The sequence below is a fragment of the Chlorocebus sabaeus genome, chromosome 13, assembly GCF_047675955.1.
Source record: "Chlorocebus sabaeus isolate Y175 chromosome 13, mChlSab1.0.hap1, whole genome shotgun sequence".
Classification (NCBI taxonomy): Eukaryota; Metazoa; Chordata; class Mammalia; order Primates; family Cercopithecidae; genus Chlorocebus; species Chlorocebus sabaeus.
Genome location: NC_132916.1, coordinates 11,623,992 through 11,767,345, shown reverse-complemented (window position 1 = coordinate 11,767,345; position 143,354 = coordinate 11,623,992). Strand labels below are relative to the sequence as shown.

General features: G+C 41.9%; 2 protein-coding genes, 1 long non-coding RNA gene, 1 other non-coding gene and 1 pseudogene across 10 annotated transcripts; 1 reads left to right on the top strand and 4 right to left on the bottom strand.

The window, feature by feature from the left end:
• Positions 1-9,270: 9,270 nt before the first annotated feature.
• LOC140713232 (synaptobrevin homolog YKT6 pseudogene) lies at positions 9,271-12,535 on the bottom strand (annotated as a pseudogene).
• Positions 12,536-16,234: 3,699 nt separating this feature from the next.
• On the bottom strand, positions 16,235-16,340 carry LOC119625448 (U6 spliceosomal RNA). The gene has a single exon (XR_005241648.1). It is a non-coding gene; the product is annotated as a U6 spliceosomal RNA (small nuclear RNA).
• A 46,070-nt stretch (positions 16,341-62,410) lies between these two features.
• RSPH3 (radial spoke head 3) lies at positions 62,411-85,630 on the bottom strand. Of its 4 annotated transcripts, XR_012094996.1 has the most exons (9): positions 85,012-85,630; positions 83,197-83,284; positions 75,916-76,057; positions 73,286-73,431; positions 71,464-71,667; positions 69,740-69,902; positions 67,245-67,331; positions 66,469-66,834; positions 62,412-66,131 (listed from the first exon to the last, which is right to left on the bottom strand). XR_012094996.1 is itself a non-coding variant. In XM_038001165.2 (8 exons), exons 1-8 carry the CDS (start codon positions 85,125-85,127, stop codon positions 66,524-66,526), a joined length of 1,257 nt encoding a protein of 418 aa, XP_037857093.2. In that variant the 5' UTR covers positions 85,128-85,630; the 3' UTR covers positions 62,411-66,523. The 4 variants fall into 4 exon arrangements, 3 of the variants coding, with proteins under 3 accessions (XP_037857093.2, XP_037857096.2, XP_037857094.2); XM_038001165.2 differs by having other exon boundaries at positions 62,411-66,834; XM_038001168.2 differs by lacking the exon at positions 62,412-66,131 and having other exon boundaries at positions 66,365-66,834; positions 83,197-83,301; positions 84,773-85,124.
• A 129-nt stretch (positions 85,631-85,759) lies between these two features.
• On the top strand, positions 85,760-128,973 carry LOC103240810 (uncharacterized). 4 transcript variants are annotated; one of them, XR_500154.3, is made up of 4 exons: positions 85,760-86,236; positions 88,266-88,345; positions 127,666-127,802; positions 128,670-128,973. It is a non-coding gene; the product is annotated as an uncharacterized lncRNA (long non-coding RNA). The 4 variants fall into 4 exon arrangements; XR_012094998.1 differs by lacking the exons at positions 127,666-127,802; positions 128,670-128,973 and adding exons at positions 98,412-98,651; positions 113,567-113,943; XR_012094997.1 differs by lacking the exon at positions 128,670-128,973 and having other exon boundaries at positions 127,666-128,093.
• TAGAP (T cell activation RhoGTPase activating protein) lies at positions 121,409-131,892 on the bottom strand. Its single transcript, XM_008007714.3, has 10 exons — positions 131,756-131,892; positions 130,992-131,076; positions 130,855-130,908; positions 130,468-130,534; positions 128,959-129,125; positions 128,101-128,262; positions 127,470-127,579; positions 125,531-125,726; positions 124,527-124,641; positions 121,409-123,543 (listed from the first exon to the last, which is right to left on the bottom strand). The coding sequence occupies exons 2-10, from the start codon at positions 131,016-131,018 to the stop codon at positions 122,246-122,248; spliced, it is 2,196 nt and encodes a 731-aa protein (XP_008005905.1). The 5' UTR covers positions 131,019-131,076; positions 131,756-131,892; the 3' UTR covers positions 121,409-122,245.
• Positions 131,893-143,354: the final 11,462 nt, after the last annotated feature.

Sequence of the window (143,354 nt, the reverse complement as noted above, 5' to 3'; positions counted from 1 at the left end):
CCACTCGAAGCGGGTGTCTGCGCTTCCGTGGTGGCTGGGACAGCAGCAGTAGTGCTGTCCATCTGCTCGGCCGGCCGAGGGGTGGCACATCCTAGCCTCTATCTTTTCCCCAGAGAATATCCCTCTCCTCTGCGCTTCCCCTGTCTCAGCCTTTTAGTGTGTAAACAGTTCTAGTGTGGTGCTTGTGTTAGCCCCTTTACCAGCAAGTACTTGTTAAACACTTAAATCTTACAAATGGAAAGAAAATTCCATGGTAAATTTAAGTATAACAGTCAACCAAAATTCTAAGTCTCGGACAAGACTGGTTAAAAATCGTTCTACAATGAAACTAATATATTAAATTCAATCATAGAAAACCTTCCTTGCTTTGCAAGGAACCTTAAGTATTTAAATGTAGGCATTTTCATCTGGTGATTCTTCCCAGTCTCCTGTGGTAATAATACCGGGACAGGGAAGAAACCTTTTGAGATAAATAAACTCTACTGGGAAATGGGTGCTTGCTAAGTTTCCTGTGGCAGTGACGCCTCCTCTGTTGCAGACATGCCAAACCCGTTCTACAGCGTGCTTTGTACCTTTCCAGAGACTGATCAGTATCAGCTTGCCAGGGCTTTAAACCCCATTCATTCTTTCATTACTTAAAAGCCTCTTTCTTTGGAAAACCTTTGAGTGAAGCATAAAATTAGCATCTAAAAAGACATAGCAGCAACTGAACCCAGGAACGTTAGGGAATATGTGACCACCAGCACCATTACTGACCTTCCTAAGTGCAGTTTGCTGTGGGAAGGGGCTGTGCAGGTGGAAAAAGGTGGCCGAGGTGGAGGTCCCCAGGCAGGGGCAGTCGCCTCTCTGGCCTGAGCCCGAAACTCCCAATTCTCTTGGGTGGCTGATGAGAGAACCCCTCCCCTCCTTTGTATTTAATCCTTTCTCTAACTCACTTCTAAGCCGACATTAGCAAATCTTTGAAGAAAAGCACAGGGGAGGCCTGTTTCAGTGACTTTCACTTCTCTAAATGTTTGTTCTTTTCCGTTAGGTGTAAAATATGTTTGAATTATATTTTCAATTCTCTTTCACTACTGTTCTATCAAATGTGAGCCTGTAGGCATTGTTTTTGTAAGTGAAAAAGAAAAGATTGATTTTAGGAATCACATGCAAAGTGTTTGTTGAATCAGGGCTCAGCTTAGCATTCAAGAACATGACTGGGTAGTTTCCGCTTCGTTTTCGCCCTAGATTTGTCTTTACCTCTTTTGTCTCCTATATTTTTCCAGCTCTGTGGATTTCTTTGAAGAGGGCTGTGAGGATTGAAGAAAGAAAAGCTTTTCTCCAGTAATTTGTAATTATCCCGTTGGATGCTTATGAAGTATTTTTTGTATATTTAACCCCTCAGAGAAAATCTGAGCATATCCGTACCCTTAAAACGTCTGGTAGCCTGATGGCGGGTGGCGGGGAGAGAAGAAATCCTGTTTCTCCTTTCCCTGATTTTGTCCCCAAACTACCTCTTGCTTTGAAAGTAGGGGAGTTGGAAGGAGAGGAGTTAGCCTCTTATGGGGCCCTGGAATGCAGCTAACTGCCAATCTTTGTGTGCATTTTGTCAAGAATGGCTGCTTTCTAGAAACAAACCAACTCTCCTTGCTCCCTCGGGTCAGGGATCTGGGAGAGACTGGATGGTATCAAAGGGGTTTCCAAGGCAAAAAAGCATTGCTCTCATGGGGCATTTATGGAGGATGTTGTCAGTGGGCACTTGGAAGTTCTAGAAATCATGTGGGGCACTGGCGTCTGCAGTTCCTGGTGTGCTCAGGACATTCTGTGTCTGCATAGAGGGTTGCTGCACAATGGCTGGCCAGCTCATACCTGCACAATTACTTCTAGCACCTTGGCAAGCAGGAAAGGGATTACAAATATACCAACAGGGTAGGCGTTTGCTCTGGGGAAGAGGCTGATTTGGGGTGAATAGTTCGTACCACAGGAAGCCTGCTGTGTGTGGTGGGCAGGTGACATTTGGACTGGGCTCCTGGTGGCTTTTGGCTCTCTTCCAGTTTGGCCTAACAATGAAATTACACATTGAAGGGGTTACTGTTGATCTTTATTCCAAAGCCCGGCTTCTTGGTAAAGGCATCCATGTTCTCCATGTCTGCACTTCCTCATCCCCCATTCATTCCCCATCAGCCCACAGTTTGCTTTCAGCCTTCATGGCTCCTGGGAAATGTCTTCCCCTCTGCTGCCATCCTGGGGTGCCTCCCGAGGCTTAGTCTCCTTCCTTTTCTGCCCAGAGCTCAGCCCCTTGGCTGCTTTGCCACCTCCCTCCTCTAAAGTCACCCACTTTGGGAGCTTCTCGTTTTTCTGCCTCTGCCTCCTTTGCCCTTCCCTTATGTTTGGTTATTCCCAGACTCCTGGGACTTAAGTTCTACCATTTATTACCATTGAGGCCTGGGCAGGTCATGTAACTTGCTTCAACCTTAGTTTCCTTCCCTGTGAAATGGGGATAATATAGTACATACCTCATTTGGGGAAGATGCAATGGGACAATACTTATAAAGTGATTTACATGGAGTCTCTTATGGAGAAAGTACTTACTAAATGCTAGTTAACATCACTGTTACTCCTTTCTCACTCTGCCCACTGTCCACCCACGGCAACCAGAGGCCTTAACAACATCCATTCTTTGAAAGATTGCCCTTCAGCCTAGCCCTTCCTCCTCAGTCTACACCCCAGGGTGCTGAGTATCTCCAGCACCATGAATATTGCAGAGCAGTGAGTAATACCTGTTGGGTTCACTGGACCCACTTCATAGGCCCCACTCCCTGTGCTCAGTGAGCAATAAACTTGTCGTAGATTCCACACTGTTTAATAGAAGAAATAGTGCTGATCATGGCTGTGCACTTTGTTCACTATGCAAAGGTACTTGGGAGAGCACAGCTGACTGGAGAGTATATGGTAGCTGGGGGGCCCAGGAAGAAGGTCTTTCTCTATCTCAGGCCTTCTTTGAAACTCAGATTCATTGGAAGACTTGCTAGTGTCTTTCAGGGCTTTGAAGTTACCCAACAACCTTTAATTGTGTGCATTGTGTTTTTTTGTTGTTGTTATTTGTTTGTTTTTTGAGATTTAGTCTTGCTCTGTCATCCAGGCTAGAGTGCAGTGGCATGATCTTGGCTCACTGCCTCTGTCTCTTGGCTGGTCTCGAACTCCTGACCTCAGGTGATCCACCTGCTTTGACCTCCCAAAGTGCTGAGATTACAGGCCTGAGCCATCACACTTGGCCTGTGCATTGCTTTTTTTTTGGACAAGGTCTTGCTCTGTCACCCAGGCTGGAGTACAATGGTGCAATCTTGGCTCACCGCAACCTCTGCCTCCCAGGCTCAAGCAATCCTCCTACCTCAGCCCCCCAAGTAGCTGGGACTACAGACGCACACCACCACCCCCAGCTAATTTTTGTATTTTTGTAGAGATGGGGCTTCGCCATGTTGCCCAGGCTGGTCTTGAACTCCTGAGTTCAAGCAATCTGCCTGCCTTGGCCTCCCAATATCTAGTATTTTTCTATGATGCGAGATACAACCTCCCATCTGTGATTGTCGTGATATAAATATAAACATATTCGGTATGGAACCCAGGCCTGAAACCTAGGTTCACCATTGTTGTGTCACCTTGTACTGTGACTGCCACTCCTGGAGCTGGCACCCCCCGCACAAATCACATGCTCTCTGTGCAGAGGGCGAAATCTGCTGGTTCATTCTGAGTGTCACACTCTTAGTCCCCTGTCCCCTTGGGGCCAGCTCCCTTCTTTTTGCTGTTGGGACTGACTGACCGCCCATCACAGCTTCCAGGGCTGCCGCTCAGGGCCCTCCCCGTGCTCTAAGGAGCTGCCCTGCTCCTGGCATTCTACTCTCTTCCCTTCAGTCTCCTTGAATTGTGGGGAAAGAGGCAGGCGCTTTATAGCCATTTACAGCCAGGCACAGTCCTTCTAGCCTTTTGGAGAGAGGCCTGTCTGTGAGGAGAGGAGATGTGTGACAAAGATTCTATCCTTGACCAAACTCTGGCCCAGCCTCCTCTGAGCTGTTTTTCAATGAGGCTCTATCCTTAGACATATCCTTTAAAATTGGGCAAGAATCCTGCTAAGATTGGGCAAGAATCCTGCTAAGTCCGTTTAGTCAGAATGCCCCGCCCTCAACAGTGGATCACCCTCCGTATCTGACCAAATCCTCGCCTCCACCATAGCCTTGGCCTGCCTTCAGCAAGAGCCCTCTTAGTTCAGTGTAGCCAGAATCCCCATGACCCGTTTCATCTGAATCCTTTTCCATCCACTGAGCCTCCTACCCTGCTCCATGGCTAACAACTCCCACTTTCCCCTGTCTCTCTGTCCTGCTGCACAACCCCATTGCGGTGGTCCCTGTCCCTATCATGATAGTCCGGAGTAAAGTCGTAAAGTCTGTCTTTTAACAAGGGTGAGGGCCAGTCATGGTGGCTCGCGCCTGTAACCCTAGCACTTTGGGAGGCTGAGGTGGGCGGATCACCTGTGGTCAGGAGTTTGAGACCAGCCTGGCCAACATGGTGAAACCCTGTCTCTACAAAAAATACAAAAATTAGCTGGGTGTGGTGGTGCACACCTGTAATCCCAGCTACTTAGGAGGCTGAGGCAGGAGAATTGCTTGAACCTGGGAGGTGGAGGTTGCAGTGAGCTGAGATTGAGCCACTGCACTCCAGCCTGGGTGACAGAGGGAGACTCCATATCAAAAAAAAAAAAAAAAAAAAAAAAACCCCAAAAACCAAAAACACAAAAACAAGGGTGAGAATAATCTTTTCTTAACATGTGGGTGGACCACTGCTGCAGGCCATGTGAGATGGGAAAGCTGGGCGCCTGTGTCCAGCTTTCCCTGCTCTCCCATTGAGGGCCTCCACAGGGATGTAACAACAGGAGAAGCTACAGACATGTTATGATTTCCCTTGTTCTTTGGGAAATCTGAAAGAATGAATCCTTTCTGAATCCCAGAAAGGCAGCCAACCTTTAAGACCTTGAGGGTGGACTGCAAAGTTCACATCTCACAGGGGTCAGGTAGGTTATGTACATTTGTAAAGTGCTTCCGGTGCTACGAAAGGAAGGAGTGGAGACTGTGGCAAAGCAGAGAACACATGTCCCATGGAACGCTGTTGGTCGGCTCCAACCAATTACGGCTTCTGGGACTGTGGGCCTGGTGTTGTCAGTGCACCTGTAGATAGGAAGCTGGGTTTTTAACGTGAAAATTCTAGATTTTGTAAAGTGTTGGCAAGTAGTAAAAACAGAGTATGGCCAAAACAACTCAGAATTTTGCCCTCAGGCATCTGGTTTGTAATATCTGGGCTAGAGTCTCATTACCCCTCTTGTTGAGGGAGGGAAGTTATTAGGAGAAATTATTCCCACACCCCCCTCCCTCCACCGCCAATGGGAAGGAAGGAGGCTGCTCATGGACAGGAAGAGGGAAGTGGTGCAACCTGGAGTCAAGGTGGATGGCTTGGGTTTAGGCCTTTGGAGGATTTCCTTGGGGCGGGGGTTGGGACAGTGTGCTGTGTGCCTGCAACGTCTTGAATGAGCACCTGAGTCACCCCTGGAGAGCTGCCAGCCCACCTGAAAGCCTGGACTTCTTGGCTCAGGTCTTCATGTGAGGCTCAGCCAGGAAGAAGGGGTTCCACCCACCTTTGTGAGTCCACATGGGTCATGCCAGCAACCCCAGATCCATAGGCCCTTCCTCCAGTTAGACTGTGGACTGCACAGGCCCAGGAGTTCCTACATGAGCCCAAGGGATGTGGAGAGTGGAATCCCTAAAACATGGCTCAGACTGAATTATCTGCCAAGTCGGGGACTGAGGGCCAAGCCACGTTTAATTGATTTAGAAAATGAAGAGATGGAGGCCGGGCATAGTGGCTCACACCTGTAATCCCAGCACTTTGGGAGGCTGAGGCAGGTGGATCACAAGGTCAGGAGTTCAAGATCAGCCTGGCCAACATGGTGAAACCCCAGCTCTACTAAAATATAAAAATTAGCCGGGTGTGGTGGCACACGCCTGTAGTCCCAGCTACTCAGGAGGCTGAGGCAGGAGAATTGCTTGAACCCAGGAGCCAGAGGTTGCAGTGAGCCAAGACTGAGCCACTGCACTCCAGCCTGGGCGACAGAGCAAGACTCCGTCTCAAAAAAAAAAAAAAAAAAAAAAAAAAAAAAAAAGAAAGAGAGAAAGAGATGCAAAAATATCCCGGGTATCTTCGTATGTCAGTATATATGCGTGTGTTTAGTACCTCCTGGTTGGGACCCAGTTTGAAAGCCTGAGAGTTCTGGAGACATGGATGCCTGAGAATCACGGTTTTACTAGGCAAAGATTTTCTCCTCTTCTCAAAATAGCTGTAGTTATTAGACATCCTAGGTATTTAGTTTCCATGTCACTTTCTCCAACTGGGGCAGGTTTTAGGAAATTGTGCAGGTGTCTGGTTTCCTTGTACAAACACATTGCTGACTTACCCACTAATGTCGGAGCCGCTAAGTTTTCATGACTCTGTCATTGACTTAAATACTTCCTTTTCCCTTGACTGAGTCTCCCCTTATGAACTTTGAATGTTTAAAATGGAATTTAGTGATGTTTTCACACCACATTTTTCATTATTTAGCACTTTGGAAACAGGTTGTTTTGTTATAAGCTTTTTATTCTTCTTAACCTCCTCTGAATACTTGAAACCTTTCACGACGGAAATGAGTTTACTGTGACCTGAGTCGGTATTATACAGTAAATGCATGATTCTCAAAACACACAGTTTATATGGAGAATAAACGTGGTCCGGAACACAGTGTTCAGTGTCTGAAATGAAATGCAAGTCTCCCGTTTCCAAAGGCTGACAGGGTGGTTGCTGAATGATATTCCAGCTGCTTAAATGAAGGGCCCTGGAAAGGTTTGTTGGAAATGAATTCAAGGGCGTTGCCTCTTCGTGGTTGGGTTTGCTCTCCGCAGACCCAGGAATGCCCTACTTTCCTTGAATTCTGAGCTTCAAAGCTTACATCAGTGTCCATCTGCTTAACAACCTGTTTTAGTAACCAAGTATACCAAGATGTTACTGTCACATTAAACTGTACCCCTGCACCCTTTCCTTTCCTTCCCTTCCCTTTCCTCCCTCCTTCCCTTCCCTTTCCTTCTTTTTTTTTTTCCAGTATCTTACTCTGTCACCCAGGCTGGAGTGTAGTGGTGTGATCTCAGCTTACTGCAGCCTCCACTACCTGGGTACAAATGATCCTCATGTCTCAGCCTCCCGAGTAGCTGGAAATACAGGCATGTGCCACTATGGCCTGGCTAATTTTTGTGTTTTAAATAGAGATGAAGTTTCACCATGTTGGCCAGGCTGGTCTTGAACTCCTGGCCTCCAGTGATCTGCCTGCCTCGGCCTCCCAAAGTGCTGAGATTACAGGCGTGAGCCACCGCGCCCGGCCTGTACTTCCTTTCTTGATCACACCACCACAGTCTTGACTTGCAGGTCAATCTATACCTTATTTGACAAAAAATATTGTCAGCAAGTCTAATGGAACATTCCACCAGAATGGGAAACCCATCTCCAAGATGCAGTGGTGAGCTATTAATTAAAGCTGGCTCGTGCCCTCAGAGCAACTTTCTTTGATGCTGCTTGTGACAGGTCAGCGTTTGCATCATATGCCCAGTGGAGCCTGCTCTGCCCGGTGTTATCACTTGTCCTTTAGGGACGGTGTGGCCTCTTTCTTCATGGCTGTGTTAGATGTCATCCAAGTGAATTGCTTCTTTCTCTTTCCTGTTTATTTGTTTTAGGGTGTCACCTCTTAGCCATCTGAGCACTGGGCTGGCTGCCAAAAACAGAAGTGATGATGTAACGGGCCAACTCCCATGTGGCTCAGAGGGGGAGGACCCCAGGACTCCAGGATGGGACAGGGCAGCCACTTCTCACCAAGGTGACACTGGGGCTTCTGAGCGAGCCTCTATGAGTGGGGAATGGGGGAGGGGCAACATGATGGAGGGGTCAGTGACACACCCCTGCCCCCATGAAGAAAGGATTTCTGCTTTGAAATTCCTCTACTAGAAACTAATTCCTTCTGCTCAGTTTTCTTCCTCAGGAAGGGATGTGTGTGTGTGTGTGTGTGTGTGTGTGTGTGTGTGTGTGTGTGTTGACAGTTCTTTCTTTCTTTATTTTTTTGAGATGGAGTTTCGCTCTTGTCACCCAAGCTGCAGTACAATGGTGCGATCTTGGCTCACTGCAACCTCCACCTCCCGGGTTTAAGCGATTCTCCTGCCTCAGCCTCCCTGAGTAGCTGGAATTACAGGCATGCGCCACCACGCTTGGCTAATTTTGCATTTTTAGTAGATGGGGTTTCTCCATGTTGGTCAGGCTGGTCTTGAACTCCCAACCTCAGGTGATCACCCGCCTTGGCCTCCCAAAGTGTTGGGATTATAGGCATGAGCCACCACACCTGGCAAACAGTTCTTCAAAAGTGTTACATATTCACTGTAGAAAAATTTAAAACTTCACAGAGGCAATAAGTCATTAAGCTCAATCAAGAACTATATACATATAATTACTATTTAAACCTGAGGGGCATGTGTGTGTATGTTTGTGCATGTGCACACATGTGTGTAGAGACAGAATTTCATTTCTTTTTTTTTTTTTTGAGACGAAGTCTTGCTGTCGCCCAGGTTGGAGTGCGGTGGCACAATCTCGATTCACTGCAAGCTCCCTCTGCCTCCTGCCTCAGCCTCCGGAGTAGCTGGGACTACAGGTGTCCACCACCACGCCCGGCTAATTTTCATACTTTTGTAGAGATGAGGTTTCACCATATTGGCCAGGCTGGTCTCAAACCTCTGACCTCAGATGATCCGCCCGCTTTGGCCTCCCAAAGTGCTGGGATTACAGGTGTGAGCCACCGCACCAGTATAAAAACTGGTATCATGTAATACACACATTTTCACTACTTTAAAAAAAAGTGTCATGTGGTGAAGACTTTTTCTTTCCGATAAATATCAATCTATATCATCATTACATAGGTCCGTCAAAATTTGTTTAAATAAAAAAATAATTTAGTTTCCAGATTTATACTTGGGTGAACGTGTTTGAAATTAATTTGTTTTTTCTTCTTTTTGAGACATGGTCTCAAAAAAAAAAAAGATGACTATTCAGGGCGCTAAACAGCCTGTCTGCCCCCTATTGCTAAAATAATCCAACACTAGTCTTTTCTCACCTAGGAGTTGCATACAATTTCAGCAAATGCAAGGGATCCAGACCAGCTGTAATAATCACCACTTCTATATACCTAGTGGTTAGAATAGGCTCTTTTCCAAGTGCTTTATGCCTATTAATTTATTTACTCCTCATGAAAGCCCTGAGAGGAAGGTGCTGTCACTAAAGCCCACACCACTGCGGGGACACAGGCACCCAGAGGCCAGGCAACTGTGAAACTGCCTTTGCAAAATTAAGACTGAGACAGCGAAAGAGATCTAACTTAACTGACTCCATCTTGCTTCTCACCTCCAATCAGTCCTTGTTCATTCCTGGGCACAGACTGAACTAACTTTGGGAGAAACTTAGTTTATAGTTTATAGTTTAAAACAAAGACAGTCACAGCCCTTTCCCAAAGCAGACCTCCCTCTTGCCTAGGGACTGGATTGCCTTTGTGGGACTAACATTAGCCACGACATTAGAAATTATAGTTTAGGAGTCATGCAGCTGGAGGCTACAAGATTCTGACCCTCTGTAAACTGCTCCTAGAAATCGTTGCTTGAGATATTTTGCAGACCCTGCCCTTGACGGATCAGCTGGCCCCACCCCATCGGTAAACTGGCTCATCTGATCTTGTGGCCCCCACCCAGGAACTGACTCAGCACAAGACAGATTTGACTCCCTAAGATTTCGTTCCTGACCAATCTGTGCCCCCGGCTCACTGGCTTTCTCCTACCCATCGAATTGTCCTTCTGGGAGAAACTCTGCTCCCAGAATGCTCGGGGAGACTGATTTGAGTAATAGTAAAACTCCAGTCTCGTGCGCAGTCGGCTCTGCATGAATTACTCTTTGTCTCTAGCAGTGGATGAATTGGCTCTGTCTAGGCAGCAGGCAAGGTGAACCCCTTGGGCGGTTACAACTGGCCCATAAGCGCGAGGCTCATGAGCAGCGAAGCAGACTAGCCCCCCAGGCAGCTCGCTCTGACGCTTTCCCCTTTCCCGTAGAACCGGTGTGCAGCCATTAGTTCACACAAGTCACAGGAAAGCCCTGTGTGTCCAATCGTGCAGCCGCTCTCCACCACAACAAATATGGTGTTGGTTGGAAAACAATAGCTCTCCCCTCAGACACACAGTGAACCTTCTCTTTCTGAATATGTCCATTTCTTCAGTAACTACCAGAGGTATCTGCTCTGTGCCAGGTGCTGTTCTAGAAACACATCGATATTCTTTTTTCTTTTTTTTCTTTTCAGAAGCCAGTTGGAGTTTATGGTTTCATTTGCCCAAAAATCCACCTTCGTGGACCTCAAATTCTTTCCAAGAATCACTACCACACATATTAATTTGAACATTCCCCACCCTTCCACCATCCCTGCTTCTCCTGGAAACTTCAAAATAAAAATGGCCCGTGTGCCCCACTCCAGGTCCTTGTGTAGGGCTGTCTCTTCTTCTCTGGGGGCTGCAGTTCTGATGCGAATGATGGTGCTGTGCCAGTGCTGGGCCGTTGCACAACACGAGTTTGGTTTCGGGATTTTTTTTTTTTTTTTTTAGAGGGAGTCTTGCTCTGTCGCCTAGGCTGGAGTGCAGTGGTGCAATCTCGGCTCACTGCAGCCTCCGCCTCCCAGGTTCAAGCGATTCTCTTGCCCCAGCCTCCTGTGTAGCTGGGACTACGGGTGCAGGGTGCCATGCCCACCTAAGTTTTTGTATTTTAGTAGAGATGGGGTTTCACCGTGTTGCCCAGGCTGGTCACGAACTCCTGACCTCAGGTGATCTGTCTGCCTCAGCCTCCCAGAGTGCTACAGGCATGAGCCACCGTGCCTGGCCTCCGGGCAGTTTTATGGAAGGCTTTAGACTGTGTTCCCAGCACCTCGGATTTGGACACCAAGCCACCTAGCTTCTCACCTCACTCTAACAAAGAATCCATGGTATTGTGCAGAATGATTTGGGTTCGGCCTGCACTTCAGTCATGGGGTCAGCATCTCGTGGGTTCTGATATCTACTGAGGTGATCATCCAGGGCTGCAGAATGGATCGTAGCAGGGGATCCTACTGGCCAGTCTTTCCTGTTGACTTACTTGGAGAATTCATCTAGTACTTTCTTCAGCAAGGTAAAGGCCACCCGGGATGGGCATTCATTGTCAGTAATGACGACACCTGCAAGACTGTCATTCTGAACATAGACGTGCCACAGATAGTCTCGTTCTGCGACAGAAGCTCTAGTGCCTTTGGATGAGCGCTCCACAATCAGTTGACTTGTGAAGGTCACGAATTCCTGAACGCTGGATCTCTGAGAAAAGCTGAAGGAAGCCACATCGTCGTACCCGACTTTGAGCAGCACTACCTTGGCCTCGCCTTTGTAGAGGACACTGAGGCTGTACAGCTTCATGGCTCTGTGCCCTCAGGCCCCCTGCCTGCCCAGCTGCGGGACCACTCTGGGTATTATGACTGTGGTATTATGAATACCACATTGGTATTCATAATAGATGTATGCACAAGGCATGGAAGCTACTCAAAACACACAAAGATACCTGCCTCCTGGAGGGGATATTGCTCAGACCAGCAGGTAACAGGCCCTCGTATAAGAAACTAAGAGCTTTGGAGGGGCCCCTGCCTGCGCAGGCCCAGGTACAATTGTGACGGAGAAGCTGCACTTCAGCCCCTCAGCCAAAACCTGTCTCAGGTGCCTTTCATTTGATTCCAGCTGTCCTGTCTTCCTGGCTCCCAATGTGCTGTGCTGTCTTCCCGAGTTACTCCATTTCCTGATCCCAGCCCCGGACACTGTGCATCCATCCATCCATCCAGTGAATTCTTTCAATCCATCGTTCAATCACCTCTTATTGAGTTCCTTCTTGGTGACAGGCACTGTGCTGGCTGGTAGAGACATACAGATAGACAAGGCAGCCCTTTGCCCGTGAGCCAGCTCCAGGACATTCGGGTGGAAAGCACCAGGCGTTGATGAAGCAGTCAATTAAGTTTGATGACATATTCTGTATTTGGAATGAAAGATAGAAATTGGGCTGGGTTTCGAGGCTTACGCCTGTAATCCCAACACTTTGGGAGGCCGAGGCAGGAGGATTGCTTGCTTGGGCCCATGAATTTGAGACTAGTTTTGGCAATATAGTGAGACCTGGTCTGTACAAAAAATAAAATAAAATAATAACTAGCTGGGCATGGTGGCATGCACCTGAGGTGGGAGGATTGCTTGAGCCCATGAGGTCGAGGCTGCAGTGAGCTGTGATCATGCCACTGCACTCCAGCCTGGGTGACAGAGCAAGACTCTGTTTCCAAAAAAAATTGAACAAGTATTGGGTAACACCTTTAAAAAGAATGTCTGCAAAATTGTTTCTGGTTTCTCTGGGTTTCTTCCCATCAGGTAGCAGAATGTTAGAGTAGGAAGAGGATTTGCGAGGTCATCCAGCCAACCTCCTGGCTGCCTTACAGAAACTTGAAAATGGTCTCGGATTAGAACTCGCTCCTTAGATGTTTCAGAGACACAACCTGCTGTGCACAAGCAGACTTGTCCAAATTGATGTTTAACATTGATAGGCTATACTATTATCTCTAACCAGTTGTTCCACACTCTGCCTCAATCACTTTTTTTGCTTTTTGAGACAGAGTCTTGCTCTGTCGCCAAGGCTAGAGTGCAATGGTGTGATCTCAGCTGATTGCGACCTCTGCCTCCTGGGTTCAAGCGATTCTCCTGCCTCAGCTTCCTGAGTAGCTGGGATTACAGGTGCCCGCCACCACGCCCACCTACTTTTTGTATTTTTAGTAGAGATGAAGTTTCACCATCTTGGCCAGGGTGGTCTCAAACTCCTGACCTCAGGTGATGCACCCACCGGGGCCTTCCAAAGTGCTGGGATTACAGACGTGAGCCACTGAGCCCAGCCCCCCATCACTTTTAATGTAGGCAAATTCGTAGGAGCTTTGAAATATACAGTCAGGTGATGCTTCACTATGGGGATATGCTCTGAGAAGTGTTAGGTAATTGTGTTGTTTTGGAAACATCATAGAGTGCATTTACACAAACCTAGATGGTATCACCTACCACATACCTAGGGTGAGTGGTAGAGCCTGTTGCTCCCAGGCTACAGACCTGTACAGCAACTACTGAATACTGCAGGCAATTGTAGTGCAATAGGAACTATTTATATCTTCAAACATATCTAAACAGAAAAGGTAAAGTACAAATATGGTAACGTAATCTTAAGGGACCACATAAAGAAATGACTGGCAAAGTTACATAAAAATGCCCTTGGCAATTATGTATGACTTGACCTGCAGTAACTACCGGGTCCCACATAATGAGCGGAAGGTCGGGCACCCTACTACAGCTCATAATTCACATGGGTAATTTGATGTAGTTGTTAATGGTCTGCCATAAAGAAGAGTCATCATCCTAACAGCTCCAAAGCTATTTCTATAACTGATCTTTATCCTAGCAGTCACAGCTGAACACGCCCGCATGGATCCTCAGTGAAAGGCAAAGTTAGAAGCTGGCAAGCTCTCCATTAGTTGCAATCACGCTGATCTAAGATGAATCCTTTTATTGGAAATCTGGTGGGCAAAGTGACAGAAGCTCTCTTTTCCCTGGGAAATAACATAGCTTCTAGGTAATGTGTACATTATACAGCCCGTACTTCCTGGCCATGCTTTGCCCTAGGGTTGGGGAGACACAGTGGGAGAGAGAGAGGGGGAAAGGAAGGGGGAGAGGGAGAAGGAAGAAAGAGGGAGGGGAAGTGGGTGGGGGAGGAGGAGTGGGCATGAGGGGGAAGAGAGAAGGAAGAGAAAGAGGAGAGGGAGAAGAGGGAGGGGAAGTGGAGAAAGAAGGGGAGGAGAGAGAGAAGGAGGAGGAAGGAAAGGAAAGGGACAAGAGAGAGGGATGACAGGGAGAGAGAGGGGCTTCAAACAACCTTCAATGCACACAGAATGGCCCCCTGCTTCTATTTCTTTCTTTGAACCAAGAATTTAACTGAAAAAGAATTTTAAGGCCCAGTATAGTGGCTCATGCCTGTAATCCCAGCACTTTGGGAGGTGGAGGCAGGTGGATCACTTGAGGTCAGAAGTTTGAGACCAGCCTGGCCAACATGGTGAAACCCTGTCTCTACTAAAAATACAAAATCATACTAGGGAGGCTGAGGCAGGAGCTACTGGGGAGGCTGAGGCAGGAGAATCACTTGAACATGGGAAGCAGAGGTTGCAGTGAACTGAGATTGCACCACTGCACTCCAACCTAGGCAACAGAGTGAGACTCTGTGAAAGAGAGAAAGAGAGAAAGAGAGAAAGAGAGAGAGAGAGAAAGAAAGAGAGACAGAGAAAGAGAGAAAGAAAAAGAAAAGAAAGAAAGAAAGAAAAAAGAAAAAAAAGGCCGGGCGCGGTGGCTCAAGCCTGTAATCCCAGCACTTTGGGAGGCCGAGACGGGCGGATCACGAGGTCAGGAGATCGAGACCATCCTGGCTAACACGGTGAAACCCCGTCTCTACTAAAAATACAAAAAACTAGCCGGGCGAGGTGGCGGGCGCCTGTAGTCCCAGCTACTCCGGACGCTGAGGCAGGAGAATGGCGTAAACCCGGGAGGCGGAGCTTGCAGTGAGCTGAGATCCGGCCACTGCAGTCCAGCCCGGGCTACAGAGCAAGACTCCGTCTCAAAAAAAAAAAAAAAAAAAAAAAGAAAAAAGAAAAAAAGAAAGGAAGAAGGAAAGGGAGGAAGGAAAGAAGGAAGGAAGACGGAAGGAAGGGGAAGGGGAAGGAAGGGAAGAGTAGGGAAGGAGGGAGGGTGGGAGGGAGAGAGGGAGGGAAGGAGGAAGGAAGGAAGGGGAAGGAGAAAGGGAGGGAGGGAGGGAGGGAAGGAAGGAAGGAAGGAAGGAAGGAAGGAAGGAAGGAAGGAAGGAAGGAAGGAAGGAAGGAAGGAATTTTAAGGCTAAGTTCAGTCATGCATCAGTTTCAGTGAACTATGAACTAAATATACAGCGGTGGTCCCATAAGATTATAATGGAGCTGGAAAATTCCTATCACCTAGTCACATCTTGATGATCCTGACCCTGTGTAGGCTAATGTATGTGTATGTGTCTTAGTTTGTAACAACAAATTTTTAAAGTTAAAAAACAAATAAAAAAATTTTAAAATAGAAAAAAGTTTATAGAATAAGGATATCAAGAAAGAAAATAATTTTGTAAAGCTGTACAACGTGTTTGTGTTTTAAGCTGTTTTACAAAAGAGTCAAAAAGTTAAAACAAATGAAAAAGTTTATAAAGTAAAGGAGTTACAGTAAGGTAAGGTTAATTTATTATAATAATATAATGTATAATTATTATAATAATATAATTTATAATTAATTTATTATAATAATATTCTTTTAAAATATGGAACGCTGCATGAATTTGCATGTTGATATGGTTTGGCTGTGTCCCCACCCAAATCTCATCTTGAATTGTAATCCCCATAATCCCCACATGTCATAGGAGGGACCCAGTGGGAAGTGATTGGATCATAGGGGCAATTTCCCCCATGCTGTTATTGTGATAGTGAGTTCTCAAGAGATCTCATTTTTTGTTTGTTTGTTTGTTTGTTTTTGAGACGGAGTCTTGCTCTGTAGCCCAGGCTGGAGTGCAATGGCATGATCTTGGCTCACTGCAACCTCTGCTTCCTGGGTTCAAGTGATTCTCCTGCCTCAGCACCCTCGAGTAGCTGGGATTACAGGTGCCTGCCACCTTGCCCGGCTAATTTTTGTATTTTTAGTAGAGACAGGGTTTTGCCATGTTGGCCAGGCTGGTCTTGAACTCCTGACCTCAGGTGATCTGCCCACCTCGGACTACCAAAGTGCTAGGATTATAGGTGTGAGCCATTTCGCCCTGCCGAGATCTGATGGTTTTATAAGTGTCTAGCATTTCCCTTGCTTGCACTCACTTCTTCCTGCTGCCTTGTGAAGAAGGTGCCTTGTTTTTCCTTTGCCTTCTGCCATGATTGTAAGTTTCCTAAGGTCTCCCTAGTAATGCTGAACTGTGAGTCAATTAAACCTCTTTCCTTTATAAATTACCCACTCTCGGGTATTTCTCTATAGCAATGTGAGAACAGATTAATTCACATGTCATCCTTGCACAGGGGCCATGCTGATCTTCTCTGTATTATTCCTTAATTTATTACTGAAGAAAGAAAAATATTTGTTATACATTTGGCATAGTCTAAGTGTACAATGTTTATTAAGTCTACCGCAGTGTACAGTAATGCCCTATGCCTTCACATTCACTCATCACTCACTCCCTGACTCACCCAGAGCAACTTCCAGTCCTATAAGCTTGTCCATGATAAGTGCCCCGTTCAGGTGTACCATTTTTATCTTTATGTAATTGTAGTTTTAATAAAAGAATTTTTTTTTTTTTTTTTAAAATAGAGATGAGGTCTTGCTTTGTTGCCTAGGCTGGTGTTAAACTCCTGGCTTCAAGTGATCCTCCCACCTTGGCTTCCCAAAGTGCTAGGATTACAGGCATGAGCCACTGTGCCCAGCCCATTTTTATCTTTTTTTTTTGGTTTTCATTTTAAATTTAGTTTATTGGTTAAATCATGACATAGAAGTTCACTGTTCAAAAAATCATTAAAGATTATTGCGGCCGGGCGTGGTGGCTCATGTGTGTAATCCCAGCACTTTGGGAGGCTGAAGCGGGCGGATCACGAGGTCAGGAGTTCAAGACCAGCCTGGCCAATACGGTGAAACCCGTCTCTACTAAAAAAAAAAATACAAAAATTAGCCAGGCATGGTGGCGTGTGCCTGTAGTCTCAGCTACTCAGGAGGCTGAGGCAGGAGAATCGCTTGAAGCTGGGAGGCGGAGGTTGCAGTGAGCTGAGATTGCGCTACTGCACTCCAGCCTGGGTGACGGAGTGAGACTTCATCTCAAAAAAAAAAAAAGAAAAGATTATTGCAGATAGCTAAAGACCTAGATCCCGAGACACAATTGCATTTGTTATGCATCTTAAAGTTTAATATTTTTATTGTACCATACAGGTTAGTACTGTTATTGTCAGTATGTACTTTCATGAAAACATATAGTATGAGTCATTTTCTTTTAAAAATGTTTCCAGGCAGGGCACGGTGGCTCACGCATGTAATCCCAGCACTTTGGGAGGCTGAGGTGGGCGGATCATGATGTCAAGAGATGGAGACCATCCTTGTCAACATGGTGAAACCCCGTCTCTACTAAAAATACAAAATTAGCCAGGCATGGTGGCGGGCGCCTTTAGTCCCAGCTACTTGGGAGGCTGAGGCAGGAGAATTGCTTGAACCCCGGAGGTGGAGGTTGCAGTGAGCTGAGATTGTGCCACTGCACTTCAGCCTGGCGACAGAGCAAGACTCCGTCTCAAAAAAAAAAAAAAAAAAGTTTCTAAACCTTTTAAAATGTGTGTAATATAAAATACATATAAAAATACATTTAAATGCACAGAATAATGGATTATTATGAAGTGAACCCAAGTAAAATGGCCTAATGACTTTAGAAATAAACACTGTCAGTATTTCCAAAGCCCCAATGTGTTCATTGCCTAACCTTTTGAGAATTTCTTCTTTTTTTTTGTTTTCAACTTTTATTTTAGGTTCAGAGGTACATGTGCAGGTTTGTTACATAGGTAAATTGCATGTCACTGGGGTGTGCTGTACAGTTTATTTCATTACCCAGGTAACAAGCATGATGTTGTTTTTCCATCCTTGCCCTCTTCCCACTGTCCACCCTCAGGTAAGTCCCTGTGTGTATTGTTCTTTTCTTTGTGTTCACGTGTACTCAGTGTTTTGCTCACACTTATAAGTAAGAACATGCTGGATTTGGTTTTCTTTTCCTGTGTTAGTTTACTTAGGATAATGGCCTCTAGCTCCATCCGTGTTGCTGCAAAGGACATTATTTTGTGCTTTTTCATGGTTGTGTAGTGTTCCAGGGTATATACGCACTACATTTTTTGTGTTTTTTTTGCCATTTTTATCTTTTATATCACTTTTTTTTTTTTTGAGATGGAGTCTCTGTCACCCAGGCTGGAGGGCAGTAGCACAATCTCAGCTCACGGCAACCTCTGCCTCCTGGGTTCTAGCGATGCTCCTGCCTCAGCCTCCTGAGTAGTATACCATATTTTTACTGTACTTCTTATATGGTTAGATACACAAATACTTACACTGTGTTACAGTTGCCTACAGTATTCAGTCCAGTAATGTGCAGGACAGGTTAGCAGCTCAGAAGCAAAGGGCTCTACCATATACCCTTGGTGCACAGTAGGTGCTACCATCTAGGTTTGTGTAAGTACACTCTATGATATCCACATGATGATAACAATCACCTAACGAGGCATTTTTCAGAACATATTTCCATCATTAAAGAGATTAGTGGCCAGGTGTTGCAGCTCATGCCTGTAATCCCAGCATTTTGGGAGGCTGAGGCAGGCAGATCAGTGAGGTCACGAGCTCAAGACCAGCCTGGCCAACATGGCAAAACCCCGTCTCTACCAAAAATACAAAACTTAGCCAGGCATGAGGGTGTGTGCCAGTAATCCCAGCTACTAGGGAGGCTGAGGCAGGACAATCGCTTGAAAACAGGCAGCAGAGGTTGCAGTGAGCTGAGATCGCGCTACTGCACTCCAGCCGGGGCAACAGAGGAAGAGTCTGTCTCAAAAACAAACAAACAAAAATTTGTAACTGCATATATTATGTATGTATGTATGTATGCATGTATCTATCTATCTATCTGATGATTTTCTTTTCCCTCCGGGATGTATGGTGTTTTCGAAGAAATAATAGCTCAGTGGCACAAAGGGTCAGAGAAATTCACACCTGAAATGTGGGAATCAATGACAAAGACAAAGATCTCTTCCCAGAGAATATTCTCCTTCATGCAGGAACCTAGGAATATTATGCAACACTTGATACCAGCCCTGAGTATTGGCATGTCCTGCACCCCCCATCTGAGGTGTGGTCATTTTCCCCCACGTCTAAGAGTAAATGAATTATCATTCCCATCTTGACTGACTCATTTAACAGGAATAAGAAGCTCATATCTCAAGTAAGGGCTGGACCATGAGATGATGCATCTTAGTCTGCTTGACTGCTATAACAAAATACCTTAGAGTGGGTCGTTTATAAACAACAGAAATTGGTGGCTCACAGTTCTGAGGCTGGAAGTCCAAGATCAAGGTGCCAGCAGACTTGGTATTTGGGGAGGGTGCTCTGCTCCATGGACGGTGTGCTGTTGCTGTTTCATCACACTGGCCAAGTGTCTTTTATAAGGACTCTAATCTCATTCATAAGACTGGAGCCCTTATGACTTAATCACTCCCCAGAGGCCCCATCTCTTAATACTACTACATTGGGTATTAGGTTCCACCTGTGAATTTTGGGAGACACCAACATTCACACCATAACAGCATGGTCCCTCAGCTGGTGAATAAACAAACTGAGGTACAGCCACATAATGAAATAGTACTCAGCAATAGAAGGAATGGATGAATCTCAAAATCATTATACTGAGTGAAAGAGGCCAGACGAAAAAGAGTACGTATGCCTCAACATCTATAAAATTGTAGGCCATGCAAACACACCTACAATGACAAATCGGTGGTTGCCTGTGGTTGGCAGGGTGGGTGTGGATTACAAACAGGCATGAGAAAACTTTTTTTTTTTAACTTTTTTGAGAGGGAATCTCGCTCCGTCACCCAGGCTGGAGTGCAGTGGTGCGATCTCGGCTCACTGCAACCTCCACCTCCTGGGTTCAAGTGATTCTCCTGCCTCAGCCTCCTGAGTAGCTGAAATTACAGGCACACACAATTACGCCCAGCTAATTTTTTTTTTTTTTTGTATTTTCAGTAGAGACGAGGTTTCCCCATGTTGGCCAGGCTGGTCTCAAACTCCTGACATCAAGTGATCCACCCACCTCAGCCTTCCAAAGTGCTGGGATTACAGACATGAGCCACGGTGCCAGGCCAGAAAACTCTTGAGGGTGATGGACATGTCTATTATCTTGATTGTGGTATTGGGGACATGGGTGCATATGTCCAAACTCATCAAATTGTATACCTTAAGTAGGTGCTGTTTATTTTATTTATTTATTTATTTATTTATTTATTTATTTATTTATTTATTTTTGAGACAGAGTCTCGCTCTGTTCCAGCTGGAGTGCACTGGCCTAAACATGGTTCACTGAAGCCTTGACCTCCTGGGCTCAATCAATCCTCCTGCCTCAGTCTCTCAAGTAGCTGTGACCACAAGTGCACACAATCGTGCTCAGCTAATTAAAACTTTTTTTTGTAGAGATGGGGTTCCACCATGTTGTTCAGGCCGATCTTGAACTCCTGGGCTCAAGTGATCGTCCGCCTTGGCCGCCCCAAGGGTTGGGATTATAGGCATGAGCCACAGCGCCTGGCCTTTTGCTGTTTATTGTGTACCAATTATACCTCAACAAAGATGAGCAAACAAAAAGAAAATCTAAGCTGGGCCCAATGGCTCATGCCTGTAATCCTAGCATTTTGGGAAGTTGGGGTTGGAGAATCATTTGAGGCCAGGAGTTCAAGACCAGAATGGGCAAGGTAATGAGACCTGTCTCTACCAATGAATGAATGAATGAATGAATGAATGAATGAATGAATAAATGAATAAGCTGGAAATGGCAGCACATGCCTGTAACCTCAGTTACTCAGGAAGCAGAGGTAGGAGATGGCTTGAGTCCAAGAGGTTGAGGCTACAGTGCCTCTGCACTCCAGCCTGGGTGACACAGCACGACTCTGTCTCAGAAAACAAACAAACAAAAAGAAAGTCGAAAGGAGGGCAATCTACAATAATTCCTAATGAGAAATCTTTTGGACCACGCAGAAGCTCACCAGTTCTCATCGATAAATCTTTCGAAATAGCTGCTGAACTTAAAGACAATTCTACAGACTTTTGTTATGTAAAAAGACAGTGTTCTAAATTTGCTGACATTTTCCGACATGGTAAGTTGTTCTCAGAGACAAAATTCCTGGCAGATTTTTTTTTTTTTCCCCTGATACAGAGTTTGACTCTTATTGCCCAGGCTGGAGTGCAATGGCACGATCTTGGCTCACTGCAACCTCTGCCTCCCGGGTTCAAGTGATTCTCTTGCCTCAGCCTCCTGAGTAGCTGGGATTACAGGCACGTGCCACCATGCTCAGCAAATTTTTGTATTTTTAGTAAAGACAGGGTTTCACCCTGTTGGCCAGACTAGTCTTGAACTCCTGACCTCAGGTGATCCACCTGCCTTGGCCTCCTAAAATGCTGGGATTACAGGTGTGAGCCATTGCGCCTGGCTGCAGATATTTTTGAAAACAAAAATAAAAACAAATGCATAATCTGATTCCTCGTGGTTAGAGGAGATAGTCTAAAACTGAGTATGCTAGTAACTACTTTTTAAAAGAAGCTTTCTAAAAGATTTTAAAAACAGATGTTTGGAACTATTTCTATTATTATGTGATTTTGTTACTAAAATGATGTGTGCCACTTTGAAAAAATTCATACATTCCCACTTCAAAAGTTGGGACCCTATACATATATATACCTACTATGTACCCATAAAAATTATTTAAAAAGTTGGAACCAGAGTCTTCTAACTTGCTTAAAATGTTTCAAATTAAATTTTCAGGCTTTCAAACCATTTATTAAAACTATCAAAATGGAACACCCTCTGATTATTTAATTTGCAAGAACAACTGATTGGATCAGAAAGGATTTAAATTTGCTAGTGAATTTCAAGAAACAACTTCTGTGTAATTGGTGAATGAAATTAATAAACATTTTAATTTAATAAACATAATATCTTTTTCCCCTTTGTCTGTACCTATCTTTGTGAGATGCCTTTTTTAGCTAAGGTACTCGTGAAAACCAAGTAATGAAAGAACATGAACTTAAAACCAGACCTTCAAATTGCCCTATCATAAAGTATTAAATCAATATTTTAAAAAAATTATGCAAAATTTAAAGTTACATTGCTCTCTTTAAAATATTAATATAATACAATCTATATATGTATAATATGGATTATATTTTATATGGACACACAATATTACTATTCTTTTTTTTTTTTTCTTTTTTTTTTTTGAGACAGAGTCTCACTCTGTCCCCCAGGCTGGAGTGCAGTGGCGCAATCTCAGCTCACTGCAACCTCCACCCGCAGGTTTAAGCAATTCTCTGCCTCAGCCTCCAGAGTAGCTGGGATTACAGGCGCATGCCACCACACCCGGCTAATTTTTTGTATTTTTAGTAGAAACAGGGTTTCACCATCTTGGCTAGGTTGGTCTTGAACTCCTGACCTCGTGATCCACCTGCCTAGGCCTCCCAAAGTGCTGGGATTGCAGGCATGAGCTACTGTGCCCAGCCATAATATTACTATTCTTAATGAGATAAAATGTTTTTTGGGGCCGGGCGCGGTGGCTCAAGCCTGTAATCCCAGCACTTTGGGAGGCCGAGGCAGGCGGATCACAAGGTCAGGAGATCGAGACCATGGTGAAACCCCGTCTCTACTAAAAATAGAAAAAATTAGCCGGGCGCAGTGGCGAGCGCCTGTAGTCCCAGCTACTCGGGAGGCTGAGGCAGGAGAATGACGTGAACCCGGGAGGCGGAGCTTGCAGTGAGCCGAGATTGCGCCACTGCACTCCAGCCTGGGCGACAGAGCGAGACTCCGTCTCAAAAAAAAAAAAAAAAAAGTTTTTTGGTACCATTCATAAATAAAGTAAAGCAAGCATTATTTTAGAAAATCCACTAATGTACTACTAAGGATACAAGATGAAAAATGTGGTACGCTCTATTCTAGTGATGTTTCTGAAGATGATGTAATTCTCTAGATACTAGAACCCCTGGGATACTACCCTCCCCCCACAACTAGTGACTATGACTTATGAGAACTGGCCGGGCTTACTGCTTGAACCCAGTCTTGTTCTAAATATAGTTATGGAGTTTGTGTATACAAATTCAGTGTGCTGTCTTGGTTTTATTGGAGCAGTCTCAGGTCTATAGCATATCTAAAACAATCAGTAATCACATTTGGATGTTGTGTTAGAGCACGTGGTTATGATATGGTTTCATGTAACGACCTCCAAAAACAGCATAACACTCATGATGACTGTAAATTATTAATCAAGTCAACGTGGACTGGGAAGCACAGGCCCCAGAAGCAGCTGACCTAGCAGGCTTTATTCCAGAAGATAGCACCCTAACTATCCTTAAGCCATAACAAAAGCCATAAAAACCCTTCTATACAGGCTCATTCAGGGAGCCCAGAGTGATTTAGGGGATTATTTTGCAACCAATAAAAGCCTAACATTGACAAAAGTGAGAAGCCAGAGTGGAAATACTGTGATGATGTAGACTGCTTCTCGACTTCAGCTGGACCTTCAGGCCACGTGGGGCACTAGTATTTAAACAAACACACAAAAAATCCTCAAGGTATTCCAATATGCAGCCATGGTTGAGAACCACTTTTACAACCGTAATCATCATTGCATTTGCTTCACTTTCACTTCGGACATGATAGAGAAACTGCCCTCTGCTAAAAACAAAGATAAAAATAGACAGAACATATGCATCGACTGTTTTGGGGCACTGAGTAACAGGCAGTGCTGGACTGGAATCATGAGATATGGGAAACACAAGATGAGCCCCAGGATCCCCTGGCTTTCTGCCTGCCCTGGCACAGGGAAGTGACATCCAAGCTGAGCAGTGACTTTACTGAGATGAGGAGGCAGAAATTGGGGTTCGGGGCTGCTGAAGGAGCTGAAGTCTGCAGAACAGGGTACTAGAGAAGAAGAGAGTTGTTCAGGACAATGAAGTTTGTGTGGGAAGTCTTCATGTGAATTCTTAACTTAGGACTAGGCTGTGATTGTCCAAGGCAGTCCTCCACGAAGCCTGTGCTGGGGCTGAGAGCGGCACAGTAATAGTAGAACTGGTATGTTACTGGGAGATGTTAACGCTCTGGCCTTACGTGAACACTTTGGGCATTCAAGTGAGACATAGAAAGGCTATGCCTTGGGAGTAAGGACTATGCAATAAAGCAAGAACAATACTTTAGGACTAAGCTTTAAACCAAAATAGATTCCTCCCAAATAAAGAATGATACTAGCCTAACCTGATCAAGAGGATACGACAGTAATTTAAATGCCTGCCAGAACAGAACTCAACATCTTACACAGGAAGATGACATAATCCAAACTCCCTACATCGTATCATTCACAATGTCCACCACACAATAACAAATTACTAGACATGCAAAGAAGCAGAAAAATGTGACCCATTATCAAGAAAAAAAAGCTATCAATAACATCTAGATCCAATTGGTCTAAAGGTTGAACTTGGCAGAGAAAGACTCTGAACAACTAATACAAAAATATCCAAAGACTTAAAGAAAAAGATAGTCCTAATAAGATGAATAAGGAGTCTCAGCAGAGAAATGGGACTATAAAAAAGAACCAATGGAAATGCTAAAATGAAAAATTACAATAGGTAAAATAAAAGTTTCACTGCTTAGCAACAGACTGCAGAAGAAAGGGCTAATGAATCGGAAATAAAGCAATAGAAATGATCAGATTTGAAGAATAAGAAGAAAAAATGAGCAGAGGTTTAGTGACTTGTAGGGCAATTTCAAGTTGTCTAAATCATATGTAATTAAAATCCCAGTAGATGAAAAGACAGAGAATGGCAGAAAAATTGTTGAAAGAAATAATAGCCTTGATCCCTCAAATTTAATGATAAACATCAGTCTACAGATACAGGAAGCTTGGAGAACCCTAAACAAGATAACAAGAGAACTATACCTCAGTATATGATAGTCAATTTTATTTTACTTAATTTTTTTTTCAGACAGGGTCTTGTTCTGTTGCCCAGGCTGGAGTGCAGTGGCATGATCACAGCTCACTGCAGCCTAGACCTCCCAGGCTCAGATGATCCTCTCACCTCAGCCTCCCATATAGCTGGGACCACAGGCGTACGCCACCGTGCCTGGCTAATTTATAAAAATTTTTGTAGAGACAAGGTCTCATTATGTTGCCCAAGCTGGTCTTGAACTCCTGGGCTAAAGTGATCCTCCCACCTTGGCCTCCCAAAGTGTTGGGAATTACAAGTGTGAGCCACTATGCACGGCTGACAGTCAAATTTATATTATAGAACACAAATTCAACAGTGGTGGAATCACATTGTCAACACCAGCAGCATCAGGACAACAGGGAAGGAATGCCACAGTCCCAACCATAGGGGAACCCAGCTTTTTTGATGATGACAACCACCCAGGTACCTGTTAAAATACAAGTCCCTGGCCTCCATCCCAAGCCCACTGATCAGAGTCACTGGGGGAACTGGGTGGTTAATAAACAACCAGATAATTCTCACTCCAGGAAAGTCAGGAAACTGCCGGAATTCCCTTTACTGAGGAGTGGCCGACTGGTGATTGTCTTGGAAAATAAGAAAGGCTGTGTTTTCTCAGTGTGATAAATTTAAAAGCATTCTGTTGAATACTATTTCCTTTGTTTTTTAATGTTTCACAAATTGATATCAGTTAGTAGACAAAAGGATTGACCTGGCACAAACTTTATTTAGTTGGTGGAGATCCACAAAGTGATAATTATGTAGTCATAATTTGTGAAAACCCAGTATGCTAAAGTCAATCCATTTTCAGTAGATTGTTCTAATTCATGCTTCTTATCCAGTAAATATACATAAGCATTTTAACAATGTGTAGAAACTCTTCCTTTTGTCAAGAATAGGCCCACATTACAATGATTTTGTGACCAGCTGCACAACATGGGAAGGGTTGTATCCCCCTGTTGTTATTTATGTGAGTCTGTAGAAGCCAGACTATCATCCTTTTTTTTTTTTTCTTTTTAGAGACAGAGTCTCACCCTGTCGCCCAGGCTGGAGTGCAGTGGCGCGATCTTGATTCACTGCAAGCTCCGCCTCCTGGGTTCACACCATTCTCCTGCCTCAGCCTCCCGAGTAGCTGGGACTACAGACGCCCACCACCACGCCCAGTTACTTTTTTGTATTTTTAGTAGAGACGAGGTTTTGCCATGTTGGCCAGGCTGGTCTAGAACTCCTGACCTCAGGTGGTCCGTCCACGTCGGCCTCTCAAAGTGCTGGGATTACAGGCATGAGCCACCATGTCCGGCCAGACTATCATTCTTAAGAAGCAATTCCTTAAAAAATATAATCAGGCCAGATGTGGTGGCTCATGCCTGTAATCCCAGCACTTTCGGAGGCTGCAGCAGGAGGATCGTTTGAAGCCAGGAGTTCCAAACCAGCTTGGCTAACATGCGGAAACCCTGTCTCTACTAAAAATACAAAAAAAGTTAGCCAGGTGTTGTGGTGCATGCCTGTAATCCTAGCTACTCGGGAGGCTGAGGCAGGAGAATCACTTGAACCCAGGAGGCAGAGGTTGCAATGAGCCGAGATTGCACCACTGCACTCCAACCTGGGCAACAGAGCGAGACTGTCTAAAAAAAGAAAGGCCAGGTGCGGTGGCTCACACCTGTAATCCCAGCACTTTGGGAGCCTGAGGCAGGCAGATCACCTGAGGTCCGGAGTTTGAGACCAGCCTGGCCAATATGGCGAAACCTTGTCTCTACTAAAAATAAAAAAAAAATTAGCCGGGTGTGGTGGCACACGCTTATAATCCCAGCTACTCAGGAGGCTGAGGCAGGAAAATTGCTTGAACTGGGAGATGGAGGTTGCAGTGAGCCGAGATCGTACCACTGTACTCCAGCCTCGGCGACAGAGCAAGACTCCATCTAAAGGAAGAAAAAAAAAAAAATCCGATTTCATTCTCATCAACCAAACCTGAGTAGAATGGGAAATCACATTTGGCTAGAGCTATAGTAGTCTTTCAACTCTCCCCAGGGAATCACTAAACCATTTCTGTCTGGGAAGATAATAGCAGGAGGTAGAAAGACGATCATTAAATGACTATTGAAGCTCTTATTACAATCAACCATGATGTCACTCTCTCCCCATAGCTTTCTTCATTCATTGCATTTCATGTATTTTTAGCTTCAGAGTAATCTGGTTGTAATTGCTAAAGTCGTCTGGGTTTCAGGTATCAGAAACCAACTCTGTAATTATTTTGAATGAAAAGGGAATTGACTGGAAGTTGGCCCAAGCATTTCAAGGCATTTGAACAACTGTACTTTGAAAAGGGCCAGACCTAGGAAGGCACTAGAGGCCTGGACAATCGTGGGCCTTTTCTTTAGTGTGCTGCTGTTCATGTGACCTGTACCAACAATTGCCAGTCTGTTTCTTCCTTTCTTTTTTTTTTTTCCAGACGGAGTCTCACTCTGTCGCCCAGGCTGGAGTGCAGTGGCGCGATCTCCGCTCATTGCAAGCTCCGCCGCCTCCCAGGTTCATGCCATTCTTCTGCCTCAGCCTCCCTAGAAGCTGGAATTACAGGCGCCCACCACCACACCCAGCTAATTTTTATGTATTTTTAGTAGAGACGGGGTTTCACCGTGTTCGCCAGGATGGTCTCAATCTCCTGACCTGGTGATCCGCCCGCCTTGGCCTCCCAAAGTGCTGGGATTACAGGAGCGAGCCACCGCGCCTGGCCTCTGTTTCTTCCTTTCCGTCTTCAAAATCCCAGCTTGCTCTGTGAGGGAACGTGACTTGTTTACCTTGGGTCACTTGTCCTCTTGGGGACCTGTCAGCCCTGGGGGCACAGGATTTCATGGCTGCAACAGGCTTGTTGACCGGGGCGGGGAAGTTACGGGTTCATCCTTTTCATTCTCTCCCCGGACGCTAGTCACACTCATGGTTTTTGCTTTCCCTTCATTTAACTCACATTCAAATCTTTATTTCTGGCTGGGCGCAGTGGCTCATGCCTGTAATTCCAGCACTTCGGGAGGCCGAGGCCGGCAGATTGCTTGAGCCCAAGAGTTCAAGACCAGCCCGGGCAACATGGTGAAATCCCGTCTCTACAAAAAATACAAAATTTAACCAGGCATGGTGGTGTAGGCCTGTAGTGCTGGCTAGGGAGGCTGAGGTAGGAGAATCACCTGAGCCTGGGGAGGTTGAAGCTGCAGTGAGCCGTGATCATGCCGCTACACTCCATTCTGGGTGACAGAGCCAGACCCTGTCTCAAAAACAAACATACAAGCAAACTCTTCATTTCTAGCCGTTGCCTTCCTCCCGAGTTTGAAGCCCTCGCCTTTGACTCCCAGCTTTGCATTTCTATCTGGATGTTCCACTTGATCCAGACTCAGTTTCCCCCCACATCCCTCCCTTGCCTCAGCCACAGTGCACATGTGCTGTATGGTGGCTACTGAGGATATCAAAGTGGATAAAATGTCCCTACTATGCTCTAGTGGTGCAGGCAGGCAAGTCAGATGGAGGAGGTACTGGTTCTTGCTGCGGCCTTTGAGGGGAGGTGGAAGGACTCTTTAAGCAGAGACCCCTGCAGATGAGCTCATCACAGACAGGGCACCTGTTGGGAGGTGGCCGAGAGGAAGCAGGGAGGGCAGGTGGGGGCCCAGGTCAGCACAGTAATAGAGGATCAGAGCCACATGGCAGGGAGCAGCTCCTGCAGGCTTTGAGGGTAGTGAAGTGCCGGCTGGGACTGTGGCCAGCAGGAGTCGGCAGGTGAAAAGGAGGGAGGAAGGTAGAGTGAGCAGTGGGCGCAGAATCTAGTGTCCCTCACATTTAGTCCACACTGGAAACCAAGTTCCACGTTCTCCATGGACAGGATTCCACACAAGTAGTCAAGTTTCTGTTCTGACACCTGCTTCATTTCTGTCTCTCTCTTCTCTGATTCCAGCTTCTATTTGAGTGCTGGTGCATAATCAGAGTTTGATTATTTTAAGGCACGTTTTTTCCACTCTAAATACATAATCATTGTAGAAAATCTGAAAGCAAAGGAAAAGCAAAGGAACCTGTTAGAGGGTGAAATCACAGTCAGCCTTCAAACTCAAAGACACCGCAGGTACTTGGCACTGTCTTTCATTTCCTCCTGTGCCTGTGATCTGGTTTGATGGGTGTGACTATACCAAATCCACGACTGTGCCACACCTCCTAAACTCCCGATTACTGGACGATACTGCAGCTTCCTCCGCTGCCTTGGGGACACGCCCCACTCGCTGTCAAAGTGTCCTGGAATCTCCTCACATCTCCCTTCCCTGGGCCCCACCCTTGGGGGCTCCTGGCTGTGGCTCCCACTCTGGGCCTCAGCTCCCAGGTACCTACGCCACTCCCTTCTGCTCCTCGGCCTTCTCCTGCCGCCTCCTCTGCAAGGCTCCCTCATCCTCTGTCAAGTCCAGGGCTCCCTCCTAGACCTGCGCCCCAGCACTGTGGCCATCCCTTGGTGCCCTGCCTGCCCTCCAGCACCGAGCACGTCCTGCTTTTCTCCTGGGCTTCCTGTTGTCCACCAGGAGTTGAGCTTCCTCTCTGTGTCCCCCTTGCCTGGCTCAGTGTCTGGGACAAGCTCTGTGCTCCTCTGTCCTACATCCTTCCCATAGCCTGCTGTCCCAAGGTCCTCTGTCCCGAGGCCTGCTGTCTCGAGGCCCTTTCTCCTGTTCTCTGGCGGTATGGCAATCTGTGTTCCCTTGGATGCATCTCTCCCTGCCGCCAGGGCTGGACAGTCCCCTCTGCCTGGGAAACTTGCGGGCTATCTGCATGGCTCCCGCCCCCTTGCAGGAGGTCCCCTGACTGTTCTAATTACTGTTCCCTAACTGCCCCTGCAGCCAGCTGCCAGCAGGCCGTCGGTCCCTCATAAGATGTGTTGCTGACCTTGCACCCAGTACGCAGTGAACACAAGTGGGGAACGTCCGCGCAGGGGCCTGCAAACCCTCCTTAAATGCAGTCCCAGCACTCCCACCTGAGTCATCCTCCGGTCGCCTCCCGGCTGCTGCGGCGCCGCCAGCGCGCTTTCTCCCCACTGCCTTCCTCTTTCAGTTGGGTCACAGACCGCTACACCATTCCCATTGCCCTCCTGCTCGAACAGTTCCTTCTCCCTCCTGGCAATGAGACCTCGAATGCGCTCGGACATGAGATTAAGGCCTCCGCCATAATTTCCACGAGTTCCGTGGCTTTGACAATTCATCACATAGGGCTAGCTCTTTTTGTCTTTTAAATTAAGCGGTAATGAGTAAAATCAGGGTCTCCAACTAGCACCTGACTAGTGCTCCAATTGCTAATGGTGATAAAGGCAATCAGGTGTCATCTGAAGCAACACCTGTAACATCAAGTAACATCTGAATTCTGTTGGGCAAGGCCTTTATCACGAAGTTGTCATTATGAGAAAGTAAATGAGACTAGTTTCCTGTTAGAAAGCAAGCAGTGGGAAAATCACAAATGGGAAATTCAAGATTAACTCGTTAGGGAGAATAATCATTCTAAGAATCATATATATATCTATAATCAAATATATATGTGTGTGTATATATATGTGTGTGTGTATATATATGTGTGTGTATATATACACACACACACATATATATGTATGTATTTTTTTTTGAGATGGAGTTTTGCTCTTGTTGCCCAGGTTGGAATGCAATGGCACTATCTCGGGCGATCTCTGCTCACGGCAACCTCCGCCTCCTGGGTTCAAGCGATTCTCCTGCCTCAGCCTCCTGAGTAGCTGGGATTACAGACATGGCCACCACGCCTGGCTAATTTTGTATTTTTAGTACAGATGGGGTTTTTCCATGTTGGTCAGGCTGGTCTCAAACTCCTGACCTCAGGTGATACGCTCGCCTCAGCCTCTTAAAGTGCTGGAATTATAGGTGCGAGCCACCGCGCCCAGCAAATAACACATATTTTTAAAGGCAAAGCTTCCCATGGTACTGATAAACCAAGAAAGATAACTGGATGAGGTAGCTAGCATGTGTCTCACATACAAGGAGAATTGCATGTTCCTAAAGAGAACATCCCAAAGAGTGCTTTTGTCTTTTGATTCAAATTGAAAAGGCACATCTTTGATTTTTATTGTATTAGGGGTTTTATAAGGTCACAAATATAAGATTTTGTGTCACAAATATGCATTTTTTCTTGGGTTTCATATTTGGGAAGAAAAATATCACCTTATATTTGGGCAAATGTAACAAATGTCTCTTTCTGAAATAATGGATTTAGAAATCTTGGATTTCTACAGAATTGGCTGGGTGTGGTGGCTTACACTTGTAATTCCAGCACTTTAGGAGGCTGAGGCGGGCTGATCACCTGAGGTCAGGAGTTTGAGATCAGCCTGGTCAATATGGAGAAACCCCGTCTCTACTAAAAAAAATACAAAAAAATAGCCAGGTGTGGTGGTGCATGCCTATAATCCCAGTTACTCGGGAGGCTGAGGCAGGAGAATTACTTGAACCTGGGAGGCGGAGGCTACAGTGAGTTGAGATCACGCCACTGCACTCCAGCCTGGGCGACAGAATGAGACTCTGTCTCAAGAAAAAAAGAGTCCACAGAATTGTTCAGGATCCCCAGATAATGACGAGTTACCCTGGACAGAGATTAGGTTAGGACACTGGAAGGCTATGTGCAGACTGGAGGGACCAGTTGGGCAGAGGACAGGGCTGAGCAAGTTTGGTCCCAGGACCAGCCTCAGTGGCAATTTCCATGGCAGGGCCACTGCCTTCCTGTAAAGCCTCCAGGATGTGTATCAACTGATAACTAACTCAGAGGAGAGCAATCTGATCTCCATCTCTGCTTCCTGCTCAAAATCTCCCAAGTAGGGTGGGAAGAAGAGCAGGTTGACCCAAACTCTCAGCTTCTATAACCAGTTTTTATTTTCTGCTTTGACATTTGGTAGGAATTTTGTCCTGTGGACAATATTATTTATTAAGGAGTTGGTAATACTGACATACCATTAAACGAAAAAATTGGGTCATTCCTCTGCTAAAAATCTTCGAATGACTCTGCATTGCACCCAGAGGAAAATCAATGGAGTCCTTAAAATAATCCTCAATGCGCAACATGATTACATTCTATTACCTCTTTGAGCTCTTCTTTATTTAAAAAATTTTTGTTTTCTTTCCAACTTTTATTGTTGGTTCAATGGGTACATGTGCAGCTTTGTTATATGGGTACATTGCATATCCCAGGGGTTTGGTGTACAGATTATTTTGTCACCCAGGTAATAAGCACACTACCTGAGAGGTAGTGTTTTGATTCTCATCCTCCTCCCACCCTCCACCTCAAGTAGGCCCTGGTGTCTTATTATTCCCTTCTTTGTATCCATGTGTACTCAATGTTTAGCTCCCACTTATGAGAACATGTGGTACTGGGTTTTCTGTTCCTGCATTAATTTGCTTAGGATAATGACCTCCAACGGCATCTACGTTGCTGCAAAGGACATGATCTTGTTCTCTTTTTATGGCTGTGTAGTATTCCATGTTGATCTCTTCTTTTACTACTTTTCTGCTAGTTCACTCTGTTCCAGTCACACTGGCCTTGCTATTCTTTGAATGCCAAGTGCTTTCACTGCCGTAAGTTTATGCAGATTTTTAAATTTTCTTCTTGCATTATAAGTTGTATCTTTCTAGGAATTTGTTCATTCTGTATAATTTGTTAAACTTGTTGACATAAACTGTTTATAATATTCTATTATACTTTTAAGTTGTTCATTAGTAGTACTTTGATTATCCTTTTAGTGTCTGTAGGATCTGTAGAAATGTCTCCTTTTTTTTCCCCCCTGATATTGTATCTTTTTTTTTCTTGATCAGTCTAGCTAAAGATTTTTCAATTTTATTTTCCTCCAAAAGAACTTCTGGTTTCATTGATTGTTATCCTGTCTTCTGTTGTTATCATACTTTCATTTTTGTTCATTTCTGCTTTGATCTTTATTACTTCCTTTTCTTAACTTTAAGTTTAATTTGCTCCTGTTTTTCTAGTTTCTTAGGGAGGGCCCTAGATAATTGATCTTACACCTTTCTTTTTTATTACAAGTGTTTAAAGCTATAAATGTTCCTATAAACTTTATGTAGACACATTTTAATAAGTTGTTTTTCACTTTCATTCAGTTCAAGATATTTTCTAAGTTCTCTTGTAATTTATTCTTTGATCCACGGGTGATTTAAAACTGTTATTTCATTTGCACTGTGTTAGCTTACATACTTTTAAACTTTTATGTTGAAAAATTTGAAGTCTACAGGAAAGCTGCAAGAATAACACAGAGAATATCCATAAACCCTTCACCTAATTTTGCTATTAAGATTTTACCAGCTCTCTTTTCCCCTCTGTCTTTCTATATTCTTGTTAGTATTGCTTTTATTTCTTCTGCATTATTAGATTTGAGAATATGTTACTGACAGCATGACTTTTTTACCTTTAAGTACTTCAGTGTATGTGTCTTAAGAACAAAGACATTCTCTTACATAAATATAGCAGAATTATCAAACTCAGAAAATTTAACACTCATAATGATATTCATATCTAAAATACAGTCTACATTCAAATTTCCCATTAATATCCTTCGTTGTTGCTTTCTTTCCTCTCCCCTCCTCTCCCTCCCTCCCTTCCTTCCTTCTCGCTCTCTTTCTTTCAAGTAGAGACAGAGTCTCTCTATGTTGCTCAGGTTGGTCTCAAACCCCTGGGCCTCAAGTGATCCTCCTGCCTTGGCCTCCCAAAGTGCTGGGATTACAGGCGTGAGCTGCTGCGCCCGGCCTCTTTCGGTTTTAAATCTGCAGAAACTCAAGTATTTATCAAAGCATTGTTATGTAACTTCAGAAATTTTGGTCCCGGAAGATTTAAATTGTAGCAGCAGCATGCTCTGTTATCCATGCTCCCTCTATTTCAATGTACTGGGGCCCTTTGGCTAACATCTTGAGTCCTATGTCTGTGTTCTCTGTGATGAAGCAGGTAACGTATACTTGTTCTTTTGTTAGCCTTGCTCTGCAGATGAAATTGAATTCAATGGACTGAGCCATCTGCGGCCTCTTTCCCAGAATCTCGAGGCTCTTCCATGGTCAGCCTAAGTGCTCTGCTTCTAGATGCTGCTGCATTGACCTGATTGGTGCCTTCTTGGTCTGAAAGAGTTAATGTGTTGACTTAAGTCCCCTATTCCGAGGGAGTGTTTGGTGCAGTCTTAAGTATCAGAATATTTTAGCAGGTGGTTTACGCTGTCTCTTTACATTGATTCTTCAATCAGTAAACTCACTGAAGCTGACAAAAGAACACTAGTGAAATGCAATGCCTCCTCATGCTAGGCTCTGGGGAGAATCAGGTTTGTGGGAAATGCTTTCAACGTCCACAATATTCTAACATCTGAAAGAACTTGCTCCTAGACAGCTTACATAATAGAGAGTGCTCTGCTTTGAAGAACTCATCATCCGTCCTAAGCGCAGTTATTTGTAAATGCTAGCTTGAGATATTTAAACAATGTGATGTGGATTTTACAAAAAGACTTTCCTTTTTTTTTTTTTGCCTCCAGATGGACATATTTTAAGATTGCTACCAAATGAAAACTCTGTAACTGTTAGTTCGGTTTTCAATGCTGGATATTGGCTGAATCCTCATCTGTGCTTCTGATGATGGTGCTTGTGCATACCCTAGGCGTATTTTGTTCTGCGGGAAAATAAACTGAAATTAAGTTCCAGAAGTCCAAACTCTGGAAAGACAGGCCTTGTTCATCCTTGTCATGTTCATCCCTGTATCTAAAGCTCAGGAGCTCGATAACTATTTAATGAAGGAATAAATGAGTAAAGGAATTTATTAGTATCTTTGACAAATTCCAAACAGATTAGAGAGGCACAAATGATTTTTATTAAAACTTATATTCTCCCCTTTCTTCTCCCAGACTATAATTTAAAATATGCAGTCATTTTTGCTTAATTTGGAAACAGTTGGATAATAGAAATTGTATCTTAAAAAGTACCATACTCTGTATTGAGCATTACTTGGCACTTACAAAATAATTTTTTTTTTTTTTTTTTGAGACAGGGTCTTTCTCTGTTACCCAGGCTGCAGTGCAGTGGTGCAATCACGGCTCACTGCAACCTTGGCCTCCCAGGCACAAGCAATTCTCCCACCTCAACCTCCTTAGTAGCTGGGACCACAAGTGTGTGCCACCTCGTCTGGCTAATTTTTGTATTTTTTGTGGAAATGGGGTCTTGCTATGTTGCCCAGGCTGGTATTGAACTCTTGGGCTCAAGTGATTTGCCCACCTCAGCCTCCCAAAGTGCTAGGATTACAGGTGTAAGCCACCACACCTGGCCAGAAATAATTTTTTAAAAGCATGATAGGAAGTTTCCAGTCAATAAGCTTAATGTCAGTGTTGGTCAGACCATACTATACATGCTGTGAGACTTTTTCACCCTATCAGGTTCATTACGTTTATTGTACATTATCGATTTAGAAGCTCACAAACTACTTTTTGTTAAAATTACATTTTCAACCAAAGCAAGTTATTGGAAATAAAAAGCACTGTAGGAATTATATATATGTGTACATATAGACATATGTAATTGTATATATGTACACATACAATTATATATGTATATAGTATATATGTAAATATATAATTATATATGTATATATACATATATGTATATATGTATAATTATATATGTATGTGTACATAATTATATAATATATAATTATATTATTTATATTATACACAATTACGTATAATATATAACTATATATGTACATGCATACATATATTTGTATATTTTATATATGTATGTATTATATATATTTTATATATATTTGTATATATATTTTGTGATTTTTTAAATCACACTAGAAAACTGATCCATTAAAACAACTATTTAAACTTGAAGCTTTAATACTTCAGTAATTTTATTATATAATACTATTTTAACATTGTACATTGTAATATTTGCTTTGGCCAATACTGCCTGAAAGTAAACTCATGGCTATATGCTTAAAACCTAGATATGTCCTACATTTCTGAATAAAAAAGATAGACCGTTGCTTTTTATAGAATTTTATACTTTTCGGAAAAACATTCGCCAAAGTAAATAAGATACGATTTGACTACATTTATTTTAATTATAAAGCAGACACTTTTTGGGCACTTTCCTTCCAATCTGTATGGACTCTCATCCATTCGAAATGAGCACTTAGCGCAGCAGACGGCTAGAGAACACGGATGCGGTTAGCTACGACGACGTTCCCCTGAGAATCACACAAGCTAGTCCCTAGTCTCTGTTCTTTTGGGGTTTAGAGATTGGCAGGGATTGCTAGGGTCTGGCAGCATCACCTAATTCACTGGGTCCAATTTCCATTTTTCTTCAATACTAGGGACTATACTGTGGGTCAAATGAGAACAAGAAAGTAATGTTTATGAAAGAACCCAGAGAAGAAACAGTGCTCGGTGGTTTTCAAGTTTTCAACCCTGGCTGCACTTTCCACTAACTTGGGGAGCTTTAAAACACTGATGCCTGGACTCCGCCCCAGAGCAGCTGAATCACAATTTGTATTCATTGCAAAAAGTATTGTTTAGAAGGGTGTTTCTAGGAGTATCCTGCAGCGCTCTTATAGGGGCTGAGGAAGTTTTCCTTCGCAGGGAGGCAGGACTTGCTTCACTTTCTGAGACGTGGAAGTCGGCCAGCAACCTTCCCCGTTAGTTCATAGTTGTGTTTTTAGTCACGAAACAGGTCCTGGTGCACAATAAGTCTAAATAACTATCTGTTGAACACATACATGACAAAGTATAAAGACTAAGCTGTGTTTTCTCCTCATGGTACAGATATGCACTCTAGGTTCTCTCTTCAAATGTGCAGCAGATTTCTCTCTAGCCATTCTACTCGCAAACTGGCATCTGTCTGACAGGTGATGTCTTAAGTCTTTTCTTATGGAATGCTAGTTTATTTCTTGATGTTTATTATGGAAAGAGTAAATGATGTTTCATATATTATTTTCTGATTAATAAATAAAATGAGATTTTATGTTAAAATAACGTTAAGAGATTTTACTGAATAATCTATGATTTGAGTAGATAAGTTCACCACAAAATAAAACCATTTTCATTTACCCTTTCTTCCCATCCAGAAAATAAACAGAGGATTCAAAATGTTGTGGTCAAAATCTTCTTGATGCCAAGGATGAAGACTGGTCTTGGATAAAATCAATGTCCTGGGATATGCAGATACACAATTTATAAAAATCTCATACGGCACTGAAGACATCTATGACACTGACCACACGTGTCATCTTCCATGGTCCCGCCTTTCAGAAATGGAAGAATGACCCAGCTGAGGGAGTTCAATGGGACTATGTTAACTGACATATTCTGATAGAAAGAAATGTATGATGCTTTAAGAACCTACATGAACATTATTAAAGTAATGGCTAATACTTTATCCCTGAATGATACTGAAGTGATTCCATGCTGTAATATAAGGATTTGCTAAAATTATGTTATAATTTATAATGTTATGTCATTTAAACATATTTTACTCATCTGTAATTTTGTTAGAAATAATTTTAGCAGTTACTTCACAAGAAAAGTATTACAAATAAAAAATTTGTGTATTCATAAGTGCTTTGTGTAGTTTTCCTTTAAGGTACTATATAGATAGCTTTCATTGACCACTAAATTTTTTTTCCCAAATAGAGGAAATAGAGGAAATTTTATATATATATCTATACACACACACACACACACCAAAATTTCCTTTGCACTTAGCGCTTGGCACACTCAAGTGTTTGGTACAGATGCGTGTGTGTATATAAAATCAGGAGTAGACGAGCCATTCCAGGGATATTTGATTGCCTATATTAATTGAAAAATGGGACCTGAAACTTAAAGTTTGAAATGATAAATTTTCATTAGTATTAGGGACTTGGATTAGGAAAAATCGAAGCATACAACTTTTTGGCTACTACTACTGCTAAAAAAACAAAAGAATCACATACATAGACAGTGTTCTCTTGCAACATTCTGGGAAGACTATGATATTCTAGTATCATGTAAACTGTTACTCCATTTTCTTTACTTAAGTGGAAGTAGCTCTATAACCAATTAAATCTTGTGTGAAATGTGTGAATGCAGTCACATTTTTTTTTTTTTTTTTGAGACGGAGTATTGCTGTCTCCCAGGCTGGAGTGCAGTGGCGCGATCTCGGCTCACTGCAAGCTCCACCTTCCAGGTTCACGCCATTCTCCTGCCTCAGCCTCCTGAGTAACTGGAACTGCAGGCACCTGCCACCATGCCCGGCTAATTTTTTTGTATTTTTAGTAGAGATGGGGTTTCACCGTGTCAGGCTAGTCTTGAACTCCTGACCTCGTGATCTGCCCACGTCGGCCTCCCAAAGTGCTGGGATTACATGCGTGAGCCACCTTGCCTGGCCAGTCACTTCTTACTTTTTTTTTTTTTTTTTTTGAGATAAGGTCTTGCTCTGTCACTCAGGCTGGAGTGCAGTGGTGGTATCATAGCTCACTACAGCCTCAAACTCCTGGGCTCAAGAGAACCTCCCGCCTTAGTCTGCCAAGTAACTGAGACTACAGGAGTGTGCCACCACACCTAGCTAATAAAAGAAAAACATTTTTTATTTGTATTTTTTTTCAAAGCCAGTGTCTCACCATCTTGCCTAGGCTGGCCTTGAACTCCTGGGCTCAAGTGTTTCTCCCTCCTGCCTTGGCCTCCCAAAGTGCTGGGATTATAGGCGTGAGCCACTGTGCCTGCCCCCAACAGTGATTTTGTTAAAAAATAAATCCTCCCTTGTATTCTACCATCTGTTTCTTCAGTTTTCCTCCAATTTTTTTGATCACGTCATCTGTTTCCTCCAAGGTCTCCTCTTCCTTCCTTCTCCTTCAACTGCATTCTCATTGACTTGTGAATTTCTCTACTCTTTCAATTTCTGAGGTCTCATTCATTTTTAGTGTTCAGTTATCAGATGATGTCCCAAAACCCACCCAGTTTCTCAGTCCCTGACTCTTCTTTGTCACCCTGACAGCTTATATCTACATCTCCAGAAGCTGATTCTCCACAGCTGGAGCTGACCAGGTTCCACATCACAGCCGCCATACTCCCACCCTGCTAACTGGCTGCTCCTCCCTCTTCCCTGTTCCTATCACAAGCATCGATATTCTTCAGTCTCCCACAGGCTCTACTCCTAAGCAGGGAGGCCCTCAAGGGCTATTCCTGCATTGTTGTATACTAGAGTGTGAGCTTCACGTGGGCAACGCTCGGGTCTGTTGTGATAAATGCTGTCAGCCCAGGGTCTAGAGCAGCAGTGCCCAGCATGGAACAAACATGTAGAGTATATTTTTGTACAAATGACATGAACAGCTCCATCTATTCATGACATACCACATACCTTTTCTTTGCCACATGGATTTTAAAAATTTATTAAAGTAGAAAATTATCTCAGTAGATGCAGAAAAAGCCTTCAATAAAATTCAACACCCCTTCATGCTAAAAACGCTCAATAAACCAGGTACTGATGGAACGTATCTCAAAATAATAAGAGCTATTTATGACAAACACACAGCCAATATCATACTGAATGGGCAAAAGCTGGAAGCATTCCCTTTGAAAACTGGCACAAGATAAGGATGCCCTCTCTCACCACTCCTATTCAACATAGTGTTGGAAGTTCAGGCCAGGGCAATAAGGCAAGAGAAATAAATAAAGCGTATTCAAATAGGAAGAGAGGAAGTCAAATTATCTGTGTTTGCAGATGACACGATTGTATATTTAGAAAACCCCATTGTCTCAGCCCAAAAATTCCTTAAGCTGATAAGCAATTTCAGCGAAGTCTCAGGATACAAAATCAATGTGCAAAAATCACAAGCATTCCTATACACCAACAATAGACAAACAGAGAGCCAAATCATGAGTGAACTCCCATTCACTATTGCTACAAAGAAAATAAAATACCTAGGAATAAAACTTAAAGTGATGTGAAGGACCTCCTCAAGGAAAACTACAAACCACTGCTCAAGGAAATAAGAGAGGACACAAACAAATGGAAAAAAATTCCATGCTCAAGGATAGGAAGAATCAATATCATAAAAATGACCATACTGCCCAAAGTAATTTATAGATTCAATGCTATTTCCATCAACTACAATTGACTTTCTTCACAGAATTAGAAAAAACTACGTTAAATTTCTTTTTTTTTTTTTTTTTTTTTGAGACAGAGTCTCGCTCTGTCGCCCAGGCTGGAGTGCAGTGGCCGGATCTCAGCTCACTGCAAGCTCCGCCTCCCGGGTTCATGCCATTCTCCTGCCTCAGCCTCCCGAGTAACTGGGACTACAGGCACCCGCCACCTCGCCCGGCTAGTTTTTTTGTAGTTTTAGTAGAGACGGGGTTTCACCGTGTTAGCCAGGATGGTCTCGATCTTCTGAACTCGTGATCCGCCCGTCTCGGCCTCCCAAAGTGCTGGGATTACAGGCTTGAGCCACCGCGCCCGGCCTTAATGGAACCACAGAAGAGCCCATATAGCCAAGACAATCCTAAGCAAAAAGAACAAAGTTGGAGGCATCACGCTACCTGATTTCAAACTATACCACAAGGCTACAGTAAAAAAAACCGCTTGGTACTGGTACCAAAACAGATATATAGACCAATGGAACAGAACAGAGGCCTCAGAAATAATACCACACATCTACAACCATCTGATCTTTCACAAACCTGACAAAAACAAGCAACGAGGAAAGGATTCCCTATTTAACAAATGGTGTTGGGAAAACTGGCTAGCCATACGCAGACAACTGAAACTGAACCTCTTCCTTATACCTTATACAAAAATTAACTCAAGATGGACTAAAGATTTAAATGTAAGGTCTAAAACCATAAAAACCCTAGAAGAAAACCTAGGCCATACCATTCAGGACACAGGCATGGGCAAAGACTTCATGACTAAAACACCAAAAACAATGGCAACAAAAGCCAAAATAGACAAATGGGATCTAATTAAACTAAAGAGCTTCTGCACAGCAAAAGAAACTATCATCAGAGTGAACAGGCAACCTACAGAATGGGAGAACATTTTTGCAATCCATTCATTTGACAAAGGGCTAATACCCAGAATCTACAGGGAACTTAAACAAATTTACAAGAAAAAAACAACCCCATCAAAAAGTGGGCAAAGGATATGAACAGACACTTTTCAAAAGAAGACATTTATGTGGCCAACAAACATAAAAAAAAAAACCTCATAATCACTGGTCATCAGAGAAATGCAAATCAAAACCACAATGAGATACCATCTCATGCCAGTTAGAATGGCAATCATTAAAAAGTCACGAAACAACAGATGCTGGAGAGGATGTGGAGAAATAGGAATATTTTTACACTGTTGGTGGGAGTGTAAATTAGTTCAAACATTGTGGAAGACAGTGTGGCGATTCTTCAAGGATCTAGAACCAGAAATACCATTTGACCCAGCAATCCCATTACTGGTTATATATCCAAAGGACTATAAACCATTCTAACATAAAGATACATGCACATGTATGTTTATTGCAGCACTATTCACAATAGCAAAGACTTGGAACCAACCCAAATGCCCACCAATGATAGGCTGGATAAAGAAAATATGCCACATATACACCATGGAATACTATGCAGCCATAAAAAAGAATGAGTTCACGTCCTTTGCAGGGACATGGATGAAGCTGGAAACCATCATTCTCAGCAAACTAACACAGGAACAGAAAACCAAACACCACATGTTCTCACTCATAAGTGAGAGTTGAACAATGAGAACATAAGGGCACGTGGTGAGGAACATCACACACTGGGGCCTGTAGGGGGGTGGAGGCGAGGGGAGGGATAGCTTTAGGAGAAATAACGAATGAAGACGACAGGTTGATGGGTGCAGCAAACCACAATGGCACATGTATACCTATGTGACAAACCTGTACGTTCTGCACATGTATCCCAGAACTGAAGTAAAATTAAAAAAAAGAAAAACGAAAATAATAACCAATATTTGTAGATCACTGTTTTCTGCATTTGATACTTATCCGCTTTATTTCTTACAAAAACCTTATGATGAGGCAGAGGGAACACGTTGTTAAATTTCCACTTTAGAAATGTTAAACTGAGACTCAATGGGCAAGTAATGAATCTAATTTCTTCACCTGAATTTGGTTTCATCTTCTCCTAACTTCTTACAGACTTTGCTTCATCTAGAATCTCCTATTGGCTTTGTCTCATGTGACTGTCCCCTGCTTTCAACTCCCACTCTCTCAATGGCTTACTCTCTCGCCTAACAGTTGGAATATTGTACTAATTAACCTCCTATTTCCTTTTCCTTTTTTTTTGAGACAACGTCTTGCTTTGTCACCCAGGTTGGAGTACAGTGGCATAATCTCGGTGCACTGCAACCTCTGCCTCCCAGGCTTAAGTGATCCTCCTGTCTCAGCTTCTTGAGTAGCTGGGACCACAGGCTCGTGCCACCATGCTCTGATTTTTGTATTTTTTTTTTTTTTTGCAGAGACAGGGGTGTCACTATGTTGCCCAGGCTGGTCTCGAACTCTTGGGCTCAAGCAATCCACCTGTCTTGGGATTACAAGCATGAGCTACCATGCCTGGCCCTATTTCCATTCTTAACAAAATTCTATTTTATACTTCTACCAGAATTACCTTCAAAAAATACAAATTGATGTCACTCTTCTTAAAAACTACAATAGTTTCCCTGACCTCCCAGAATATTTCATCTTTTCCCAGACATGGTAATACAGAAGCTAGAATAGAACAATTTCTATAATCCAGATTGAAGAGTAATGAAAAAATAATTTGGTACAAGCAATTTTCAATTAGCCTTCATAGTGCAGTGAGTATGGTTTCAGTATCTTTTGAAAGTAACATGTATTGGCTGGGCACTGTGTCTCATGCCTGTAATCCCAGCACTTTGGGAGGCTGAGGTGGGTGGATTACCTGAGGTTGGGAGTTCGAGACTAGCCTGATCAACATGGTGAAACCCTGTCTCTACTAAAAATACAAAATTAGCCAGGCATAGTGGTGTATGCCTGTAATCCCAGCTACTTGGGAGGCTGAGGCAGGAGAATTGCTTGAATTCGGGAGGCCCAGGTTGCAGTGAGCCGAGATTGTGCCATTGTACTCCAGCCTGGGCAGCAAGAGCAAAACTCCATCTCAAAAAAAAAAAAAAAAAAGAAAAAAGAGAAAGTGACATGTATTTTTCTGTATAATAATTTGAAAGACACAAGCTTCAAATGGCATTCATTTTATGTGTGTACAGGTATTAGAGTTATAGTAATAGTGAATACAGCTATCCATAAGGTGTACTTAGGGGTGATGTGTCTACTAGCTAAAGGCAGTACTGCTTATTAAGTATTGCTCTCATATTAAAACTTAACATTTGTGAAACACACACAATGCGCTAGAATGGCCTTGGTTAAACCGTCAGGCGGAGTCAGTCTACAGATAATGCTGCCTCAATTCCTAGACGTCGTGGAAATAAAAACTCTCAATGTTTTATTACTTCATTGTCTGAAGTTAAACAAGTCCTACACGAGGATAACAATAGGCCAGAGTCATAACATTGCTTGATGTAATGTCAGCACACTGATGCTAAATTCTTTTTTTTTTCTTTGAGACAGCATCTCACTCTGTTGCCCAGGCTGGAGTGCAGTGGCATGATCAGAGCTCACTGTAGCCTGGACCTCCCAGGCTCAAGCAATCCTCCCTCCTCAGCCTCCCCAGTAGCTGGGACCACAGATGTGTGCTACCACAACTGGCTAATTTTTTGTAGAGACGAGATTTCGCCATGTTGCCCAGGTTTGATGCTAAATGATGCTACTACCAAACCCAGCATGGGGATGGCTTTCCTGTATCTCATTTGAACTTATGAACATATTTAATGTAATCCTCTTATGTTCAGCTGTCAAGGAACTTACATTTCATAGTTTCATTTTTTTCTGGGAAAATCTTTTAGCTACCACCACTTTATATTTATAAATTCCCATTCTTGTTTTCTGTGAGATTTTTAAAAACAAGATAACCAGATGTAACTCTATGAAGATAAATTATGGGTGAAAACTCTTTCAACTAAATAAATTCAATACAGCGTTGTGCAAAATGCTATGCATTCTTGTCATTGGGGGGAGGTGTTTAAATTTCTAAATGAAATTTAGAAATGAAATGAATGAAATCAGTATAAAAGATGTGAAATTATTATTTCATCTTTTCTATCAGTAGCTTCAGTTATAATTCAAGGACCAACTGAGATGCTGCTGGCTGCCAAGTTGACCACAGCAAGGTGGCAACCCGGTCATAGTGTCCATTTACAAACTCAATGTTCTACAGGTGGCACTCCTTTCCTGTTACGTTTGGAGAAAAAGAAATGATTGTGAAATAAGGAACAAAAGAAATTAAAAAGGGTAGCAATGTCTGAGAAGATAAGTGATTGTGAAACCAAGAATGGAAGTAAACAGAGTAGCAATGTAGGAAAACTTCACCTTCACAGCATTTACTTCACACATTTCACTCCTACATAACCAGATTATTAAACAAACTGGACTTGAGAGGGGGCAGGCAGGACACAACCTTAGTTTTCCTTCCACTGACTCCTTAAGCCCAATCTGTGGACTTGTTTCTTTGCCTCTTGGATGAAATGTTGGGGCAGATTTCACAGCTTTTCTGGTTACTTTTTAAAAACACTGTGAAATGCATAATGTAAAATTTAACCATCTTAACAGTTTCGAAGTGTACAATTCAGTAGTGTCAAATATATTCATATTATTGTGCCACCAATCTCTGAAATTTTTTCATCTTGCAAAACTGAAACTCTAAACACATTAAGCAACAACTTCCTGTTTCTCCTCCCTTCCAGCCCCAGCAATCACCATTCTACTTTCCGTCTCCATGAATTTGACTACTCCAGATATCTCATATAAGTGGTATCATATAGTAGTCATCCTTTTTGTGAGTGGCTTATTTCACTTAACATGATGCCTTCAAGTTTTATCCATACTATAGCATTTGTCAGGATTTCCTTCCTTTTTAACGCTGAATATTCTCCCATGGTGCGCACATACCATATTTTGTTTATCCATTCATTCATGCAGATACTTGGGTGGCTTCCACCTCTTGGCAATTGTGAATAGTGTTGCTGTGAACATGGGTGTAGAAATATCTCTTCAAGACCTTGCTTTCAATTATTTTGGATATATACCCGGAAATGAGATTGCTGGATCATATGGTAATTCTACTTTGAATTTTTTGAGGAACCATCATGCCATTTTCCATAGTGGCTGTACCATCTTGCATTCCAATGACAGTGTACAAGGGTTCCAATTGTCCCACATTCTCACCAACACTTACTTTGTATTGTGTTTTGCGTAGTAGCCATCCTAAATGGTATAAGGTGACATCTCATTGCACTTTTGATTTGCATTTTTTCTAATGATTGGTGATGTTGCATATCTTTTCATATGCTTGTTATCTATTTGTATATCATCTTTGGAGAAATGTCTATTTAATTCTTTTGTCCATTTTGAATTGGGGCTATTTTGTTGTTGTTGTTATTGTTGAGTTGTAGGAATTCTTTGTGTATTCTGGGTATTAACCTCTTTTCAGATATATGACTGGCAAATTTCTTCTTCTATTCCATAGGTTGCCCTTTCACTCTGTTGATTGTGTACTTTGGTACACAGAAGTCTTAAATTTTGATGTAATCCAATTTGTATATTTTTACTTTTGTTGCCTGTTTCTGGTCATGTTTAAGGTAGTAGAACCTCTAGTCAAATAACCGAGTCTAATACAGTGCAATAGTCAAAACTCTGGACACTCCACCAGTTGGAAACCTCTCCCTCCTGCATCTAGCCAGCTTCAGATTGGACAATCTGTGGTGGAGTGGCAGAGGGCTGGCACTGGTACACCTGGCTTTTCCTCTTTTCTTCAAGTTGCTCTCAACTTGTTGCAGATGCTTGTTGTTTCTGACTCCTCTGTTAGAAGGTGTTGGGTCCAGGGAGAGCAAGAATCTGCAGAAGTGGTGCACCCGTGATCTACTCTCAGGGTCCTCTAGCTCGTGGGTATCAAATCTTGGTTCTTCCTCTCAAAGAGAAGTTTGAGGGTTCCTCAAAGATCCCAGGAGGGAGCTGGCTGTAGTTCTTCTGAAGCCATGCACTGATCAAAGAAGTGTGCCCTGACATTAGTGGTCAGGGACAGCAAGTCCTTTCGGGGCTTAGAGCTGGTGTGAGAAGTATCTGATGCTGTACTGCTGCTGGCCCTTGGTGTACCAGCCAGCCATGCCATGTCCAGCACTTTTGCCTGTGAGATGCCCAAAGTCATCAGGCTGTGGTCAGTGGGAAACATGAGCAATGACAGGCTGGTTGTGTGGGAGGTGAAGGCTGAGCAGTCCTGCTGTAAATTGACCTGAGGGAGTCCAAATGCTCCTGCTATCCTGACTTGTCTTACTACGTGGCGTATGAATCCACTAGTTGTTGTTTGGTGGTACATTCCATTTTGCGGTAGCGATTAACTCCAGCTCCAAGGAACACAGGCCAAACTACTGAGCTCTCCCCTTGAAGCTTCTTTCCCGCCTAGACACTGCGTGGTACACCAGTAGCTCTAGAACAAGCGCCACCCCTGGTCTCCCTGCACTCCCCGTCTACAGCATCGTGCCGGGTGAGGCTTAGTGCTCACAGCCTGCTGTCTCTCTGCAGGGCCTTGCAGTTGGTGCCTTTCTCAGGATATAGCAGTACCAGGTGCTACTGCATGGTTCTCAGCCTCTAGGGCCACGGCTTCCCCTGAGAAGGGAGTCCCATTTAAACATCCTGCTGGGTGCGGTGGCTCACGCCTGTAATCCCAGCACTTTGGGAGGCTGAGATGTGTGGATCACTTGAGGTCAGGAGTTTGAGACCAGACTGACCAACATGACGAAACCCTGTCTCTACTAAAAATACAAAAATTAGCCGGCTGTGGTGGCGCATGCCTGTAATCCCAGCTACTTGCGAGACTGAGGCAGGAGAATTGCTTAAACTGGGGGGATGGAAGTTGCAGTGAGCTGAGATGGTACCACTGCACTCCAGGCTGGGTGACAGAGACTGTCTCTACAGGAAAAAAAAAAAAAAAAAAAAAAAATCCAGCTACCTGACTATATCACAGAGAACAAAGAAAACTGAAACAAGTAGCAGTTTTAAAATGAGGCACTGGTGAACTTACTTGATAAAATTACCTCTGACAAAAAATTTTTAGGTACTTTTATTTATTTATTATTAATATTATTATTATTATTTGAGACGAAGTCTCGCTCTGTCGCCCAGGCTGGGGTGCACTGGTGCAATCTCGGCTCACTGCAACCTCCGCCTCCCAGAGTGATCCGCCTGTCTCAGCCTCTTGAGTAGCTAGGACTACAGGTGCATGCCACCATGCCTGGCTAAATTTTGTATTTTAGTAGAGGTGGAGTTTCACCATATTGGCCAGGTTGGTCTCAAACTCCTGACGTCAGGTGATCCACTTGCCACAGCCTCCTGAAGTGCTGGGATTACAGGAGTGAGCCACTGCATCTGGCCATAATTTTAATAATAGTATCTGAAATACTGTATCTTATTAACTCATAACAAGTGACTGAATACTGAAATTCAAGCAAAACCAACGTCATGATGTTTTGGTCTGTTTTCTGCTACTTAGAACAGATGACCTGAAACCGGATGATTTATTAAAAAGAGGAATTTATTGGACAGTTCTGGAGGCTGAGAAGCTCAAGGTTGAGGGGCTGCATCTGGTGAGGGCCTTCTTCCTGGTGGGAACTGTGCAGAGTCCTGAGGTGACAGGGCATCACATGATGTACTGGCTCAGGTCTCTTTCCCCTGCTTAGAAAGCCACCAGTCCCACTCTTGTGACATCTCATTCGTTAATCAATCAAGCCATGAATCCTTGTGTGGGTTAATCTATTCATGAGAGCAGAGCCCTCATGACCCAATCATCCCTCGGAGAGCCGCCACCTTTTAATACTGCCACATTGAGGATTGAGTTTTAGAGGGGACAGTCAAATGGTAGCACTCTACCCCTGGTCCCCCAAAACTCATTTCCTTCTCACATTCATTCCACTCCCATAGTCCCAAAGTCTGAACTAATTCCAGCACAAAATTTCAGTTCAAAGTCCAGAGCCTCACCCGTGAGCCTGTGAAACCAAAACAAGCTATCTTCTTCCAAGATACAGTGGTGGTACAGGCAGTAGACAGACATTCCTATTTCAAAAGGGAGAAATAGGCAAAAAGAGAGGAGTAATAGGCCCCAAGCAAGTCCAAGACCCAGCAAAGAAGACATCAAATCTTAAAGCTGGAGAATAGTCTCTTTTGACTCCATGTGCCACCTGCTGTACACATCGGGGCAGAGGTTGGGGCCCTAAGGCTTCAGGCAGTTGCCCCCACCCCCTGGCTTTGCTGGGTGCAGTCCATGTGGCTGCTTGCAGTCAGAGTCCAGTGCCTGAAGCTTTGCCATGCAGGCGCTGCATGCTGCTGGGGACTCCACCACCCTGGGGTCCTGGTGGTGGTCCTGCTCCCATGGCTCTACTAGCAACCCTGGTGGGGGCTCTCTGCAGCAGCTCTGACTCCACGTTTTTGCTAGCATTACTCTAGTGAGGGCTCTTTGCAGTGATGCCATCCCTGAACATGTCTCTACCTGGCTCTTAGGCTTTCAGCCACATCCTGTGAAATCTAGGTAGAGGCTGCCAATCCTCCACAGCTATTGCTTTCTGCAAGGCCTGCAGAATTAGCATCATGAGACACCATCAAGGCTACAGCTTGCATCTTCTTGAGCAGCGGGTTCATCCACACCTGGGACTACTTGAGCCACAGCTGGGGCAGCTGAGAAGCACCTCGCCAGAATCTGGTGAGCAGGGTCCTGAGGTGGTCCTGCGGAGGGAGTCTGTGGAAGGTGTCTTGGGCTCATCCGTGCCCTGATAGGTCTCTGGGCCTGTAACAGGGAGGAAGCCTCAAAGGTCTTTGGAATGGCTTTGCGGTCTTTCTTTCATTGTTTTGAGGAGAAGCACCTGGCTTCCTTCTATCTGTGCTAATCTCTTTGGCAAGAGGTCACTGTGCTACAACCTTGATTTCCTCTTCTGAACATCATTTTCCACCATTTTTTTTTTTTTTTTTGAGGAAGGGTCTCACTGTGTTGCCGAGGAATGCAGTGGTGTGATCATGGCTCACTGTAGCTCCCTAGGCTCTGGTAATCCTACCACCTCAGCCTCCTGAGTAGCTGGGACTACCAGCAGCTGTGCACCACCACACCCAGCTAATTTTTAAAATTTTTTGTAGAGGTGGGGCTTTGCCATGTTGCGTAGTCTGGTCTCAAACTCCTGGGCTCAAGTGATCTGCCCACCTCAGCCTGCCAAAGTGCTGGGATTATAGGCGTGAGCCACTCTGCCCAGCCATTTTTCACTCTTTACGTGACCAGGCTGAGAATTTTCTAAATCTTTCTGCTTTGCTTTTCTTTTGGTTATAAATTCTGTCTCCAAGTCATTTTTTTTTTCCCCTCTCACTGCTTAATGTTAGCAATTAAAAGTAGCCATGCAGCAGCCTGAATGATTTTCTGCTTGGATATTTCTTCCATCAGATATCCTAGTTCATCACTTTCAAGTTTGGTCTTCCACAAAGCCGTCGGACATGGACACAGTTCAACCAAGTTTTTTTTTTTTTTTTTTTTTTTTTTTTTTTTTAATCTAGGTTCCAGTAGAGTTCCATTTGAGACCTTGTCAGAATGGCCTTCATTGTCCAAATTTCTATCAGTATTCTGGTCATGATCACTTAAACAATCTCCAATGAGTTCCAAATTTCCCTTAGTCTTCTTGTCGTCTAAGCCTTTACCAGAATGAATTGGAGGCTTTTTCTGGCCTGCTTCTCCAAATGCTTCCGGCCTCTGCCCTAACTTTCACGTTTTCAGGTATTCGTTATTAGCAACAGCCCTACTTTTGATACCAATTTTCTTAGTCCCTTTGCTATTGCTTATAACAGAATACCTGAAACTGGATAATTTATAAAGAAAAGAAATTTATTTCTCACAGTTATAGAGGCCGAGAAATCCCAGGCTGTGGGGCTGCATCTGGTGAGGGCCTTCTTGCTGGTGGGGACTCTTTGCAGGGTCCCCAGGTGGTGCAGGGCATCACATGGCAAGCAGGCTGTGTGTGCTAGTTCAGGTCTCTCTTGCTTTTCTTATAAAGCCATCAGTGCCACTCCTGTGATAACCCACTAATCATTTAACTCATTAATCCATTGATCCATGTGTGGATGAACCCATACAAGAGGGCAGAGCTCTCATGACCCACCACCTCTTAAAGGTCCTGCCTCTCAATACTGCCACACTGGGGATTAAGTTTCAACATGAGTTGAAGGGAACAAACATTCAAACCATAGCGCATGGGAAAGGTATGAGAGTCAGCTTAACACAAAAATATTACCAGCTGTATGAAAAAAGCAAACTAAGTGTTGGTCATTTGGGCAGCCATCGTTTGTAAACAAAAATGCAACTTATGACATGAGACGAATGATAAACCTGGGTATCTGCAAATCAAGGAGTTAGAAAAATTTGGAAAACTACTAGACGAATTGAGCTTGATGTAAGAGTTCCTGTGACCCCTGGTCTGTTCAGCAATGCCTTCTTAGAGCTATGTCAGTCACTGGCCTCTTAATACTCATGGCTGAAACAGTATGAGATGATGATGGAACAGAAAATGAGGCACCTTTTGAATTTAGGGGGTAAGCTGAGAATTTAGGGTCAACTTGCCTAGGACTCATTCTCTGTAGATTGGTCTTCCAGAGATGGAGCTGGCCTCCCAGGGAATAGGACCACTGGGTTCTGAAATATGCGCCACAGATACTAGCTAGAATTGAGTACCTAAGGCAATGAAGCTAATCGTGGTAGAATGCTGAGTGGCAGATCAGAGTTGGAAACTACTGATCCACCACGTTACATAGTTAAAACTATAAGACTTGGATCCCAGACTCTGACCATGCCACGGGAAGGCCTGGTACTTCCCCTGTCATGTAGCTGATCATGTTTATGTAAGAATACAGGGCTGAAGTTCCTTTCCCATAGTCTAACATCCAGCTCTTCTTAGTCAATGTGAGCCACCCAACTGTGGGGGGCAATGGGAAACTCTGCACTTGCAATTGTTCTTGTCTTGGTAAATTTAGGCCTGGTGTGTGCTGCAAGGACACTGGAGCCCTGAGAAAGGCTTCTTAAAGTGGGGACTCTTAAGCTGAGTACCTAAGGATGAGAAATTTGCTAGGTAGGCAAATGGTTTGTATGTGTTGTGGAGGCGGAGGGGATGGGAACAGCAGGTGGGTATATCAGATATCATTTGGTTCTTTCTTTAATCATTTCTCTCTTGATAAATGATTTCTTTCTTTAATCACCTCTCTCTTGAGATTTCATATTCTTCAACTCATTGAAAGCATATTTTGCTTTACTTCATTGAGGAGAGCTCTAATAGCTGTTTAAAAATCATTGGCTGCTAATTCCAGTATCTGGCACATCTTGGCATTGGACTCAGTTGATTTTCTTTTAAGAATATGTTTCATTTTCTTGGTTCTTTATACGATAGGTAGTTTTTCTTATTGTATCCTGGACCTTATCAATATTAAGTTGTAGAAATTCTGGATTCAGTTAATTTTCTCTCATGATTATGATTTCTTTTGTTTAAGCAGGCAATCATCTATGTTTGAGTTGCAATCTCTATTTTTTGGGGTGGCAGCTTCTAAATTTTTTCTCTAGATGAGCTGCTTTGAATTTGGTCCATACATACATGGTTCAAGGGTCACTCGGAAATGTGGGCAGACATGTTTGCTGAAACCTTCTCTTGCTCTTTTGCTTCCAAGATTCTTCTACTTTTTTCAGTGTCCATGATTCTCTAGCTCGTCCTTTTTTTTTTTTTTTTTAAATTTCCCTGGTTAAAAAGACTGCTGTTTTCAATTAGTGTCTCATCCAAGACCATACACTCCAAATAGACTATATTTAGCCCCAGACAGAAGAAATAAAAACAGAGAACTTAACTTGTACAGCTCCCATCCTCTTTTTCTCTGAGCTTGTCTCCTCCACCCGATTTTATCTGCTCTGTCCACTCTCCAATTCACTGATGTAGTTGCTTTTGGTATTATTGTCCAGTGTTTATAGATACTTTCTGTTGGGACTCCTCCAGTTGGGTCTTGGTCTGTCATTACTGGAGGTGAGGTGAAAATTCCTATTTATCTTTTAGCATAAAAGATGTGTTATTAAAGAAGGCAAAATCCAACTTATTCAGATTCCATTGACATTGATGGGAGTGTAAAAAGTTGGCACAATCTTTCTAGAAAGCAATGATCATCAATATATATCAAGAGCCTAAAAATGTTCATTATTTGACCTAGTAATCTTACTTGTAGGAATCTATGCCAAGGAAAGATTTAAAGACACATTTATGATTGAAAATGTTATTTATAATTTTAGAAGAGTAAAAAATTAGGAAAGCTTCAATGACCAGCAGCAGGACATCATTAAATCAATAATTGCACTTTAGGTACTATTTGTAAGGAATATTGAATAATATGGGAAAACACAAAATATATTTAATGATAAAAACAGAAAATAAAATTATATTAATCATCCCAATTTTATGGAATTATAAACATATACATAAAAAGACTGAAAGGCAATATTATAAGTGATAATTCTTACTCAATTTTGGTGGTGAATTTAGGAGAGATCTTTTTTCTTTTTCATAATCTCTCCACCTCTCTTCCTCCCTCCCTCCCTCCTCTCTCTCTTCCCTCCCTCCCTCCCTCCCTTCCTTCCTCCCTCCCTCCCTTCCTGCTCCCTCCCTCCCTTCCTTCCTCCCTCCCTCCCTTCCTGCTCCCTCCCTCCCTCCTTTTCTTCCTTCCTTCCCTTTCCTCAGTCTCTTTCTTTTTCTCTTTCCTTCTTTCTCTCTTTATTTCTCCCTCCCTCCCTCCCTTCTTTCCTTTCTTTTTCACTTTCTTTTCTTTCTTTCAATAGGGTTTCACAGTGTTGCCTAGGCTGCAGGGCAGTGGTGCAATCATGGTCTAATGGCTCACTGCAGCCTCGACTTCTGGGGCTCAAGCAATCCTCCCACTTCAGCCTCCCAAGTAGGTGGGACTACAGGCATGTGCCACCAAGCCAGGCTAATTTACAAAATTCTTTTGTAGAGACAGGGTCTCACTATGTTGTCCAGGCTTGTCTCAAACTCTTGGGCTCAAGCAATCCTCTTGCCTTGGCCTCCCAAAGTGCTGGAATTATACCATAATTTCTAATAACTTCCAGATAGCCTCAATAAAATAAAATGGAATAAATAACAATAAAAACAATTTTTAACATCCCATAGATACTAAAAGTGATACACTAGAAAGTAAATTATCCACCCTTCCTCTTACCCCTGATAAAAATAACTTTTGCTAGTTATCAGGAATCATTAATATATGTACTCTATTCAAACAATGAGGGAGGTATGGACAAACGTTCCAAGATTTTTGGGTTTCACAGACCAATAACTTTTCAAAAACAATTTTAAGAATGGACAATTAGGGGGAAAAATTCTGAACTACTACTCTTTATTATCTTTAATTTCTCACACCACCCTCTCCTCTAATATAATCTCAGAATAAAGGACAGTTCTTTAATTGGGAAAAACGTATAGTATTGTCTTTATTTTTCAGTTTCTGCCATGGATTGATAGTTTTTGTGGACTGAATCAAATCTAAGGATCAATGGGATTAGATGGGTTCTCAAGCCTTTTTCTGTATTGTGATTGTATGATCTTCAACTCATTTTTAGGACCTGGAATCCAGATGTGACCAGTGTCGTGTCATAAATCATTAACTTTATTTGCTTGAATATGTGCTCCAGTTTCTCTTCATCCTTATTAACTAGCTATTGTCTGTCTTTTTAAATTTTAGCCACCTTAATGGGTATGAAGTAGTTTTGATTTGCAATTCCTTAATGACTAATGCTATTGAACATTTTCCATGTGTTTATTGGCTATTTGTTTAAATTCTTTGGAGAAATGTCTTTTTAAACCCTATACTCATTTTTAAAGTAGGTTGTCATTTTATTGTTGAGTTGTAGTTATTTGTATATCCTGGATAATAAATTTTTTGTTAGATATATGCTTTGATAACATTTTCGTCCATTCTCTGAATTATTTATTCACTTCTTGATGGTGTCCTTTGAAGCACAAGTTTTAAATTCTGATGAAATCCAATTTATCTTGTTTTTTTTTTTTTTTTTTTTATCATTTGTGCTTTTGATGTCACATATAAGAAACTATTGTCTAATCCACAGTCACAATATTTTACTGTTATCTTGTCTTGAGTTCTAGCTCTTACATTTAGGTCTATAATCCATTTGGAGTAAATTTTTGTACATGGCGTGAAGTGGGATTTGACTTAATTCTTTTGCATGTGGATATCTAGTTGTTCCGTTACCATTTATTGAAAAGATCATTCTTCCGTTATTGAAGGATCTTGGACACATGTCAAAATTTATTGACCTCGGAGGAATGGATTTATTTCTAGACTCTGTAGTATTCCATTGATCTATATTTCTATCCTTACCCCTTACCACACAGTTTTGAATACCATAGCTCTGACGTTGGGAAGTGTGAGTCCTACAGTTTTGTTCTTTTTCAAGATTGTTTGGCTACTAAGGTTCCCCTGTAATTCAATATGGGTTTTAGGACTGGCTTTTCCATTTCCGTAAAAACAGTCTGTTGGGATTTTGATTGGTATTGCATTGAATCTGGAGATCACTCTGGGGAGTCCTGCCATCTTTACACCGTTAAGTGTTCCAATATGAATATGCAATGTCTTCCCATTTATTTAGGTCTTCTTTAATTTCCTTCATGAGTGTTAAGTAGTTTTCAGTGTACTGTATAAGTCTTGCATCTCTTTGGTTAAATTTATTCTTAAGTATTTAATACTTTTTGATGCTTTGTAAATGAGATTGTTTTCTTAATTTCCTTTCAGACTGTTCATTGCCAATGTATAAAAATGCAATTTTTATAAACTATTGATTTTGTGGTCTGCAAACTTGCTGAACTCATGTATTATTTCTAACAGTGTTTTCATAAATTGCTTAAAATTCTGCAACTGAAGACATTTTTATTTTTCCTTTCCAATCTGGATGACTTTTCTTTTTCTTGCCTAAATGCCATTACTAGAACTTCCAGTACAATGTTGAATAAAGTGGCAAGATGTCTTTGTCTTATTCCTGATCTTATAAGAAAAACAATCTTTCACCGTTAAGTATTATGTTGTGGAATTTTCCTAGATGCCTTGACAGGACAGAGGAAGTTTCTGTCCATTCCTAATTTTGTTGACTGTTTTTAATATGAAAGTGTGTTGAATTTTGCCATATGCTGTTTCTGCATCTATTGAGATGATCATGTGGTTTCTGTTATCATATTAATATGGCATATATTCTTTTTATTTTTTAAACTCTTAGGTTCACGGTACATGTGCAGATTTGTTATATGGGTAAACTTGTGTCATGAATATAACATATTATATTGATTGATTTTTGGATTTCACAACCTTGTATTCCTTGGATAAATCCCACTTGGTCATCCTTTTTGTATGTTGCTAAATTCACTTTGCTAGTATTTCACTGAGGATTTTTGCATTTATATATTTAAAGAATATTGGTCTATAGTTTTCTTGTGATGTCTTTGTCTGATTCTGGTATTAGGGTAAACTGGTCTCATAGAATGAGTTGGGAACTGTTCCCTTCTTCTATGTTTTTCAGAGTTTGTGAAGGTTTGACCTTAACTTTTCTTTAAATGTTTATTAGAATTCATCAGTGAAGCTGTCTGAGTCAGGGGTTTCCTTTATGGGAAGTTTCAAAAATTAATAATCCAATCTCTTTGTTACAGATCTATTCAGGTTTTCTATTTCTTTTTGAGTCAGTTTTGGTAAATTGTATCCTTCTAGGAATTTGTCAATTTCATCTAAGTTATTTAATTTGGTGGTCTACAGTTGTTCATAATATTCCCATAATAATCTTTATTAATGTAGGGCTGGTAAAATATCATTTCCTTCATTCCTAATTTAATAACTTGGGTGTTCTTTTTTTTTCTTGGTCGGTTTAGTTTTGGGTTTGTCAATTTTGTTAATCTTTGCAGAAAAGCCAAATTTGTGGTTTTAGCGACTTCCTCAATTGTTTTTCTATTCTCTATTTCAATTATTTCTGCTCTAATCTTTATTGTTTTCTTTCTTCACTGGCTTTGGGTTTCTTTTCCTCTTTTTTTAGTTTTTTTTAAGGTGGGAGTTTAGGTTATTGATTTGGGATGTTTCTTCTGTTTTAAACATAGACTTTTAGAGTTATAAATTTCTAAGCATTGCTTTAGATGCATCCATAAATTTTGTCATGTTGTATTTTCTTTTTTTAAAGACATAGTCTCACTCTGTTGACAGGCTGGAGTGCAGTGGTATGATCATGGCTCACTGTAGCCTTGAACTTCCTGGGCTCAGATGATTCTCCTATCTCAGTCTCTTGAGTAGTTGGTACTATAGGCATGTACCACCATGCCTGGCTAATTTTTGTTCTTTTTTTTGTAGAAACAGGGTTTTGCCAGGTTGCCCAGGCTGGTCTTGAACTCCTGGGCTCAAGCGATTCACTCACCTTGGCCTCCCAAAGTGTTGGGATTATAGGCATGAGCCACAGCATCTGGCCTATTTCTGTTTCTATTCACCTCAAATTACTTTCTATTTTTCTATGATTTCTCCTTTGAACCATTTATTATTTAGGGGTATATTGTTTAATTTCCACACATTTGTGAATTTCCCAAACTTCCTTTTATTACTGACTTTTAACTTAAATGTATTGTGATTGGAGAATATGCATTGTGCAATTTTCAATATTTTAAAATTTACTAAGGCTTATTTTTGGTCTAACATGATCCTGGAGAATGTTCCATGTGCACTTGAAAAGAATGTGTACTCTGTTGTTAAGTATTTCTATAGATGTCTAAGGTTAATTAGTTTATATTTCACATCTTCTTTTTCTTTGCTGATCTTCTTAGTCTATTCATTATTGAGAGTGGGGTTTTGAAGTATCTATTGTTTTGAGTTGTCTAATACTCCCTTTAATTCTATCACTTTTTGCTTCATGTATTTTGGAGCCCTGTTGTTAGGTGCATATGTGTTTATAATTATTGTCTTTCTGAAGATTGACCTTTTTATCATAAAATGCATTTCTTCATCTCTTGTAACTATTTTTATCTTAAAGTTCATTTTGTCTGATATTAATATAGCCACTCCAGCTCTTTTTGGTTACTCTTTGCATGCCGTATCTTTGTCCATCCTTTTATTTTCAACCAATTTGTGTCTGTGAATCTAAAGTGTGTCTCTAATAGTATGGTTGGATTATATTTTAAAAACCCTCATTCTGGTAATCTTTGCCTTCCAGTTAGGGTGTTTAAGCCATTTACTTTTGACTAAATTACTGATAAGCTAGGATTTTAATTTACCATTTTGCTATTTGGATTTTTATATGTCTTATGTATTTTTTATACCTTTATTCCTCCATTATTGCTCTCTTTTGCATTAAATGGGTATCTTCCAGGAAAAGCTTTTAATACTCTTGTTTCTTTTACTGTTTTTTATTTTTTTGAGATGGAGTCTTGCTCTGTTGCCCAGGCTGGAGTTCAGTGGCACGACTTCAGCTCACTGCAACCTCCACCGTCTGGGTTCAAGTGATTCTCCTGCCTCAGCCTCCTGAACAGCTGGGATTACAGGCATGTGCCACCATACCTGGCTAATTTTGTGATTTTTAGTAGAGATGGGGTTTCACCATGTTGGCCAGGCTAGTCTTGAACTCCTGACCTCAAGTGATCTGCCTGCCTCAGCCTCCCAAAGTGTTGGGATTACAGGAGTGAGCCACCGCACCCAGCTACTTTTACTATTTTGTAAAAAGATACTTTTTTAGTGGCTGCTCTGGGGATTACAATTAACATCTTAATTTAAGACAATCTACTTCAGATTAATAGTGATCTAATTTCAAGAGTATACAAAAAGGTTTCTCTAGTATTATTCTGTTCCTTCTCCTTTGTTTTATTTATTTATTTATTTATTTATTTAGAAACAGAGTCTTGCTCTGTCACCAGGCTAGAGAGCAGTGGTGCGATCTCGGCTCACTGCAACCTCCATCTCCTGGGCTCAAGAAATTCTCCTGCCTCACCCTCCCCAGTAGCTGGAACTACAGGCGTGCACCACCACACCCAGCTCATTTTTGTATTTTTAGTAGAGACACGGTTTCACCATGTTGGCCAGGATGGTCTCGATCTCATGACCTTGTGATGATCCACCCTACAAATTACATCTTTATACATTAGAAGTCCATTAATACAGTTTTATAATGATTGCTTTATGATGTAACTGTCTTTTAAATGACAGAAGAATTACAAAGAAAAGTAAATTTATACTATCATTTATATACCTATATACAGTCTTTATTGGTGCCCCTTATTTCTTTTTCTTTTTTTTTGAGACAGAGTCTCACTCTGTAGCCCAGGCTGGAGTGCAGTGGCACCATCTCGGCTCACTGCAAGCTCCGCCTCCTGGGTTCACGCCATTCTCCCCGAGTAGCTGGGACTACAGGCGCCTGCCACCACGCCCGGCTTATTTTTTGTATTTTTAGTAGAGACGGGGTTTCACCATGTTAGCCAGGATGGTCTTGATCTCCTGACCTTGTGATCCACCTGCCTTGGCCTCCCAAAGTGCTGGGATTACAGGTGTGAACCACCGTGCCCAGCCAGTGCTCCTTTTTTCTTAATGTGGATTTGAATTGCTGTCTAGTATCCTTTCATTTCAGTATGAAGGACTCCCTTTAGTATTTCTTGTAAGGCAGGTGTGCTAACGACAAGTTCTCTCAGTTTTTGATTATACGAGAATGTCTTAATTTCTCCTCATTTTGAAGGACAGGTTTGCTGGATACAGAATTCTTGAATGGCAGTTTTTTCTTTTAGCACTTTGAATATATGATCCCATTGCCTTTTGGCCTTCATGATGTCTGATGAGGTCAGCTGTTAACGTTATTGAGGAGCCCATGTACACGAACAGTCATTTTTGTCTTGCTGCTTTCAAGATTCTATTTGTCTCTGTCTCTTGACAGTTTGACTAGGATATGTCTAATTGTGGATCTCTTGAATTTCTCCTATATGGAGTTCACTGAACGTCTTGAATGTATGTGAAGATCAACATTTTAAATCAAATTTAGTAAGTTTTCAAGCCATGATCTCTTCAGATATTCTGCCCCTTTCTCTCTTCTCTCCTCTCCTTCTGGGGCCCCCATTATGTGTATGTTGATATGTTTGATGGTGTCCCACAGGTCTCTGAGGCTCTGCTCATTTTTCTTCATTCGTTTTTCTGTTCCTCCGAGTGAATTATCTCAGTGGACTTAACTTCAATTTCATGGATATTTTCTTCTGCCAGATCAAATCTGCTACTGAGGCCCTGAAGTAAATGTATCATTTCAATTATTGTACTTTTCGATGCCAGACTTTCTATTTGGTTCTAAAAAAATGTTTCTCTCTCTTAACTGATATTCACATTTGGTGAGACATCTTTCTCATACTTACTTTAATTCTTTAGACAAGGTTTTCTTTAGTTCTTTGAACATAAAATAGCCAATTAAAGTCTTTGTCTAGTAAGTTAAAAATCTGGACTTCTTTGGGAACAGTTTCTATTGACTGCTTTTTTTGACTGCCATATGTTCCTATTTTTTGCCTGCCTTGTATTTTTTTTTTTTGCTGAAAATTAAACACTTTAAATAATTATAATGTAGTAACTCTGAAAGTTATATTCTTGTGCCACCCATCCAACCCGGGTTTTTTGTTGCTGTTTTGTTATTTTTTGTTTAACGACTTCTCTGGAAAAATTCTGTAAAATTTGTATTCTTTGTTGTGTGTGGTCACTGAAGTCTCTGCTTAGTTAGCTTAGCAATCAGCTAATGATTAGAGATTTCCTTAAATGCCCTGAACCAGTAAGTTTTCCATCCTTTGTTGAGGGGCTCTGTATGTGTTGGGCCTGCCTTTACTATTTTGGCAGTTTATAACTCTGTCTCAGCTTTCAATTTCTGGTTGTGCAGATCCTTAAGGTCAGTCAGAAGTGAGTGATTCAGGCCTTCTCAGCTCTTTTCTGGGCATGCATGGAGTCCTACACATGTACCCTATGTATAGTTTCCCAAGAATGTCAAAGCTTTTCTTATTTTTGAGATGGAGTCTCACTCTGTCACCTAGGCTGGAGTGCAGTGGCGCAATCTTGGCTCACTGCAACCTCTGCCTCCTGGGTTCAAGTGATTCTTCTGCCTTAGCCTCCCGAGTAGCTGGGATTACAGGTACCCGCCACTATGCCTTGCTAATTTATTTATTTTTTATTTTTAGTAGAGATGGGGTTTCATCATGTTGGCCAGGCTGGTTTTGAACTCCTGACCTTGTGATTCACCTGCCTTGGCCTCCCAAAGTGCTGGGATTATAGGCATGAGAAACAGCACCCAGCAAATGTCAAAGCTTTTCAAAGCCCCTTATCAACACTGCACTCTCAAGATTTTCAATTTTTTTTTGCCAGTCTCTTATTTACTCTACCTCAGGCAGCTGTGATGTTAAACAATTGTTGCTGCTTTTTGTTCTTAATGCCTTGATGTCAGGACTTTTGTCACTGAGAAAGCTCTGAGTCAGGTTAAATAAAGACATGTCCTGTAAATGGGCTTTTCCAGAGAGCTGCCACAGATGCCAAGTAGTGACAACTGTCTGGAGGTGAGGTTTTATTGTGGGGGTGGGGAGGCACCAAGCCTTTATGCTCCTTTCAATAGCTCCTAAGCTTCTGTTTCTTGGTTACTGGCTTTCAAGGCTACGGTGGAGCTGGGAAGAGCAGGATGGAAACAGGTCAAGTCAAAATGCCATGAAGCTTACTGTTCTTACTAAGATTCAATCATTTTTCTTTAATAAATGTTTCTCATTGTTGCAAGCCTTTGGTTAATTTCTAGAGTTCTGAAAATACTGATTTTGGCAATTCTGGCGTGCATTCACATTGCTTTTATGGAGAACAGATTTTCAGAGATCCTTATTCCACCATTCTAGAGGTGTTTTGTCCATACACATTAATTTCTGTATTGTACTTTAATATAAAGTTGTAGTCAGGACATGCTGAAGAATACTCAATTTTTGCTCCTGACTGCTATACTTTTTGAGTTACCTATTTTTTCCTGCCATTTCTCTTATGTTAGTGCTATGAGTTTTCCCACAGCAGTCCCACTTCCCTGGTTAATGTTACTTCTAACATGTTGTAGGGTCAATAATGAAATAGCCTAGTTGGTTAGCAACATGTTAGGATAGGCTTGCAGGGTCCACTGCAAAGTATGTTGACTTTATGACATTGTAGCTGCTCAAAACTCATTTTGGCTTTTTCTCACCAATGTCCTGGAAGATACGATTTTTAGGCATTTGAGTTTAGAGAAAGTGATTTGGTGATGGGTGATTGCCCAGTCAGATTACACCTAGAGTTGTCTACCTAATTCTGGGAAACATGTTTTAAGAGAAACTTTGATCAAATAGCCATTTCAAGGTAACAGTGACCAGGCTAGTGAGTGGGCAAGTTCTGAAACTGTGCCACATGAGGAATAATTGGGAAGAGTGGCGAATCTCATTGGGAGAAAAAAAAGTTGGTGTGGGGGGATAAAGAAAAATTTACTGGGGTACATGATAGGGCTGATATGGCAATAAAATGATTTTGTCTGCCTCTACCATAATCATGCCCTCATGATTATGACCAATAAGCAAAGGTTATAACAGGACAGGTTTTGAATCAGTATGAAAGAAATTTCTAATAATGAGAACTGTCCAACAATGTTATTGACTAAGCATCTATCATAGCCCAGGCCCGTGGAGACAAAATCAAATAAGACAGAATTGCTATCTAGAGCAGCTCATAACGTGAAAACCTCATCCTCAAAGGGATGAAACAAAGACTAACTGACCATCTGTTAAGGATCCTGAATTAGATACTGAAGTATGTGACAACTAAAGTCTACTCTAAAATGAACATTTTAAGAGTCTGGCACCCCTACAGAGCTGACAGATAACTTTAGGGTGAGATAAAATATTCATTGAGAGTCTAGAAGATTCCAAGGAATACAATATATTTTCGAACTGTGCTCACCAAGGTCTTTTACGGTCACAAAATTATGTGTGAAGTTGGCAGCAAGTCAACCTTACCTTAGGGTTTTACTGACACCTAGTGGTTATAATCTAAAATGTTAAAAGACAACATACAATTATCACAAAAATGTTCATATTTATAAAAATCATAAACTAATATAGTGATAAAAATTCATTCATTTTGAACTCTCTTTCCAAAAAGAAGTTAAAATTGCTTAAATGGCATCTTATATCTGAAATATTTTTATCCTAAAATTTCAAACTCTTTAACACTTGATTATAAGCAAGCCTACAACGCTATTAGCTTATCTTTTCACTCATATCTTTCAGTTACAGGTTTTGAATCAGTATGAAAGACATTTCTAATAATGAGAACTGTTCAACAATGTTATTGACTAAGCATCTACCATAACTCAAGCCCAGTGGTCTGGCTTTGAATCTGCTTTCAAACTCCACCTTGTGTTGTTGCTCAGAGTGACTTCGCAGGCCATGCTCACAGCCCTCAGATGGCCTAAATGCAACGATGCCTATGCTAGAGAAGATTACATTCTACCTCTCTGATCTATTTTAGTGATATGGGAATTTATGTCAGGAATGACAATTTCTTTTTAATTCTTTTTTCCTTTCCTTTTTTTTTTTGAGACGAAGTCTTGCTCTGTTGCCAGGCTGGAGTGCAGGGGCACAATCTTGGCTCACTGCAACCCCCGCCTCCTGGGATCAAGTGATTCTCATGCCTCAGCCTCCCGAGTAGCTGGGATTATAGGCATGTGTCACCACATCCAGCTAATTTTTGTATTTTTAGTAGAGATGGGGTTTCACCATGTTGGCCAGGATGGTCTTGATCTCCTGACCTCATGATCTGCGCGCCTCGGCCTCCCAAAGTGCTGGGATTACAGGCGTTAAGCCACTGCACCCAGCCAGGAACGACAATTTCAATATATTTACTATCTGTCCTTCATTTTATTATTATTTAGCTTCTGTTAGCTCAGTGTTAGCCAAAACATCAGAAAGAAATAAAACTTATGAGAAGGGTATTAGCAAATGTGTGAAAAAGTCAAGTACTTTTTATACTCCAAAAAGTATTTGGAGCTTGTAATTCCTTCATACTGAGGGTCATAGTTGGGGAACTAGCATTTTGCATATGTTATGATGGTCCCATAACTATCCAAATGTTAATGGTACCCATTTTCTTCCATCCTGGAAGAGTTTTATGTTCCCAAACCATTTGCAAAAGTTGCTTAGTTATGAAAAGTCATCTAGACATATGGAACCTAAGTATGCTATCTTATATTTCCCATAAAATCCTTCAGGTACTTGAAGAAATTCTTCATAAACTTTGTTTCCATTTAACATTCTTTTCTCCAGATAACATATAATGTGTTATCTCCAAGCTTTCTCACAGCGACAATGCCCTAACCTCTCAATTATTTTGGTTTCTCTCTAGGATGGACTAGGATTGCAATTAAGCTTAACCCATTCAGTGTGGGGTTTATAGATATCTACTTCTTTTAATACATTGAATTAATTTATGGATTTATAGAGCATAGGTCTGGCATCTGCAAAGTGTTTAATGGACTGGATCATTCTAAAGGGGAATTAGAGGATTATGAAAGATAATCCGTCTCAAATCAATTTTAAAGTTTTTTTTTTTTTTTTTTTTGAGAAGGAGTCTCGCTCTGTCTCCCAGGATGGAGTGCAGTGACGTGATCTCGACTAACTGCAACCTCCACCTACTGGGTTCAAGTGATTCTCCTGCCTCAGCCTCCCGAGTAGCTGGGACTACAGATGCCTGCCACCACGCCTGGCTAACTTTTGTATTTTTAGTAGAGACAGGGTTTCACCATGTTGGCCATGATGGTCTTGATCTCCTGACCTTGTGATCCGCCCACCTCAGCCTCTCAAAGTGCTGGGATTACAGGCGTAAGCCACCGTGCCCGGCCCAATTTTAAGGTTTCTAAAAACTAGTTACAGATATTTTTAAATTGGTAATAACAATAATAATCAGCAATAGCCCTAATTAAAAATTTTTGGTCTTCTTGTCAAAATTAATACCTTATAAATTTTTGGGTGATCATAAAGACTGTTTAACAAGATGGAACTAGCCCTGTGATGGATAACAGGTGTGACTCTAATGTTTTAAATGCTTTTAATGCAATAATTTATTTTAAATTATTCTTTGTACCTCACAAAGACAGCAAGTTATTAGAAGAAAGTATACTATATTAGAAGTAAGGAGATTTGGGTTCCAGCTTTAGTTCTACTCCCTACTAGGCTTGTCACCTATTGCAAATCACTTAAAATCCCTGAGCTTTGGTTTCTTTATTTACATCATTTACTTCATTTAGCTCCACTGCTAGGCTGTAAAAAACATGAAGTATTCATGACTGTTCACTGCTGTATCTGCAGCCTCATTCCCAAGGCAGAGCGGGCACTCAGCTAATGTTTGCTGGCTGATCGAATTAAGGATTAGAAACTAAAAAATACAAATATTGTCATGCAAGCTTCAGAAGGTTGCCATGAGGCTTAAATGTTATAGTGAAATACCACATGGGAAAACGGGTGCATTCTTTTTAAAAGTTTTTAAATGTGGATACATTCTTGGTACCTAACTTAAAATAAATTAAGGTAAATGGGTTAATAATTATAAGTTATTTTAAATCACTACTTTTATATAAGTATTCTGAGAAAAACAGACTCAGCCAGGTGCGGTGGCTCATGCCTGTAATCCTAGCACTTTGGGAGCCCAAGGCGGGCAGATCACTTGAGCCCAAGAGTTGGAGACCAGCCTGGGCAACACAGCAAGAGCCCATCTCTACAAAAAATACAATAACTAGCCATACGTGGTGGTGCAAGCCTGTAGTCCCAGCTACCTGGAAGGCTGAGGTGAGAAGATCACCTGAGCTTGGGGGTCAAGGCTGCAGTGAGCTGTGATGGTGCTGCTGCACACCAGCCTGGGTGTCAGAGTGAGACCTTGTCTCAAAAAAATAAAAATAAGTAAAAAGAAAAATAGGCTCTATCTATCTAAAGGCTCCGAAGACTTCAGTTACTGCTTACGATTAGCAAGGCTTTGGAGAGAAAATAATCTGTGATTTTAATACTGCAGGTAAATTCTCTAACACATTCAGATTAAAAAGTCAAATGTTAATTCGCTATGCTACAGCACAGTCATAATATGTAATACCTTAACCATATTTTAAAAAGATAAGAGATGGATGCCTGCTAACCTTGAAAGATCTAAGACATTCTCTTAAGTGAAAAATAAAATATGCAAATAATGTTTATATTTATATAAAGAAAATCAAGCTATATATTTCTAGATTTTCAAATACATTTGTATAGGAGTATCTCAGAAAAGGCCTAGATGGTTCATACCTAACTGGTAACAGTGATCTGCCTTCGAGGAGGGGAGTGAGACTGTGTAAGGGCAAACAGAGATTTTTGCTTTATTGGCATTGCCTGAAATTTTTTAATAGCAGGAATGTGAAAAAATAGATGAGAGCATATTACTAATCCACTGAATTCCTTAAGCCTTACTTGAATATTGAAGCTGGTCCTTGCAGGAAGGGAGCACTGCAGCGTTCAGTAGCACAACGTTTAGGCATCCTCTCTTCTTTTTGTTTGGAGACAGAGTTTTTCTCTTGTCGCCCAAGCTGCAGTGCAATGGTGCAAACTCAGCTCACCATAACCTCCGCCCCAGGTTCAAGCGATTCTCCTGCCTCAGCCTCCCGAGTAGCTGGGATTACAGGCACACGCCACCACGCCCAGCTAATTTTGTATTTTTAGCAGAGATGGAGTTTCTCCTTGTTGGTCAGGCTGGTCTCAAACTCCCGACCTCAGGTGATCTGCCCGCCTCAGCCTCCCAAAGTGCTGGGATTACAGGTGTGAGTCACCACGCCTGGCTAGGCATTCTCTTATAGTAGGTGAAATAGTTTTCCTATAGAGAAGAAAAGCTAAATGGCTGACAGCACTGATATTGAACATTAAATATCATACGTACTAAAAAAAACTAACCCGTAAAATTAGAAGGACTAAGGAAAAATATATTTGCTGGTTACATATAATGGTAATAGAAAGCTAGTAATTAAATACAATTCTCATTAGAATTACAATGTAGCCTTTGAATATTCTATTAAATAAATGAATTCAATTAGTTTTATTTTCAAATTAGTTTTATTTTATCACATTTGATTGGCCCAGTCCATTAGACAAAAAGACATATTGACTAAATACAACATAATTTCTACAACCTGAGGGGACTCGCGCATCATTACCTGATTGCTTGCTGACTTGGCTGTTGATTGGTTTCATGACTTCGAAGCTCCCCTCCTATGACAATTCTTCCTCCTCTAAGGACTTCCTCATTGCTGATTCTTCATCCTGCTCTAATAGCTCTGTCTCTTCCAAAAACTTCCTTTCCTGGGATGACCTTCTGTCATATGTTGTTCTTTGTACATAGTCTCCATCTAAAAGCAGCCCCTGCGTCTGTGACATGCTCTGCTCCGGGAATTCAGAGGCCTCCAGTGACTCTGTCACTGCTCCAGGACCACCAGGCTCATCCTCTGGTTCTGGAGACCGATGTGTTTCTTCCTTATGCTCATACATATACAGTCTCTTTTCAACCACTTCACGGATCAACACTGAAAAGTTAAGTGTCCAGACATCATTATGATTTTCATATTATGGTATATTTTAGGAGTTATAGTGCTGACTTATAGATGATTACAAAACCTTCACGAAGCCTCATCCCTTTCCTATGTCATAACCTTTTTTTTGAAGTCAGCATACTTAACTTCACACTTAATGCATTAAATATAAATTATACTGTTTTAACAGAATATCATTTATGAAGTAAAGACAGAAGATATTAATAGATATCAAATTATAAACGAGCCAAAAATAATATTGAGGGTAGAAATTTGCACTTCTATTAATACAATTGATATACTAAAAGTTTAAGTATTAGAACTGTGAAATTAATCTTTCAATTATTCAATTTATTCTTTCTACTAAAAATTTTAGAGATGAATTTTTGGATAAAATAACTTACTGTCAAGCACTGTTCTTCCCACCATGCTATATTCCATGGTTTTTTCAACTTCATTCATTAGCCATGGAAGAAATCCTATCTCAATATCTGTAATAAAAGAATTCATTGATTTTTATGTATCATCAGAGGAATAATGTGCTTTTCTCCTAATGTAATAGACTCATCAACATTAGTTTCTTAATATAAAATGTTAAGTAGACTCATACAGCATAACTTGCCATATTCCTTATATATGTTCTGGTCAGTTTCCTTTCTGTTGCATAAGTGATTTTTGTTTTTTTTGAGAGAGTCTCGCTCTGTCGCCCAGGCTGGAGTGCAGTGGCACGATCTCCGCTTACTGCAACCTCTGCTTCCCGGGTTCAAGTGATTCCTCTGCCTCAGCCTTCTGAGTAGCTGGGACTACAGGCGCACGCCACTACGCCTGGCGAATTTTTGTATTTTTAGTAGAGACGGGGTTTCACCATGTTGGCCAGGATGGTCTCAATCTCCTGACCTCGTGACCCACTTGCCTTGGCCTCCCAAAGTGCTAGGATTACAGGTGTGAGCCACCGCACCTGTCCCAATATTTTAAGAACTATGAGGCCTTCTTTGGAGTCAAGGCATTTGGAGGTTCCTTCATAGGTGCAATCTGTGATGGATCAGGGAGGCAGGGGGAGGATGTGGGTTTGGGAGAACTCCAATCCAAATGCAATGCAAATCTGGAATTGAGCAATGCCAGTAAAAGAAAGTCTCCACCTGAAGCCCAGGGCCTAATGGAAGGAAGCTGATCAGACTCAGAGAATGCAGGTGAGAGGGCATTTGAGGAGGCAGCCATCTAGAAATAGGTCAGAAACTAGGTGTTTCCATCAGTATTAAGTTTGTTCAAACTGAAATCCACTGTGTAAGCATTTTAAAAATATGATCTATTACAATATACATTTTAAAGTTTCAAAATAGCATTTTTTGGGGCAGGCATCTAATTTTATTTTTTAATAGGATGAAATGGAGAGTGTGACAGAATATTATATTCACTACTATAAATAATTTTAATCTCAGGTATGAATTTCATTTGCAAGCTTTTATATGATCTATAACTTACTTTTTTGGCAATCAGTGATAGAAAAAAGGCTACTGGTCTCTTTGGCTAACAGAGTCCAAGCTAGAGCCCAGGACAGCAGGATGGTAGCCGAGAATGAACACTGGACTTGGAGTCTGAGTTCCAAGTCAGTTTGAGGCCTAATACTTCCACTGCCTGAGGAGTTGGGAGCAAGGCATTCAACTTCTCTGAGCTTCAGTTTCTATTTCCGAAAAAATGGGAATTCTATCTGACCTGCCTGTCCTACAGGGTTATTGGGAGTATCAAATGATATCACCTATGAAAAATACTATGTATATTAATAATATTTGTCTGTGATCCCACCTCTTTGTATTGAATTGAATATGTAATCAGTGAAAATTAACATTACTAACATGTGTCCCAAAATACTACTGCCCAACAAAATAGGAGCTGTACACCAAGCACGGTGGATGTACGTGCTTTTCACCCTGAGGAAGGTGGGCGGTGGTGAGGACATGCAACTCTTCCTTTCCACTGGCTGAGCAGCTAGGACCGCGGACTTTGAGGGGATACAGACAGACAGCTATCAGGCTATTGGTTCCCTAATGGCAGAGATCAGGGATCCTTCTTTTTCTCCAATACCAAACATCGCCTGGAACAGGGTAAGAGCCTAATTAAACGAATAAATGACCTTGATAGTTGCCCTCAAAGGGTTTTTGATTGGAATAAGTCAACTGAGAAAAAGTTAATAACAACTACTTACGCACACATAGGACTTTACATTTTACACGTTTCATATATCTTATGACTTAACTCCTAAATAATCCTCATTTCAGGTTGGGCACAGTGGCTCACGCCTATAATCCCAGCCCTTTGGGAGGCCAAGGCAAGCAGATCACGTGAGGTCAGGACTAGCCTGGTCAACATGGCGAAACCCTGTCTCTACTAAAAAACACAAAAATTAGCTGGGCGTGGTAGCAGGTGCCTGTAATCCCAGCTACTCGGGAGGCCGAGGCAGGGAGAATTGCTTGAACTTGGGAGGCGGAGGTTGCAGTGAGCCAAGATCGCGCCACTGTACTCCAGCCTGGACAAAAGAGTGAGAATCCGTCTCAAAAAAAAAAAAAAAAAAAAATCCTCATTTCACACATGGAGAAACTGGAGGTCATCAAGCTAGCTAATGATAAAGCTGCAACCCAAACTCAAGTTTTCAATACCAAGTCCATATTTCTTTCTACTATACAAATGTTGCTTCTCAATAAACAAACACTAATATCCTTAAATCAAGATCTTCAAAATACACATCTCATTAACAACTGTACTTACTTTGAACAACTAAAATAGACTTTGTATTAGAAATAGAAAGATTCCAATTCAAAATAAAAATGGACACAACATAAATTTGAACCATTAAGAGGATGCTTATTACAACAGAATTAATCTAACAAAAATATCTACAAACCTCTTTCAATGGGATCATAAAAGTAGCCACTATCCCTGAGGCTGCCAAAAACAGACGGGAGAAGGTCAGCCAGGTAACGCTGTGCAAATGCTCGGGCGGCGATTTTTTGTGATGTCTCATTGTGCTTGTGCACCATTTCCCACTGCTGTTTCTTACGCCGTTCCTGCCAAAACAACATAGGTGGTTATTTAGCTCTTATGCCCTCCCCAAGTACTGAATCTAGTGAAGTTAATAAGTAGAGAATGCAGATTTATCAAAAAATGGGCAGCGAGGTGTTTATCTATTAAAGGTCCATATTTTTCATCAAAATTTTAACAAATTTCAACAGCTAGTGGGTACTGAATTCAGGAAGTTATAAAAGATGGAATTTAAGGTAAAAATCTCACTATTCATTTCAAGTAAAATAATTTTAAGACATACATGCTTGACAGTATAGATGGTAGCAAAAAGATAATCACCACTATATGTATTTTAAAATAATATTATCATGAAATATTACTGGTAAGAAAAATTACCAGTGGGCCAGTGAATGAGTTCATTTGTAACAATTCCCTGAATTTGTAAAGCTGAATGGTTCTGAAGATTATGAAAGCCTCTTATTTTTTGCTGTTGCTTCCTTTAGACCATGTAATATTTATAAAGCTGATGAACCCTGTTCTCTACTCTCATGTGGAAGTGGGAGCATTAATATCTTTTCTAATTAAATCTATATTTAAACTCTAAACAAATATAAATCTAGGTGATTCCTGTATCCAGTTTTCCATAATATATTTCCAAATAGTGAATAAATAAATATTTTTTGGTAAAGATTTTATGACTCATTTCAACAAAGTTTATTTTGTCACAATTTATTTTATATTTGTAAATAAAGTCTTAGTTTTGCACAATCCTTATTGTAAGCCCTATGCTCTTTACACAACTAAGTATTCATCTTGGAATTAAAGTCCATTTGATAGGCATTGAGTAGGATTTCCCAACAATTACGCTATTTTTCATAGCATAGTAAGTTAGGCCCCTTGGGAATTTTTTCTGAACTGTTTCAGATATTAAGATACTACTTTATAATTGTTCATCAGTATACAACAAAGGCTGACAGTTATTGCCAGAACCAGAAAGACTATCTATTCTAGTGCTTCCTAACTGTAGGCTACTGGCACATTTAAAAAACTGGATTGTAAACCTTTCCTTATTGAAGATTCTAAAAATCCTGAATCTGAAAAATATTCTATAAGAACCCAAATCACTCTGGTGTGTCACTAAGGGTATAAAGGAGGGCCTGGTCACCAAAAAAAAAGAATCAGAATTCTATCCAGATGCCCTGCTTCTTACCCACGGTCTCTCTCCAATACACTCACTTTTTCCTTCCTTCCATCTTTCTGCCACTAACTTACGGCAAACCAACATACGTCTTTCTTTCTTTAGCACTGCTGATATTTAAGAGTCTTCAACTGGGACACATGTAACCTAGGAACTTTCACTTTATTTAGAAACTTTTGGAAACTCACTTTAGGTATATTTATGTAAGCTGGAGTTTAAAAGATGGAATTCAGTCCACGAAAGATCTCTGATCTATAGAAGGGACCTGAGCAAAAATATTATAGATCTTTTTCTAATATATTCCCAAGGATCTTTAGTTTTATGATATATCATCACATGTAATTTTGAACATAATATGCTAACTAGCCAAAAGACTGCCTAAGAAAGAAAAATACAATTATATATACTTTTTCTTCTCGGTGTCGCCTCTCTTGCTCTTCAAGTCGTTGAACTTCAGCACGTTCACTATTCCGTAGTTCTTCATACTCACGCTGACTGGCCCGCAGGTTAGCCAGCTCTTCTTCTTCCATTACTTCCAGAAGAGACTGCTCAATTATCTTCCCCACCAAAACTTCTAACACTGGTTTAACTTCAAGATCAAAGTCAAAGAGCTTAAACATACAAAAGAAAGCAAACTTAAAATTTTAATTACGAATCGAATGCTCAACAAAAATATAATGAATAGCAATAACAAGATATTACTTATTAAGTGTCTCCTGTGTGCCAGACACTGTGCTGGTGCTTTATTTATGGTTCCTAATCCTCAAAATCAACAACATTTTGTTTATAGGCAAAAATCTGTTAAGTCAAAGTTATGAAAAAAATGTATGCATTCATCAAAATGAACCCTGACACTGAAGAGGAATATCCTTGTCTGTCTTATTCTTTGCCTTCTCTGTTTGATATTTATTTATTTATTTATTTATTTATTTATTTATTTATTTATTTATTTTTGAGACGGAGTCTTGCTCTGTCGCCCAGGCTGGAGTGCAGTATCCGGATCTCAGCTCACTGCAAGCTCCGCCTCCCGGGTTCACGCCATTCTCCTGCCTTGGCCTCCCGAGTAGCTGGGACTACAGGCGCCCGCCACCTCGCCTGGCTAGTTTTTTTTGTATTTTTTAGTAGAGACAGGGTTTCACCATGTTAGCCAGGATGGTCTCGATCTCCTGACCTTGTGATCCGCACGTCTCGGCCTCCCAAAGTGCTGGGATTACAGGCTTGAGCCACCGCACCCGGCCGTTGATTTTTATTTATTTTTAAATAACAGTTTGATGAACGAACGAATAAGAATAATAGATATTTTGGTGATTCATTGCTAGGATTTCTAGGCAAATATAACTTTCAGATAGCTTCTGAAGATTTATTTTATTTCCCAATTTCAATGACAGTTCTTTCAATTTCCCCCAAGTGTTAAAACTCATTTAGGTCATTATGAACATAATCATTGCCTTCTCTTCTTAATTTCATAAACAGGCCCATTTATGCATTCCACACTGATAGAAAAATGTAATTATTAAATTTTTTTTTAGCCGGGCGCGGTGGCTCAAGCCTGTAATCCCAGCACTTTGGGAGGCCGAGACGGACGGATCACGAGGTCAGGAGATCGAGAGCATCCTGGCTAACACGGTGAAACCCCGTCTCTACTAAAAAGTACAAAAAACTAGCCGGGCGAGGTGGCGGGCGCCTGTAGTCCCAGCTACTCCGGAGGCTGAGGCAGGAGAATGGCGTAAACCCGGGAGGAGGAGCTTGCGGTGAGCAGAGATCCGGCCACTGCACTCCAGCCTGGGTGACAGAGCCAGACTCCATCTCAAAAAAAAAAAAAAAAAAAAATTTTTTTTAAATGAGAGAGTTTCTTTACAAAAGTTATATAATCCACAAGCAACTAATTGTGGAATCTTTTATACCAGGGATATTATTTTTCCTTATTTAGTACAAATCTATCTTATATACATACATTAAGCAAGCATATAAACAAACAAAAATCAAATGTGGAAATATTCTAAAAATATTTTAAATGATTTTGTTTTTAATTGGCAAAGAAATCAGAACATGGTATTTTAAAACATTTCTGAGTACTATATGATAAAACCATTATAGATAATATCTGGAAAGAAATCCAAGAAGTAGAATCTGATTGTGAAGTGGCTCTTGTTCATATTAAGCATTATCTACACCTAACTTTACCTCACTTATAAAGATTATAGAGGGAACCCACAGGATATACTGTACCTCTCCTTCTAGTATCTGGGTGGCCACATCTTTGCCAGTTTTGGCAGGAATAAAGAGTGGTGTTGGTGGTCTGTCCAAAAATGCATCTGTTTGGCATTCCATATCAACTTCTATTATGCGATCAGCAATTTCTTCAAGGTATAATTCTAAGAAGAATCATCATATACATTGAGTTTAAAATTCTGGTCTAAGGCCAGGCACAGTAGTTTATGCCCATAATCCCAGCACTTTAGGAGGCCGAGGAGGGTGCATTACTTGAGGCCAGGAGTTTGAGACCAGCCTGTCCAACATGGCGAAACCCCATGTCTACAAAAAATACAAAAATTAGCTCGGTGTGGTGGTGCGTACCTGTGGTCCCAGTCACTTGGGAGGCTGAGGTGGGAGAATTGCTTGAACCTGGGAGGTGGAGGTTGCAGTGATCCAAGATCATGTCACCGTATTGCAGCCTGGGCAACACAGTGAGACTCTGTCTCTAAGAAAAAAAGTTCTGGTCTATTTCAAGCATATATGCGTATTTGAAATTTTAGCTCCTTCAAAACATATTTAAATGAATCAGAAAATAAGTATTAGAATAAAAGTGTTCAAATATGGGGCTTACTTCACATACTGAACTAAGAGTTTTTAAATATTTGGAAGACCACAGATAGAGTTAGTCAGGCTAGAACATTTACTGAATGTCTAGAAAGCACTGAGCTTTGTATTTGAAAATGGAACTGAAGACGAACATGAGACCGTAGATGTGTATAAGATGCAGAGTACAACAGTGGATAAAAAGTCAGTAATAACACATATATATTTGAGTCCTAAGATAGTAAACATATAAAGATTTGAAAATTCCTGGATATTTAAAAAAATCATGTACCAAGTCACCAGGTTATTTGATGTTCCCTCTACACTACACATTATAAACAGATGGATGAAAACAAATCTCATGTTAGGGGTAATTTATATGAGGCAGGGGTAACGTGGTATCAAGCAAAGAACATGAGCACTAGAGTCAGATGTTGGGCACAGGACTTGGCCAAGTCATGTCCTCCCTGGGCCTCAGTTTCTTCATCTGGAAAATGGGCTATAACTACCCGTCACACAGAATCTTTGTAATAATGAAGGAAATACACAGATAAAGGACCTGGTTCAGTCTCTGAGGAAATATCCATATATTTCCTGGTTATATAATAGCTGGTTGCTATTATATCACTTAATATTCTGATGGTATAAACATGAAAACTTAGCTCTTTGGCTAATGACAGCCATACACACATTCTAGACTTGGCGTAAAGGCAAGTGTTAAAGCATGGAATGGTCCCTTTTGCCTTTACCATGCAGAAATAATCCTGATGGATCCACTCACCATCTTGGAAGGGTACAAAGTGAACCTTAAGTAGTGACAGTGGTCCAAGGAAAACACCAAGCACTGTCTGATGACCAAGATTCTGTCAACAATACAGCTAGACCCTATAGGACCAGGTAAACCTCTACAGCTGAGGACAGCAAGACAAGCACGCAAATCCTGACACCTGCCTCAGGGGTGCCTGTGTGGCCCTGGGGAATGTGCACAGCGACAGAACCGGAGGACAGAGGAGGCTGGTGTGAGAGGCAGATGACTCAGATGGGAGTGGGTTTATTCCTCTCAAAAGACAAAATGATAAAATAGAATTATATTGCTCTCCTTTCCTATAAGTCCTAATGAAAAGAACAGTGATTCATGTTGGGCTACGAGAAAGAATCCCAGTTTGAGAACAGAATATGTGGAAAAGGGATCCTAAGACAGAATTTGTTTGGTCACAAAATTCTTTTATTTATTTATTTGTTGCCCAGGCTGAGTGCAGTGGTGTGATCATAGCTTACTGCAGCCTTGAAATCCTGGGCACATATAATCCTCCTGCTTTAGCCTACTGGGTAGTTGGAATTACAGGCATATACCACCATGCTCGACCAATCTTAAAATGTTTTTGTAGAGATGGGGTCTTGGTATGTTGTCCTGGCTGGTCTCGAACCCGTGGGCTCAAGTGATCCTCCTGCCTTGCCTCCCAAAGTGCTGGGATTACAGATGTGAGCCACTACGCTTGGCCAAAATTCTTTTTTTTTTTTTTTTTGAACCCCATCCCACACTTCCAGTCATATCTACTAAGATAATAGTATACAGTCTATGTATTTCTTTCTCTTTTTTTTTTTTTTTTTTTTTTGAGATGGACTTTAGCTCTTGTCGCCCAGGCTGGAGTGCAACAGTGCAATCTCGGCTCACTGCAACCTCCACCTCCCGGGTTCAAGTGATTCTCCTGCCTCAGCCTCCCAAGTAGCTGGGATTACAGGTGACTACCACCATGCCCAGCTAATTTTTTGTATATTTAGTAGAGACGGGGTATTTCACCACATTGGCCAGGCTGGTTTCAAACTCCTGACCTCAGGCGATCTGCCCGCCTCAGTCTCCCCAAGTGCTGGGATTACAGGTGTGAGCCAGCACACCCAACCTAGTCTATGTATTTCTTTAATAAATGAACTTCCCTACCATGTTACTGGGGAAGTATCAGCACAGGAGAGGCATAAATAATACAAAGGCCAAACACAAATGAACTGACAGACAACTGAGTAAACCAAGAGGACACAATGCCAAGGGCACAGTCACACACCTGTTTGCACATCGACGTGCTTTCTGCCTTCCACAGGTTCAGGTGTTTGTGGTCTGAGCTGCTCTTGGGCTTGTTTTCTGGCAAGAGCCCTCTTCTTAGCCTCCCATTGTCTCTGAAGCTCTAGAGAATCAGGCTGTCCGAGCTAACAGTGATAGAAAATACTTCTAGAATTTAGAAAATATTTATTAAAGCATACAAGAACTGCCATTCCAAAAGCAATTCCTGGGTAGTATAAAGGCATTTATCACAATGTTTCCTGATTATCAGTAACTTCATTAAAATTGCATTAGTATTTTGTCAGATAATTACAAAGATGTTTGACAAAGCATAAAAGTAACTTCAAAGTATGGCTGTTAACTGGTATACATGGGTGCACAATCCTATCTATATATTTACAAAAATAATAAAAACATTTCCTTTTTAATTCATTTGTTGACCTGCTGATCATTCAGGAGCATGCTGTTTAATTTCCATGTATTTTTGTAGCTTCCAAGGTTCCTCTTATTATTGATTTCTAGTTTTACTTCATTGTGATCAGCAAAGATACTTGATAGAATTTCTACTTTTTTGAATTTGTGCAGACATGTTTTGTGGCCTAAGATATGGTCTATTCTGAAGAATGATCCATGTGCTGAAGAAAAAAATGTGTCCTCTGCAGAGGATGGATAAAATGTTCTATAGATATCAGTTAGTCCTAATAGGTCTAGTGTGAAGTTTAACACCAATTTTCTTTTCTTTCTTTCTCTTTTTTTTCCTTTCTGTTTGGATTATCTATTCATTACTGAGAATGGGTTGTTGAAATCTCCTACTATTATTGCATTGCAGTCTATTTCTCCCTTTAGATCCATTCATGTTTGCTTTACATAATTGGGAGCTCTGGTGTTGGGTGCATATTTATCATTGTTACATCCTCTGGCTGAATGGATCACTTTATGATTACAGAGTGACTATATTTCTTTTTACAGTCTTTGACTTGTAGTTTATCTGATGTAAGTATACTCATGTTCTTTTTTGGTTTCTAGTTGCATGGAAAATCTTTTTCCATCCCTTTACTTTCAGTCTATGTGTGTCTCTGTAGGTGAAGTGGGTTTCTTGTAGGAGCATACAGTTGGGTCTCGTTTCTTTATCCAATCAGCTATTCTATGCCTTTTAATTGGAGAACCAAGTCCTCATACATTCAGTGTTATTATTGATAAAGCAAGGACTTCCTACTACCATTTTGTTGCTTATTTTCTGGTTGTTTTGTATCTCCTTCCTTCTTTATTGTCTGTCTTTTTGTTAAGTGACATTATCTGGTAGTATATTTTAGTTTGTTGCTTTTAATTTTTGGTGAATCCACTACAGATTTTTGCATTGTGGTTACCATGAGGCTTACAAAAAACATAGATATAGCAAGTTGTTTGCAGAGACTTATCTTAGATCACAAAGAACAGAAGCAAAGAAAAAATATTCTATACTTTAACTCCATTCCCCCACATACTAACTTTCAGTTGCCTCATTGCACGTTTTGTTTTGTTTTTTTTTTTTTTTTGAGACCAAGTCTGCACTGTCGCCCAGGCTGGAGTGCAGTGGCATGATTACCTACCTCTTAACAGGTTGCTGCAGCTATTACTGTTTTTGATAGTTGTCTTTTGGGCCTCATAGTAGAATTATGAGTGGACTGCATACTACAGTTATAGTATGAGAGTATTCTAGGTTTGTCTATGTACTTAATTGACCCAGTAAGTTTCATACCTTCAAATGTTTTCTTTTGGCACATTAGTGTTTTTTTTTGTTGTTCAGGCTGAAGAATTTCCTTTAACGTTTCTTGTAAGATGAGCGTGGTGGTGCTGAATTTGCTCAGCTCTTATTTGTCTAGGAAAGACTATCTCTCCTTCATTTTTGAGGGATAATTTTGTGGACACAATATTCTTAGATGATTTTTTTTCTTTCAGCACTTTGAAAATGTCACCCCAGTCCCTCCTGGTCATCTCACTCCCTCCTGGCCTGTACAGTTTCCATTGAGAAGTCTGCTGCCAGATGGATTGGAGATACTTCATGTATGTTATTTGCTTCTTTTCTCTTGCTGCTTTTGGGATTCTTTTTTTGTCCTTGACCTTTGAGAGCTTGATTATTCTATGGGGTATTATTTGGGGTGAAACAGTTTGGTATTCTCTGACCTTCCTGTACCTGGATATCTATCTCTTTCTCAAGTTTTGGAAAGTTTTCTGTTAGTATTTCTTAAAACAAGCTTACTACTCCTTACTCTTACTCAATTCCCTCTTGAACACAGGTAATTCTTAGCTTTGATCTTTTGGGGTAATTTTCTATATCTTATAAGCAGTCTTTGTTTTTTCTCATTCTTTTCTCTCCTCAGACTGTTTATTTTCAAATAGTCTGTCTTTGTCTTCATGTTCACTGATTCTTTCCTCTGCTTGATTCATTCTGTTGTTGAAAGCCTCTAATACATTTTTCAGTTCAACAAATGTATTACTCAGCTCCAAGATTTCTGCTTGATTTTTAAAAATTATTTCAATTTCCTTGTTAAATTTCTCTAACAAATTTCTAAATTGCTTTTCTGTGTTATCTTAGATGTCACCAAATTTCCTTAAGACTGCTATTTTGAATTTTTGGTCAGAGAGCTCACATCCTGCCATCTCATTAGTGCCAGTTACTGATTCCTTGCTTTGTCCCTTCAGGTAGGTAGGTCGTGGTTCCTCGTTTGCTGTTGTTTCATGTGGATGTATGTCTATGTCTCTGCACTGAAGGATTATTTAGTCCAGTCTTCTCTGTCTGGCTTGTTTTTGCTTTTTATTGGATATATTTTCTTAGAAATCCTTTCCCCCCCCCCCCCCCCTTTTTTGAGACAGAGTCTCACTCTGTCACCCTGGCTGGAATGCACTGGTGTGATCTTGGCTCACTGCAACCTCTGCCTCCTGGGTTCAAGCAGTTCTCCTGACTCAGCCTCTCAAGTAGCTGGGATTACAGGTACCTGCCACCACATCTGGCTAATTTTTGTATTTTTAGTAGACATGGGGTTTCATCATATTGGTCAGGTTGGTCTCGAACTAATGACCTCAAGCGATCTGCCTGCCTCGGCCTCCCAAAGTGCTGGGATTACAGGCATGAGACACTGTGCCCTGCCAGAGATCCTTTATCACTAGATTGCTGCCTCCTTTTTGGCTCTAGGTGGTGCCTTAAGGCCAGGTTCACCTGGCTCTAGTAAATGATCAGAGCACTGCCCATCCTGAATGTGGGAGGTCCCAAAGGGGATACACTGGTAGTGGGACTGGCTAGGGGTCTGTGCCCAGGGGACCGGTACAATGTTATCTCCTACAGTGTGGTGCTGCTGAGCAGCCACTCTCATTTGGTGTTTCCTTTGGTTGAGTTATACAGCGGAGTGTCCAGGGCTGGGGATGGTAGTCTCACCTCCCCATTTTGTCTTTGGCTGTACTCAGGGGTATTTCTCTTCAGGAACTCATGATGCTTCTTGTGGGTTGAATTTTCTGCCAGGGAACCCAACATGGTAGGGAAACTAGTTGTCCACCTTGATCTTTTTCCAGTGCAGAAATCACAAGTCAGAGATAAATCCTTGTGATGGTTAATACTGAGTGTCAACTTTGGACTGGATTGAAGGATACCAAGTACTGATCCTACGTGTGTCTCAGGGTGTTGCCAAAAGAGACTATCATCTGAGTCAGTAGGCTTGGAAAGGCAGACCCACTCTTAACCTGGGTAGGCACAATCTAATCAGCTGCCAGAGTGGCTAGAATATAAGCAGGCAGAAAAATGTGAAAAGAGAGACTGGCCTAGCCTCCCAGCCTACATCTTTCTCCTGTGCTGGATGCTTTCTGCCCTCGATCATTGAACTCCAAGTTCTTCAGTTTTGGAACCTGGACTAGCTCTCCTTGCTCCTCAGCCTGCAGATGGCCTATTGCAGGACCTTGTGATTGTGTGAGTTAATACTTAATAAATTCTACTGCATATATATATATCTGTTCCATTAGTTCTGTCCCTCTAGAGAACCCTAATACAATCCTCCACATCCTTAGTGCCAGGCAGACTAGGAGAGATACTGTAGACATGAAGATCTGATTCTCCTACCATCTCCTTGGAGCTTTTTCACTTTTCTGTAGTCCTGGGAAGTGCCTCCTCCTTCTACTTGACCTCTAGAATATTGCTGGTGGTAATCTCGGCACTGTACAATTGTTCTTGATTTTCTTTTGCAGGGGGAGTGAAGCCAGCCTGCTTCTATGCTGCCATGTTGGAACTCCTGAAAAATATTTTCACTGGATTAGAATTAGAGTTTGATAGTTCTTTCCTTTAAGGACTTGGAAAATATTGTGCCACTTTCTTGTCTCCATGTTTTAGGTAAGAAATCCACTGCCATTTAAATCATCGATCTCCTTTAGCTAATGCGTAATTTCTTTCTGGCTGATTTCAAAATGTTTTGTTTTTAATTTTCAAAAGTTAGATCTTGATTTGTCTCGGGTAGATTTGTCTGGGTTTATCCTCTTCGGGGGAGTCACTTGGTTTCTTGGATCTGTAGGCCTTTTGCCTACAGATTCAAGATTTCTATCTCCTAGTTTTCCTCCTCTCCTTCTAGGATTCCAACAACATGAATATAAATCTTTGTGATTGTTCTTCAGCTCTCTCAGGCTTTTTATTTATTTATTTGGTCTATTTTCTCTCTGTTCAGCTGGATAACTTCCATTCTTCATTGATTTTTCTTCAAGTTCACTGATTGTTTCCTGTGTCATTTCCAATGTACTACTGAGTCCATCCAGTGAGTTTTTTATTTTAGTTATTGTATTTTTCAGTTCTATAAGTTTCCATTTGGTTCACTTTATCTTGTATTTCTTTGCTAAGATTTTTTTTTGTTTCAAGAGTGTCTACAATTGTCCACTTTTCATTGAAACATGTTTGTTGCTTTAAAATCCTTGTCAGGTAATTCCCACATCTGAGTCATCTTGGTTTTGTCATTTCTTGATTGTCTTTTCTTGTGCATGTTGTGACTGTCCTGATTCTTGTATGAGTGATTTTGGTTTGTATCCTGGCTATTTTGGGTATTATATTTTAAGACTTTGGATCCTATTTAATTTTTCAGTAGAAAGTCACCCTTTTTGTTTAGTGAACAAGCCTGCGTGGGGTCAGAAGTTCAACTTCCTGCTGGGCCCCACTGTCACCACCTCAACAAAAGCAGAGGGTCAACCTGTACCAACACATAGGTGCCAGGCGGGGGTGGTAGTTCAGCTCCTTTCTAGGCTCTGTTGACACTGGTGGTGGTGTCTGGAGAGTGCAGCATTGACTAGTACTGCCTCATACCACCTTGTTACTGCCAGATAGGACTGCAATTCAGCTACCCATTGGATTTGTTGGCACCACCCCAGAAAGAGTGGGGCACTGACTTGTGCCATCTCCTACTACCTCACTGGTACTGGGTGAAGGTGAAAGTCCAGCTTCCTGCTGCACCCTTGTTGATACCACCTCAGTGGGAGAAGCAGGGAATCCCTGGAGGTTCTAATGGAAGAGATCCAGGATAGGGTTGAAGCGTATATACATACATACATACATATATATATATATGTTTAATAAGTTAACCATTGCTTCAGACTAATAGATGTTCCCCAACTTATGTGGTTTATGACTTTTCAGCTTTATGACAATACAAAAGTATCCACAGAGAATGTACTTTGAATACTCATACAACCATTCTATTTTTTACTTTAATATTTAATAAATTATATGAGATATTCAACACTTTATTATAAAATAGACTTTGTGTTAGATGATTTTTCCCAACTGTAGGCTAATGTAAGTATTCTGAGCACTTCTTTTTTTGAGACAGGGTCTCATTCCGGGAACATACCTTAGGTGGATTCTTCACATGCCTCATTTGACATTCAACAACATTCTCTCTAATGTGGACTGAATGTTATTATTCATCTTTAACTTCTTTTTAATCACTTATTTCTTGATACTCCCTGCCTCAGACTCCGATTCAGGCACACTGAGCTTCCCTCAATTCCTTAACATTCTAGGTTGTGTTTTTGTTTTTGTTTTTTGAGACAGGGTTTCCCTCTGTCACCCAGGCTGGAGTGCAGTGGTGTGATCACAGCTCACTGCAGCCTTGTCCTCCTGGGTTCAATCAATCCTTCTGCCTCAGCATCCCAAGTAGTTGGGACTGCAGGTGCGTGCCACCATGCCCAGCTAATTTTTGTGGGTTTTTTTTTTTTTTTTGGTAGAGACAGGGTTTCATCACTTTGCCCAGGCTGGTCTCAAGCACCTGGGCTCAAGCGATCTGCCCACGTTGGCCTCCCAAAGTGCTGGGATTATAGGCGTGAGCCACCATACTTGGCCTCTGAGCATATTTAAGGTAGGCTATGCTATGCTATGGTGTGTTTGGCAGGTTTGGTGTTTTAAATCCATTTTTAACGTTCAGTGAGTTTATTGGGACATAACCTCATCCTAAGTAGAGGAGTATCTCTATCACCATCTTGTATTAGGCACTTATATGTCATATACAGTTTAGAGATTCACCTGTATTTCATTTCTGTGCCAAGAACTCACCACCCTTAATATCATACCATGTCTTACTCATCTCTGTATCCTAGGTACCCATAACAGGACCTAAAAGTCAATAAATATCTGTTGAGTGAATTAAAGAAGCAGAATTCAGACTTTTTGATTAAATAATGATAATTGTATTAGAGTATGAGATAATCTAAACAAACCTAGATGCAATCAACAAGGGCTACTCAAAACGTGGGCCTCTGGCTAGTGTGTCTATAAACTATTTGAACTGGTCTGTAACAATTTAAGTATAGAAATTGAGAGTAAAAGTCTAGAAATGTTTAGAATGGCAGAGTTCTGTTGAATCTAATGAAAAATTGGGGCTTTTCTTTTTTTTTTTAGTTAATTCTTTTTTTGTGGTAAAATACACATAATGTAAAATTTATCACCTTAACTATTTTTAAGTATAAAATTCAGTGGTATTAATCACATTCACATTGTTCTATCACTGTCACCATCCTCTATCTCCGGAACTCTTTTCCCCTTGCAAAACTGAAACTCTACACTCATTAAACAATAACTCCTTCCCTGGCCCCATCATCCCCCAGCTCCTGGAAACTCACTGGGCTTCCATTTGTACGTCTTTTTTAAAACTTCATTTTTATAGTAATTCATCTTTATTTTATGAATGTTTTAGCCTGCAATGGATTAGAAATTAACACAAAGAAACTGATCCTTCCCCACAGATAATGTGAGAACACAGTGTTAGACTATTCAAACTTAACTTACCAGTGGCCCTGTCTGGAGTGCATAAGTGTTGCCTCGAATTACCCTTCTGTCATACATTATGTTTCCATAACGCATAGGTTCTTCATCTCTGTAAAACAGAAAATTCTGTAGAACCATTTTAATAGAGTATTGGTATCTATGAAGTAACTCATTTTCAATAGGATCTAGACTAAAATAAATATATTTTAAGAAAATAAATTTCTGTTTTAGTGTGGTCCATAAAATAAGGAGGTAAATGGATACAATTTATGTAATGCTTACTATATGCCAGGTTCTTCATGTACATTATTTATTTATTATTCACAATAAGCTGCCAAGTTGGGAATTATGATTCCTTTTTCAGAAGGGGAAACAGACTCAGGAATCTGCCCAAGGTCACCTTGCTAGTAAGTGGCAGGGCTAGATTTAGATTGTAAATCTGTATGACTTTAGTAAATATGAAAATGGCCCACTTGAAAAGGGGCCTTCTTTAAAGGACTGAAAAAAGCTTGATTCAAAGATTGAAAAGTTACAGTAATAAAAAAATGAGGCTTAAAAATTAAGTCAATTTTCTAATTGTTCTTTAAACCCAAACGTATTTTTTAAAGTTACTGTTGAAAATGTTAATAAAATTTTTCAGCCTGGCCAACATGGTGAAACATCATCTCTACTAAATATACAAAATTAGCCAGACCTGGTGGCCTGCACCTGTAATCCCAGCTGCTCCGGTGCCTGAGGCATGAGAATGGTTTCAGCCCGGGAGGCAGAGGTTGCCGTGAGCTGAGATCAGGCTACTGAACTCCAGCCTGGGAGACAGAGAGAGACTTTGTCTCAAAAAATAAATAGATAAATAAATAAAATAAAATATTGATTTCAGGGATCAGAATGATTGCTAGTAAAAAATACAAAAACACAGTTGATATTTTCATTCAAAGTTATTTAAATGGTATATTTTTATAGCTAAGAAACTAAACATTGCCCTACACCAACAACACTATTCTATGGGAAATGATTCTGAGTGGGGTATAAGTTGCTTTTTTGTCATATATTGAAGCCACAATTGAACATTCTAACATGTTTCATTGCTTGTAGTAATTGATCTCTGGGCAGTGCTAGGCCCAGTTGACCACTCCTTCACTGAAGCATTCTCTTTCCTAGGCCTCTGTGTTACCACCATAATCTTCTGATTGTTTTTCTACTACTTCTCTAATGCCTTTTTCTTAGCCTTTGTTTGCAGTTCCTCCCATACTGGAGGATTTCCTCCAGGCTCAGCCTTCTCTTGTCCTTAGTCGACCTCATCCATTTTCAAGACTTCAGTTATAATCCATATACCTAAAACTCCCAATTTTTATTTAGCCAAGAACTCTTCTCTCAACTCTAGGCATATCCAGTTGCCCAACGACATCTCACTATGTTATCTGGAAGGCAACCTCAAAATTGAACTAATGCATAATGGAGTTATAAAACCAACTTCACAGCACTGTGGATTAAGTAAGAAAACGTATTTGAATGTCCCCAGTAAGGTGCTCAGCACGTAGCTGGCCCTCAATACACACTGGTACAATTCAAACTTTGTGAAATGAGCTGATTCGTGTACCTGTTAAGGACCACGGCAGCAACTCAGTATCACTAAAAGTTAGCTGGTGCCCAATCCATGCCCCTTCCTGCTTCACTCCTCCACACCACGGGAGATTCCTTAGGGCAGAACTTTTATTTCGGCAGAGTGCAGCCAAGGGAAGACAGCATAAGTAGCTTTTGCCAGGGCGAAGGGGCCAGACCCCGGCCCGGGGATGGGGTGCAAGTATGGACCACACAGGGGCTGGCCTGGTCACTCACGGCTGCGTCAGGCTGTCCCGGTAACGGCTGCGCTGGCAGGGCAGTGCTCGGGGCCGGCTGGTGTAGGTGTAGGTGCTCGGGGCCCGAGAGGAGCCATCAGTCAGCGCCGAAGTCATGTCTGGGGGCAGACTGCCTCGCTTTCGGTGGAGCTTGGCTTTGACGCAGGTGGGCGCTAAGGTGTCGTGGGACCCCGAGAGATGTAAGTAGTGCCAAGGGCAAGGATTCCCCGACGCGAGAAGCGACAACAAGGGAAGCGGGCGGGACGGGAGGTTAGCAGCGTAGGAGGTGGGCGCTACACTGGGCTCGCTCCCAGCACCACAGAGACCAGCTGCAGCGGCCGCATCGGTTGCCCAGCAACCCGGCGTTCTGAGCTGGAACTCCCGACACTTCCGGCCCGCGGGTTTCCGGGGAAGGACTGCGGCGCAAGGCTCTTCCGGCTCTTGACTCCGCCCAGCCGCGCCCTCCGGGTAGGTGCGCCTGCGCTTTGGGAGGCTCCTGGCTAGGGAGGCGGCCTTGGCTGACTTGACCGTCTTCCTTGAGGCCTGCGGGGTAATGGTGGCTGTCCTTGGCCCCGCTCTGGGATGTGGTTTTGTAGGGCTGGTGTTGGCGCCATTCTCGCCCACGTGCTCCTGCTCTTCCAGGGCGTCCTTGGCTGTTTCTCCTGCCGCGGCGCCGCAGCGCTCCCAGGCCGCCCCCGCGATGACAAACCACTGGCAGCCAGGCTCCCAGCTGTGTTACGTGCCCGGGGACGGAAGGGCTTCCTGATGTCTCCCGGCACCGCCACTTCCCCCGCCCCAGGGGCGGGCTGCCGCCGCCCTCTGCGGCTGAATCCGTGCAGTTCCTCACCTGCCTTCTCTGCTCACCGCTGTGTCCTTAGCAATCGGAGGACCCTTGGTACACGGAGCGACAAGGGCCGCCCCAACAGACATCTCATGTTGGGAAAGAAGTGGGCAATTTATTGAGCCTTAAAAAATATAAAGGAATAGTTCCCCTTCATCGGGCTCCCAGCTCTGAAGAGTAAATCTAGTATCGTGGGGTGGGGCTGCGCTTAAAAACGCAGACGCTTTGTTTTTAGTATCGGCAACGTTAAAAATCTTGTATCTTGTGTGAGTGAATGTGTATCCCTTGTGATCAGTTATTTGCATTTACAGTTACACCTTCATTCAGCTAATTGCTGTCTTGATTTGAATCCAGATTCTACAATGTACTAGCTCCGAAACCTCAGGCAAGTTAAATGTTTTTGTGCTTCATTTTCCTAATCCACAAAGTGGCAATGGAAGAATTTATCTCTTTAGCTTTTGTCTTGAGGATTAAAACCGTTAATACTTAGAGCTGTGCCTGGTAAATGGTAAGCCTTTATATTAAGATCTGGACCTAATCTCCACTTTGAAGTCTATGACATAAGGCAGATGTAGGCATTCTATAAGTGACACCAACATAAAGGTATGTGGTAAATTCTAGAGGCGAAAACACTCCCAAAAGATTTTAGGTCTGATCATTTAATTTTGAGGTAATTTCTGAAAGGGCTACAGGAGAAAGTGACATTTAAATTGTGTTTGATGAATGATAGTATTTTAACTGGCCAGCCTCTTGGGGGAAGTGCATTCGGAATGGCTTGATCAAAGGCTCAAAAAGTGCAAGGTGTATTTGGAAAACTGTAAGCAAGGCTTGTGTAGATGAGTTGTAGAAATATCTAGAGAAGGAAAGGCTGGCACCACATCGTGGAAACCGTAAAAACTAGCATATTAATTAGAATGTTTTTTCCCTCAAGTAACAAAAAACGAATTCAAAGTGGCTGAAATAAGGACTGTCTCCCTCAGGTGACAGTCCTGAATAATAAGGAATTCATTATTTTATACCCCCCAGGTTGGTTAACCTGAAGGTTAACTTGGGGGCTCAGCACATTATCAACAACGCATTTTTCCTCCTGCCTTTCCACTCTGTCACCTGGGTTGTTGGCTTCAACAAGGTAGTAATAGAAGTATCTTCTCTTTTGTCTTTATTGGAAGAGCAAAACCCCCTCACTCCCAACTGACCAGAATTACATCATATTGACTTAAGCTTAGGATCTATATATAAGACCACCGTGTTTGGATTAGACCAGCTAACCAGTCTTTCCGGGCCTCCAAGAAATGCTTGGCCAGGGAGGAGATGAACGAATTCTGTTAGAAGGATGTTGGGACAGAATAGAATGGGTATTGAGTGGGTAACTGTCAGGCCTCTGAGCTAAAGCTAAGCCGTCATATCCCCTGTGGCCTGCACGTATATGCCCAGATGGCCTGCACGTATATGCCCAGATGGCCTGAAGTAACTGAATAATCACAAAAGAAGTGAAAATGGCCTGTTCCTGCCTTAACTGATGACATTCCACTACAAAAGAAGTGAAAATGACCGGTCCTTGCCTTAACTGATGACATTTCACCACAAAAGGAGTGAAAATGGCCGGTTCTTGCCTTAGGTGATGACATTACCTTGTGAAATTCCTTTTCCTGCCTCATCCTGGCTCAAAAAAGCTCCCCCACTGAGCACCTTGTGACCCCTACTCCTGCCCACCAGAGAACAATCCCCCTTTGACCGTAATTTTCCTTTACCTACCCAAATCCTATAAAACGGCCCCCATCTCCCTTCACTGATGCTCTTTTTGAACTCAGCCTGCCTGCACCCAGGTGATTAAAAAGCTTTATTGCTTACACAAAGCCTGTTCGGTAGTCTCTTCACATGGACATGCGTGATAGTAACCAGTAGTGCTATACCAGCCACAGTGGGCTTTATAAAGAAATTGATAGCCACTATAGGTTCTTGTACAAGTTTTTTTTTTTTTTTTTTTTTTTTTTTGAGATGGACTCTCACTGTGTTGCCAGGCTGCAGTGCAGTGGCGTGATCTCGGCTCACTGCAACCTCCACCTCCCTGGTTCAAGTGATTCTCCTGCCTCAGCCTCCTGAGTAGCTGGGACTACAGGCGCATGCCACCCTGCCCAGCTAATTTTTGTATTTTTAGTAGAGGTGGGGTTTCACCATGTTGGCCAGGATGATCTTGATCTCTTGACCTCGTGATCCGCCCTCCTCAGCCTCCCAAAGTGTTGGGATTACAGGCATGAGCCACCACTCCTGGCCTGTACAAGTTTTTATCCACAACCTGTTTCTCTTCTTCTCCTTTCTCCCAGGGCAGTCCCATTTCACATCTATAATTTCTAGTACCACCTGTATACTCGGGGCAACAAAGGATGTATCTCTAACCTAGATTTCTCCCTCAGGTGACAGTCCTGGATATCTGACTGTTTTCTGGACAACTCTTGGATGATCTGAAACTGAACGATTCATTCCACAAATAGTTGTGAGTATCTAGTATGTGCCAAGCACTGTTGTTTTCTTGTCCCTCACCCTCACTCCCCTCGTGTTCATGGGGATATAGCAGTGAAAAACCAAACCAAACAACAGATTAAAACTCCTGCCTTGACAGAATTTGTATTCTAGTGGAGGAGTCATACAAACAGGAAAAGTGAGTACATTATGTGTGTTAGATAGTTATAATAGCTAAGGCAAAATAAAGCAGGAAAGAAGGCTAGGTGCTGGGGCATGGGAGACCTAGCAATTTTCAGAGAAGGCTTCATTGAGAAGGTGACGTTTGAGTAAAGACATGAAGGAGGTGAAGAAATGAAAATTGATACTCATTGGCACAGCATTCCAGGTCAAGGAAGCAGCCAATTCCTAGTTCGAAGGCAGGAAGCCATGTTGGGGATGGGAGTAAGAGTGAGTGGAGCAGAGGAGCATTCGGAGATGAAGTCAGAGGCCAGGCCGTGCGCCTCGTTGTAGGTCAGTGAAAGGACTTTAGGTTTTACTCTAGGGTTAAAAGGCCCTAAAGGGTTTTGCGTAGAAGCTTGACATAGTTTGATTAAAAACATTTGTTTTTTCTAGTTACTTGGTTGAGAATAGACTGAAGTGGGGCAAAGGCAGAAGCAGAGAGACCAGATAGGAAGCTGCTCCCAATAAGGCTGGTGAGAGAGTGGCTTGGATCTGGTGTAGGTGTGGTGCTTGGGCCTGAGAGGTGCGGTCAGTCAGTGCCGAGGCCATGTCCGGGGGGCAGACTGCCTTGCTTTTGATGGAGCTTGGTTCTGGATCTGGGCCAAAAGTGGTGGGAAGATCCCAGCTCAATTTTGAAGGTAGAATAGATTGGACGCGATGTGGTACATGAGAGAAACGCATAAGAGATGAACCTAAGGTTTCTGATTAAATGTTGGACATTGTGTAGGAAAAAATCACATAGAGGCTCTGGCAAAATAAATAAATAAATAAATAAATAAATAAATAAATAAATATTGCATAGAGACTGTGGCTGATGTTGTCTTTTTCCAGAAAGGATTTAATTTTATTCTGGCAAACAATTAGAGTAGGAGCAGATGCCTTTTTTTTTTTTTAAGTTGGAGTTTTGCTCTTGTTGCCCAGGCTGGAGTACAATGGTGCCATCTTGGCTCACTGCGGCCTCCACCTCCCGGGTTCAAGCAATTCTCCTGTCTCAGCCTCCCAAGTAGCTGGGATTACAGGTGTGCACCACCATGCCTGGCCAATTTTGTATTTTTTTAGTAGAGACTGGGTTTCACCATGTTGATCAGGCTGGTCTCGAACTCCTGACCTCAAGTGATCCACCTGCATCAGCTTCCCAAAGTGCTGCGATTACAGGCATGAGCCCCTGTGCTCAGCCTCAGATGACCTTTAGTCAGGGATTCAGACTTTGTGAGGGCTGATCATTTTCTTGTTTGGTCTTATCCCAGAGCTAGGCCTTTCTGTTCTTTCTCAACATGAACATCTGCGGTATTTAACAGGTCCCCGTCTTTGGGTGACTTTGAACTCCAATTTTTGTACTCCCAGCTCTGTGAGACTGTTGAAATGTACACTTAGCATTTTAGCTATTTAGCAACTGTTTGGTTTCTTGATTTCCAGTGCCCTTACAGCTTAGAATTCAGCAAATACCTCAAGGATAAAAGCCAAACAAAATGTCAGACTGGCTTCTTTATGATCCTTCTTTCTTTGAGATCTTGTCCCTTCAAGTCCTATCAGCAGTTTTCAACTCCAATTTTTTATCTCCCCATATCTGAAAGGTCCCCGATATCTCCAGGTCACTGCTTTCTGCTCGCCATAATGCCCTGCACAAAACTCAGCAAATGCCCTAATAAGAAAAAGCGACAGAGAAGTTCTGTATCACTTTTTGCATCTCTCTTCTTCCTGGGATCCCGGGCTCTCATGTCTTGACCATCTTGGTTGCTCTCCAGTGCCTTCAAACAGCCTGTGTAGTTTTTGTTATGTGTGCTTTTTTAAATATTCAGCTTTTATGCTTATTCCCATGAGAGGACTGGTTTAATTTAAGCTATTCGACTGTAGCTAGAGGCCATGATAAGGTTGTTGACTAGAGTACCTAGAAGAGTGGAGTTGCCATTTAATGATACAGGGAACGCTGGGGAGGAGCCGTTATTGGAGTGAGCATTAGCAGCTTGGTCTGAGGCACATCATGCTTGGAAGGCATGTTAGTCATCCAAATGGAGAGGTTGAGTAGACAGTTGGACATGGGAGTCTAGAGTTTCAGGAGATTGGTCTGTGTTAGAGAAGTGGATTTTTGAATCAACAGCCATGAGACTTGGTAAGATTACCAAGGGAGTGTAGAGAGATAAGGCCTTGAGTATTCCAATATTTAGAGTTTGGAAAGATGACGAATAATCAGCAAAGGAGACTGCAAAAGAGGGTCAAAGAAATGGTGGAAAATGCAGAAAGCCTGGTCACCTGGGAGTTAAGTAACGAAAGTGTTTCAAGGAGAAGGGAGTAATCAGCTATATCTAATGCTATACATGTGCTAAGCAAGATAAGAACTTTGGATCTAGCAACATAGAAGTCACTGGTAATCTGAAAAAAGGCAACTTTCATGAAGTTATAGAAGAGAAAGTTCAGTTATAATGGATCCTGAAAAGACTGGCAGAAGAGCAATTTATGACTCAAGGAAAGAAGAAAGAAATGGGCTGGTAGTTACAGGGAAATTGAGTTAAGAACAGGTTCAATATTTTTTAATGCGAGAATTGACTGTGTGTGTATATGTTTCTAGAAGCGATTCAGGAGAGAGGGTGGAATGGATGGTGTGGGACGGAGGGAAGAATTGGTGGAATGATGTTGGCAAAAAGGAATAGGTTCTTGTGTGTAAGTTGAGGGATTGGCCTTGCCTAGAAACATGGACAATTCATCCCTAATAAGAAGAGGAAAGGTAGATCTATGACCACAGACATAGTCAGATAATCATTTTAAAATTCTTTAATCAATAGGTGTTTCTGATTAACAGGCACTATGCTAAGCACTTTACATACCTGATTTCGTTTAGTTATTGTAACAATCCCAGTCTAACAATGAGGTAGATTCTGATATTATTCCCATTTAATTTGCAAGGAACTGAAATTTAGAGAAGTTGAAATAACTTACCAAAGTCATATAGCAAGCAAGTGACAGGACCAAGACTTAAGCCCTTGACTGCTGGACTCTAGAACTTACACAAGAAAGCGTCAGCTTATGATGTTCATTGTCCTTCCACTCCCAGATCCCCCATTTCTTGCCCCTTTTGCTTGTTCCCCCTCCCCTCATTCTCCATATCCCAATAATCACCAAGTCCTGTCCATTTTACTTCCTCAGTGTTTCTTGCTTCTGGATCCTCTTTTTTGTGTCCTTCCTATTCCTACCAGCCTTTGACCTCGTCATTCTGACCCCATGTAGTCTAAATTCAATCGTCTATGGAACCAAACAATAATCTAAGAGAAAGGCATCCTTGACCATGCTTGCTCCATAACCCACTGCCTAATAAGTTCAAGTTTCTCAAACTATGCTATAAGCCTGCCACTACCTGGTTACTGCGTATTTTTCTAATTTCACATCTCACTGATTTCTGTCTTGTACTTTTTTCTTAGCAGAGCTGAGTGCTTGCGGTCCTCAGCACGAACTGAGTGCTTGCAGTCCTTCACTGCACGAACTATCATGTTTCCATGCTGTGTTTGTGCTTTATGATTTTTCCTTGTCTCTTTTCCTGGATTTTTCTTCTACTCCTCTTTTAAACCTCAGCTCCTGTTGTTTTCTCTAGGAAGGCATTTCTTTTTTTTTTTTTTTGAGACAGAGTTTCACTGCTTGTCATCCAGGCTGGAGTACAATGGTGCTATCTTGGCTCACTGCAACCTCCGCCTCCCGAATTCAAGTAATTCTCCTGTCTCAGCCTCCCAAGTAGCTGGGATTACGGGCATGTGCCACCACACCCGGCTAATTTTGTATTTTTAGTAGAGACAGGATTTCTCCATGTTGGTCAGGCTGATCTCGAACTCCTGACCTCAGGTGATCCACCCGCCTCGGCCTCCCAAAGTGCTGGGAGTACAGGCGTGAGCCACAGCGCCCGGCCAGGAAGGCATTTCTGATGCCTCTAACTTGGGTTCATATACTCTGCAGCCACAGCGCCATCTTTTACTTGTGTTGCGGGAAGTCAGGGGCCCCAAACAGAGGGACCGGCTGAAGCCCCGGCAGAAGAACATAAATTGTGAAGATTTCATGGACATTTATTAGTTCCCCAAATTAATACTTTTATAATTTCTTACACCTGTCTTTACTGTAATCTCTGAACATAAATTGTGAAGATTTCATGGACACTTCTCACTTCCCCAGTGAATATCCTTGTGATTTCCTATGCCTGTCTTTACTTTAATCTCTTAATCCCATCATCATCTTTGTAAGCTGAGGAGGATGAATGTCACCTCAGGACCCTGTGATTGTGTCAACTGCACAAATTGTAGAGCGTGTGTGTTTGAACAATATGAAATCTGGGCATCTTAAAAAAGAACAGGATAACAGCGATGTTCAGGGAATAAGAGAGGTAACTTCGAACTGGCCGACGGTGAGCTGGACGGAACAGAGCTATATTTCTCCTCTTTGATAAGCAAAGAGGAGAAATACCGCTGAATTCTTTTTCTCAGCAAGGAACATCCCTGAGAAAGAGAATGCGCCCTGAAGGTAGGCCTATAGCCCCTTTTAAGGCGTCCTGTCTTTTATGGTCGAAGCCGAAGGGATGAAATAAGCCCCGGTCTCCTGTAGCACTCCCAGGCTTATCAGGTGGAGGAAAATTCCCACCTAATAAATTGTGGTCAGACAGGTTATCTGCTCTCAAACCCTGTTTCCTGATAAGATGTTATCAGTGACAATGCATGCCCGAAACTTCATTAGCAATTTTAATTTCTCCTCTTCCGGTAGTCCTGTGATCTCGCCCTGCCTCCATTTGCCTTGTGATGTTTTATTACCTTGTGAAGTACGTGATCTCTGTCACCCACACCCTATTCGTGCACTGCCTCCCCTTTTGAAAATCACTAATAAAAACTTGCTGGTTTTACGGCTCGGGGAATGTCAGGGATCCTGCCGACATGTGATGTCTCCCCCAACACCCAGCTTTAAATTTCTTTCTCTTGTGCTCTTTCCCTTTATTTCTCAACCCAGCCGAGACACTTAGGAAATAGAAAAGAACCCACGTTAAACATCGGGAGCGGGTTCTCCTGATATACTTGCACATGGCTTTTATAATGATTTGCTAACATGTTTGCTTCTACTAGGCCATGAGTTCCTTGAGGGTAGGGATCATGTTCTATTTGTATTTGTAGTCCTACCGTATTACTTAATGTTTGGTTAGAATAGTTTTTTGAATGAGTGAATAGCAGGGGTATACAATTGATCCAAGAAAAGAAGCAGCAGCATATTTTCCATTTAAGTGTGCAAAAAGTGAGTGAAAGGCTATGGTTTCAGAAATGCTTTTAAGTATAGGTAAATGTATTAGTCTGTTATCACATTACTATAAAGAAATACCTGAGGCTGGGTAATTTATAAAGAAAAGCTGTTTAATTGGCTCATGGTTCTGCAGGCTGTACAGGAAGTATGGCGGCATCTGTTTCTGGAGAGGCCTCAGGAATCTCCCAGTCATAGTGGAAGGCAAAGGAGGAGTGAGGTGTCTTACATGGCAGGAGCAGGAGCAAGAAGGAGAAGGGGAGGTGCTCCATGCCTTTGAACAATCAGATATTGGCCGGGCGCAGTGGCTCATGCCTGTAATCTCAGCACTTTGGGAGGCCGAGGCGGGAAGATCCTTTGAAGTCAAGAGTTTGAAACCAGTCTGGCCAACATGGTGAAATCCTGTCTCTACTAAAATAAAAAAAATTAGCCAGGCATGGTGGCGCATGCCTGTAATCCCAGGTACTTGGGAGGCTGAGGCAGGAGAATCACTTGAGCCTGGTAGGCAGAGGTTGCAGTGAACCGAGATCACGCCACTGCACTCTAGCCTGGGTGACAGAGTGAGGCTCTGCTTCAAAGAAAACAAAACAAAACAAAATTAAAAAACCCAGATCTCGCAAGAACTCATTCACTATCCTGAGGACAGTATCAAGTACATGGCACTAAACCATTCATGAAAAACACCTCCATGATCCAGTCACCTCCCACCAGGCCCACATCCAACACTGGGAATTACACTTTGGCATGAGATTTGGGTGGGGACACAGATCCAAACCATATCGGTAAGAGAATGCAAGGGAGAACTTATGAGAGTTCATTATTCAGCAGACACTAAGCACCTTCCTCGTACTGAGCAGTATTGTAAGAGCTTGGGATAGACAGGATAGACAAAGCTTTTGTCCTACTGTAGGGAAGTAGATAACAGGCAAATAAACCAAAAAAGAAAAAAAAAGAAAATTTCATGGAATGATAAAATCTTTGGTGAAAACAAAACAACTTTGTGATGGTGGTGGGGAGCATGAGTGGCTGCCTTCAGTTAAGTAGCAGAAAAGCCTGAGAAGGTAACATCTAACTAGAGACCTTGTGACAAAAGAAGCAGTGAACCACACGAAGTTCTGGGGGAGCCGCCCAGGCAGAGGGTGGTGGCTAGTGCACTGTTCCTAAGGAAGGAACAAGCTTCCATGTTTAAGGAGTGAAAGGAAGACCAGCGTGGCTAGAACATGGAACGCCAGGGAAGAGTGGTAAGACGTGAGCTTTTAGAGCATTTTGAGGAAGCTGGGGGCAAATTGGAGGGCTTTGTAGAATGGAAGAGGAGTTGGGATTATGGGGATTTTGGGTTTTAAGAAAGGGTATCATCTGAGTTATGTTTTAAAAAGATCACTGATTGCTATGTAAAGAATGGATTGTAAGAGGTGAAGAGTAAGATACTAGTTAGGAAGGTGCTGAGTAGGTTGAGAGACTCTGGCTTGAATTAGGGTGATAGTAGGAAAAATGGAGAGAAGGGGTGCATTTGGGAGCTTTCAGAGAATGAACTAAATCCCTTTATTCCTCTACTCCTCACTGCCACTTACTAATACTAAGTAGTGGAGGATTACAGAATGACTGCTAAGGTTATGGCTTTACCAAACTGACAGGGTGATCATGTTATTTACTGCGATGTAGTCAATTGTTGGAAAGAGTAGGAAACCAAGAGTTTTGTTTTGGACAGATGCTATTGGACATCCAAATACATATGTCACATTGGCAGGTTAGAGATGTGAGTCTGAAGTTCAGTGGAACTAGAGATATAAATTTGGTACTCATGAGCATTTAGATGGCTTTACAACATTTTAAAGGAGAAGGGAAACTGATTTTGTCAAATCCAAGGATTTCAGGAACAGTGTGTTCAGCCTGGTCAAATATCACTGAGAAGCTGAGAAAGATGAGACTTGAGAAGTAATCATTGGGTTTGCCAACCTGGAAGTCATCTGTGAACTTGAAGTCACACAGATTCTGTGAAGAGGAGGGGACTGAAGCCCGTGTAGAGTTATTGAGGAGAGAATCTAGTTACAGAGGTAGAGTTGCAACCCTAGATTATTCTTTCCAAAGTTTTGCTCTTGTCTTAACTTCTTAGTGAAGTGCATGAAGCCTTTGGACATCTCTGAAAATGGGTGGCAGTAGAACATGAATTAATAAGCTTTTGCCACAAGGTGTCACTAATTCTTCATAACTTCTAGTAATCGAAATAATTGCAGCCGGGGTATCCCTTGATTAGGGAAATGTTATTTTTAAAAATCGCATTTACAAAGTAGGCCAACTTAGCCTGGTGTGGTGGCTTATGCCTGTAATCCCAGCACTTTGGGAGGCTGAGGCAGACGGATCACCTGAGGTGAGGAGTTCAAGACCAGCCTGGCCAACATGGTGAAACCCCATCTCTATAAAAATACAAAAATTAGCCAGGCATGGTGGCAGGCACCTGTAATCCCAGCTATTCGGGAGGCTGAGGCAGTAGAATTCCTTGAAACCAGGGGGCAGAGGTTGCAGTGAGCTGAGATTGTGCCATTGCACTCTAGCCTGAGGGACAGAGAGAAAGAGACCCCGTCTCAAAACAAAAACAAAACCGAAACAAAGTAGGCCAACTAGAAGGCAGTTATTTACATGGTGGAAAGGTTTCCTTTCAAAAGATGGTCTCTAGTATGTTTAACAAATATGCATAGCCATCAAGGGGTGCATGGAGCACTGGGATAGCAATCAGAAGACCAGAGTTCTGGGTGTAGAGTATTGGATTTGGAGTCAGAAGCTTTGCGTTCATCTCCTGTTTTGTTCTCACTACCTGTGTGACCTTATGCAAAATTTAAATTATTCTTTGTCTTATTTTGTTGTTGTTGTTTTAAAACCATAGATAGTAAATGCTGTTCTAGCCATCTCAAGCAATTACTTTTGCACACCAAAAGAGATAATGTGTGTAACAATTTAGAAAATTGTGAAGTACTATGTAAATATAAGATTTTAAAATTTTTATGAAAATTATTTATACTAAACTTTACAGCAATATAGGTATTATGTAAAGCAGTTGTATTAGTGAGAACCCCCGGTTGCATAGTGAGAACCCCCGGTTGCATAAGGGAGAAATCTAATTTGAATTTGCTTGGCAAAAGGGCATGTTGTGAAGTTTATGGGGTGGTTCCTGTGCCTTCAGGAATGGCAGCATTGTGGGTGGGCTTTAGGCGTTGCTGTAGGCAGAGATTGGAATGAGGGCAGCATGTGTACCCTTCATTCCCCTTTGCTTCTATCTGATGCCTTGATTCTCTTTGGCCCAAACTTACTTCCTCTACCTTGTGGGGAACATTTTGATATTACGATTGTAGGGCACCTGCATGACAACATCCTATAGCGTGAGAACGTGAGAAGCTGGGGCTGGAGAAATAGATGTAGAATTACCTTGATTTTGATGAAGTGAATATGAATTTTGAATTTATGAAAGCCATTGTCAGTTAATGCTAACCTTCCAGTTTTGAAAAATAAAACTCACATGCTCTGAAACAGTTTAATATCCTTGAGTCTGCATGTCTTTGTCCACCTTTCTTTCCATTCTTTTCCTTTCCCTTCCCTTCTCTCTTTCTTTTTCCCTTCCCCTCCCTTCTCCTTCCCTTCCCCCTCCCCTCCGTTCTCCTCCCCCCTTCCCCTTCCCCCCTCTTCCCCTCCCCCTCCCCTACCTCTCCCCTCCCCTTCCCCTCTCCTTCCCCTCTCCTTCCCCCTTTCCCCTTTACCTCCCCCTCCCCTCCCCTCCCCTTCCCCTTTCCCCTCCCTCCCCTCCCGTCCCCTTCCCCTTCCCTCCCCCTTCCCTTCCCTTCTTTTCTCCTTCCCCTTCCCTTCCCCTCCTATTCCCCTCCCCCCCTTCCCCTTCCCCTCCCCTCTCTTCCCCTCCCCCTCCCCTACCTCTCCTCTCCCCTTCCCTCTCCTTCCCCTCTCCTTCCCCCTTTCCCCTTTACCTCCCCCTCCCCTCCCCCTCTCCTTCCCCCTCCCCTTCCCATTCCCCCTCCCCTTCCCCTTCCCCCTCCCCTTCCCCCTTCCCTTCCATTCTGCCTCCCCTTCCTTTCCCCTCCCCTTCTCCTCCCTTTCCCCTCCCCTTCCCCTTCCCCTTCCCCTCCCCTTCCCTCCCCTTCCCTTTCCCTCACTATCCCCCTTCCCTTCCCCTTCTCCTCCCCCTTCCCTTCCCCTCCCCCTCCCCCTTCCCTTCCCTTCCCCTTCCCTTCCCTTCCCTTCCCCTTCCCTTCCCCTTCCCTTTCCTTCCCTTCTGTTCCCCTTCCCCTTTCTCTTCCCTTCCCCTTCACCTTCGCTTTCCCCTTCCCCTTCCCTTCCCCTCCCCTTCCCCTTCCCTCCCCTTCCCCTTCCCCTTCCCCTTCCCCTTCCTCTTCCCTTTCCCTTTCCCTTCCCCTTCCCTTTCCCTTTCTGACAGGGTCTCACTCTGGCACTCAGGCTGGAGTGCAGTGATGCAAATCATGACTCACTGCAGTCTTAACCTCCTGGGGTCAAGTCATCCTCCCACCTCAGCCTCCGGAATAGCTGAGACTACAAGTAGTTGCTATTATGCCCAGCTAATTTTTCTATTTTAAACTTTATTTTGTTTCATTTTTTTCCAGTTTAAATAGTTTAAAAATTAGCCAGACGTGGTATCAGGCGCCTGTAGTCCCAGCTACTCGGGAGGCTGAGGCAGGAGAATGACATGAACCCGGGAGGTGGAGCTTGCAGTGAGCCGAGATCGCACTATTGCACTCCAGCCTGGGCTACAGAGCGAGACTCTGTCTCAAAAAAAAAAAAAAAGTTTATTCAAGAAAAAACGGGGAGTGACCCATTCAGGAGGAAGACTCCAGAGAAACAAGGTCAGTGCTCCAAAGGTCAAAGGTAAGTTCTTAATTATAGAGGCAGAAAACAAAGACATTAACAGGATTACAAAATTTTCTATACAAGGCTGCTTTAAGATGACACTCTAATATATAGGACATAAATAAGACTTCTAAAGTGTGTTCTAAGAACACCTGCCAAAATCATCAAAATTATGTCCTTGTCCCTGGGATTCATTTAAACTGAAAGGGCTGGGGACTCCTGGTTTAAAGTGGCATTGACTGAAGTTGGAATTTCTTCCAATTCTAACTAAATACCCATGGCAGTGGGACAGGACATGTCCCATTTCTGTCTAGAGGAACACAGTAGATGGAAATGGGAGGGAGCTGGGAGCTGGACATTGCAGTCTGTTTTATAGCTTGAAGAGGAGATTGGCAGGCACCCAGGTAGATAGAAAGTGAGGCCAGGGTCAGTATGATGTATGTCTGTTGGTGGGCACCAAGTCTGGATCTATTCTATTCATTGGAGGAGGAGGTCAGAAGAAGCATAAAATCTATGAAAAAATGCTGTCAAGTAGGAGGAAGGGAACACACATTGGAATAATCAGAGGAAGACAGAACTCTAAAAATGAAACTTGTTGGTATCCCTAAAGATGCTGTTTGGTACCACCTTTGAGTACCATGTAGAGAATTCTTAAGATGCAAAAAGACGAATGTGATTGAAAAAGACTGATATTATAGGCAAAAATATTTTTTAATGCTTACCACATGCCAGCAGTGATGTTCGGGGCTGAGGATATAATGATGAATAAAATTGTCATAGTTCTTGTCCTCTCAGAATCTAGTGAGGTACCAGACAAGGGAACTGGCATTTCCAATTCAGTGTGAAATGCGTGATAATAGGGTTGGCAGGGCACAATAGAAGCCCGAGGACTGTGAGCCATCCTCGACGGTCATGGCAAGCTTCCTGCATGAAAGCTGAAGCTCAGAGCGTATGAAGATGTAGGAGTTTGCCAAATGAAATGACTTGGTGGTGGAGGGCGTTTATGACCGAAGAATACCGTGTGTGAAGCCCTAGAGGTGAGAAAAAACCCAGGATGTTGTCCAGGCGCAGTAGCTCATGCCTGTAATCCCAGCACACTGGGAGGCCAAGGCAGGAAAATTGCGTGAGCCCAGAAGTTTGAGACCAGACTGGGCAACATGGTGAAACCCCATCTTTACAAAAAAATACAAAAATTAGCTGGGTGTGGTGACACGCACCTGTAGTCCCAGTTACTTGGGAGGCTGAGGCCAGAGGATCGATTGAACCTGGGAGGTAGAGGCTGCAGTGTGCTGTGATCGTGTCGCTGTACTGCAGCCTGGGTGACAGAGGGGGACCCTGTCTCCAAAAACAAATACAAATACAAAAACAAAACCCTAGAATGTTGAGCAATTGAGAGAAGTTCAATGTGTCTGAATCAGAGTGTGAGGCAGGAAATATCAAGAGGTAAGTGATTAAAAAGCAATTAAAGATGAGTAATAACATTCACGTCCACATTAGAGAGAATGCTGTTGAATGTCAAATGAGGGATGTGAAGAACCACCTAAGGTATGTTCCCAGAATGCAGAGAAAAGGATTAAAAGTATTGGCCCGGTGCAGGAGATGAGAGCTATCTAGGGGAGGGAAGAATGATTCAACGCAAGAATCTTAGGTATTCCTGTGGGAAAATAGAAGTAACAACCAAAGACCTAATTAAACAAGTGTTTCTTGTGCTGAAAAGAACTTGAAGGTGAAGATCAAAAGAATCCACCACAGGGCTGGACGCAGTGGCTCACGCCCATAAACCCAGCACTTTGCGAGGTGGAGGCAGGCGGATTGCTTGAGGTCAGGAGTTCGAGACCAGTCTGGTGAACATGGTGAAACCCTGTCTCTAGTAAAAATACAAAAATTAGCCAGGCGTGGTGGCGGGCACCTGTAATCCCAACTGCATGGGAGGCTGAGGCAGGAGAGAATTGCTCAAACCCAGGAGGTAGAGGTTGCAGTGAGCTGAGATTGCACCACTGTACTCCAGCCTGGGTAATAGAGCGAGACTCCATCTCAAAAAAAAAAAAAAAAAAAAAAAAAAAAAAATCCACCACATTCCAAGAAAAAAGAGTGACAACATTTTCACATTACAAAGATATAAGAAATAGACCATATGAGCATTCAGATAGAAAAAAGTAAGTTTCCTATGCAGGAACAGAAATCTCTCTGGCCATAGACTTTTTTTTTTTTTTTTTTTTTTTTTTTTTTGCACCACCCAAGATCAGAAGACAATGAAACCACATGTAGTAGAGTTTTCAGGGGGAAATGTTGGGAACAACCTCATGCCCAACTAAGTCTGTTGTCTTTCAAGGTAACAGTATATACTTTCAGTACCATAGACCTGGTACCATAGACCTTCCCGTCCCTTCATTAACACATCTCAAAGATCTACTACCTGAAAAAGCAGTGAAAATGAAGATCTCAGTAATGAGGAGATCATGATCCACAGGGACTTTAGGACCAGCGTTGTTCATGCTGGACCCACACACAGGTATTTGGCCTCTGTGTGGTCTGGTCAGTTCTGTGGCTAGGGGCTGCGGTTTGGCCTGCAAGAACCTCCCCGAGCTGCACCTCTTAAGGTTTCCGTCATTTCCCAGAAAGTGTATTTCTTGCACCACATGCTTTACCTCATGTTTCAGAAGAAATGTCATGATTGATGACCACATGAAACTGATTTGGCTCCAGGGTCTGTTAATATTGGCCAAACTATTTACATGGTTGAGAGCCAGTGCCAAGAAGAACCAAACACTTCCCCTTTCTCAAAACCAGAGCTGTGTAGTGCATCGTATTCATTATTTGCATTACCAAGAACCTCACATGTTTTCTATGTCCTTTTTTTTTTTTCAAAGAGATAGTCCCACTTTGTTGCCCAGGGTCTGCTCTTGAAATCCTGGACTCAAGTAATCCTTCACCTTAGTCTCCTAAAGTGCTGGCATTACAGCATGAGCCGCTGGGCCCAGTTGTTGTCTGCATCTTTAAGACTTCAATGTTTACTTGATTTCTCTGACTTTTAACTGGGAAAGAATAGTAAAAGGTCTAAGCAGCCACTGCATCAGAAAGCTTCAGTTCATACTATCCTCCACTTGGGACTTGTGACTGTCCCTGTGTTACCTATGGCTGGACTCAGTATATTCATTATGTTTATATAATGCAAATGTTTAGAAGTGAGGCCGAACTCTTTTTAAATATTTTTTAAAATAAATCTCAGAATCAGAGAAATTATCATTTCCTTTTGATCTAAGAAGTTAGTGACTCATTTTAGTAAGAGAAATATTTTTAAAGGCACAGAAAAAAGAGTAAGAATTATAATTATATAAGAATTAAAATATTTCTGACTAGAAATATTACAATATAACTATTGCTGGGTAATTAGCCCTCCGCCCACCTCTGAAATTACTGACTTAAACAATATATTTGGAACCTTTAGAAACAGAGCCAATAGTGTATAAACATATATATTATAAGACCTTTATTATAGGCAGTTTATTGCAAGGAGTTGGCTCATGGATTGTGGAAGACAAGAAGTCCCGTAATCTGCCATCTGCAAGCTGGAGACCCAGAAAAGCTGGTGGTGTAGTTCCAGAATGAGTCGAATGGCCTGAGAACCAGGGGCACTGATGGGGTAAGCCCCAGTTTGAGTGCAGGAGAAGACTGATGGCCCAGCTCAAGTAGTCAGGCAGAGGGACCAAGTTCTACCTTGCCAGGTCTTTTGTTCTGGCCTACAATGGACTGGGGAAGGAACACTGGGGAAAGCAATCTGCTTTACTCAGTCTATGATTCCAGTGTTAATCTCATCCAAACACCTTTACAGACATACCCAGAATAAGGTTTATTGAAGTATTTAGGCATCTTGTGGTCTAGACATAAAACTAACCATCACAAACAACATGCATTTATTATGCTCACGGGTTCTGTGGATCTGGAATTTCAACAGGGCACAGGAGGGAGGGTTTGTCTTTATTCCCTGGTGTCTGTGACCTTAGCTCAGTAAGTCCCAAGCTGGGAATGACTTGGTAGCTGGGGGCTGGAAACATCTGGAAGCTCTTTCATTCCCCTGCCTGGTGCCTGGGTTGTCATGACTTGAACATTAGGATTACTGAGCAGAGCAGTCACCAGCTTGCCCAGATTCAGAGAAATGGGGACACAGACCCCAACCTCAATGAGCAGAGTAGCAAAAGAAATTTCTGGCCATACCTTCAAAAACGACCTAGTAATAACTTGCTAACATCTGTTTTCTTTGCCTCACAGGATTTGGAATGGTGTTCTGTGTTGAACTGTGTCCTCCCACCCGCTTCCAAATTCATATGTTCAAGTTCTAACCCCCACTACCTCAGAATGTGACTATTTGGAAATCGTGTATTAATTACTTAAGTTAGAATGAGGTCATACTGGAGTGGGGTGGGCCTCAAATCCCATGTAACCAGTGTCCTTATAAGAAGGGGAAATTTGGATACAGATTTGCACACTGGGAGGACACGATGTGAAGATGAAGGGAGAGGTCAGGGTAATGTTCTGTCAACCAAGGGATGCCAGAGATTGGCAGTAAAACACCAGAAGCTAGCAGGGAGGTGTAGAACAGACCCTTCCCTCACAGCCCTCAGAAGGAACCAACCAGCCTTGCCAACACCTTGATCTTGCACTTCTGGCCTTCAGAACTGCGAGACAAAAAATGTCTGTTGTTAAACTGTGCAGTCTGTGGCACTTTGTTACAACAGCCCTCGCCAACAAATACAGATGGTTTTAAGTTTTTTTTTTTTTATACTTTTCATATTTTTGACAGGGAATGTATATTTCTTTAATAATGAGAGAAATAGATTTGGTTTAATTTAATGTTTTCAATTTCTTTGTTCCATAAAACATGAAAATACGCCAAAATCTTTCCATGGTTGTATCTAGGTAATGTGACTACAGGTAATTTAAAAAATCCCATCTACTGAAAATGTTTTCTCTAATGAGTATGTGTTACCCCTCTTATGGTAAGGAAAAGAACGCTGGAAAAGCCGCTATGGGAAGTGGAAAGAGCAGCTGCCCTGGGTTCCACTCCACTGGGGAGTAGCTCTGCGTCCGGTTCCCAGTGTGTAATGGGGGAGTCTTCCTCGGTGTTGAGAGAAACAAATGCATCTGTGCAGACACACGTGGAACCCCGGAATCCAGTGTCTGGCACTGGGACCTGGTGAGCCGCACTTTGCCTCCATTCTCCAGTGTGGTTTACAGCCTGTGGCTGTGATTACGAGTGGTGGTGGAAGATGTCAGTACTTTAAGATATATATATTTAAGATATCTGTATATAGATATATATTATATCTATAATATATAGATTATATATCACCTATATATAGATAATATATATAGATATAGAGTGTTTTTTATATATATTATCTATCCATCTATATGAGAGAGAGAGAGGGAGAGAGATAGAGAGAGAGAGACACAGAGACAGAGTCTTGCTCTGTCGCCCAGGCTTGAGTACAGTAGTGTGATCATAGTTCATTGCAGCTTTAAACTCCCTGAGGTCATGCAACCCTCCCACCTCAGCCTCCTGAGTATCTGGGGCCACAGGAGCACACCACCATGCCTGGCTGATTTATTTATTTATTTATTTTGTAGAGACAAGGTCTCCCTTATGTTGCCCAGGCTGGCCTCAAACTCCTGGGCTCAAGTGATCCTCCTACCTTGGCCTCCTGAACTGCTAGGGTTACAGGCATGAGCCACCATGCCTGTCTGCGAAAAATATTTCAACCACAATCATGTCTCTTTTCATGCTGACTTACCTTATTGAATGGCCCTGGAGTGGTCATGGGGATTTTAGGACTAGGCTAAGGGAAAGCTGACTTATGGATATATTTAGTTTGATTTCAGTGAATGTCTTAGTCCATTTCAGCTGCTATAGCAAAATCCCATAAACTGGGTGGCTTATAACAACAGAAATTTATTTCTCACAGTTCTGGAGGCTGGGAAGTCCAAGATCATAGCACCAGCAGATTTGGTGTCTGATAAGGGCCCCTTTCCTGGTTACAGATGGCACTTTCTCTCTATGCCCTCATGTGGTGGAAGAGGTGAGGGATCTTTCTCAGGCCTCTTCCATAGGGCACTAATCCCACTGATGAGGGCCCCAGCCTCATGACCTCATCTTTCCCCAAAATGCCCCACCTCTTAATACCATCACCTTAGTAGGATTTCAACCTAGGAATCTTGAGGGAACCCAAACATCCAGGCCATAGCAGTGGGATTTACTTATGTGCTTTGCAGTCACTTCCTTGAGTAGGTAAGTTATTCATAACTATCCTGGGGTGGGAGGGGCTTTCAAAGATAGTCCTACTGGCCACAGTGCCTACTCACCAGGCTTGTGACATGTACTATGAGAAGAACACTTTTTGTAGAGCCTAATATTGGCAGTATGTAGAGGAACATTTGAAATATATAAAACCAGCAGTCTGCAGATATTTTTCCAGATTTTGTAGCTCCTGTATGAAAAACACTTGACAGAGATTTCTCCAAATTTGACAATAATTCTAAAAATTTACATGACATTACAATAATGAGTTGAGAAGCTGAAATAAATTATTCTAAGCTATTAATGTTGGAAAGAACTCCAAATTTTAGCCAAATTAAAGGAAAAACTTTTATTCTCAATAGAGAAAATAATTTTAAATCTTTATTTTTTAGGAAAAAAGTATTTTAAAAGAGCATGCAACTAAAAAAGATAGGAAAGGAAACACTACCGAAATGTCCCAGACAGTTAGTAAAAATGTTATTTCATATTTTGGTGAAAAATTTTGTTTGCCGTATTTGTCAGCCTTATTAAATTTATGCTTTATGTTTTTTTATTCTAGATACATATTTGTGTTTATGATTAAATTTGCATTTGTAAGTTTGCGTTCTTTTTCTTGTAGAGAGCCTCCAAAATTATAAAAACACAGGGCCCCTCAAAATCTGAGTCTGAGCTGAAGGAGCCTAGCTTTCAAATCGATCCTTATTTTCCCATAAAGTTGTTATTTGAGTCTGATGCTACTCGTTAGAATTGTAAGTTCTCTGTTTTTCCATTTCCTACAGAAGAACTCAGATTCAGAAAAGCTATTTACCAGTCATTTCCTTTTAACCTAAAAGGTTTCAGTGACTCTCTCTAGCAAGAGTTTGAGGGTGCATGCTGTTTACCTAGTCAGAGCAAAACCGTGATTCAGAGTATGAGAAAATGGCTCTCCTTTTCCTAGGAAGTTTTCAATATAAAAACATGCTGTGCTTTTGAATGAAAAGTAAAATTTAAAGCCAATGGATGGAAATTTCTTGTAAGAAGATGTAAAAAACCCCTAGCTGTTCCTGTTCTTGAAAATAAGAGTTGTTTTTTCACAGGGTCTAAGACTTGAATACATTTTTTCGAAATGAATTTGGCCTGTTGTATTAAGGCCTGTGATAATACGATTTCATTCTGTGGTGCAACTCCTTGACTACTTTCCTTCTGTAGCCACTGTGCTTTGGTGTTTTAAAGTTAAAAAACTCAGGAAAAGATAGTCCTGGCTCATAAAATTACATTTGCATATATGGGGTTTTAATTTGAAGCTGGGGTTTCTTTGCCTTTATCTCTGATCAAAGATAAGCTTCACTTATTTTGCTGAACCTATTCTGTGGTTTCAAAAATATTTCCTGTTGTAAAATATAACAGATCTATTACAGAAAGAACATAAAGTAAGTATCCAGCCTAGAATAATTGTCCCTTTTCCCTTGTCCTGGGATGGAAAAAAAGAAAAGAGCGTGTCTTTAGAATACAGTAGCCTTATGTTAAAATGTCAACTCCATCTTTCATTAGTTGTGTGACCTTGGGCAAGTTACTTAGTCTTCTCATCTATTAAATCTTGGGTATTAATATTCATCTTGTGAAGTTGTGAAAATTGCATGATAAATTAAAAACAAGAAAACAACCAAAAAACCTTTTCCCATCTAGTTAGTGTACCTGGCACAAAAAGGAACTAAGCAAACACTTAAAATACGAGAAAGATAAGGCCTTAAGCCTGCTCCTGAGGAATGTGGAATCTGGAAGATGGCAGAAAAGAAGGATCAAAGGGGAGGGGTTAAATTATGGAGCCTTTGAAGTTGGTGAATTTTGAAGGAAGTGGTGGAAAGAAATTGAGTGGTTCTAGTTTGGAGAAAGTTTTATATAAAGTTGAGCTGTAAGTGATAAATTACATGTAGGGGACCACTGTTATATTTTCTTGGTTGAATTCAAGAGTATAAGTACATTTATTTCTTTATTCTTTCATTAATTCAACAAACATGTAGTGAATGTTTAACATGTGCCAGAAAGTGTTTTTAGTACTGGAGAATACGAAGAGAAAGGAGACCCATTTCTTACCCTTAAAGAAGTTATAGTCTACTGGGAGGAGAGAAACAGGAAGAAATGGAAGATATTAAAATGTGGGGTAGAAAAGAGAAAGGGAGGGAGGTGGGGTCTGTGAGTGCTTTAGGTGTCAGAGGTAATTCTGGAGACGAGGTGTCTGCATGGCTGCGAAGGTCTGGTGGCAGGGTGTGACGACTGTGTAGACATTCTAGGTAGGGAACTGGAATGAATGAAGGCCCAGGTGAACATCAGCTTTGCACATGTGTGGGAGCTGCTCCAGGGTAACGGCATGCGGGATCAGTGACGGAGGGCTGGCTTGCATGCATCAGCACAAGCCTGTGAGGGGCCACGTCGGGGAATAGTGACAGTGGCTGTGGCAGTGACTCCAAGAGCAAATAGATGTACCCTAGGGCAGGAGTCCCTGATGCCTGGGCCACGGACCAGGTACAGGGTACTGCTGCTCTAGGGGAAGGTCTGAAAGACCAGGTGAAAGGATGGGATTTGAAAATTTTGGGAAACATGTTGAAGGTGGGGTTTGGCATGTGAGGCTTCCAATTGTATATACTGTTCAAACTGCATGGGACTTTGGGCCCAGGAGTTCAGGAGCAGCCTAGGCAACATGGCAAAACCCTGTCTGTACAAAAAATACAAAAAAAGTAGCTGGGCGTGGTGGCGTACCCCTGTAGTCCCAGCTACTTGGTAGGCTGAGGTTGGAGAATTACCTGAGCCTGGGAGGTTGAGGCTGCAGTAGATGCCAGATTGAGACTGTTTAAAAAAAATGTGTGGGGAAGACAGCTGAGGCAAGGATATTAAGTAAGAAGACAGTTTATAAGCCTGGCCATTTGAAAATATAGGCTTAGACCAGTAGATTACAATTTAAATTTTACCTTTTTATTTTCCAACTCTTTAATCTCTAGGAGTAACTGGAAATTTTCAGAAGTTACTATCTCTGCTATGGGGATAGATAGACACCAGTGTTCACAAATTACTCTTGAAACTTGATACAAACAACCTGTTTAAAAACTGATGTAACGAGAGGAATTTCATGGATGCAAATGAGCACCTGTGAAAATTCTTAGGCAAGAACTGCTTCATTTAGCAACACCAGGTTAGCAGTTTGAGAGAGGATCTTTTTTGGGTCTACATGCCCAAATTTACAGATTGTTTTGATACTTGAATCTGCCATAATGTTTGTTGAATAAATAATCTCTATCTTTGAGGGAGTTACTGAAATTTTTTATAATCAAAATCCTGAAAGGAATACATTTAGACTGTATGCGTCTCAATGTACTCTGAGGCCTGTGGATATTTGCTGTTCTTTTTAAAAAATTTAGGCATCTTAACTCTTGGCATATAAAATTATTCTTAGGAACTATATGGATGTAATTCAAGTGTAATACCACCTATACATTTGCCAGAAATCACAGATATAAATATATATATACATATATATGTGTATATATACTTTTTCTCATTTCCAGTAACAATGAAAATCCTATAACTTTTTGCTACAGATGAAAATAACTGGGATCATGAATGAAATGACCAGATGGTTGCCCTATCACCTAACAGTGAAGGTCTCCCCGCTTGACATGTTTCTGGTTTCTTAAGACTTTCATATATTGTTCTTAACATTTATTTGGGCTGTATTTGCATTTTTGGAAGCTGACCAGTTTCTACACATATCTAAATGCCTCTATTTGAAGATAGAGCAATAGAAATTGTCCCATCTAAAGAAGGAGGAGGAGGAGGAAGAGGAGGAGGAGGAGAAAAGGGAGTGAGAAATGTAGAGAACCTCAGGAATGTGTGGCACAATATTAAAATAGCTGACATTATGGATAGTTAAAGTATCAGGAAGAGAGGAGAAAAAGAATGAGATGGCAAACATTTGAAAAAATAGTGGCTGAAAACATCCTAAATTTAATAAGATGTTTACATTTTCTGATTGGATAAGCTTTGTGAATCCCAAACAGGATAAATACAAAGAAAATCAAACTAGACACATCATAGTCAAACTACTGAAAACAAACAAACAAACAAAAAACAAAGGGGAATCTTAAAAGCAGTAAATGAAAATGACACATTATATATAGGAGAATAATGATTTTAATGGTTGTGGACTTCTCAGCAGAAATTATAGAAGTCAGGGACAGTGGATTGAAATTGTTGAAGTGCTTAAAGAAAAAAACCGTCAGCTTAGAAATCTCTGTTTAGCAAAAATATCCTTCAAGAATGAAAGCAAAATGAAGACATCTTCAGATATCAGAAAACTGAGATTTCATCACCAGAAGACCTGCACTTCCAGAAGCTAAAGAAAGTTGTACAGAATATGAGAAAAGGAATGAAAAGCATAAAAAGTTATAAATATTGGGGTAAACACCAAAGCCCAATTTTCCTCTTAATTTTTTCATATATGCACAACTGTATAAAGGACGTTTTATAATATTGACTTAAGGTTTATATCACATATAGATAGATTATATGGCAGCTATGGCATAAAAGATGGTGGCAGTGTTGGTGGTATGGCTGGGGAGGGTAAATGGACCAATAAAATTGTAAGTAGGCTGAGAAGTTAAGGGATTATATTGTAGTCTCTAGAGGAGCTTCTAAGAAATCATGTAAAAAACTAAAAGACCAATAGGTAAGTTAAAATGAAATTATAAAAATATTCACTTAATCCAAAAGAATATAGGAAAGGGAGAACAAGAGGGACTAACAGCAGAGGAGACAAACAAGAAGCAAATAATAAAATAATACAGCATAACCAATTAGTTTTATCCCAGGAATTCAAGGTTTGTTTAACAATATATTGAAAATCAATATAACTCACCATATTAACAGAATAAAGGAGAAAAACTATCTCTTCATTTTCACATGTAGATAAAAAATATGACAAAATTTGATATCCATTTATAAGAAAATTTCTCACCAAACTGAGACTATAAAGGACTTCTTCAACTTCATAAAAAGCATTTATGAAAAACCTACAGCAAGCATTATACTTAATGGTGAAATATTAAATGATATTCTACCAAAATCAGAAAAAAGGCAAATGTGCTCATTTTTTTTTTTTTTTTACCATTTCTACTCAATATTGAATTGGAGCTTCTAGCCACTGCAATAAAGAATGATAAAATAATAAAGATTGGAAAGAAGGAAGCAAAATCGTCCTTATTTGCAGGCAATATGATTGTTTACATATGATTGTTTTGTACATCCTAAGGATCTACAAAATAATTAGAAGTAATGTATTATTCCATTCTCACACTGCTATAAAGAACTACCTGAAACTGGGTCATCTTTGAAGAAAAGAGTCTTAATTGCCTCACAGTTCTACAGGCTGTACAAGAAGTATGGCTGGGGAGGCCTCAGGAAACTTATAATCATGGCAGAAGGTGACAGGGACGCCAGCACATCTTCACATGGTGGCAGGCGAGAGAGAGAACGAAAGGTGAGGTGCTACCCACTTTTAAAAGAAGCAGATCTCATGAGAATTCCATCACAAGATGGCACTAGAAGGATGGTGCTAAACCATTAGAAACTACCCTTATGATTCAATCACCTCTCACCAACCCCCCCTCCAACACTTAGTATCACAATTCAACATGAGATTTGGGTAAGGACACAGAACCGAACCATATCATTTTGTGCCTGGCCTCTACCAAATGTCATGTCCTTTTCACGTTTCAAAAACAATTATGCCTTCCCAAAAATCCTCCAAATTCTTAACTCATTCCAGAATTAACTCAAAAATCCCAGTCCAAAGTCTCATCTGAGACAAGGCAAGTACCCTTTACCTATGAGCCTGTAAAATAAAGAAACAAGTTAGTTACTTCCAAGATACAATGTGGGTACAGGCATTGAGTAAATGCTCCCATTCCAAAAGGGAGAAATTGGCCAAAACAAAGGGGCTACAGGCCTCTTGCAAGCAAAACCCAGGAAGACAGTCATTAAATCTCCAAGCTCCAAAATACTCTCCTTTGATTCCATGTCTCACATCCAAAGCACATTGATGCAAGGGGTGGGCTCCCAAGGCCTTGGGCAGCTCTGCCTCTGTGGCTTTGCAGGATACAACCCCCACAGCTGCTTTCATGGGCTGAGATTGAGTGCCTGCAGCTTTTTCAGGTGTGCAGTGCATGCTGTCAGTGGATGTCTCATCCTGGAGTCTGGAGGATGCTGACTGTCTTCTCACAGCTCCATTAGGCAGTGCCCCAGTGGGAACTTGGTGGGAGCTCCAACCCTACATTTCACCTTCAGACTGCCCTTGTAGAGGTTCTCCATGAGGGATCCAGTCCTGCAGCAGACTTCTGCCTGGACATCCAGGTGTTTTCATACATCCTCTGAAATCTAGGCAGAGGCTCCCAAGTTTCAACTCTTGCCCTTTGCGTACCCACAGGCCCAATACTACAGGGAAGCCATCAAGACTTGGGGCTTACACCCTCTGAAGCAATGGCCCAAGCTGTACTGTGGCCCCTTTTAGCCGTGACTGAAACTGGAGTGGCTGGGATTCAGGGCACCATGTCCCAAGGCTGCACAGAATAGTAAGGCCCTGGGCCTGGCCCACAAAACTGTTTCTCCCTCCTAGGCCTCTGGGCCTGTAATAGGAGGGGCTGCTATGAAGGTCTCTGAAATGTCTTAGAGGCATTTTCCCCATTGTCTTGGCTATTAACATTTGGCTCCTTTTTACTTATGTAAATTTCTGCAGCTGGCTTGAATTACTTCCCAGAAAACAGGTTTTTCTTTTCTACTACATGGCAGGCTGAAAATTTTCCAAGCTTTTATACTCTGCTTCCCTTTTAAATGTAAGTTCCAATATCAGACCACCTTTTTTGCGAATGCATATGAGCATATGCTGTTAAAAGCAGCCAGGTCACTTCTTGAATGGTTAGCTGCTTTGAAATTTCTTCCACCAGATACTCTAAATAATCTCTCTCAAGTTCAAATTTCACAGATCCCTAGAGCAGGGGCACAATACCAGCAGTCTTTTTGCTGAAGCATAGCAAGAATGACCTTTACTCCAGTTCCCAATAAGTTCCTCATCTCCATCTAAGACCTCCTTAGCCTGGACTTCATTGTCCGTATCTCACTATCAGTATTTTGGTAAAGTCATTCAACAAGTCTCTAGGAAGTTCCAAACTTGCCCTTATCTTCCTGTCTTCTTCTGAGCCTTCCAAACTGTTCCAACCTCTGCCCATCCAAAGCTGCTTCCACAGTTTCAGGTATTTTTTGTAGCAAAGCCCCACTTCTCTGATACCAGTTTCCTGTATTAGTCCATTCTCACACTGCTATAAAGAGCTATCTGAGACTGGGCAATCTATGAAGAAAAGAGGTTTAATTGACTCACAGTTCTGCAGGCTGTACAGAAGGCATGGCTGGGGAGGCCTCAGAAAACTTACAATCATGGCAGATGGTGAAGGGGAAGCCAGCACATCTTCACATGATGGCAGGTAAGAGAGAGTGAAAGGGGAAGTGCTACACACTTTTAAACAAGCAGATCTCATGAGAATTCCATCATGAGACAGCAGTAGGGAGATGGTGCTAAACCATTAGAAACCACCCCCATGATCCAATCACCTCCCTTCGGGCCCCACCTCCAACACTCAGGGTCACAATTCAACATGAGATTTGGGTGGGGACACAGAGCCAAACCACATCAAGTAATAAGTAAATATGTCAAAGTATATAAAATTAAAATACAAATATTGATTCTGTTTTCTTTTTAAAATTTTACAGACAGAGTCGTGCTCTGTTTATCCAGGCTAGAGTGCAGTGGCACAATTATAGCTCACTGCAGCCTCAAACTCCTTGCTCAAGTGATCCTCCCACCTCAGCCGCCTAAGTATCTGAGGCTACAGGCATGTGCCACCACATCCGGCTTATTTTTTATTTTTGTCAAGATGGGGGTCTCACTCTGTTGAGCAGGCTGGTCTCGAACTCCTGGCCTCAAGTGATCCTCCTGCCTCGGCCTCACAAAGGATGAGATTTCAGACATGAGCCACTGTGCCTGGCCAATTCTATTCTTATATTTTAGCAGCAAACCACTGGAAAATGAATTGAAAAACAATTTCATTTATAATAGGTTCAAAAATAAAATATTTAGCAGTACATTTAATAACAGATGTACACAGGTGTATATCTACATTTAGATGTACACATTTAGTTATACACCTGTTACACATAACAGATGTACACATCAGCATAGTGTATTATTAAACTTTTAGATTTTTGCTTATCTCATGGGAGAAAGTGTCATCGTGTAGTTTAGTTTTTTTTTTTTTTTAAATGAGTGTATCTTTTCAAAAGTTAGAGAACCATTTGCTTTTTTTTTTTTTTTTAAACATATTTAAAAATAGAGAGGGGGTCTCACTATGTTGCTCAGGCTGGTCTCTTAACTTCTGGGCTCAAGCTATCTGCCCACCTCAGCCTTCTAAAGTGCTAGGATGACAGGCATGAGCCACCATGCCCAGTTCCATTTGCTTTTCTTTTTCTATGTATTGGCTGTTCATATCCCTTGCACATTTGTTACTGAGTTTTGTCCTTTCCCTTATCTTTTTACAGGAACTTTAAAAGTTAGCCCCAAGAATGAAATTGTGTCCTTTGCCAAAACATGGATGGAGCTAGAGACCATTATCCTAAGTGAATTAATGCAGGAACAGAAAGCCAAATACTGCATGTTCTCACTGATAAATGGGAGCTAAACTATGGGTTCACAAAGGCATACAGAGTGGTACTGTGGACATTGGAGACTCAGAATGGGGGAGGCTAGGAGGGAGGTAAGGGATGAAAAAGTACCTATTGGGTACAATGTACACTACTTGGGGTGACGATGGGCCCACTAAAATCCCAGATTTAACCACTGTACAATTCATCCGTGTAACCCAAAACCCACCTGTACCCCTAAAGCTATTAAAATAAATAAAACCAAATTAGCTCTGTTTCTGTTAGATGAGATGCAAATATTTTCCCAAGTTTGTCCTTTGTCTTTTGACTTTGTTTATGGTGTTTCACTCATGCAGATGTTTTTGATTTTTATGTTTTTAACTTGTCATTATTTTCTTTCATGTCTTCTGGATTTTAAGTCATGTTCTCAAGGCTTTCCCACTCTGATATTATAAATGATTTTCTCCTCATTTCTCTTAGAACTTTGATTCTTTCACTTCCCACATTTAACCTTCCACCTATCCAGAATTTCCCCTAGCATAAATTGATATGGTCCCAATGTTTCTTTTTTTTTTTCCCCCAAATGGCCACTCATTTATACCAACACCATTTATTGAATCGTCTTTATAGTCCCCACTGATTTGAAATGCCAGCTTTACATACCAAAGTCCTGTATGCATTTGCCTCCGTTCTGTTCAGTAGGTCTGTTCACGCTCCAGTTCCCAAAAGTGTTGAGTGTCGCTTAAAATCTAGAAGGGCTGGTTTCTAGTTTTCCATCATTGCTCCTCTTTTCTAGAGTGTTCTGTCCTATTAGGGCTTACTGATTTTTTAATATGATTTGTGGATTCAGTTTTCTTTAGTTCCAGTGAGCAACAAAAACAACCAAAAAAATAAAAATAAAAAAACCCTTTTTTTTTTTTTTTAATCAAGATCACCTTAAATTTAAAAATTAACTTAGCACAACTTGACATATTTTATGATTTTTATGTTACTCTCCAAAGATATAATAAGTGGTTCTATTTATTCAACTCTACTTCTTTGTCCTGCAGGAACATTTTGTTTCCTTATTAAGTCTGATATTGTCTTTTGGTCTGAGACAGACATATTTTAGAAAATTGTGTTCATTGATTCCTATCTTATTAAAGACTGGTTTTGCTAACTTTATTTCTATCTATTTGTTGTGAACGTACATGGGACCTTTCCTTTCGTTATATTTTCTGGCTGTTAGTATGCCCAGAGGCTTGTGATTTCTGTGTATGTATTTTATACCTTGATTGCTGAATGTGTTTTATTTCTAGTAATTTTTGTTTTTAGTTGGTTCTCATGAATTTTCCAGATATCCAATTATATAATTTGTAAATAGTCATAGCCTTGCCTCCTCTCTAACAATTTTTGTTTCTCCGATTTCTTTCTCTTGTCTGGTAGCTTTAGATAGTACCTCCAGAGTGTGTTAGATAATAAAAGGAAATAGTGCCAATCAGACTTTTTTCTGACTTCAAGGGAACTTCTAGTGTTTCCTTATTAAGTCTGATATTGCCTTTTGGTCTGAGATAGACATATTTTTTTTAAAAAATTATGTTCATTCATTTCTGTTTTATTAAATATATTTTTTAAAAAAACCTCAAAAGCCCAGGTGCAGTGGCTCACACCTGCAATCTCAGCACTTTGGGAGGCTGAGATGGGAGGATTGCGTGAGACCAGGAGTTCAAGACCAGTCTGGTCAACATAGTGGAACCCTATCTGTATTATTTTTAAAAACATAATAAACAAATAAAAACCTCATAATGGAGATTAAATTTTGATAGGGCTTGTCTTACTATCTATAGATCTAATTATATTACTTTCCCTTTAACTTATTAGTATGATATATTAATAATTCCTCCATCAAGTCATATTTGCATTTGGGAATAAATGTCACTTGGTCATCATATATTCTATTGGATAATTTATAATTTTTACATCAATATTTGTAAGACTGATCTGTAATTTTCCTTTATGTGTATGTGAAATTGTTACTGGGTTTTGGTGGCAGTGTTATAGTTGCTTTATCAAAATAATTTAAAAGTTTTTTTTCTTTTTCATAGTCTAGGTAGTTTAAATGGCACTGGAATGATCTGTTTTTTAAATATTTGGGAGAAATCCCTGTGAAACCGACTGGACTTAGGGAATTAGGGAGAGTGGTTGGCTAGTTTCTTTGTTTCATCTATGAAATAAATCTGCTTAGGATTTTTCTCTTTTTTGTCATCAGGTTGGTAAATGATATCTTCCTAGAAAAATGATAATCTCATTCATATTTCAAATATAGTTGCATAGCATATTCAAATCTATTAGTATAATATATAATATAATATGTATTAATATAATGTATAATATAATATGTTATAATATATAGTACTTCAAATCTATTTGCGTAGAATATTCAGATATATTTGCGAAGTAGTCTTTTGCTTCTTCTAATTTTCTGTAGTTATTTTCCCATTAGCATTTCTCATGTTATATGTTTTTAATTTCTCCCTTTTCCTTGCTTAGATTAAGCAGAAGTTTATTTTATTTATTTTTTCAGAGTGCCAGCTTTGGTTGTATTTATCAGTTTTATTCTTTTTCTGTTTTCTAAATTATTAATTTCAACTTTATTTTTATTATTTCCTTTTCTAACTCCATGAATGGTATGCTGAATTCATTCATTTTTACTTTTGTTTATTAATATAATCATATGAGGATGTGAATTTTCATCTGAACACCACTGTAGCTATATCTCAGATTCTTAGTGTTAATATATATAATTAGCTGTTGTCATAATTATGATTTATGGTAGAAAGCCACTACCAGAGAGTTAAGAAAATTAGTAAATTTGCTTACTTAGGATGGGCCTAAATTAAGAAGGGCCTTGAATGATAGATGATAGGCAGAGGACTTTAGACTCAATAAAAACAGTGTTAAGAAGCCATTGAAAATCCTTACTTAGGAAACTAACAAGATACGTGTTATTTGGAAAGATGAACAGCCCGTATAGCAGCAGTTACCTTATCTACTGCTTTGTCTTTTTCAAAACAAATGTTGGGATAGGAAATGCCCTTTTCAGCAAAGATGGAAAAATGACATCTAACTATTTACTTCTCAAAGATATTGCCAGATCTTGTAAGCGAATATCCAGCTGGAACCTTCCACAATTGTTCTGAACGTTGTGCTTACACTTGTTTGAAATCTTTAAGGTTCCTGTAAATGGGAAGTGTATCCTAAAGTAATGAGACCAGGAAGCAGTCTTTCATTTCTACTACGTATTTTGTGTTATTATCACTCACTTGGAACCTACCTTTGCTGTCAAAGGTGTCTTATTTCTCTACTAGATTGCAAACTCCTTATACAAATATAATATTTTTATATTGTAGGAGGCCAATTAATATTTGTTACTAATTTATTTTACTTAAAACTGTTGTATAATTATAAAATTCTCACAGTGAGCATACAAATAATTGAAATACTCTTGAGATTATCTGCCTTATCTTTTTATTATTCCTAATTATATGGAACATTTTCAATGGTCTCATTATATTAAGTAGATGATCTACTTTATCCTACCTTTTTAATCATTAGAGCAACTAAATTTGGATATGTTTCATTGTAACAACGATCTCTTTTATTTGACTTTTGTGTCAAGGCCTTTCGAAGTATCCATCTGATTCTAGTTTCCTACTGATTTTGCTGGGAGAGGCAATTGTCTATAAAAACTGTATTCTTAGGTTCCTCTGCTGGTAAGAGTAGCCATGTACTGGCCAGGCGCAGTGGCTCACGCCTGTAATCCCAGCTCTTTGGGAGACCAAGGTGGGCGGATTGCCTGAGCTCAGGAGTTCGTGACCAGCCTGGGCAACACAGTGAAACCCCGTCTCTACTAAATACAAAAAATTAGCTGGGTGTGGCGGCATGCGCCTGTACTCCCAACTACTTGGGAGGCTGAGGCAGGAGAATTGCTTGAATCCGGGAGGCAGAGGTTGCAGTGAGCCGAGATCACGCCACCGCACTCCAGCTTGGGCGACAGAGGGAGACTCAAAAAAAAAAAAAAAAAAAAAAAGAAGCCACATTACTAAGTTCTGGCCTCTGGGATGGAGGTAGAGGTTATTGAGCAGAAAGTTCCCACTTGGGATCTGGAGGGAAAGGTTAGGGGAAGAGGATCATGTTCCCAGAAAGGATGGTAGACTAGAAAGCTTGAAGTTGTGAACAAGACTGGCTACATAATTTGCAGGGCCCAGTGCAAAGTGGACATGCAGGACTGCGGTTCTCAATTATTAATACTCTAAAAATGCCAATAGCAGAGAATTACTCTAGCATTGGGTCCACAGGTCATAGCCACATGACTGGCTCTGAGTGTGAGGGAACCCGGGGCCGGAGGAGGCCATGATCCCAGCCCTGGACTGCCAGTCTGTTCTTTTCATAGAGCGCACAAACCTCCTTCTTATTTAAGCATCTGTTGTCTGGGTTTTCTGTTACATGCGTTCCATAACTGATGCAGTTTATCATTATCCTCATCTGATAGATGGAGAAACTGGAACTCAGACAGGTTTGGTGCCCTGTGCATGGGAGCAGATTTTGGGGTATTCACAGACTCAGGTTCCGTGAATTCGGTTCGTATATTCATTCAACACGTTGTCTTTCTTTTTCCACGGAGATGTTAACATTCTGCATTTCCTGTTTCTGGCCAGATTTTGCATTCCGCAAGTTTGCTTGTTTCACAGTGCCCGCCTCTTTGTAGCCTATAGTAGGAGGAAGCACTTCATCCCATTTGTTTTTCCTCATTTACATTTAATTTTTACTCTGGAGTGAACATAATGCAGAAGTTCAGTCCACATTTAAAATATTGCTAAAAAGTGATTCACTTCCAATTCTAGCAAAATGTTTATCCCTCTGATTCCTTAGTAATTCTCTTTTTGCAGAGGAAGAGTTGAGATTACATAATTTAATTCAAAAAGAAACGGGAAACATGGAGGATCACATCTGATGTGAGTTTCTGTCTGTTTGACCTTTCAAGAGGGAAGCATGTATTGGCGATTTTTCCAGTGAGATCACAATCAGAAGAATTTATCTATCAATATATTCTTTTAATTTAGGATAAACCTAAGAATAAACAGTGTTCGTAGCTCTTCGCACATTCTGTCTATGGCCATGGGATGCACTATGGCCATTAACTGTTATTTGTTTTATTAGCGCTAAAAACCATAGCTGCGACTTCAGCTTCCAAGGGACGCCAGTGTAACAGAGGTGTTGTATTTGTTGCGTTCAAGTTTTCGTGCAGTCTTAGTTTTGCTAAGCTCCCACAAAAGCACCTAACCTTGGTTAACTCCCACAAGTCAACATTTCTGGAACAAGTTTTAATTTCTTTCAGTCCTCAGTAGTGCTGGTGTGTGGGTGGGGGGCACGGTGCACAGTGTGTCAGCGCAGATAATCCGTGTGTCATGCGTCATCCACCTCTCCGCCTCTTTACCGGAGAAGAGAGCATCTCTCAGGGAATCAGACCTGAATTTAAGTTTAAGCTCTTATTTAGGCCCTGACTTCCAACCCAGTTTTACTATATACTTTGTAATGGGGCATCAGGTGCATCTGTGATTTTCCCATTTGTCATTAGTGTGGGCCCTTAGGAAGTCAATAGAGGACAGAACTCTGGTGTTCCTGGATCCTTGACTAAGGCATCATTTTAATGCCATCTAAATCTCACTATACACCCTCGCTCTCTGGTTATGGTGAAATATTAAAAAGTATTGGCATATTGAAGGTGTCATTCAGTAGTATTTTGAAAAACTTGGTGTTATGGGTTGAACTGTCTTGCCCCATCCAAATTCATATGTTGAAGTCCTAATCCCCAACATCTCAGAATGTGACTATATTTGGAGAGAGGCCCTTTACAGAGATAAAATGAGGTCATTAGGATGGGTCCTAATCCAGTATAACTGGTGTCCTTAGAAGAAGGGGAACTTTGGAGGCAGACTCACGTAGAGGGAAGACGATGTGAAGAGACACAGGGAGGAGGCCATCTGTGCTAAGGAGAGAGCCCTGGAACCTCTTCTAGCTCACAGCCCCGGAAGGAACCACCCCTGCTGAAACCTGGACCTTAGACCTCTGGATTTCAGAACTGTGAGACATACATTTCTGTGGTCTGAGCCACCCGATCTATGGGACTTTCTACAGCAGCTCTCAAGAACTAATATACTTGGGAGCCAGGTTGGGGAAACCTTTTGAAAGGCAGACGGACTCTGTAGATAGGAGTGGGGCTACCACGCCGTGCAATATTTGAAATAGTCAACTGTGACTGACTGCACTGTTCAAAGACTAACAACAACATTTGCTTGGGCAGGGAGCTCCTAAACGTTCATCAGCACAATGTGCTATTCATGTGTGTAGAGGACTTTCGGTTTCATTCCACTTCTTAAAAATAAGGAAATTTGGGTAGGGTTTTCGTGACCAGAGTGAGCAGGGTCACACGGAGATCAGGTGAGTGGTAAAGTTGGAATACATTTGTAGCTTCCTGGTTAGTAGTCTTAGTGGTCTATTGATGGGAATCCTCTGATTCTCAATGAGAAGTGGTTATTGTTAGAGGCAGAGGATTTTTTTTTCAGTACTAAAATACTTAGTGCAGTGCCTGGCACATGGTAGATGCTAAAATTGTAACTATTGCTATTAGTGACCAACTCTGGAAAAGGACTGCTTAAGTTAGCAGTCAGTTGAGCTCTGCCCCCATGAAATTTATATATTATTGGTGCTTAATAAAGTATTTTTATTTTTTATTTTATTTATTTATTATTTTAATTTTTTGAGACCGAGTCTCACTCTGTCACCCCAGCGGGAGTACAGTGGCATGATCTCGGCTCACTGCAACCTCTGCCTTCCGGATTTAAGTGATTCTCCTGCCTCAGCCTCCCAAGTAGCTGGGACTACAGGCGCCCACCACCACACCTGGCTATGTTTTGTATTTTTAGTAGAGATGGGGTTTCACCATGTTGGCCAGGCTGGTCTCAAACTCCCGATCTCAAATGATCTGTCCACCTCAGCCTCCCAAAGTGCTGGGATTACAGGCATGAGCCACCACGCCTGGCCCATCAATAAAGTATTTTTAATATTAGGTCTGAGTGTGCTGCCTTGAGCAGTCTATTTACAACATTATTAACTTTGCACAACATTATTGATAAATCATCTCTGAAAAGACTCAACACAACATATTTCTATAACAAATGAGAAGCATGTATGATATTTTCTTTTAAAAAGTTGATGAAATAAGGAAAATTGAAGTCCAGTATCTCAAAGATACTGGATAAATATCTTAATAATTGAACAGTAAAGTTCTAATTCATTACAAACATTTTACCATTATGTTTGCCAATCATTAAGCAAAGTGAGCATCATAAGAATGAGATGAGATGAGATGTAAAATTACTGGAAAGTTTAATTCGCTAGAAATGAGAAATTTTACATTTATTATATTATCCTTTATTTGTGTACTAAATTTTTCTGGCAGAATGACTGTTTGCTGAAAAAGAAAATGGCTTCAAGTAGGTACTTTTTTATGGTTTTGCAAATTCTGGAGAACAGAGACTGCTTCTTCCTAAACAAGATCTCCAGTCTTGCTATTAGTCTAAAATAGTGAATATATATTCAATAAATGCTTGTTGAGTGAACCAATATGTGAATGATTTTTTCGGTGGATTTCTATTAATCGAGGGAAAGGAGGTAACATGTCAATAAAAAAAATGAACATTTTTACTTTCAAATAAGGAAGGCAATTTATTGTAGTGAAATTACATTGAAGTTTTATATCTGACCCCCAATGCATATAAAATCATTTACCTCCACACTATAGGATAGGACATCATGAATTACAAAGAAACTCAAAGTGCTGTAGATGAGTTAATATTGATATAATACATTTTCATTAATTTACCCAAATTTAATTGGATGATTTAAAGGACAGGTTGAAGTGTTTTTCATGATTTTTGCTATGACCTCTGCTTTTGCTGGAGTTTTTAATGCCTTTGATGGCTCCAGACGCTCAGCTCTGTTCCTTGCAGTCTGTTTCTTTCATCTATGGTGGTGTTTGGTTATTGCAAGGCTGCTTATATGGAGTAATATATAGTTTACTCTGGTATAGAGTAAACTTACCAGGGGTTTAAACACTTCTCCCTAAATGGAGTTTGTGGAAAATGTGAAAATTGGCATGACATTTGAGGCCACATTATAAAAGCAAAGATAATTTTCAAACACTAGCCAAGAGAAAAGTGCCCCAGGAAGCAAGGAACAGCAATGTACTTCACTGCAAATCCACAAACGTATGCAGGGATTATAAGACATTCTCTGCACTTAACACCTTATCTATAATACATTTTATACATTTGTTACATATTGCACAAATCCGGGTACACACAGACTATCTGATGCACCATGGCCATGGTGTAGCTATCCTCACTGAGGAGGGCTTTGCACAGCGTTCTAAAGGAGCTTATTCAAGACCTTTTAAAACCACAATCTAAAGGCAGTTCTTTACAAGTCTCATATTTACAGATAGCACAAGCTATGGCATGGCGTATGACCTCCCTCCTAAATATACGATTCTTTGGCATATTGGAACTGGTCAGCCTCAAAGACCGGCTGGCTACATCGTCGCATGAGACAGTCCCGCTTATTCCTCTGCACGGACTCGGAGACGGTCCTCAGCCGGAGGAGCTCAGGTCTCCCTGGGCCAGACACGTGCCCCAGAGAGTCCCAAGAAGCATGGACAGTTCTGCTCTGTTTCCATCGCTCAGGCAGGGGAGAGAGTTCGTGGCCAGAGAGCAGCTCTTTGCTGTCCCTGTGTCTTGAGTCCCCTGCGTGGTGAGCAGGTGGAAGAGGGGGTAGGAGGCAGTCCACCTCCAGCATCCTCGCCCTCATGCTCCCCACAGTCATACTCCCCACGGTCTGGCTCCCGTAGGCCGCGAGTCGGGCTGCCGGGCCCTGCATGGCCTCTTTATAAGAGGGTGGGCTTCCAGGCCTCTCCCAGTCAGCTCCCTGGAACACATCATCCACCGAGAGGGCGTGGGGTCTCAGGCAGAAGGCGCGGGTTGTTTGATTGTGGGTTTCAGACCCATTTTCCTGCACGATTCGGCCGGCAAGCTGGCTTTCCTTTCTAACACCCCTTGGGACGTGGTCCCTTGTAAAGTCTTGCGATTTCCCAGACCCTGCGCTGAGGTTTTTGGTCAGCACTTTTTTGTGAGGGGCAAAGGAGAAAGACATGGAGTGCTTTTTAATTTCTCTGCTGGGCTTGCCTTTTTCTGTCTTTGTGGTGAAAGACTGATGTCTGCTGAAGAAATTTCTTTTGGGACTGGAAGGAGAAGCCATGGGCGAGCTGTCAGAGGACGCGTCCAGCGAGCTGCTGGAGAAGGCTTTGGGAACCAGTGCCCTTGGGAGCACCGAACCCGGGGTCAAGTTCTTGATCTTCAGGTCCACCGGCCTCTTGGTTTTGCCTTGCACTGCAGGGAAGACTTCCTCTGGAAATGGGTCTTCAGCCTCCTCCCTTTCCAAACGAGAGCCTACCTGGGGCACGGGGAAGTCCCCTTCACTCTTTGTTAGTGTTTGGTTTGTCACCCGGCTCTCAAGGCACTCCTGGGAGGACGGCATGCTGGGCTCTGAGTACCTCCTATCGGGCTGTGCGAGGGAGCTTTTCAGCCTGGCCACGGTGCTCACAATGGGCTCTGGGCTGACCTCTCGGGCATCCTGTGGGCCCCCACTATCAAAGCCAGTAGCTGTGGCCATGGGCACCTGGGGCTGCCTGCTGGGAGAGCTGATGCCACTGCTGCTGTTGGATTCCACATCAGGATCGTTGCTGTCGTAGGCTGAGTCATTCTGCAGGGTCGACACATCTGGGGGAAGTCAAGGAGCAGTTGAACATTTGTTTGGGTTTATTTATTTATTTGTATTTGTATTTTTTTTTTTTTTTTGAGACAGAGTCTTGCTTTGTTGCCCAGGCTGGAGTGCAGTGATGTGATCTCGGCTCACTGCAACCTCCTCCTCCTGGGTTCAAGCAATTCTCCTGCCTCAGCCTCCAGAATAGCTGGGATTACAGGCGCCCACCACCATGCCTGGCTATTTTTTCTATTTTTAGTAGACAGGAGGTTTCACCATGTTAGCTAGGCTGGTTTTGAACTCCTAATCTCAGGTGATATGCTTGCCTTGGCCTCCCAAAGTGCTAGGATTATAGGCATGAGCCACCACGCATGGCCATTCAGGTTCTTTTAGAAATGAACTTTGCTACAGTTCGCCCTGCTCATACCAATCAGGGCACTAGGTGATTTATTAGCAGAACTACTTAGGGGCTTGATATGGCAAGAAATGTACCATACGAAAAGTTTGTTTCTTTCTGAATTTATTTTGAGATCAGAAGAAAAATAGGGAAAGGAAATGAGTAAAGGAGAGAGGAAGGAGAGAAAGAGAGGAGAGAATAAGAAAAGAGAGAGCAGCATTTCACTGCAAATTTATTGACCTTAATTTTTAAAACTGCTCCTTTTACTAGATGCATTTCCATTGTAATGGAGTCGTATCCCATGAAGTGGAAACAAAAGTTTCTCACCCAACTCCAGAGCTAAAGGTAGCTTAGTGAAATCAGCAGCGATTTGCGATGAACACTGGGAAGGGGCAAAGACTATCTGCGGTCTGAGAGGCGCTGCAGGAAAAGCCCGGAGCAGGGTTTTCATGTTTAATGACTTCCTAATGGACTGGAGTCTAGTCTGACTTGGGGATTTGTGAAGGTAACTTCTGCCTCATACATCAGAGATGCTTTCCATGACTGGCAGACTGGCATGAACTTTTCCCTACAATCGTAATCAAATGATAGCACATTCCATACCTGAACTGTCAGTGTGCTCCAGGGAGTCAACAGAAGTGATACTGGAATGCACTGGAATGTTCTCTCCAAATATTTCAAAGCAGTTATCAATGAGGAATTCCACCAGTGTCTTCACCTGTGAGGAAAAGTAAGCAATTTGTCAGCCTGAAGACTTTTTTTTTTTTTTTTTTTTTTTTTTTTAAGGGAGGTGAGGAAGAATGGGGACACAGTGGAGTCACGTGCCAAAATGAGAATTTGAGATCTTTATGTGTCTGAAAAGAGCATACCGAAATTTGGTAACAATCAGATACTTCTTATTTTTGTGAGACAGACTCTCACTCTGTCACCAGGCTGGAGTGCAGTGGCGCTATCTCGGCTCACTGCAACCTCCACCTCCCGGGCTCAACCGATTCTCCTGCCTCAGCCTTCCGAGTAGCTGGGACTACAGGCATGTGCCACTAGGCCCGGCTAATTTTTTCTATTTTTAGTGGAGATGGGATTTTGTCATGTTGCCCAGGCTGGTCTCAAACTCCTGAGCTCAGGCAATTCGCCTGCCTCGGCCTCCCAAAGTGCTGAGATTACAGACGTGAGCCACCATGCCAACAATCATACACATTAAAGTTAGATACTCCTTGGTGTTTTGAGACACGCATTTAATCTAAGAACATACAAAAAATTAAAGTATTAATAACATTTTCATTTAAGTAGTTTCTCAGATCGATAGACTGATAGACTGTGGCGTACAAAACACAAAAACAAAAGGGTTTTTTTTATATCGGGAGAGAGTGATGTAAACACTCGCAGCACTCATCTGTCTCACAGATGACAGAAGACACAGATTTATTCAGTTTCATTAGATACGTGTATCTGAGGGAGTGGAACTATGACAAAAGCATTTTGCAGTTGATATTTTCACTGTGAGGGTGAGTCAGTTGGAGACATTCAGAAGCATTTTATTGCCTGCATTTGGCAAACAGATGCTGAGATCATAAGTTGGGGATTTCTCATCAGTAAGCAGAACAAACCTTGTTGTTCAGGTCCTTCTGGGCTTCAAATGACAGACACTGGTCATTCTCCAGGGTGAGCATGTTGGGTCCAATGCAGATGGCCAGGTTGCTGGAGTCCATCCTGTTGACCTCAGAGTTCTTGCTGATGAGGTGCAGCACATAGACCAAGTGCTTGAGCAGCAGGAGGTTGGGCCGGGGGAGCTTATCTGCAACCCTGGAATAAAGTGAAGGGATGTTAGTTTTCAAAAAGGCTAATGGTCTTCAGTGTAGCAAGCTGAGAGTTTCTGCCGAAACCAGACTTCCTTTAAAATGAGGAAGGTGCATTTTCACAAGTAATATTGTGAAATGCTCATTCAGACACTTCCAGTGGCAACTGACACAGAGTGAGGCTGGTTAACCGCAAGGTCTTGAGGAGCTAAGAAACTGGCCTTTATAATTGGGACACCAATAACCCAGCCCTTTATTATTTATACAGAGCTTAAATTATGAAGCCAATCTGCATTAAAGACCAGAATTTGCATTTATATTTAGAAAATAGTTTTGTTGAGTAATCATTTAGCCATGTAGAATTTCTTTCTGTTTCTAACACGGCTAGACTGGTTTTCTTGCCTTAAAACAAAAACAAACTATAACCACCAAACGAAGACAACACATTTTTACAACATTCTGAGAAATCTTTATGAAGACTAAATCAGTTTCTTTTTTTTTTTTTTTTTTGAGACGGAGTCTCGCTCTGTCGCCCAGGCTGGAGTGCAGTGTTCTGATCTCAGCTCACTGCAAGCTCCGCCTCCTGGGTTTATGCCATTCTCCTGCCTCAGCCTCCCAAGTAGCTGGGACTATAGGCGCCCGCCACCTCACCCGGCTAGTTTTTTGTATTTTTTTTTTTTTTTTTTTTAGTAGAGACGGGGTTTCACCGTGTTAGCCAGGATGGTCTCGATCTCCTGACCTCGTGCTCCACCCGTCTTGGCCTCCCAAAGTGCTGGGATTACAGGCTTGAGCCACCGCGCCCGGCCAACTAAATCAGTTTCTAAGGGCATATTCATAATAAGGCAGCACTTCAATCACAACATTGTTCCTAATGATAAGAAATTAGACTTCTTAAAGTCTATTTTTCAAAAAATGAAATGGTGATTCTTTTCATTTCTCAGAAGAAGGAATTGTTATAAAAATGCTTTATGTCTAGGTGGAAACTCATGGTGATAATCTTAGAATATTCATTTTGGGACAGACATTTTAATGTCTTCACTTCTATACATATGTCATTGAAAATATTTAGCCATGTGGGACAATTATAACATATAGATAGACTTTCATAGGATGTGATAACCGTGCTGACATTTCAAAGCTTGGGTTTTAGAATTCTCTAGTCACTAACAGATCACACTTTCCATTGCATATGTTATTATTTTTACTCTCACTGGAATTTGTTACTATATAGTTTTCATTTTGGTTAATTATAAGAGGATTAAATATGCTATGAAATTTTATGAACAAAACAACCGTCCCCCCACCCCATTGCCTGGCTGCATCCTGAGGGATGTTTTGTGGGAGAACTGTTGCCTTGCATGACACCAGTCAATGTAGCTTAAAGATAACCCCAAACTCCTACACTTTGCTGGCAAGCCTGTGTTACAGTTTTCAGGTCTGATTTTATCTCACACTTTTTTGAACAGCTTACATTTTCAGACTTCCCTACCTCTTGGAATTTGTGAGGATTGAAATTCACTTCCTACGTTTGGAAGAAATATTTCCTTTCATCTGGCTAAAATTAAAATTCAAAAGTCCAGGGCACCCTCTGGTTTTTATTCTGGGAGTGGACAAGCAATTCCACTCAGATTCCCTAAACATCACAATTCTCATGAAACAGGGATCATGAAGCATTTACAAAGTTATGTAAAGAATCAGAAGACGGAGGCGATGCGGCCTGGCAATCACCGATGACTTGGATGAAACTTACTGTTTCAGGGCCTCGATTCTGTCCTCCTCGTCCTGCATCTCCAGAGCACCCATCCACTCCTCAAAGAGGTCGCTTGAAAGTAGCTTCCGGGGGATACTTCTGAGGAAGTCCTGGGGGATGAGAGCGGGCTATTGGCCTTTTGGTACTGTGTGATGTCCCATGTCTTCGTTTTCACCTGGGTTTCGTTCCATCGCAGGGTGCTGTGTGCCTAGCCCATCATAGATGGTGCCCCTTCATTCCTGCATCTGATGAATCCAGGGAACCCTCTCTGCAACACCCTTGGCCTCTCTGCGACTTTCTAACATCAAGCAGAGTCAGAGGCACCATCCCCAGGTGGGTGTGTTCTGAGGGGCCACTGGATTTTGGCTTGTGGATTCTGCCATGGAACAATCAAATTGCCCGTTGTTGGCAAAGTTTTGGGAGAGCAGAATGCATTGCTTTCTGTTGGAATCTGAGGTCACAGAAACAGAGGTGCGTACTAAATAAATAAATAAAGGGCTTAATGAAAAACATTAAACTCCAAGATCAGTGTACCTTGCTGTGTGGGGAGAAGAGCCTATTTCTTGCATCCTGAGAACGAGTGTGCCAGGGCCCCTTGGCAGGTTATTTGGCGCAAGCGTGTTGAACTCACCTTAAAGACCACAGCGAGGAGGTGCACGGGGAGGCTCTCCAGATCCACCGCATCCCCAGAGTTGAGCTCCTCCTTCAGCTCCTTGCGGGCTTTCTCGTTGGCTGCTCTCCTGAATATCCCTTCCGTTGAAGGGCCTTTAAGGCATAGAATAGTGAGAATGTCCTAAAGGAAACAGCAATAGGAACAGGAAAGGGTTACCCTTGGTTCGAAGATACACACTGTGCTGCTACTAATGCATGAAGATCTATGCTTAGGCTGCAGAAAGAATTAAAATAATGTACATGAATAGTTTCTAACTTTACTTGTCATAAAATATCATCTCCCTAAAAGTTAGTTATATTCTCTAGTATACTGAGATAGTCTTACCAGGAATACTAATGTCAGATTTTGCTTCAGTTCAGTTGCTATCAATGGCCTTCCTCAACCCTGCTATTTTTCTAAGAGGAGGCAAATTGTGAAAGCTCTAATTTTGCACTTTATAAAATCACTTTGGAGCTCTCTCCTTTCAAATACTTCCATATGAACACTGGATTTTGGATCATGAAGTCTATATTCTGTTTCCCCTTTAGACTTTTCAGAAGCTACAAATCTTCAGCATTCTTCACTCTGTGAAGTCAGAGAAATGGAGGGACCATAGCTCTGAGCTCATTGGCAAATACAACTAATTTCAATTTCTGGAATGGAAGCAGTCAGATATTCTTCTAACTGCATGCGTATGTGGGAGTGCCATGTCGAAGAGTGGAAAATATGGAAGATCAGTCCCTACAAACTTCACAGGAGAATGACATTCAGATTTCCCGAGTATTTTGCATGTCCAACTGAAAACTGAAGTAGGTTTATGAGAAAATGCATGCCTACCTGGATGGGTCTGGGGAGTGTGTCGCTGCCACCACAGATAATTGACAAGGGCTGATCAAATAGTGATGCTTTCAAGTCTGTCTCCAAAGCCCCGGAAAAATCTGATGCAGGGGAGAGCCTCCTCATGAGAAAGGGCCAGGACAGCACCTTCTTTCTCTTCTTAACTTCTACAGCCAAGAAAACAAGGCAACGAGAAAAATTAGACTACGGTGTTAATACGCAAAGATCCAGGTAAGAAAATGGGTATCGTTGGCCACATAATGTGGTCGATAGTATATGCCATGTGAGAAAAATAATTTTGAAAACGTAAGAAAGCAAAGGGCGTGAATCTTAATCTAGAAAAACCAACCGATAAACAACCACACTGTTACCAGGGCAACCAGTTCCCTAAACAGCAACACCAGGGTTCCTCAAAGCCTCCACCTTTCCTGTTTTCACTCTTTCCAGCTGTTTGCTACAGAAAATTAGTAAAACCTAACTGTGCAGATCATAAACAACCATCTTAACCTACTGGCCTGAATAACTATAGAGGAAATTTCTGATATGAAATAGATTATTTTGATTTCCTCCTCTAATTGGCGAAGAAAACGAAACTTAAAAGGTGAGGAAGTGACTTGCTCAGTATCTCTTCGAAGGCACATAGCAGGGCCGGCTCCAACCCTTTGCAGCCTCGCAGGCACTACATAACCACTAGAGGGAGCTAACACCATTCTTCCTTCCGGGTGACTGGTCACCTGGGTTTTCCAGGTCGCTGCTTTAGGACAGAGGCAAATACGAATCGCTGCAGGAAGGTCTGAACCTACATCTGGCAACTGGAAATTATCAGCAAAACGTTATCAAGATATTCTGTCCTTCCAAAATCCACAAGATGTGTGTGCAATGGATATTGCAATCTCAAAAGTTTCCTTCTTTCTTTTCTTTTCCTTCCTTCCTTCTTTTTTTTAAAACTAATTATAAAGGCTATATTTTCTAAATGCATTGCCATATGTTTCTGTACATTTTAGATTGGCAAGTGGAAGCGTGATGAGAAAGAAGTGGCCTGTCTTTATGGTTCAGGAGAACTGGGTCAGGGTTGTGCTGTAATGAAATGCATTATGAAAAAAATTGAGAGCGAATGGTGGGTCCTTTGGGATTTGAGATCAGCAACAGTTGCTTCATAGGCTCTTGGATGCATTCTCCATAAGAGAAGGAAGAAAACGGAAAAGACGCTGTGTGTTTTCAAATGTGTGCATGCTAACTGTGGAAACATCCATGGCCAGGAGACGGAACCGCATTAAAAACCCTTGGCAGAACTGGGGGATTCTCTGTGGAGGGGCTCTTTCCGCTCGCAGCACTCCCGGCTCTAGTGAGTTGGAGCACACCTGCCACTTAAGGGTTAATGTTCTGCGGTCTTTAACAGAACACTTATACAAAAAAATTCCTAGTAGAGTAAAAACGCTGTGGTTTTGCAAACCAAGAACGCTGGTTGTTAGCACTTACATAAAAGATCAGTATGTTTTCAAAACTCACCAATGAGCTGGCAAATACTGTCTTCACTCTCACATGATGCCAACAGGGGATGTTCCTTGATGTCACCCTAAAAACATTTTTATTTCAGTTAAATATAGTGACTGAAGAAACTTACCAAGTGTTTCCCCACAAAACACACATACAACATTTTATTCATATTAAAAATGAAGTCAGTAGAATGCATTGATTTTTTTCTAGCTTCTAGAAGCAATATTAAAGTCTTGATTGTCATCATATAAGATCCTAATTAATGTGTTTAATTTACTACATGTGTGATGTTAATTTACGACTCTGATAATTAATATTCAACCCAAATAATATTCAATAAAACAAAGTTTTCCACCTTCTCACAGTACAGATAAAAAGTTTCAAAAATTGCTTTCTTACCTCTGATTGACATTCGATTAGCGTCTCCATATTACTGGCATTTAGTGTTTTTGACTAAAAGAGAAAAAATTAGGTAAATATATTTTGGCCCTTGCCTCTAGGAAACGCGAATTAATAAATGTGAGAGTGTCACTCACAGCATTGTGGCTGCTTCTCAGCTTCATCAGTATTGGGACTGACTGTCCGGGGGTGAATGTCACTCCTGTGCGGCTGTGGCTCTGTCTACAACGAATCATATGGAAAGGAGTTAGGAGGAACACACAGTAGGTTGGCCACTTTCAGCACCACTTTGCCAAAGCACAGAGTTTGAAACTATTTATTTATTTTTCTATTTTGCTACTTTTTCAATTGCCTTTACTTTGGAAAAAAAGCTATTACATAGACAAGTTTTCATTTAAAGTCAGTCCTGTGTTACCAGATGTCATAAGTTGTTAAGAACAGCATCTGAACACAATTATTTCTGAATTATTTAAGCCAACTATCTTTACCATTCTAAACGTTGTCACCAATTTATTCCATTCCCATCAAGAGATAATTTGGATATCAATTACATTAACATTTTAAATTAACATTAACATTAACTTTTTGGGGGGAGTCCTCACTATATGCCAGCTATCGTAGTAGGTGCTTTGCATGGATTTTCTCATCTAATCCAAAAAGGAAAAAAAAATGTATCCCCAGGATGCTACAATAGTAAACATGAAACAAAGACAACATTTATAGAATCCCTACACCAAAAAGGTGCAGCCTTCACGTTGAAGCAAAGCTTTCTTTGTCCTGAGACTTTATAAAGTGAGCGTATATTCCACGGGATAGCTGTTTTCTGTTGCCCGTGATCTGAGTGACCTGTGACTGGCAAGGCAGCCTGCAATTTCTAGGCGTGTTAATATATAGTACTTACCCTCAGAGGGTCTCTAGCCAGAGTTCTTTTACATCCGGTGAGCTGTAAAGAATGGGAGAAAGAGCATGACACTCTGCTCCTTCTAGTCTACTGGGAGAGAGAGAGACTGAGCCGGTCTTCACATGCTCTGCATTATAAGCGAGGGGGCGGGCAGGTGGAAATTCAGAATATTACAGAGACCGGAAAGAACATCATGGGCTGTCACACAGACAGAGCCAGCCAGACACTGGAGAGCTCTCACTTCCTCATTCCTTTTAGGGCAGCTCTGTCTTTTTTTTTCTCCTCCACTTCAAAGTAAAAAATCTGTAAACTACTAGGAGTGGAAAAGATGACATTAAGCCCATAGGTGAAGGCTCTGATTAATGTCATAGGTGGGATGTGTGAACAAGAAATTGTGTTATTCTGTGCATAAACATCACTTTATTTTCTAAAGTGGTAATTTCAAGTGCCTTTTTTTGCATCCTGTTTGGGTGCTGTTCCCCCTCCCACGTGCCATCCGCTCTGTCCACCAGCACCACACGTTGATTAGCATCCCTGGATGTGGGACACTGCTACAGAACCAGAAAGAAACCCAAGACAGTCCTTTCCTTGAGGAACAATCACCATCCAAAGCCACGTTAGTTTCCTTTGGAAGTAGGAAGAAAACTCCCTCGAGTCAGTTGTCAACACAGTAACCCCCTTCTCCTTTCTATAACTCCTGGTCAAAAGTATTGATACTTAATTTATAGTCAGAGCAGATGTCGTTCTGACATGGAAGGAAAACAAAAATTCCTTTGATCAGACCAATTTAAAGTAGGGAAGAGATGGTGAATTTCATTTGTGGATCACTCCTTCTGCATAAGAGAATTTCTGATCTTTTCTATAGATCAAGGGCAATATATGAAACCACTCAAATGCCTCAACATGAGAATGAATGCATAAGTTGTGATCCATTCACATAGAGAATGAATGTTATATAGCACTGACAATGAATAGCCTATGACTATAGCCAACAATATGGTTGGATCTCACAATATGACGTTGAGCAAAAGAAGCCAGACATGAATTAATTAATACAAAGCACAAAACTAGCAAAAGTCGTCTGTGCTGTTGGAAGCAAGAGTAGCAGTTTCCCAGAGGGGATGGTAGTGACTTCCAGGGGCCAGCGGGGGTTTGGTGATTGTCCATTCTTGATCTGGGTGGTGCTAGGCTTATGTGCACACTTCCTTATTTATGTTATTTTTCAATAAAAAGTTTTAAAATAGCTTGGCTTCATTCATCATCAGCATCTTTCATTTTAAGACTTTTCCAGGCTGGGCGCGGTGGCTCACGCCTGTAATCCCAGCGCTTTGGGAGGCTGAGATGGGCGGATCACGAGGTCAGGAGATGGAGACCATCCTGGCTAACATGGTGAAACCCCGTCTCTACTAAAAATACGAAAAATTAGCCAGGCGTGGTGACAGGCGCCTGTAGTCCCAGCTACTTGGGAGGCTGAGGCAGGAGAATGGCGTGAACCCACGAGGCGGAGCTTGCAGTGAGTCGAGATCGAGCCACTGCACTCCAGCCTGGGCGACTGAGCGAGACTGTCTCATAAAACAAAACAAAACAAAAAAGACTTTTCCATATTGTCACTTCTATTGTCATTTTACTGAAAGGAGGTGATTATGGGGGCAGACTTTGGGAAACTGAAGCACAGAGAGGTAGAAATTTGCTCTGTAACTCAGCGGCTCAGTGGGGACCTAGGGACAGATGCGGGTTTTCAGACTTCCAGCTGGACGCTCCCTCTCTTAAAGCCACCACAGTGCCAGAGTTCACCCAGTGTTCCCAGGGCAGCTGTAGAGGCCCCCGCTCTTTCAGCATCCCTCTCCTGCCTTTATAAACCTCCAAAGTGGACTCACTGATTTTTTTAATTGAAAAAGGGCATTTACGCTGTGCCCAGCCTAGTGCCAGGTATATAGTAGGTACTAAATAAATAATTTCTGAATGTATACATTTCCTTATAAAATAGTCAAAATAGAGTATTACTATAATATTCTATATATCATAGTATATTATGATATCTATTCATCGTTGATATGTATTTTCTAAACAACTTTTTTCTGACAAGTGGACTTTTTAATTTTTGTAAGAAACTTAATGTACTTACTGTTCTTTCTTTCTTTCTTTTTTCGAGACGGAGTTTCGCTCTTGTCACCCAGGCTGTAGTGCAATGGCATGATCTCAGCTTACTGCAACCTCTGCCTCCCGGGTTCAAGTGATTCTCCTGTCTTAGCCTTCCAAGTAGCTGGGATTACAGGCACACGCCACCATGCCTGGCTAATTTTTGTATTTTTAGTAGAGGTGGGGTTTCGCCATGTTGGTTGGGCTGGTCTGGAAATCCTGATCTCAGGTGATCCACCCACCTTGGCCTCCCAAAGTGCTGGGATTACAGGCGTGAGCCACTGTGCCTGGCCAAATCGTCTCTTTAAGATTGTTCTTGACGGCCTCTAGTGCTACAGGCATTGCCACTCCTGAGAAAGCCACTCCCTCATCAGGTGAAGGCTCCTGGTTATGGAAAAATGGAAGCCACCTTCCAAAAGTTTCCATCTTAAATCCCAGTTCTATCCTGGGAGATACAACTTTCAGATTCCTCTACCATTTCAGATTCATCTACCGTTTCAGATTCATCTACCATTCATTCATTTCAGATTCATCTACCATTCATTCATTTCAGATTCATCTACCATTCATTCATTTCAGATTCATCTACCATTACCCCCAAAACACCAAACAATGAAATGACTTCAGTGCTGGCATCATCCCAGTGGTTAATGTTCTTTTTAAAAACCATCTATCTTGGCATCTGTCATTAGCGCTGCATCTACCATTCTAAGAGTGGGGGAAGGTGAGTCTTACTGAAAACCTGCATATGTGCTAGCTATTTTTAAAGACTTTATCTCATGTAATTAGCAACACAGCACTCTGAAGTATGTCCTCCTCCCTGTTTTATAGGTGAGACAACTGGGACTCCCCGGGGTCAGTTAACTTGCCCACGGTCACTCAGCCGTGTTTAAGCCTTGGTCCTACGTTTGGATCCTAAGTCCAGAGCTCTCTGTATTCTTCCACTCAGAGATAACCCTTCAAATGGATCATTTAGAAACAGAGACAAGATGTTGAGACCTCGTATATCAACTTATATCTGAACAACCCAGGTAGATTTTTATGGGGAATGCTTACCTAGCAGAGAGTTAGATTTAGGGCAAGCTCCTGAAACTTCAGAATTTCCTTTTGTCAGTTTCATTAATAATAATAAATAAACACAATTTACATCTTTTTTTTTTTTTTTTTTTGAGACCGAGTTTCACTCTTGTTGCCCAGGCTGGAGTGCAATGGCAAGATTACTGCTCACTATAATCTCTGCCTCCCAGGTTCAAGCGATTCTCCTGCCTCAGCCTCCTGAGTAGCTGGGATTACAGGCATGTGCAACCACGCCCAGCTAATTTTTGTATGTTCAGTAGAGATGGGGTTTCACCATGTTGGCCAGGCTGGTCTAGAACTCCTGACCTCAGGTGATCTACCTGCCTTGGCCTCCCAAAGTGTTGGGATTGCAGGTGTGAGCCACTGGGCCCAGCCTCAGCATCTTTTAAAAATACATAAGATGAATGGTTTGATGACCTGCAGAAATGGTTACATTGACGAACTTTCCTTTTCCTTCTGGGACCTACCATGCCTAGTTAAGCAACCAGGGAAGGTGCCGAACTATCTAGGATGAAAAGTTAGTAGCAAATACGGCAACAGAAAAGAGTTAGGGCCCCTACATTTTTTAAAGCAGAAATATGTTTTGGCTCTTCTTATTGACCCAACTGATGGTGGAAAAACCCAGAGGGAGGTGCCATCCTTTGGGGTCCCTGGGAGATTTTGACAGTCAACATCTAATGAATAGGTACATTTTGTGACTGAAGGAAAGCCACCATTGTTGGCTGGTGCGGGTGGGGGACTGAGGAGGCGTTCTTCTTCATGACTGTGGCCCCGCCTGCATATGGTCCCTACTATGCAGAGAGTTGTGGAGGGCAGGTGCTGCACCCTCCCCTCTGAAAATCTTACAGTAATTTTGATTGCATTTTTCCGAACACTAGGAGAAACATTTGTAAATACAGTGCAAAATGTGGAAGCAGTCATGTCAAAAGTTAGAAAAAAAGATGGAAATGTCAGTTTCACTTTTTCCATATTCTTGTCTCCCACACATCTCTTTGAAAAGCAAGCTCACATCGCCCTGCATGGTAAGAGTCTTCAGAATGTGGAAAGGAACTTCAATGGCTTTTGCTGGGTTGGGCTGAAGGAAACCCCGGTGAAACCCACATCTGTAAAGATGCTTCTCACGGTGGGACTTTCATCGCTTGGGTCCTGGTCACAATCAATTTTTCTGCAAAGAACTGGCTTTGCTTTTCTTGTGTTGAGTCTCTAGGGACAGTGAGTTCCGTTCTGGGGACTGTGACTTCTATGCTGTGTACATGTGTGCTTTGGAGGGTTACCGGAAGCACCATCGTTCCTTCCCATACTTCCAGGCTCAGTTACCACTTCAGTCTGGACTGTTGTGAACCAGAATATGGAAGTCATTTTCCCCACATTGTTTACCCAGCTTGCCTGGGAAACACCAACTGCAGAATCAGAGTCCGGCTCTTCATTCGGAACTCACTTTCCCTTTCTTTTCCTGGGACCACCCAGTGATTCAGAGTCCTGCGTTCTGTAATGAGATTAATGTCAACAGCTTCCTGCATTGAAGATGATTTTCCCAAAGAGTTCACAATTTCCTTCAGGACTTCTCCATCACCCCAGTGTCTGGCTACCTAATGACTGATTAAGAGGTTGATCTTCTAGAAAGCTCAAATTACAATTTCTTTTTTTAAAAAAGGGCAATCCAGCCTTTTCTCTGATTATCCCTCCTCCCCATTTCCCACTTGTCATATGTTTTAGCCACACAGGCTATTGTTATCCCCTAAAAGTGTGCTTCTGAGTCTCCAGGCCTTTGATAAATTGTTCCGTCCTCCTGGAGTGCCGTTCACCCCATCTGCCTTTTGGAATTCTGCCCTTCCCTCGCAATCTAGCCCAAGTCCCATCTCCTTTAAGAAGGGATTTTTCTAGATTGAATTAAACTCCCTTCCCTGGCCCTGCATAGTGGCCACACCCAGTAGACTGTGAGTCTCCAGAAAGCAGGGACACATTTTCATCTTTCATTCTTACGAGTGCCTGGCCTCGTATTTTGCACACAGTAGGCATTTGCTATACTTTAATTACTACTAAAATTGTGTGATAAAATAAAACATTTAAATCTCACCATACATTTGCTGGTATTGCAACTCGTTACTCAGACTTTTTGTCACTTAGCCTCTTTGACTGTTTCATTTCATAGAGAAAGTCTACCTCTTTGTCACGCTGTAACAGTGACCGTTGTTGCAGAATTTGATTGAGCTGGGGACGTGCTCTCCTTGCACACACCACTGGCTTACGTCAATACCAGTGTTGAGGGATTCGACACACGGACTTTCTAGCTCTGTGGTGAGTAAGGAAATCTCTCCTTAGGTGGACTTGAGTGGCAGCTTCTGTCAGTGAATCTGTCAGGAGGGCGTGACCACACCTGTTCAGCTCTCACCTCCAAGGACCAAAGCCTTACCAGTGTTCTCACCTTAGACTCCCTAGTTCTGTCTGCTCTGGGAAGTGTGAACATGAACGTCCCCAGAGCCGTGCTCCTCAGTGTCTGGAGGCAGAGGAGGACTTCGCGTAAAGGACTTAGCGGGCTGGGGAGTTGGTGCTCACTTTGTGGTGCTCACTTTGAATGACGGTCTTGGATTCACTAATCTGCAAAGTACCCAACCTGCAGAGTCTTTCATGCGGTGACTTTGGTTATAGCGAATTAGCAATAAAAATCCTTGTCTGCCTCTCCTCTAAGAAACTTCTAGGAAAGTCTGTGGGTGGGGAAGATATACCTGGAAGAGAGGTTCTCACCTCTCCACAGGCCCCGGGCTCACAGATGCAGGCGAGGACTCGGTCTCAGCTACAGTAAATCCAGTTCAGTCCTTTAAGGTCATTTTTTAATTTTTAATTTTTTTTCCCCCCGGCAGGAAAAGGGCTGCCTTCTAGGGAACTTCTCAGAGGTTTGCTGGGACCCTGGCATCCCTGAAATAATGTCAAGCATCATGGCATCTTGCAAAATAATTTGCTGTCTCCACAAATGCCTGCATTTCTGCAGCAGTGGAAGCAGACATTTCAGATTTGCTCCCTCAGATCTTTGCAGTTATGAATTTATCTTTGTGTTGGAATACAAAATAGGCTCAGCATAAAATAATATTTGAAGAACTCTGTGTTTTCAAAAGCTGACTTGAAAACTAAGAAAGTCTCAAACAAAATGTTCTTTTTAAACTGCCTTCTCCACTTATTGAGATCAAGATGAAGACTTAAAAATAAGACATCCTGAGATTAGGTGATTAGAAGCTGTATGGCTGATGACACAAACTGCTATGCAACCCAGGCATGGCCTCACCTTAGCGGCATTATCACTGCTATGGGACCCAGGCAGGGCTTCAGCTTAGCTCTGTTTGTCACTTTAAGAACTAAAGAACTGACTGGGGGTGGTGGCTCACGCCTGTAATCCCAGCACTTTGGGAGGCCAAGGCGGGCAGATCACGAGGTCTGGAGTTCGAGACCAGTCTGGCCAACATGGTGAAACGTCATCTCTAATAAATAAACAAAAAATGATCTGGGTGTGGTGGTGCATGCCTGTGGTCCCACCTACTCGGGAGGCTGAGGCAGGTGAATCACTTGAACCCGGGAGGCAGAGGCTGCAGTGAGCCCAGATCGTGCCATTGCACTCCTGCCTGGCAACAGAGCGAGACTCTGTCTCAAAAAAAAAAAAAAAGAACGAAAGAATCTTTTCTTTCTGTTGATATTTTGGCCTGAAAAATTGCACAAAGAAAACATGATGTCAAAAAAGGCATGTCAGCAACCCTGAACATCAGTTAACTACAATATGATGTGGTAGGTTATTTTTTTGAAGAAACAAAGAGAAAACTATGAAAGCTGAGGTTCTTTGTTAGCAGTCTACAAAATTCATGTGCAGCATTTGTAAAAATCTGAACCAAAAAAGTAGAAATGGTGGAAAAATGTTTAGTTGGCCCCATGCTTTTAAAATGCCTTTTAAAGATGTATTTACTGTAGTTGATTTTGGTTTTTTTACTGAGCAATTTTTTTCATTTGTCATATGAAAAAAATTATCCAGGGCTTTTACCTCCCTGTGTAAATTTTAAAAAAGAAAAGTATTTGTTATTTTGAATGTGTGTGGTCTCCTCAAATACTGTGCCTTATTTGGTGTCTCCTAAGAAAATCTTTCAGTGATGCCCTCCTGAGGTGGTCCCTGCTCCTTGGGCTTGGGGAGCGTGGCCACTAGGCATGCAGCTCCTGCCAGGGGAAGAAGTAAAGGGGTCTCCACCCTGAAGACAAACTCTCACCTGGCCAGAGCGGGCTTGTCAGTGCTCAGGACAGCGTGTTCATCAGCGGCTTCACATCTGATTTTCACCTGTTCGCCCAGGTTCAGCTACCAACCATTTAGCAAGTCCTAACCCTTTGTGGCTGGATCTGTTGAGTGCTTTCTTTTCCTGGCAACTGTAGCCTTCCTGATGCACTAGTCCAGACTGGTTCTGATTTAGACTCTAGGACCAGTCCCGGGGAAGGGTTTAAAGCTAGTGTCATCTTCTATGTGAAAAGACTTTGGGCAGAGGGGCAAGGGAAAGGCACGTAATTTTTGCAAGCCTGATGCAGCCTCCTAGGCTCTTCTTACAGAAAAAAGAATCATAAGATTTCTCCTTCTGCTTTTGCGTCATAAAACATTATACGACACACTAGAAAGCATTATATATATATGTGTGTGTGTGTATATATATACACATATATAATTTTTTGTTTTTGAGTTGGAGTCTTGCTCTGTTGCCCAGGCTGGAGTGCAGTGGTGTGATCTCGGTTCACTGCAACCTCTGCCTCCTGGCTCAAGCAATTCTCTGCCTTACGCTCCCAAGTAGCTGGGATTACAGGCACCTGCCACCACACCTGGCTAATTTTTGTATTTTTAGTAGAGATGAGATTTCACCATCTTGGCCAGGCTGGTCTTGAACTCCTGACCTCATGATCCATCTGCCTCGGCCTCCCAAAGTGCTGGGATTACAGGTGTGAGCCACCGTGCCCAGCCATGATACATATTTTTAAAAATTTCCATATCTTTCCTAAGTTTGCATATGTTAAGTGGAAAACAGCCCAGAAGCCCTTTCTCTGAGTTGTAGCCTTTGTGAGATCTTCCCTAAATCTCAAACAGCAACCGTTTCTCAAATGTGCAGTGCAGTGCAGTGCTGCTCCAACTTGATTGTGTATCAGAATGACCTGGAGGTTCATTCAAACCCAGACTGTGGCCTCCACCTTGGAGCGTCTGATTCGGCAGGTCTGGGGAGAGGCCTGAAAATGTGCATTTGTGGAGGACCCAGTGATGCTGATGCAGCTGGTCTGAGGGCCACACTCTGAAGGATGACTGAAAGCACAGTAAGAGCTCATTTAATGTCATCCATAGGTTATTGGAAACTGTGACTCTAAGCGAATCAACATATAACGAAAACAATTTTCCCATAGGCTAACTGATGATATAAACAAGAGTCAAGTTCCTGTGGCATATTTCTGGTCACAAAAGGATCACTGAACTTCTAAATAAAGACCCAGAACACTTCAAATATTAAACATTGAAATAAGTGTGAGCTATACAAACATTTAGGAAAGATGAATAAAAACAAAGAGAATCATTATTTACCTGCTCATTCCACTTCAGGGCCTGGGGTGACAAGAGACCATCCTGGCGGCTCAGCTGCCACCCCATCTCAGGGCACACTCACACACGCACCCAAGCTCACTCATCCTGGGAGCATGTAGACACACCTAACGGCACAGCTTTGGGATGTGGGAGGAAACCAGAGCACCCAGAGGAGACCCACGTGGACGTTGGGAGAGCACGGAAATTCCACACCGAGAGTGACCTCAGCCAGGAAGAAATTGTTTTTCTTCATCCATGTGATAATGAAATGACATTGAACAAAATGATGTTATTTGAGGACCTGCTGTATCATGAAAAAGTAAAAAGTAAAATGCATTTTATATATTCCTGCTTCCTGGCTTTGGAGTAGTTTATTTAATAGCATTTTTATAATCGCTAGGTTATTCCACAATTCTTTGCTAGCTTTCACATTCTATCTTTCTATCTTGCCCCTTGAAATTAGACTACAGGACCTTAAATTGAAGAAATTCATTCTTAAACCCCAAGACGAGCCTGGAGCGCACAGTATGAAGTACACAAATATCCATTTTTAAGAATGAGTAAAACAGACACCCAGCCCGAAGCTGGACTTCTGCTTTTTTGGATGTTTGGACACATTTCTGCTTCTGATTGCTGTGCTCAACCCTGTTTTCCCAGACAAAAGCTGAGGGCTACTCCAAAGGAATCGTTTACACTTTTCTGATAAGAATAAGCCCAAGACCTTTCACTAGGTGGCTACACAGAGATAAGGCATCTACCGCTTCGCCCACTTAGTTAGAGCCCTGAGATCTAACTCAACAGAGGTTTTGCTAATTTTTTTTTTTTTTTTTGAGACGGAGTCTCACTCTGTCGCCCAGGCTGGAGTGCAGTGGCCAGATCTCAGCTCACTGCAAGCTCCGCCTCCCGGGTTTACGCCATTCTCCTGCCTCAGCCTCCGGAGCAGCTGGGACTACAGGCGCCTGCCACCTCGCCCAGCTAGTTTTTTTTGTACTTTTTAGTAGAGACAGGGTTTCACCGGGTTAGCCAGGATGGTCTCGATCTCCTGACCTCGTGATCCACCCGCCTCGGCCTCCCAAAGTGCTGGGATTACAGGCTTGAGCCACCACGCCCGGCCAGCTTTGCTAATTTTACTTAATTTTTTCAAATAAGTGGTATTTCCCTATTGATGACTCACTTCCAATGGCCTGGGTTAAGGAAGCCAAATAGACCACCGGGTGCACAAGCTTGTCTTGAACCTAAGAGACAGCTAGCTGTATGTCCACAGGGCGTCTGTTTTTGGTGAGAGAGCTCAGCTCTCCACAAATGTCCCTTGGAAGATCCCTAAACACTTGAGGGTGAGCTTCCTTGACCACCACCTACAAGAACACTCAGTGTGTGTGTGTGTGTGTGTGTATAACATTATCCTTTCATAACACATGTTTACAATGCACAGATGACCAGGTCAACAGAATAAATAAAGCATTAGTTGAATCTCTCTGCCAATTGAGAAAAGGCAGTTTCAAGTTTAAATATCAGCCCTTATCAAACTTGGCTGCATATGAGAATTCCCTGGGAAGCTTTTTAAGAATAATCAATGCCCATGCCTAATCTTTTACCAATAAAATGGAAATTTCTGGAGATGGGATTTCAGGATTTAAAAAAATTTTCCAGAGAATTCCAACATGCAGCTCAACCAGTGATCTCAGCCACAGTTTTTGGGGTCAACTGATCTGTCAGTTTTATAATGGGATCCTTTTCCACTGTAACCACAGGCACTGGGCAATCTTAGGAGCAGCAGGTGCATTCTCTGCCTGGGTGGGAAGCTGAGCCTCAGCGTCCCTCCATTGAGCAGTGTCATCTCAGGAGCACTACTTCCCTAACTTACCCCTTCTCACCCACAACGTGAGAGAGCTGAGGTGACTTAGAATCTGCTGCAATCTTGTGGTTAATGAAATGTGGCCATAATTCTTTGCGGCGACTTCTATCAAGACACGGAGTCTACTTCCCCACGTGATGTGAGGCTGCCCTCATGACTTATAGAATGCAGAAAAAAGGATACTGTGTTCCAATGGCCTCAAAGTTTCCACCTTTGCTCTCTTGAATGCAGACCTGAGATAGCCACGTGAGGAAGCCATACAAGCTTCCTGGAGGATGAGAGACCACGTGGAGGAGAGACAAGGTGCCCAGCCCACAGCCAACACCAACTCTCAGATGTGTGTGTAAGGCTGTCTTGGGCAATCCTGAATGTTGTCATCTGAGTGAGCCCGTGTGAAACCAACAGTAGAACTGCCCAGCCAACCCATAGAATCCTGCTAAATCAGAAACTGATGTTGTTTTAGGAGACTGAGTTTTTGGGGTGGTTATTATTCAGCAATAGATGCCTGAAACAAATAGTGACTCCATACATTGTTACCTTGACTTTTGCACATGTACCCCCCAGGTAACATTGCAATGCATCGCAAATGCAACTTTAAAAAGCACTGATTTAGTTTCGTTCTCAGTGGAAGCAATCCAGCTTTATTTTAAAGCATCTCAGGGAGCTACTGATATAGTATTTCTCACAGTGAGCCCATGATGCATTTTTTAGTGTGTTTAAGATAATAAAGTTTAAAATAGACCAGAGAGATATAAAATAAAAATCAATCAGTAGTGGATGCTAAAAAATAAGTGCTTATGGATAAAAATGACATATAAGGGAATTTTCAGGATGCAAAACTAAAGGGTGGAGTATCCAGAACTTTGGGTAGAACTTTCAGAAATTCCAAAAAAGTCTGACATACTTTGGGTACTCAAGGAGTTGAACTGAGATACTTCTGGAAA

What these genes read in the sequence shown, in the direction of transcription:
- RSPH3 (XM_038001165.2), bottom strand. Translation starts at nt 85,127, where the DNA reads ATGACTTCGGCGCTGACTGATGGCTCCTCTCGGGCCCCGAGCACCTAC. An exon ending in GCACGTCGATGTGCAAACAG is followed by an intron (nt 73,432 to 75,915) that starts GTGTGTGACTGT and finishes GATTCTTCTTAG; the next exon opens with AATTATACCTTGAAGAAATT. An exon ending in GGGAAGAACAGTGCTTGACA is followed by an intron (nt 66,835 to 67,244) that starts GTAAGTTATTTT and finishes TTAACTTTTCAG; the next exon opens with TGTTGATCCGTGAAGTGGTT.
- TAGAP (XM_008007714.3), bottom strand. Translation starts at nt 131,018, where the DNA reads ATGAAGCTGAGAAGCAGCCACAATGCT. An exon ending in TGAGAAGCAGCCACAATGCT is followed by an intron (nt 130,909 to 130,991) that starts GTGAGTGACACT and finishes TTTCTCTTTTAG; the next exon opens with TCAAAAACACTAAATGCCAG. An exon ending in TAATCGAATGTCAATCAGAG is followed by an intron (nt 130,535 to 130,854) that starts GTAAGAAAGCAA and finishes AAATGTTTTTAG; the next exon opens with GGTGACATCAAGGAACATCC.